At 41.7% G+C, this 126,876-nt stretch overlaps 3 protein-coding genes and 2 non-coding genes across 5 annotated transcripts; 4 read left to right on the top strand and 1 right to left on the bottom strand.

The window, feature by feature from the left end:
* Positions 1–14,755: 14,755 nt before the first annotated feature.
* Positions 14,756–18,738, top strand: TPT1 (tumor protein, translationally-controlled 1). Its single transcript, XM_031615757.2, has 6 exons — positions 14,756–14,915; positions 15,160–15,233; positions 15,467–15,657; positions 16,420–16,525; positions 16,972–17,088; positions 18,510–18,738. The coding sequence occupies exons 1-6, from the start codon at positions 14,888–14,890 to the stop codon at positions 18,510–18,512; spliced, it is 519 nt and encodes a 172-aa protein (XP_031471617.1). The 5' UTR covers positions 14,756–14,887; the 3' UTR covers positions 18,513–18,738.
* Positions 18,324–18,454, top strand: LOC116244307 (small nucleolar RNA SNORA31). Its single transcript, XR_004170160.1, has one exon. It is a non-coding gene; the product is annotated as a small nucleolar RNA SNORA31 (small nucleolar RNA).
* Positions 18,739–19,213: 475 nt separating the features above from the next.
* On the top strand, positions 19,214–19,349 carry LOC116244308 (small nucleolar RNA SNORA31). The gene has a single exon (XR_004170161.2). It is a non-coding gene; the product is annotated as a small nucleolar RNA SNORA31 (small nucleolar RNA).
* A 5,775-nt stretch (positions 19,350–25,124) lies between these two features.
* GTF2F2 (general transcription factor IIF subunit 2) lies at positions 25,125–114,761 on the bottom strand. Its single transcript, XM_031615610.2, has 9 exons — positions 114,553–114,761; positions 106,715–106,788; positions 106,211–106,229; positions 104,747–104,891; positions 97,686–97,724; positions 74,772–74,853; positions 41,372–41,471; positions 32,986–33,129; positions 25,125–26,011 (listed from the first exon to the last, which is right to left on the bottom strand). Exons 1-9 carry the CDS (start codon positions 114,616–114,618, stop codon positions 25,892–25,894), a joined length of 789 nt encoding a protein of 262 aa, XP_031471470.2. The 5' UTR covers positions 114,619–114,761; the 3' UTR covers positions 25,125–25,891.
* KCTD4 (potassium channel tetramerization domain containing 4) lies at positions 83,407–88,183 on the top strand. Its single transcript, XM_031615756.2, has one exon. The coding sequence runs from the start codon at positions 84,418–84,420 to the stop codon at positions 85,189–85,191; it is 774 nt and encodes a 257-aa protein (XP_031471616.1). The 5' UTR covers positions 83,407–84,417; the 3' UTR covers positions 85,192–88,183.
* Positions 114,762–126,876: the final 12,115 nt, after the last annotated feature.

Below are 126,876 nucleotides of genomic sequence, written 5' to 3'. Positions count from 1 at the left end.
TACTAGACCAGGCTGCCCAGGGCCCCACCCAACCTGGCCTTGAACACCTCCTTGAACACCACGGGGCATCCACAACCTCTCTGGGCAGCTGTTCCAGCACCTCACCACTCTCTCAGTAAGAACATTCGGATGGGTCCTCTCAGTAACCTCTTTCCGTGTAGTTTCAACCCAGTTCACGTTAGGAGATAACGTAATGCTTTCATCAACAGCCAATAGACTGATTTTGGCTAGCTGCCTCTAGCCTGACATCAGCACCGTATCAGCAGCTGGCTTTGGTGCTCAGCATCTCTTCACGTGTCTCCGCGTGCCCCGTGTGCTACTGGTCACACACCCTCACCGTGGCTTTGTCCCACAGCCAGTTCCTTTCTGCTGGACTCTGTCAGGGTTAAGCTTTGTTTGATTTCTTCCCAGGCACCTGACTTTACTGCTCTGTTTTCCTCATGTTCTTTATATTTGTTTTTTAATCAAAACACCATCAGGGTATCCTACCTAAGAGCGATGCTTTTTGTGTTTTGATTCTTGTTTCGCTGTGTTTCTCCTGCTCCTCTCTGTGGCAGTGAGGACAGAGTTTTACCTGATGTCCTACTGCTTGAATGAATGGTAGTGAAGTGATCCAGATGGTTCTGGTCATTATCATAGAATCACAGAATCACAGAATGGCCAGGGTTGAAAAGGACCACAGTGATCATCTAGTTTCAACCCCCCTGCCACGAGCAGGGCTGCCAACCACTACACCAGGCTGCCCAGAGCCACATCCAGCCTAGGATTACGCAGACAGGCTTGTCGCTTTCTCACCACTGGAGAGTTTCCTTTGTCCTTGTAAACTTGCATCATCGTTAGTGAGATCATCCATTTGCTTTGCTGTGAATGAAATTTTGGTAAATGCACAGCCTACGCAATATCTTTTCCCACATGTTTTCCAGTAATATGCAGGTGACAACACTTTTTCTACGCTGATTGTCACTGCAGACATTGTAACACTGAATTGTGGAGGTTATAAACAGATTGCTCTGTATTTCCAACACCTCTGAGCACGGAAGCAGTTCCAGAAGCAGGGAAATCCCAGAAGATGCTTTTCAATCAGTATGTGCACAGCCTCTGAAAGAGGAGCATTAGCAAAGAGAGAGCAATGAGGTATACCACATAGGTGACCTTATTCTCTATACTGGCTGGCTCAGAGCACAGGCATTTAAATGATCTGGTCAAAGACTTCATGGCACAACAGTGGGGCACAGGCTCCTGCATCGCCATTGGGTTTATCTGAGCAGAGCTCATTCAATTAGCCCAGCAAGTCTTTAATCAGCAAAGATCTTCATTTACCTGTCGATCGTGCCAGCACATACTTTTCTACCAGCCTTTTTAATCTTAATGTTAACACCTCTGAATTCAGAGTGTCAAGTATCAGGCTTGGTTGTGTCTAAAAAGCCCTACAAGCTTAGCCAGACATTGGCTTCTGGATACCTGCCCAGAAATGGTTCAAAGATTTTACTTAAACCATTGTAGCTTTTGCAGCAGTGCTGTGATCCCCATTAACAGCAGTAAAACATAGCAGCTGGACCTTATAAACATCCTTTACATAGTGCAGGAGGACAGCATTAGCAAAAGAATACTTGGCACGCTGTGACAAATGTAGCACTTCTTGTGGTGGAGAGATCGGAGCTGGGACTCTCACAATCCAAATCGTTCTGTCTGCACCATGGATTTTTATTTTGCTGTTCTGCATTAGAAACAATGAGAGCATTTTTGCATTCCTGTGAACAACATTCTTGGTCAAAATAAGCTTACTCAGAAAGCTCAGCTGAACAGCCTCTTTCCTTCCTGATCCTCCTAAACGCGCTGCAGAACGCATCAGTGCCCTGGGAAACAGTTGTTCAGATAGTCCACATTTCTCCTCCCTGTAAGAGATTATTATTTTGCATCATCATTGTCTCAAAGCTTGCTGAGGACACAGACGAACAAGTTCGGGTATACAGATATTAAAAGAACCTCATCTCCCTCCTATAAATTGGAGTGAGACACTCCCATCCAGTGCTCTCTCCCTATGGTTTTAGCAACCCCAGAGCACATCTGCCAGGTGGTGGGATCAGGCCCTCAACCTTCTCATTATCATTGGCTGCTTCCTCCTTCACTTTCCCATTTCACTGACTTCAGGTGCACTGCAACAACTGGCAGTGTCACTATTAATGAACAATAGGCTCATTAAGTAAGGCTGGGTTTGTCTCCAAGTTTTGGTTGACCTCTCTCAGCCTTATGAGGATTTACTGTGAGGGTGCCAGGAAAGTCAGAGCTTTGATTTCATCTGATAACACCAGCGAGAAACTGATTATTATTTTGTGAAGTTCTTGGGGCAGAAGTTTTGGAGGTGAAAGCAGAAAAAGATTTTTGTCTGAATGCTAACAACTACTCATCCCAAACTAAGGGTCTAAGCTCACATCTTCAAATATTAGATTAGAAATGGTGATGGTAAGATATTTCATGTGCACTGACTCTTAAGCTGCTACTGCATGAAGTTGAGTTCCATTTTTAGAGCAGCTTTCCCTCAGTAGTGTACATTTCACCCAAAGACATGCTGTTACACCACTGTTGAGTACTGCATTGTAAATACATGCTTAAACATAGCCCATAGATTTGCTCTGTTGATTCTAGTTGACTGTGGCCATTGGGTTGAGCAGTCAAAGGTGACAAGACGTAACAGCAGTCACTTTGATTTTTAGGTGATAGAGGCTGCCCAGTTATATTCATAGTAATGCATCGGTCCATCTGGGCTCCAGAATGTTTCTGCTTCAAAATCTTCTGAAACACGTGCTGAATGATTGCCACTGCTGAACACCACACTTCCAGACATAGGTACTCTCCATCCCAGCTCCCCAACTTACTTCATGTTTGAAGAGGCACTTCCAAACATAAACTTCAAAAGATAATGGTCTTCAAAGGAGATCTGTGGGACAGGTAGAAATACATACTAACTGTTCTCTTTAAGAGCTGCATCTTGGCTTCTACTGCCTGTGTTTTGAGCCCAGATTTGAATGTTTGAACTTTTCCCCAGCTAGCACATGACAGAGCAAGTTTGTGCCAGCTTCCAAAACTGGCTACCAGAGACCTCTCCTGACCTGAGACAGAAGCCAGTGTGAGCAGTCTGACCTTACTGTGGGTTGCTCCATGCTGGCATATTAAAAACTAAGCCTTTTGCTGTCTGCTTGACACTTCTGCAGTTATATTAATAGATTAATGCCAGATTAATTGCAAGCAATAGAAAGAGGTATAAATACAGCACCCACAAAATAAGTGTGATCAAAAGAAAATTAGGATGAGCCATGCAAATTGGAACTGTTTTTATATTTATAGAGAATGCACAAGTTCCTGTAGCAAACGGAGCATGACTTCTGGCAATGTCATGTTGTTTCTTTATCAACTGAACATTAACTCAAAACTTGTCTATGGAATACAAACTTCTTCTGTATTTGAGACATTCATCATGTCAATAGTAACACTGGCAGTAGTGAGGAGGCACCAGTTAACATATTACAATAGCTGTGATCAAACAGTAATAATTCAGGCCATCCTTTTGTTGTAATTTAAAAGTGCTCAAATATATTATCTTGCAAAGAAAGCACTGAGAAGCAATCAGAAAATCATAAAAGAATTGGACCAAAAAAATGTTGTGAGTATTCATTATTTGGCTTCATTTCATATTGCTATACACTACTAACATAAGAATTTGAACTAAATTGAAATAAAGCCATGGTGTCACTTACCAGAGCATGCAAAGTAAATCACAGCATTGTAAATTGCAGCAGTCTGGCTAACTGCAAGATTAAAAGATTTAACAACTATGGTCATCTTAATATTATTATTGTATACCCCACCAGACAAAGCTGAACACATATATTCAACATTCTTACTCTTTCCAATTTCTATAGGATCTTTGCATGAAAAAACTGAAGTCTTCTGATTTTCAGTTCATTCTCCATGAGTTGCATATGCAGGTCCACGTTTGTGACGTGCAGTCTGTAGCTTTCATATTTTTCATACAACAAAGTTATTTATAGAATCATATAGAGTTGGAAGGGACCTCTGAAGGCCATCTACTCCAACTCCCCTGCAGTGAACGGGGACATCACAGCTAGATCAGGTTGCCCAGGGCTAACGTTAGTTAACACTGTATGCATGCTAATGGGGTCTGGAATCAAAAAATGGAAGGCCAGATCCAGAGCCAAGAGCAAGATCTGAATACCACAAGAATTTTCTACCACCTTCTATTCTGTGATTTACAGGCTTAGCCCCGAGCTCCGCAAAAAGCAGCTCCAGTGGAGCTGAGACATGGAACTTCTCATCTGTCACTCCAAAGCCCAGCCCTTTTTTGTGCCTCTCTTTGGGGATTAACCTTTTGAGTCTCGGGTATGCAAGGCCAAATGCCACACTGTGAGAACACGGCAGCGCTCTGAAGACGGAACTCCTGCATCAGCACCATTGAAGTATTTTATCACAGTAGCAGTTCACGTTCTTGTTATCCTTGAATAACTGTGAGCTTTCTTCCAAGGGTTCCCAGCCTGTGGAAAAATGTAATACTCTATCACAACTGTATTAAACCAAAAGAAAGGCTATGAGTGAATAAGCACGTGTGGTCTGCACAGCTACCAGCTGTCATGGTTGTTTACAGGAACAGAGAACATCAGCAGAAATCAAGGAAATTTTGAAGAAGAATTTTCATAACTCTTCAGAGAAGAGAAGGCTCCGGGGAAACTTCATTCCAGTACTTGAAGGGAGCATACAAACAGGAGGGGAACGGCTGTTTACGAGGGTGGATTGTGATAGGACAAAGGGGAATGGTCTTAAACTAAGACAGGGAGGTTTAGGTTAGATACTAGGAAAAAATTTTTCACACAGAGGGTGGTGATGCACTGGAACAGGCTGTCCAAGGAGGTTGTGGATGCCCCATCCCTGGAGGCATTCAAGGCCAGGCTGGATGTGGCTCTGGGCAGCCTGGTCTGGTGGTTGGTGACCCTGCACACAGCAGTGCCCTTTTTAACCCAGGCCTTCTATGATTCTATGATTAATTTTCAGTGGGCCATAACAATCAAAGGATCCAGACTTTGTGTGGGGGCTTTTCATGTGAAATCCTCAAAAAAAAAAAAAAATTAAAGATTAAAAATTAAAAAATTGCAAGGTCACAGCCCTGAGCCTCTGTGAAACTGAGCCTCTTGTAGCAACTTGTGATACCCACAAGCGGTCTGGTCGTTCCTCTGGAAAAGGAAAGTCGTTTCTGAACAAATAAGGGCTGCATGAAGGAAATGAAACCGTGCCTTTTGTGTTCAGCAGCAGCAGCAGAACCGCCCAGTGAACGAATGGAAAATCTGCTTCTCTTTTTTTTTTTCTTTCAACATTTCATAGATGAAGCATGTGAGCACAGGCTTTGGATAAAGGCCAACTCTTTAACTAGCACTGACCACCAGCAGAGGAATTCAAGGGAGTAGATAATAAAACAGATTAGCAGAAAGGAAAACAGCCCTTATTTCATGGCACTGCTCTGAAGTGCCTGGCTGCAACTCACCCCTTGCCTTGACACAGTGGAGCTCTTCCCAGCTGGAAAGCAGAGCAGTTCTGGTTCTCCATGGGCTGACCATAGCTCTGGGCACAGCCTGCACTCTGTGGGTCTGCAACACTGTAACCAAAATCTACTGCTCTGCGTTCTCTCTCAGATGTTAAGCTCAAAACCATTTATGAACAGCAAGGAAATGCACTGACAAGACAACACGAATAATTTACATACATTTAATGTTCAGCATGCTGCATCTGTTGTGTGGTTTCTGTATTCATGCTGATCCTAGTGGAGAATCGTTTGCTTTGTGCTGTTAGACCACACACTCCTGAGCCTCTCCTGTCTTTGCCTTCCCTTGCTCCTGTATACACTAATTATTTCAATAGGGTTTCTTCTTGTTTCCCATCCCCACAGAGAAATAATTTCTTTGTTGCCCCCCAGGTGCATGCTGTGCTGCTGCTCCCTCCGTTGAGCTTTTCAGAACTGAAGGACAGCATAACCTTTTAGCAAAAACAAAACAAAGCAGAACATACAAGCCACTGTGTGCGTCATGGCCACATAGGTCGTCTTTTACAGCAAAAAAATATATGTGCTCAACTTTGGGTGCATGTATACATCTTTCCTACCTCCCAACTTTGCTTGTTTACACACATGAAAATGTATGGATTGAAGCATGCGTGTATAGCATGCTTCCCAGTTGGGAAATATGCTGTCATTTAATGCCTGTTAGCCACAGGTAAAGGAGTACAGGACTAGGCATTACAGACCAACTCAGAAATAGCACAGGCAGAGGTGGCTTGTGGCTGCCTGAAGAACTGTCAGAGCTGGGTATGATTTCCTAGCCTGGTGAAACAAGGCTACCTGACCTTGCAGTACCTTCGCAGTCCTTCGCTTAGCCAGGGATATCTGACACGGCCTTGGCTGGGTGCTTGGCCACAGTAATGAAGCAGCCAGGAAGCTGATGGCAGCTGATGTGAGGGCTTTACTTGCTCCTTCAAATGTCAGAACGAGGTCAGAACTATGAGACAGCAAAATTAGCCAACAAGAAGCCCTGGGGGCTGCTGCTAATATGTTTAGCATAGCTGGGAGTTGGTGAGGCAGAGCAGGCACAAGGCCTCCCTCTCCTCTGCACGGCCCCACGGCTCACCACAGAAAGCTCTCCAGCATGCTCACAGCCTTCTGCTCCTCATCCTTCCCTGAAATGTCTCCTCTAAGCAGCCTGCGTGCTATTCCTAAGTTAATAAAGATAATTCAAAGCCACAAGAGAACTTTCCAAACTCTTCATCCTGAAAAATCCACAGATCTATGCAGAGGGAGGTTGTTAGCCTCATGTGTGACCCTGTGCTTACAGAAACTGCTCTTTGCTGCTTATTTGTAGTGGTGGCATTTCACAGGAATGTTGCAGAGAGTAACTGGGTGGTATCTTTGGACTCCCTGCCCTGCTCTGCACAGAACAGCCATCCTGGCTCAGAACAAACACTGGCCTGATGCAGCCCCTTGCCTCAGACAGCGTCCTGCTGCAGACACACGGATGCAAAGAAAAAGGGTACAGCAACTGTACAGGAACTTTTCAGCATTATATTCCCCAGCCTTCAGCAGCCCTTAGCTGAAGGGCTTCTTCCCAAGCCAGGAATGCTTAATAGCCCCTTCTGCATTTTTTCCATGACTCTAATTGCTTTTGCAATAGTCTCAACTTTTGGCATCCACAGCACCCCGGAGCAATCAGTTCCACAGTATAACTACATGTACTGTGTTAAAGGAACCTTCTTTTGTCTGTTCCAAACCTGTTACCTCATAGTCCCTGTATTCAGAAGCAGGGAATAATGGACCTTTTTTAACTTTCTCAGTGCTATGTCTAATTTCAAAGATCCCGTTATACACACCACCCCAGATACTCCTTCTTAAAGCTAGCATGTCCTGTTCTAGTTTATTAGTTGACTCCTTGCTCTCTTCTTGGTACTGTTGCTACTTTTCTCACAACTTCTTTGATGGACTTCATGTGCCCAGTGGCCTTGTGGTAGAACCAAACAGCAGAGGACATGCTGGTTCATCCTGTGTGCAAGTGCTGGCAACGAATACAGCAGTTTTTCGGATAGATATTGACACTATGAAGCCAGTTGTCTGGTTAGAATGGAGCTGGCTGAGCTCCATCAGGATCTGAGCATCAGACGGAAACTCAAACTCACTTCTGTACAGGTTGTGATCCAGCCTGTACCTACAGCACTCAAGGGAGTGGGAGGACCCAGATCCCACCCCCTTCCTGGTCAATGTTTGTGCTCTAGAGGAGACTGGAAATCGCCATCATCAGGAGATTTCAAAAACAAGGTAGATAAACATCTCTCTAGTGATTTCAAATACAAGGCAGACAAACATCTTCCCAGAGTGATGCATGTCTAACTAATCCCCCTGAAGCAAGAAGACTCGGGATTGGTCCTCTTTCAAGGCCCTTTCCTACCCTAATCTTAAGGTGCCTAAGATCATCAGCCATTTCAGAGGCAAACAGACCGGCCCTTATTACAGCACATCTGTGGAAGAAAATTTGCAAAGAGCTTCCATTAACGCTGCCCATTTCATGTCTCTGTACCTTTCTAAAACCATATAATCCAGAACAATCCCAGATCTCAGAAGATGGTTGATACCTCCCTTACCCTTGGACATATCATAGAATCATAGAATGGCCTGGGTTGAAAAGGACCACAATGATCACCTACTTTCAGCCTCCCTGCCACGACATATGTGCAGGGTCGCCAACCACCAGACCAGGCTGCCCAGAGCCACATCCAGCCTGGCCTCGAATGACATATCCTTTGTCATTTAGAGTCTTTGATTTTCACAGAAGAGGGGAATAGAGAAGACACAAAATCCTTATCATGGATTTATAAGTAACAAACCTGTCTTGGGATCTGGCACAGAAAAGAATAGCAGCTTTCTTTTTGCAGCTGACAAGCATTTTGAATGCAAGTTACTGAATTTCTGCTTCAGAAACTGCATTCCAGAATGCAGTCTTTTAGTTCTCTTGCCTGCTTTCCTCTACAGTATCTTAAGGTGATGCTTTGCACAACTGGGAGACCAAAAATTTGATCTAACCTGTTGCTTACAATGACTTCCTTATTCCTGTCACTCACCTGAAGCACCTGCAGCAAGGTTTGCTTTATCAGCCTAGCTGAGGGTGTTCCTCGTTTATTACCTGATAACAAATTCAGTGCCAGGGTTTTAGGAATAACACCTTAACAAGTTGTGTGCTCTGACAATTATTTTTCAATTGACAAATCCTCCTAGAGCTCACACCTCATCGCAACGAACTAAAAAGCATGCAACAACAAATTAAAATAATTTAATAACTTAATTCCAAACTTCAAAGGTTCAAGGCTGGGTTGGATGGATCTGATTCAGTGCCTGATTTACTGGTTGGCAATTCTGCCCAATGCAGGGGGGTTGGAACTAGATGATCTTTGAGGTCTCTTCCAAACCGAGCTTTTCCATGATTCTATGATATGATTCTATTTCATTTAATCACTACTGCAGGATTTTAACAGGATAGAATTAGCCCCTCCAATGGTTAACAACTCAGTAGACTGAAGCTTGTCACATGGGGATGCTGGTTATCTGGAGTGAACGTTATTTATTTGCAGCATCCATCGGGCCAGGAGCTCAGACAGGCTGTATCAGTTACAGACCCAAGATCAAATTTTTCTTACACAGGTTCTGAGGCATTCCAGGTAATTCAGAAATGATGCCACTGGCAAAAGCTGTGGCCTCCTATCAGTGCGAGTAGTGCTGCCTGCCTGCCTGCCTGCCTGCCAGCCAGCCATCCACCAGCTCCTGCCCCGCCATCTAGTGGGATTTTTCTGTATATCGCTGAAGGAGCTGAAGAAAGGAAGTCTTACATGTGGGCAGTCTGTTTGAGTCTTCCCAACGGGGCTCACTGATCAAGGACACGATTCAGCTCGATGTCTTTGGGGAGAAAGGTAGGCAGAGTGGTTATTTGGCCTTAGACAAAAAGGTGGAAGTCATGACCTGGGATGCAGGAAGAAAAACTAAGGTGTGTGAGATGGAGCTGTGGGCTTAAATAGGATTAATCACACTCTCATTTTTTTTCTCATGCAATTGATCCAGTCAAGCATGCACTGATTCTGGTTTTGTGGATGAATTTGTAACTCTAGTGCTCTACTCTAAGAGCAACCAAAGAGATTTTGCTTGCTGCATGCAAGCACGAGTTAAACCACTGCTCCCCTCTTCCTTCAGTTTGGTGTGGAAGGAGCCCTACCTGCCACACAGCTCTAATCTGAGCCAAAGGACTGTACAAACATTGTATTTAAATAGGACTGAAGTACATTACTGTACCAGGATTAAAGCTTTGGGCACTACAGCAGCTAAATGCTTCCCCCTCTGCGCATGTGATTTCCACGCAGAACAATGAGTGCACACTCCTCTCTGGCAATGTCCCCTTTCCAAATCCTCTTGTCCATTCTAAATAGAGATATGAGGATGTTATTTGTATCCCAATTGTGTAACCACTGTGAACAGGTGTAAATGACAGCACACCATTTATCTAAGAATCGCTGGGCCACACAGAACAAAGCTGGGAAGGACCTGGATCCAGTCTGTCTCTCTGTTGCAGAGCAGGATCAGGTGTTATCTGTCATTGATGATGGATCTAATGTGCTTTCTGCTCTCACCTGAGCAGGCTTCTAGAGCAGAAGAAGCCTCTCAAAAGCCTGCAAGGATAGAGAATCACGTAGAGAATCTGCTCATTGCTTCTCTATTGTCAGGACTGGGAAATGTTTCCAATACCTGTTTTAAAATGGCCTTGCATCAAAATAAAACATCACATATTCTCCTAGCCAGAGGGTGGTGACACACTGGAACAAGTTGCCCAAGGAGGTTGTGGATGCCCCATCCCTGGAGGCATTCAAGGCCAGGCTGGATGTGGCTCTGGGCAGCCTGGTCTGGTGGTTGGTGACCCTGCACATAGCAGGGGGTTGAAACGAGATGATCACTGTGGTCCTTTTCAACTCAGGCCATTCTATGATTCTGTGATTCTGTGATAGAGTGACTGCTCTTCTCTTAAAGGCACTGACAGCACTACTGACGTCTTCTTTTCTCAGTGGAACAAAATAACTACCTGGAGGCTGTGCTTTTCAGACCTCTCATCATTCCCCTGCTCTTTGGAACTCTTGCCAACTAGTCCACGCCTTTTTTAAAGTGCACTGCCAAAGCTGGAGTCAGTACTCCAGAGAGGTATGAGCAGCATTGAACAGATAGCATCATCACTCAAGCATTCCAGCATGGCGTTGGCTTCTCTTTAAACAGGTAAGATGAATGATTCTGCTTCTTCAGCTTAGGAGTCACCTGTCCCCAGCTCTGTCCTGCAGAACTGCTGCCCAGTTCTCTGTCCTGTGTCTGCAACTGAGCATTTCTGCTCTGCACTCAGGAACATAACATCAGAGTAGCCAGTAGCCGTATGGAGGCATATGAAGATCCCTCTGGAGCAGCATCTGCTCAGTGTCCTCTGGCATTTGTCAGCAGTGGAAGCCTCAAGAAGATCCAAGGGCCAGGGCTGCTATCATGCATGCAGTGCTTCCCCCCAGTACACCCTTACAGCATCTAGCAGTGTGGCGCATGCATCTTCATGCTGAAGAGCCTTCAATAGATTTGCCTTTTGTAAACTTGCCTGTCTGCTCATTGGATCATTGGCCCTTTGTCCAGCGTGCCAACATCATCCAAGCACCAAGACAAGAGCAGAATCAGGCCCTTCTACAACATCTTCAGCCAAATGGATGATTATAAGATTGGTAAGGCTAAAATGTGGCTACAACTTTGTTCAGCTCCCTTGCTTTAAATTTCTATCTTGGCAGTTCCAGTCCTCTTTCTACTGAAAAAGCACTAAATGCAGTGCAGGGCAGCATGAGCCCCCGCTGGCAGGGCTCCAGGTAAGCTGAATGGGTGCCACAGGTGAATAGGCTTTTTGCTGCTATGCAGAAACCTTCCTGTCTGAAGGAATGCAGCTCACTGTCCTTGAGTGAAACAGAGAGATAGGTGTAAAGCCAGGCAAGATGCAGGCCATTTTTACAAACCCAGCCAGAACAGGAAGAGCTGTAAATAGTGTGAACATCAGGGTAACAAAATCTGTATTTCTCCTGTGTGCAGGAAGGACTGCTAAACAGAAGGCCAGAAGCAGGGCAGCCGGAGGCACAGGGGCAGCCCCAGGCTCCAGACACCTCTGTGGGGAATGAGTCAAGGCCAAGATGTGGGCCCACAGGTGGGTCTGGATCAGTGGGGCCATTGCTGAGCAGGGCAGGGCTGTGGGACTCTGCAGCTTGGCCCTGCTGTGGCCTCATTAGGGTAAGAGCTGACGGCTCTGGGGCTGACATGGGGGTCTGTGGAACCAAGAACACCCTATTATGGCTGGTGCAAACCCTACAGATGCAGGCATGATAAGTGCCTGGCTTGTTTTGTGCTGATTAATCTTCAGGTTTTCAGTTTTTCTCCCTACCAGGAGAGACGTATTTTTAGAGCCCTCACCATGCATACAGTGCATGATATAAAATACTATCACTACTCTGATTTTCACAGCCTCCATAAAGGATAGGAGAACACACTGCTTCTGTCCCTACTCCATAATCCAGTTTCACCTCTCTACCTCCAACCTCATGTCTTGTCTATTCCCTTGCAGGTCACTTAACTGTAGGCAAGACCTCCATTTTCATACAGTCCAGTGCATGTCATGGTGGGCTGAAAAATATTGTTTAACTTAGAATCACAGAATCACAGAATCACAGAATTGCCAGGGTTGGAAGGGACCTCAAGGATCATGAATCTCCAACCCCCCTGCCACATGCAGGGCCACCAACCATTCCACCTAATGCTAGACCAGACTGCCCAGGGCCCCATCCAATCTGGCTTTGAACACCTCCAGGGACGGGGCATCCACAACCTCCCTGGGCAGCCTGTTCCAGTACCTCACCACTCTCTCCGTAAAGAATTTCCCCCTGACATCCAACCTAAATCTCCCTTCCCTCAGCTTAAAACCATTTCCCCTTGTCCTGCTGTCACTCACCCTTTCAAAGAGTTGATTCCCCTCCTCTTTGTAGGCTCCCTTTATGTACTGAAAGGCTGCAATGAGGTCACCCCGCAGCCTTCTTTTCTCCAGGCTGAACAAGCCCAGCTCCCTCAGCCTGTCCTCATAGGGGAGGTGCTCCAGTCCCCTGATCATCTTTGTGGCCCTCCTCTGGACCCTCTCCAACAGCTCCCTGTCTTTCTTGTACTGGGGGCTCCAGACCTGGACGCAGTATTCCAGATGGGGCCTCACAAGAGCAGAGTAGAGGGGAACAATCACCTCTCTGTCCCTGCTGGCCACCCCTCTTCTGATGGAGCCCAGGATCCCATTTGCCTTACGAGCTGCAAGGGCACACTGCTGGCTCATGTTAAGTTTTTCGTCTACCAACTACTGAATACTGAATACTGAAGTATCAGCTGATAACAGTCAATTTAATTCAGGACACAATTAAGTAGTTGTGCACAGTCAAATCCAGATGCTAACGCTTGATGGAAGTGAGTAGCACTGCAATAGTTTATAACTAGCTGAGATGTCTTCCATGAAAGAGGCTTCTTGTGCAATTCTGTACACACCTACCTAGAAAATCCTCAAAGGTTTACCTATGAAAGCATAGGGCTGTGTCAGCCCATGGGATTTAGATGTCTCCAAAGATGAGGTGCACTCTGAAGAAAATCTGCCACTGTCATTTTAGATGCCAATCAGCACAACAATGACCCGTTCTGCAGAGGGACCACATTTGAACTAACTGTTCTGGAATATGTGAAGCCTGGCTCAATGCAAGAGCTGCCTGAAGAAAAAAAAAGGTGAGGAACACCAAAGTTTTCTTCTAGCAATGCTGGTTTCTGAAAAGCAGAATTGTAATGTATTTTCTAATCTGTTTTCATCACAAAAGATCAGCACACTATACATAATGATCTGTTTATGACAGACAAATCACAGGATAGAAAATTAGTGCTAGTATCTGTGTGTTTCTTGCAAAACTATCATGGATTTGGCTGAGAGAGGTTAATTCTCTTCACAAAGGCTCATGCAATGCTGTGTTTCAGATCTGTGATCAAAACAGCAGCAATAACAGAGATGTTTTAGTTACTGCTTACACAGAGTCAGGAACACTGCAGCTTCTCACATTGTCCTCCCAGTGAGAGGCTGGGGGTGCACAAGGAGCTGAGGGGGGGACAGAACCAGGACTGCTGAGCCAAAGGGGTTTCCCACAGCAGGCAGTGTCATGCTTGGAAATTAAGCCAGGGGAAAGGAAGAGGAAGGAGGGGGAGGATGTTCAGAGTGATGGTGTTTGTCTTCTCAAGAAACTGTTACATGTGATGAGCTCTGCTTGCCTGGACATGGCTGAACATGAGACCTCATTGTGGCCTTCCAATACATGAAGGGAGTGTATAATCAGGAAGGGAACGACTATTTACGAGGGTGGATAGTGATAGGACAAAGGGGAATGGTTTTAAACTGAGACAGGAGAGGTTTAGGTTAGATATTAGGAGGAAGTTTTTCACACAGAGTGTGGTGACACACTGGAACAGGTTGCCCAAGGAGGTTGTGGATGCCCCATCCCTGGAGGCATTCAAGGCCAGGCTGGATGTGGCTCTGGGCAGCCTGGTCTGGTGGTTGGGTTGAAAGGAGATGATCATTGTGGTCCTTTTCAACCCAGGCCATTCTATGATTCCATGTGATCTACCTGGCAATGGGAAGCAATGGATTCGCTCACTGTTTTGCTTTGTTTGCACATGCGGTTTTTGCGTTATGTAGTGACACACAGACAGAAGGCAACGAGCAATTCCCTCGCTGAGGGGGGTGAGCAACGGGACCCGCATGCTGCCATCTCTGCCGAGCCCGGGATCGCGGGCAGCACCACGCACTGCAGGTCTCACAGCGTCCTTCGGAGGCTTTTTGTCAGTGTCACCTAAGAGCCAGGGTTCAAGGAAGATCTGCATTTACTTTGGGCGAGGGAAGCTGATGCAGAATGGGACGTGCAAGGGGTGGGTGAAAAGAGGCCAGCGGCGCTGCTGTCCTTAGCGCCCTCCTGCCTTCCCGATCTCCCGCTGCGCTGAGGGCGCTCAGTGCTTTCCCGCCCAACGGCCGCGCGGGGGCGCTGCGAAGGGAGGAGAGGCGGAGGAATGGAAGAAGGGCGCAGGCGCACGCGGTGACGCGCGGGGCCCGCCCGCTATATGAGCTCCGCCCGGCGCTGACTCGGCCTTTTCCGCCTCGCTCCCGCCCGCTCTCGGGTCGCTGCGCTGAGAGCCGCGCCGCCGCTCCCGCCACCCCGCGCCGCCGCCGCCATGATCATCTACCGGGACTGCATCAGCCGTAAGAGGGGCGGCGGGGCAGAGGGGGGGGTGGAGGGCAGAGGGGGGCGCTGTGAGCGGGCGGACGGCGGAGGGTTGAGGCCCGGGCCGGGCGCGGAGCCCGGTTGTGTTGCGCATGTGCGCTGCCGCTGCGGGGGGGGGGATGGGAGGGGGGGGAGGGAATGCGGCGGAGCGGTGGGGGGGCCGGGCGCGGCATGGCGGCGGCTGACGAGGCGTTGGGCGCCTGTGTGTGCGTGTCCCCGCAGAGGACGAGATGTTCTCGGACATCTACAAGATCCGCGAGGTGGCGAACGGCCTGTGCCTGGAAGTGGAGGGGAAGGTGAGTGAGAGCCGGCCGGCCCGAGGCTCGGGGACGCGGTGGGACCGGGAGGAGGGGGAAGAGGGCAGAGGGTGGGGAGAGGGGCGCGGGGGGAGCCGTGTGTGGGGAGAGCCGCGTGTGGGGAGCGTGGCTCTGAGGTCGTGCCCTGCCGACAGGTCGTACGTAGGTGTGTAAGAGCAGCGGAACGCAGGTGTTGGCAGAGCCTTGAAGTTTTTTGATGTCTCTAAATCTAGATGGTCACCAGGACAGAGGGTCAAATTGATGACTCTCTAATTGGTGGCAATGCCTCTGCTGAAGGTCCTGAGGGAGAGGGGACAGAAGCCACGGTGATAACCGGTGTGGATATAGTGATAAACCACCACCTTCAGGAAACCAGCTTCACAAAGGAGTCGTACAAGAAGTACATCAAGGACTACATGAAAGCGTAAGTACCGGCGGGCTGCTCCCTTAGCTGGGGCCTGAGGATATTAGCCTTTATTCCTAGTGGTGCTGGCAATGATGGAAGTGCCAAACTGTGAAATTCAGTGATGTCTGAATCCTTGGCAGAACTGGAGCTTTAAAGCATCTGTGCTTATCTTGGCTGAGGTGCTCAAGGTCAGGTTGGATGGGGCCCTGGGTGGCCTGATCTGCTGGTTGGCAGCCCTGCCTGCAGCTGGGTTTGGAACTGGATGGGCTTTATGGTCCCTTCTGACCCCATGTGTTCTATGATTCTGAGACCAGAATGTGTGCTTTGGAGGCTGTTTGCAGCCTTGCTGTTTTGTTGTTGTGTTTTTTTTTTTGACTCCACCAAACATTTGTGTGGGAGAGGGGTGGTAAAGGAAAGCTTCCTGAACCTGACAGCCCAAATGTCTGAAATGGAGCTGTTTGTTTCCAAGGGATGGATTCCTTTGCTCAAAATGGGTTAGTGCTAAAGTTGAAAATGGTTCTTGTGATACTGATGGATGGTGCTCTTGTTGCTCTTGGAATGGCTTGCTCATTTTTGTCTAGCACAAACCTAGAAGTAAAATGGAATTGAGTGGCAGGCATCATTCTGTTAATTCACCAGCATTTGTGGAGGGGGGGAGGGGGGGGATGGGAAATGCAATACGATCAAATGGTGGCTGCTGGTAGCTTTTTACTATGATGCTGCTGCACAGCATGTAGAGTAGAACATGTTCTCAGAACTTGCTTTTTATGTTCTTTCCAGAATCAAAGCCAGACTTGAGGAACACAAGCCGGAGAGAGTAAAGCCTTTTATGACAGGGGCTGCAGAACAAATCAAACACATCCTTGCCAACTTCAAAAACTACCAGGTTAGTTGTATTTCTTTATAGCACTGTTTCAGTAATACAAGCTGAGATTGTTTCTGCTGAGCTAGCTTGTTGAGTTTAGAGAACTCCTATTGTAAAGACATCTGACTGGGACCCTCCCGAGAACATTAGGGGCCTTGATGGTCAGGGAGAAGATACTTGAAAGGCTTTTAGGTGTTCAGGGAACTCATTGCAGCATGAGGCGCTGTTGTAGCTGCAACTGTAGCTAAAAGGAGCTGGAGTTACAGATGTTAAAGGTGAATTGTTTTGGCCCCTACTGTTAGCTGTTCACAATAGTGTGGTAATGTTATGTACAACTTGCAGAAGGCAAAATTCCTGCAGCTGTTGAGGGAGACTTTGAACTTGGATAGGTTGCAGATATCTTGTATAATACATGCTGCTTGCTGGTGATAGCTCACTGAATCTATCAGTAACGCATTTCTCTGAAGTTCTTTGTAGGAGAGAACATGAATCCAGATGGTATGGTGGCTCTCCTGGATTTCCGTGAGGATGGTGTGACCCCTTATATGATTTTCTTTAAGGATGGCTTAGAGATTGAGAAATGTGTAAGTACCAACCTGAACGGAGTGAATGTAATTAAATACATCAGTAGCTCTTTCCCTGCATTAATCATTCTATCTCTGTTAAAAGTGGAGTGGTGACTGCCAGTTTAAAAACTGGGTTTGCACAAGTGCAGTCTGATTGCTGCTCTGTGTTATGTAAAGTGGCTGAGACTTCCGTTGTGCTATCGAGTTGTGCTAAAAGGGGACGTGGCTTCACTGCAGTGATTCATAGTGACGTAATGGATAAGAAATGTAGGAAGAATTGCTTCAGTGAGGTGTGTGTGTAGATGTTAATGGTTTAGACTATGAAAGGCAATATCCTCTGACATAGAATATATCTAGTTTAAATCCAACTTGTGTGGGCTAACTCTGGAGTGCTGTACTTCACTGTATTTCACTCTTTCACTTAATCTGCCCTTATTTAGTTACATAAGAACTGTGTTTAAATACTGCCTAAATATGGGAACACGGCAACACCTTGCTTCAGTACTTACCCTTGTTTTGTCTGGAAGTTCCAGCTGTCTGAGCCCAAGCAGTTCCTGTGATCTGCTTTAATTATTCTGAGTTTGAATGTGGTAGTGATGAGACTATACTTAGATCCCATGGTTGCATATTTTGGTTTATTCTGGGACCCATATGATTCATTGGAGACCAGCAGTGTGGGATCACCAGTTGCTTTCCTCTGCCATTCTGGACTTTAAGAGCCTGTTTATAGCCAACTGAATGTATCAGTAAAGCCTGCAGGCTTTCTGGTATTCAGGTTATGTAAAAATGAGCCAACTTTCAGCACAGCACAATAGTCCAGCTGGTGAAACTTCACTGATGTCTGTCCTTCTGCCTGGAGCTGCAGTAAGGTGGAAGAACCTCTGGGCAGAAGCCTGTGCTTCTCTATTCTATGTGGGCAGACCCTTAGGAAGTACAGTCAAGATGACCCATCTACTTCAAGATCATAGAATCCTTGGAGTTGGAAGGGACCTCTGAGGGATATCTAGTCCAATTCCCCTGCAGTGAATGGGGAAGATGAGGTAGAAGAACAGTAGTGGGGCATTCCAAAGGTGGTGGGGAAAATGTTTCTTGTAAGAGACATAGAACATGCATATAAACTGGAGTGTTTGTTTAGGTTGTGAACTTACTTGAGAGGAAATCTGAAACTCGGTGTGTCAAGCAGAAAGGATGCAAGTGAGCATTCAGCCTGACTTGATCAACAGCTGATGCCAGTTGCTCTGTATAAAAATGCGCAGCATCCTCTGATAGACCATGAGCAAATTTTCCTGTTGCTCTCTGGTTTGCACTGAGATGCAAAAATAACTTCCTTGCGCTTTCTGCCTGCCTGCTTGTGGCAGTTCAGATTGAGTTAGGGAATACAAAGTATGTTACAGAAACCTATGGTGACCTTGAACTAACTCTTGTTCCTCTTGTTACAGTAACAAATCAAACTGTATGGTTTTGGATCACCTGTCTTCATAGCTGGCTGCTGTTTCTTCTTCATCAGTACAACACCAGGAATCGGCAATGTCTAACAACTGGACTGATATCATCTTGAGCTTTATTCACTTTATTTTGACCCTGATTTGGAGTGGAGGCATTGTTTTAAAAAAGGAAAAAAAACATCTGTCATGTAGGTTGTCTAAAATAAAAACTCATTGAAATCCATCTTAGGTGGTGCCTCTTGGTCTAGTGTTTCTTAGGGTCACTTGCAGGGGAGGTTGCAGCAAGATAGAACCAAGTCCTTGGACAATTGTCTGTAGTATAACCTGGTCCTAGCACATGACAGACTTCATGCAGCTTCTCCCTGTGCAAGAGCAGGCTGAGGTGAATAAGGCAAAGCCCAAGAAATACCATCATTGTGAAGTGGACCTTTTATCTTTCATGATTGTACAGAGACTCCTATCTCTGGCAGAGACACTAAAATTAATAAAAAGCAGAATGGAATATATACTACTCAAGCTGAGTGCTGGCTGAGCTGCTTTTTCAGAGAAGGATATTTAAGTTTGTCCTCAGCTGTAGCATGACTTCATGAGTAAGATAGAAAGATAGGTGGCACAGGAGTCCCAGCACCAGCACCCTGAACACAGGTAGTGCTTGTGCAGTGGGAAGACAGGTAATCCAGTGTCCGCCTTACCAGGAACAGCATCTGTTTGACAGACCTGGAGCAAAAACCCATTGCTTTTCTGGTTCTTGTTGAGATGCAACAGAAACGGATTCCTTGCGCTTTCCACCTGCCTGTCCTTGTGGCAGTCTGGATTGAATAAAGGAATACAAACACCTTAGAGCCTCAGCTAGGAAGAGGTCTATTCAGCAAGATTGTTTCTGCCTGGGGCTGTTGCCTTGGACTGTGGGTAGTAGGAGATAAGAAGTGAGAGTGCTTGGAAGGGAGGACACAAGCCATGTGGAGCTGCTGCTACCGGACCTCCTTTTCAGGATGCTTTGGCACCTTGGCTGCCTTGCACCAGGTTTCTGCAGGAGTCAGATAGAAGGGTCAGCAGGTAGGAGGGATGAGATAAACAGTGTGTGTGGAGGTGGAAGCAGAGTGTGTTCTGAACTGTTATCTCAGAGGTGCCTGTTTTCAGCACACCCTGTTTCAGTTATGTGGGAGCTTAACTTACATGTTTTCCCAAGGCAGGGTCTTAGGCCAGCTGTTTCTTTCTAGCTAAAATGTCAGTGCAAGCAGAGCACTGTAAATTAATGCTTTTCTGCTTTCACTTGAAGGGGTTGACATGGGGACAGGAATAACCAAAATCTGAGGAAACCAATTGTGAGCTTTGTCCTTCTTCCAGGGGATTTCTTTGACCAGGCCAGATGGAGATGTGATCTTACCTTTCCCCTAGTATCTTGGTTAATGTTATGTTCCTTAAAGTCTGAAATGAGAAGGCACTTGAGACATAAACTCCTCAGCACAGTGAGTTCAGGCATAGTAGTGCTCACTCCTGATCTGGCTGCAGGCTTAATCAACCCAGATGCTGTTCTGTATGGCAGAGCCTCTGATCAGAAGTCTTCCTTCTGCTGCAATATTGTGTCTTGGTTGGGCCCTGCTGTAGAAAAGCATCAGTTGGGAGGCTGTTGAGATGCTGGATGTTGCTCTTTCCAGCAGGCTGGAGTAGTTTTGTGTTGGTTGTGCTGCGTTGCTGCCTTTGGGTTCAGAGAAGAGAGCTGGCAAGTCCTTTTCTGTGGTGTTGAGGCTGCTGGGTGCTAGGAAGGGTAAATGTTTTGTGGTGTGGCAGTGCTGTGACCCTTGAATGTATGTGGGAGCAGATGTTGACTCCACATAACCCATTTCCTCCTTGTCGCTCTCTCCTTCCTGCCATGCAGCTGTCTCCTCTCTATTTCAAGCAGCTGTTTTCTGCAGCTGAAAAGCTCCAGTGATTTAGTAAGCTCAGGGTTTGCACTTATGTAGTGCTGCAGCTTTGGAGTTACTACGCTGATCATAATCCCCAGTCACAACAAAATACCAAATCATGGACCGAGCTGAAGGGTAGCATAAAAACATAAAACAGCTTGTTTTAAAACACACTTAGTGGGCTTGTTCCTTGGGAAGGTGTTTCCTGCAGCTGAAATATCTCTCATGTGAGGAAGGTCTGCACAGCTTTCTCTTCCCCAGTCTGAGAGCTTGGCTTATGCAGCTCAAGAGAAAACTTCACATCCCCAGCTCAGGTTTCAACCCTGCAGCTGGGCTGCCCTTACACCAGCCATGAGCCAACTGGCAGCAGCGTGCTGGCAGGTTATAAAAAGAAGGAAAAAACAAACAAACAAAAAACCACCAATACTCTCCTCCCTTAGTTTCATACTTCTGTGCTTAACCACGTGGTGGGCTGGAGTAGAGGAGGAAAGCAGTGCTGGTCACATATGATGCTGCTTTTGGCTTTTCACCCTTAGCTCGTCTCTTGTCCCTGCAGCTTTTTTTATTCTCTTGTTCTCTTAAGGCATCCCTGTGTCCCTCACCTGGTGCAACCAAGTGCTTGGGAAACCCCAGCTCAAACCTGGCAGTTAAAGCCCAGATGCTGCAGCAGCTGCTTCCTTCCCCTGAGCAAGTCGCTGTTGCTGAGCTGAGTCAGGCTGGTGTGGTGCAGTCCTTGCAGTGCTTTCAGCAATAGCCACGCAGGGAGGATGCTTTTATTGAACAGCAGTGCCATCTGCATCAACACACCTCAGCTTCTGGCAGTGCTGCTGATTGCCTCCCTCTGCTCCCATTGACCTCTTCAGCTCCAGCTCCACATCCCTGGGATGCATTTACAATTGCAAACTGGTATTTCATCCTCCACTAGCTGGCAAAGAAGTACTTGCATTGCCACCAGCCTGCAGCAGGAGAGCAGCAATTAAACACTGCCTTCGTTCAGCTCAAGGAGAAATGTCTCAGTTGGAGAGAAAGAAAACTTGCTAAGCCTGAAAGTCCTTGGCATAAGCAGCCCCACGCTGCCAGGGCACAGGCTTGCTGATTGGTGGCCCTGCTCTGGTGGGTTCATTTTTTCCTGGTCGTAGGGCTGAAGGTGCTTTCATCCCCCAGACCACGCAGTGCCATAGGATGCTCACAGAGATGAATGATCTAAAAGTTCCCAGTGATCACAACCCACCACTGGAACAGCCTCCCCCAAATTTGGTGAGTCCCCATCCCTCGAGGTATTTGGGAGTTCTCAGTTACCTCAGTGCTTTGTAGGTGCTGAAAGCCTTCCTTTCCTCTTGGAAGAGCTCATATCCCCATGCAAATGCCACTCTAAAGACCAAGCTTTTAGGAGATAAAACAAATAGATGAGGAGTGAAAAGAAACCATCATTCATTTCAAGATTTGAAAGCCAAATTAATTTTTGGGAAAATACTTTTGGGAAATTCTGGACACTTGTGAGCCAGAGGTGTAAAAGACTGCAGGTGACAATGAGCATCATGTCAGCCAACTGTCCAGAGTTTCCCACCCAAGCTGCAATGAAGACAAACATTTGGGGAAGTTACAGCTAATGGGCACAGGGAGATTTTCCCATGCCAAACAATCAAACTTGCACTCCTGTGTCAAATATTTGATACTAAAAGCAGAGCTCTCATAAGCACAGGACCAACTCGTGTTGCTCCCCAGCAACAAAGCAGGACCAATCTTTTTTGCTCAGGTGACTTTTCTGCTTGGTGCTTTCTGCTCCTGTGCTTCTTGTTGCATCTGCCTGGCTGGATGCTCAGAGTCTGTGGGGGCCACCAAAACACTGGGAAGGCAGCAGGACCAGCCTGCAGGAACAACCAGGTTTCCCTCTCCCCATGTCAGTCTCCAGTCCCTCACTTTTTCAGTCCTTTCCAGCTCATGGACAGCAGTGTTTCTGCAGTGTTCCATCATGGTTGCCTTGCATCTACCAACTGAGTATGCACACCAGCAAAGCTATTTTGGTGCAAAAACCATCACTGGTGGCAAGTTCTTGTATTAAAGCTGTCAAACACCACGTTAGCTCCTGGGGAGAGACTGCTGAGTCAATTCCAGCATTAAAGCATGGGCTAAAGCTTTCCCAACACCTTCCCACTCCAAAGCTGCTTTGCAGAGCGTGGCTGCTGGTGTCTCAGCATCACGATGCCTCACGTGTTTGTTATGCATGTGGTCCATGGGACCACACAGTGCCCAGCACAGCATCCAGCACAGCAGGAATTGGTTCCCAGCATCACCAGACCTGGACTCACTACAGCAGCAAGATTCCCCCAGCTCAAATCCGGCACTGCAGATCACAGAGTACAAAACTGCTGATGACTCAAAGAACTGGTCAACAGGGAGAAGTATTGTTAAGAACATGGATGCACTTTCAATTTCATTTAATGCCATTTAGCACATTAATATGTCTGCTGGTGCCTGTGGGACCTGCTTCAACTAATATTGAAGAACATCTGCACTAGCACAGAGCTCAGCAGCAAGTGGAGGCAGCAGCACGTGGGAAGACCATCGGGGAACCAGCGTTCATCACTGCTGTGAGTTCATGGTTTAAATCAATCAAAATGTGGGGGCTGGGGAACCAGGCACAAACACCTACAAGCCACCTCCTCTCCTTCTGCAGATGGCAATCCTGCTAGCAGCACCCACGTGAGGTCCCCCTGCAGAACAAGCAGAGCAGAACTGGGGATTTTGGCTGGTTCTTACGTGCTGGATCCAGGAAGTTTGCCCCAAATGCTGGATATTTATTGCACTTCACCCAAAGAGTGCCCAGTCCTCCATTACCTTGAGCCACTGCAGAAGGGAGAGTTCTGGTAGCAGTGTGTCTGCCCTGCTGATTGTTTCAGATGCAGTCAGTCATTGAACATGTGGGACAGGTCGTGGGCACAACACAAGAGCATATTCCAGCCCCTCGACTGGCACCTCTGTAGGCTCTCCATCATTTTGTGACTGCTCCTGGATTTACGATTTCTTTCCTGCTTGTGTCTTCCAAGATCATATAGAAAGCAGGAAAAAAAGTTTCTTAGCTGTAGTTTTGAAATGGCATTTCTTCATTGTCTCATTCTTCTTCATCTTGAATGCTGCAAGACTGGATGAGCTTAGTGGTCTTTTCCAACCTTAATGATTCTTTGATTCTAAGCAAACAAAGCACGTTTGCTTTCCTAATCTTGTCACTCACTGGCTGAAAACTCCACTGCCAGTTTCTCTCTAGCACTCTCCATGTTTTTAATGATACCCATGAAAATCTTTTTGGTAAAAAAAAAACATGAAATCCACAGTAAACTGCGTACTCTGCACGTTTTCTGTTACTCCTAAGTAAAGTAGAGTCTACTTACCCTGTCTAAAGCCTTCTGTAGATCAAGAAAACACTCACCTGTGCCTAGGTCTTCTGGCATTTCTCATGGACTGATTATATCCCCCTCAGCTGGAGGCTGTGAAGCAGTAAACTCATATAAATCCCCAAACACAACCCCACATACTCTCCTCCTAAGCTAATCCTGCTAGAGATCCTACTAGAGATAATCCATTCCCTCTGAAATGGAGCAGTCATTTTCACTTTTGTCACTGAATTATATCAGTAAACCAGAGTTGCATGGCATTCTCTGGCATGGTTTTAGAAGACCACAGGAAGGTCTGTCACTATCAGCTGTCACTAGCAGCTCAAATGGAGCACAAATGCAACTAAGAAGCCCAGCTTGCAGCAAGCCAAGTGTTCCCATCCTACATGCCTGCAAATATCAGTATGCAGAGGACTTGAACAGCACAGGAAGGACAGCAGTACGTGCTGGCTCTGGCTATTCCTGGGAAGCAAACAACTTATCACAGCAAGCAAAGAACTCTGGCTTCCTGGGCTCCTGTCAGCATCTTCAAATACCTCCCGCAGCAGTAAGCAAGCTGAGTCCTGCTCATAGAATCTGGGGAAACAGAAGTCACTGGCAGAATTTATAAGAGCGCACAGAGCTATGGAACGTGATTGGTGTTTTAAAAAGCCTTGGTTGTCCACCTGCTGGGATTGGGCAGGTTGTGCTGCAAGAGGCTGAGCACCAGCGGGAAGCACATCTGTAGAGAGGAGTTTACACAAACAACTGATAAAAACAATCTGAGCAAAATTAAAATGCATGACACGTATAGAGGGTGTCACTTGTTATACAAACCTCCTGAGGCATTTGATGCTCCTCTTAAGCTTTTATTGCTTGAAAGTGCATCAATAATGGAATATTTGCTTTTAAAATAGGTCATTTATTTTATTACTGTGTGCAGAAGCAATGGACACGTCTGAAGGACTGGAAGGAATGTGACAGTCATGCTCTAAAATCTTACCTTCTACTTCATTCACAGATACACTAAGAAGTTCTTTTTCATTGTTTTCTTTGCTCTGTTTTTTAACACACGAGCTCTGAGAGTATAATTAAGTAGTCCTGTACCACCTTCCTCCCCACTCCCTCCCAAAAAAGGATGCTGAGCATGCAACCCTACAATCTACATTTCAAAAATGGGAGAACAGAGAGACAGACACCTTAGGAAATCTTCCCCAAGCACAAGGGAACCCTGTCAAAAAGCCACCAATAAAAACATGCTGTTTAAAAAAACTGCATACTTAGACTTTCTAAATCATGACATGTCTTCAGTCAGTAAGATAGGTCATTGCTTGGTACAAATTAAAATAATGCTTTTATTGGTATGCTTAAACACAAAACATAGGTAACACTAAAAAAAAAAGCAAAAGATATATCTATTTCCTGATGTACCTAGCAGACTTTTTTCCCTCAGTCATCAACTAGAAGGGACTGTCATCTTTCCCAGAGAACTGTGTATCTAATAGCCTTGTTTTAAGGTCTTCTAGCTGTGCTGATTTGTTCCCATGAAGTCTCAAGGCTGTGATGAGCTGTTTTGGTTGTTCTTCCTAAAGCCTGATTGCCAAAGGAGCACAGTGTCTGTGCACCAATCACTCACTACACAAGCACTGCACAACTTCAAAGCCTTCCAGGTAAAGCCCTGAAAGATGACAGCAGAAGTGAGAGCATGAACCTGGTTCTGCTTGGATGCAAAAAAGGAAGTTACAGGTCTCTCTGGGACACGTTATCCTTCCTAGTCATTGAGACTTAGAAGAACCACAAAGCTATCAAAAAAAAGCAAGTCAGAACTTAAAAAGATTTCTAATAAAGATAAATCTAATCCAAGTTTATTCTATAAATATTTTTTTTTTGTCAAAAGACAAACATTTATAGAAACTTAAAAGAAATATTCCTTTGAAAAACAAATGGAGCTAAGGAAAATTACAAAGTATTGGTTATTTTCATTTAAATTTAACCTTGCAGAATTACGCTCTGCTCAGTCCTGTTTACAAACCCATGACAGCTCCCTCACTGCAATCATTCTCCTCCGCTGTTCTCTTTTGCTTCATGAGCAGTTTCCTTAATCACTTTTGTCTTCTACTTGGTAATGTCTATATTCTGGCTTCAGCTCCCATGTGTTTTTGTGGGTCCCCTTCACGTTGTAGATGCCTATTTCTCTTAGAATTTCTTTCAAGTATATCTGAAAGGAAACAAGATAACAAATTACAAAGACAGGCAACTGCCACAGTTCATACATGATGTCCCATCATCCACCAAATCCCACTGACTGCTAACACAGATGACAGAGAAGGGGCAATGGGTACAAGCTGCACAATGAGAGGTTTCATCTTGATATAAGAGACATTTTTACAGTGGGAACAGTCAGTTGCTGGGACAACCTCTCCAGGGTCATGGTTGAATGCCCACCACTGGATGTTTTCAAGATTTGATCGAAGGAGGTTCTCAGTGATCTCGTCCAGGCTCCCTTTCCCCATGAAGGAAAGGACCTGCTGATATTTCAAGTTCTCTTCCATCCAGTGACCCTAAAAATGGGACACTTGGAAAATCAAATGACTGAGATATACCCAACGTACCCGAAGTGTCAGACACGCAGTTGGTCTCAAAATCTGTGCACGCTTACATTTCCTGCTAAGTGACAAAGGCGTGGGGGTGCTGCTTTGCTTTCTGCATCGGAAGCTTGCTGCCATGCCAGACGTTAATGGGGCAGATGGCAGATCTGCACGAGGAGCACTCCAGGAGGTGGCTGTCACACAGCTCTGTCACCGCAGCCCCCCGGACATGCTCCTGGCTCTTGCTCCCTGTGCAGTCACATCAATGCTACTGTGTCAACAAAGTAAGGCATTCTAAAAGCCTATTTCAGGCCCTTGGCTTTTCTCAGCTCCATTTGCACTCTATATATACGTGTCTTTCCTTGCATGGCTCCCTGTGACCTTCGCCATGAAATTCATGCAGCTTGCCTTAATGTGGCCACTGTGCTTTTTGGTAAGTTGCAGTTATCAAAGAGACCTTCCCTGCTGGAGTTTCACAAGCCAAGCTAAAAGCTCCTGGCTTAAAGTAGGAGAATCAGCTTCCTTACATTAGGATTTTCAGTACCTTTAAACCCGCTGTCATATTCTGATCCGACCAAAGCCTCAAGCTGTTGGTTTTCAGCTGTTTTGCAAAGCTTTCAGCATTTTATTTCTGCCTTGTTTTTAGGGGAGTGTTGAGTAGGTGCCAGAGAATTTCCTAATATATTCAAATATTAAGACTAGGCAGGGAAATTAGGGGGAAAAAAAAAAAAAAAAGCAAAGCTACAATAAACAGTAGCACAAACTTTTACATAAAACAGCTCACAAATATTGCCCTCCTTTACTCCTTATAATAAACATCAATAATTTGTTGCATTTTTTAAAGAGCCATTTCCCTGCTTGCTTGTTTAAATATTTATCAGTGCTGACTTCGGAGGATCACCATGGCAACTGTAGGCCACAGTTTAAGAATCTCCACATTAAAATCACAACTGCTTTAGTCCGAATACTTCAATCCTCATTGAGTGTATATACTGATCAGGAGCTATGGGAACCCTTGTATATTCTGTATCTCCAGTTACATTAAGTGAAAATATCAACATCTTCCAAGTCATTAACGGCAAATATTTGTTGATGACCATAAAGGAAAATTGCTTGATCTCTTCACAGAATCACAGAGTTGCTAAAGTTGGAAGAGACCACAAAGATCATCCAGTCCAACCATCAGCCCATCCCCACCATCCCACTGACCATATCCCTCAGTGCCACATCCACATGGTTCTTAAGCACCTCCAGGGACCTTCCTTACGCTCTATTCATTTTTTTGCCAAATGAAAAAAACTGGGAAATGAAATTTATTTGCAGTGACTAAAAAGATAAGGTTTTTTTTTTTTTTTCAAGAAAGCTGTTGTTACTCCCTCTCCAATTACATACAAATTTACAGAGCCCAAAATAGCCTGATCCCACAATAACAATGATACTCCATTGAAGGCTCACGTAGCAAAAACAATCTTTTAAAAAGACATCCCAAAGCAATGAGAGTGCTTAAAAGATCGCTTTGTCCACATTTGAAAGATCCTCACACCAGACTGCAGGCACAAACTAGTTCCTTAGGGTCCGTTCTTTGCCTGAGGCAGCAGTGCTTCTGCTCACTGCAGGGATGACTTCCTACAGTCTGGGGGCATGCACGATGCAAAGCCCAGCAGGTGGCAGCAGGAGATCGGTGTGAGGCTCCTAACGCACCTTCCCAATGCAACCTGATGTAGAGATGCTGTCACTGTTTGACAGTTGGGCCCCTACGACAAATCTGCTCAATAAAACAGCAATGAAAGTGCAAGCACTTTTCATAGAATTATAGAATCATAGAATGGCCTGGGTTGAAAAGGACCACAATGATCATGTAGTTTCAACCCCCCTGCTATGTGCAGGGTCACCAACCACCAGACCAGGCTGCCCAGAGCCACATCCAGCCTGGCCTTGAATGCCTCCAGGGATGGGGCATCCACAACCTCCTTGGGCAACCTGTTCCAGTGAATATTTCTGTACACTGGTGCAATGCTTTTTTCAAAAGGTGATCAGAGCAGGTGGAAAAGCTATTTATGTGAGTGCATGTAGATGTGTATGCTTGCACATCCGCTGCTTTGTTTGCTATCACTGTGTATGCATGTGTATTAGCTTTTGGTAGTGTCACCAAGAGATACTTCAATAGATGGCAGCGTGGGTGGGAGAAATACGCTCAGATTCAAGGTTAAATTCTACCATGTGGACAGATTCATGAGAATTAAATACAAAATGCACCCAGTCACATGAAGCACAGCAAGACGCAGTTATTGTGCTGAGAGACCCAACCTGCAGCGTGGGAGCCAGGTCCCAAAGTGGGAATGGGGAGAAGCACAACATGGTGAGCAACTTGCTGCTCCTTTGTGGCATTGCCTTTGGGTGATGTTTTGCACGATGTGATTCACAGAATCAATCACAGAATCATAAAGGCTGGAAAAACCCTTAAGATCATTTAGACCAACTGTCAACCCATCGCCACCATGCCCACTAAGCCATGTCACTGAGTGCCACATCTACATGCTTCTTGAAAATCTATCTCCTATCTCACCTAACACTGCCTGCTTCGTGCCTCCATGCCACCCACCCAGTTAACAGAAGGTTACTTTTAATTTCACAGAATCACAGAATGGCCAGGGTTGGAAGGGAGCTCAAGGATCATGAATCTCCAACCCCCCTGCCACATGCAGGGCCGCCAACCTCCACATTTAATACTAAACCAGGCTGCCCAGGGCCCCATCCAACCTGGCCTTGAACACCTCCAGGGACGGGGCATCCACAGCCTCTCTGGGCAGCCTGTTCCAGCACCTCACCACTCTCTCTGTACAGAACTTCCCCCTGACATCCAACCTAAATCTTTCCTCCCTCAACGTAAAACCATTTTCTCTTGTCCTATTGTTATCTACCCTTTCAAAGAGTTGATTCCCCTCCTATTTGTAGGCTCCCTTTAGGTACTGAAAGGCTGCAATGAGGTCACCCCGCAGCCTCCAATTTCAGCTCATTTTCAAATGCAGTTCCCCAGACAGTGCCACTTCTGTCTCAGACTTTCTAGACTTCCACGAATTTCAGTTAGACAGAAAACTAAAACGGAACAGAATTAACCCAATGTGATGATTGAGATAACAGTTCTGCCACAAATAAGGGCAGTAGAAGCCTGCAGTGACTGAGGGTTTGAAACTATCTGCCATCTCTGCTCCGAGCAGAGGAACTAAAAGCAAAATTGAGAGAAACATTTTTGAAAAGCTGACAGAGGTATTCACTTTCAAGCTCTGAAAACCCTTCTGAAATTTCAACAAAAAATAAAATCAAACCAGAATTAGTATTACCATGCTGAATGTAGGAAAAAACTGTAATCAACCTACGCTATTTTGAAAAGCTACATTTCTGATTAGATCACTGGTTCCATTCCTTCCTGGTTCCATATACTCCAACTATTTGACTGCTCACACAAAAAGCCTATTTTCTTCTCAGCCATTAAGGCCAAATGTGGAATTACAGCAATATTTCTAGGGAGCACTGCATATTTGCATGTGGGTAGGTGACAATGGATTTGCCTAATATTGCAAATTGTTACTTTTAATTAGGAAGAAAGCCAAATAAAACCAGGCTTCTCTAAAACAACAGGAGTTTGCATCCAGAAATGACTTGCTTTATGATTGTACAATCCCAAAATAAAGATGGCAGCAACTTCCTGTGAGAGATGCAATATATTCTGCAGCAAGGATTCCATTTACTATTTACATTTACTACTGCATAAGAAAAATACCCTCATTTATTTATTATTTTCCTGGCAGAGACTTTGATTCCCTTGGATAAGTGTATTTTACATATTATTAGTTAGAGTCCACTGGTTGGCAACTCTGCACATAGCAGGGGGGTTGAAACAAGATGATCATTGTGGTCCTTTTCAACCCAGGCCATCCTATGATTCTAGAGATGCAGGCACCCAGGACTTCATTTCAACAAGAGCTGCAGCAACCATAACATTTTTCCCTCACTTCTGAAAATAACCTCAACATTTAGAAATCAGAGAAGAAATTACATACCCAGAAAATCTTAGACACTATGACAGAAAATGAAGCAGTGAACACTCAGCAGAGATTAATTAACAGCCAACCCCTGTGCAGCATGTGTGCACCTATTCAACCTGTTGGCATTTATGATTTTTCTTAGGAGGTCTAGCTGCTCTGTGAACAATAGGGTCACAGTGAGCACTGGGAACAGATACTTCATTTTCAGTGAAGAAATAAAGTTTCACATCGGAGGTTGAAGCCCTCAGCAGTAGAGAAACCTGCACACAGAATGAAAACTGGCGGAACAGCAGGAGACGATGGGTAGTGTTCTTAAATGGAAATGAATGCCATCAGCAACTCCTAACAGAAGTTTTTAAAAGGAACACAGTTGGGAAATTATCACAGGTTTACTTTTGAATTTATTAGTATATTGGCTATTCAGTGAAAGAAGAAAGGCACCAGAAGGAGGTTTGATTCAGTTAGACATCCAAGTGTGAGGATGCTGTAAGGGCACAAACACCTAAGGCAAAAGTGTACCAGGGAATTAACAAGAAATCTCAATTCTTACAGTTTGAAACTGAGAATGCACAGTCCTCTTTGAGGAAATGGTCTAACAGCTGGCTGATCTCAGGAACCCTCAGGTAATTAGGAACAGAGGGGCTGTCATCCAGACCCTGCATAGACGGTGCACTGTGCTACAGGCAGAACACATTCAAGAGCATATATTGACAGCAGACACACACATAGGGAGATTTACAAATTTATCATAGAAGTAATAAAAGTATTCACCTGAGGTATTTTGCAAATACAGAATACGAAAGTACAAGAAATTTGTGTCAGAAGCACAGCTTTTCCAGGCTCCTTGGAGATTGACGCAGAGCAACAGGTACATTCCAGAGGTAAACTGCACTGCAGGAAGATGATGACTTTTTGTTCCCCCATTGCTTAAGTGGGAGTTGCAGAAGACTATTTCTAGCTGAAGTCATGTTATATGGGATAAATCTGCTTCAGCTTACATTCAAAGTGATCAAGATAGTGACTGTCACACCTATCTCTTATTAAGAAAAAAAAATTCTTGCCACTGCTTTCACGTCTTTCTCCTACTCCTTCCTCCTTCTCCTTTTCCATCAGCTACATGCCTTCTATGCCACACAGATAAGGAGTTGAATCATTAGATAAATTAATGAAACAGCAGAAAGAAATACACGATCCAAGTAGTTTTTTCCAGGTTACTACAGTACTGTGAACCTACGTATATTTGAATTGGAAAACATCTTTGTGCAGTTTCTTGACTGAATGCATCATGTACCTTATACTATACAAATCCACTGGTACTGATCCACTTATCTTAACCATGAAATGAGCAAAACTGGTAAGCATTTCTATTCTCCCTCTATTCTTTTGCAGAGAAGTATTTTTTTTCTACAATCCAGCTGTCACTCTTTCTGCCTTAGTTCTATTAACTTTTGAAATTGTAGCTCCATTTGAACTTAAACACAATTAAGTTTCCCTAAGTCTTCTGAAAACTCAGCAGGGTTGTAGACAGACATCAAAGTCAACTGTAAAAAACATCCAAAGTACAAAAGATACCCTAATCACAGTGGAAAACAAGCAACAACAGATGCTACAAATGCTGTTCAATGGAAGCCACTGATCAATAAAAGGACAGTTTCAAACTAGAGATCAGGAGCATGGGCAGGTGTTTGGAGCATGATTGTGGGTGAGGCTAAGGTGATACAGATCACAGGAAAACAGATTTTGTTAGTCCTACCAAATAGCCACACAGCTTCTGCAAACACTTCTAATTTTACTGTGCTAGAACTTCATCTCCTCTGTGTGCTCATTTGCAATAAAGCCAGGGGACAAGAGACAAAAGCATCAGCTATACAATTTCCTGACCAGCCATCCCATTTCCTCAAGAACTACAGCAGCATTTGGTTAGCAAGCAAAAATTACCCATTTTGTCTGTCGCAGTCTCCCCTCACTGTATCTTGGTCTATAAGGAAAGCTTGAAGAGTGGAAGAAGGGAAAGAACTGCAAAGTCTGTGTTGACAGATAAAGGAGCTGGCAAACACTGAAGATTAGCACAACCATCGTGTAAGTGTAGGTCTTCATGCTTTTCTTGTGTATCCTAAGAAGTCTTTAAGAAAATCAAAACAGACACTCAAACCTTGTCTACTCTAAGATTTCTTCTATTCGTAAAGGAAATTAAGAGCATTTGCAGGTGCTGATAGGTGCACAAGCTCCTAGCATGAACTACTTAGATAAATAACATTCACAGGAGACATGGAAGCATTACAGAATTTGGTTTCTAGTATTGAAGAGAACCTAAATAAACAAGAGATCATTTAAGTTACTCAAACCACCTATCTCAAAAGTTTACTCACTGTAATGCTTTCTATCCTACACAGTTCAATACGGATGAACTTAAAAGCTGGTGATTTCCATTAGTTGTAAAAAAAACCACTAAGAGATTTGTTTCAAATGCATACAATGTACATTGAACTATTTTCTGGATATGGAAACATAATGTCAACTACTGAAAATGCTTATATTAGAAGACTACTAGTACATACCACTGGCTGTTTGGTTATGTCCACCAGGTCTTTAATGTTGTAATACTGATGTTTCTCAAAGGCTGAAAAGAGCATGTCCAATACTTGCTGTTTATCAGCTCGAGCCCGTTTGCCATCTTCTTTCTTTTTCTTTTCATATTCAATCTATGAATGAGATACAAAACATTTTAAATACATTCCTATGTAAAACCATATGATTCTCACCTTACTTACAATACTGAATATTAAGACATAAAAAACCTCTATATAATAATAAAACACTGTTCAGTGCTTTTTATCTACAAATTTTTCTTTTGAGCACTAAATATTCTTCTTTGAACATAAACTAAGCATTATGTCCTTGCACAATGAGTTTTTCAGATATGTATCTCTGCTTAAAAAAAAAAAAAAAACCAACAAACCAAAACACCAGAAACAAAGCCTGCATGACGTGCCCAAACCTGAAGGCAGAATTAATATTAGTACAAGCATCCAAACTGAGCTAGTATTTTTGTTCCACCTCTGTTGATATCATAACAATAAACAACCTTCAAATTGCCATGCTCATGAAAATCCACAGAGCAACACAGCTGCACCACGGCCATAGAAATCACCTGCTCAAGGCACGCTTGGTTGGTTTTTAGACATTGCCTCATCTGTTTCAGAAATGGCAATCGAGACAAACACTCCATAAAAAGGAAAACAGAATTCTGAGTAACATGCACAAACTTACTGTTGTCTAAAAGAAAAACTCTAAGCAAGTACAGGCCCTCATTATCATGTATCATCCTATTTCAGGATGTATATTAAAAACGTTTAGTTGTTACAATCTATGCAAGTTGGCCATATATTTTTGCAGAAACTTTTATCCAACTACTAAAAATGCTTTTCGTGTTTCACCAACTTCATCATCAGAAGCAAGGCTTGCAGAAACCAGCACACATCAAAGCAATAACAGACAATACTGAGCACCAATGGCAAAATTTGCCCATACATTACCCCATTCACCCTTAAAAACATCCTCAAAAGCAGAAAACTATCGAAGTCCCCAGAATGTAACGCATTTCACATAATCAGGAGGTACTTTCAAGCAAAGTCCATAGATAGATGAAAAGCAGTATGACACAGCAGAACAGACTTGGGCACTGGATAAAGACCTGGTTGCCTGTGGGATAATTTCATACAAGTGTCATCCCATCTCTGATGTCTCAAACCTGATCCTGAAGGAAGATGTTCAGAGAAGAAGCCTACAGATGAAAATTCACAGTTCTACTGGAGACTGAAAATCATATTTTTGACAGGAGATATTAATTTCATTGCTCATTTTTCCTGTACTTCATTGCCAGCTAACTCCCTCCTTCTTTCTGAGTGATAATAGGCTGTCTCTTGCTATCTGTCTCAAAGAGGCTAAAGCCTGTTACTACTTTTGCCCTTGTTCACAGGTCTCTGGACAGTGACACCTTTCCCTTTCAAATTCTGAAACAGACTTCATTATTAAACTGAATGTAGAGCAATTGCTTCCTACCTGTAACTTGAAGGTTGTTCCTCCAGCTAAAAATCTGGAGGTAGGCTTAGGCATTCAAATATTTGACTGTTTTTCCAAGTATATATAAAAGTGCTATAAAAGATATAGCCTAATTCAATTAATTTTCATCCACTAATACAATGAAATTATTTAAATCTTGAGTCTCTGCATTTAAAAAACAAACAAACAAACAAGTCCTATGACACAGCAATAGCTTTGTAATGATAGTAAACTGTAACAACAAGTAGAACAGCTTTACATATGTCATCTTGGTTGCTGTGATCTGTCAGAGGACCGCTACACCGCACGGAAACTAGACTGGAACATAAATGTAGGACATTGCCCCTGTTACAAATAACACTTTGTCAAAATATTTGCTGCTTCTAAAAGTCCAGCAGACTAATCATTAGGGTTGCCTGTTGACCTTGGAAAGATTTCAATTGTAAGCTTTGGAAACTCCATTGTGGATTCAATTTTTTTTTCTCCTGGCACAGTCTCACAATACTTCAAAACTACCAACATAAAATACAGCCAGGATCCATTAATATAATAGAAAATAACTACATAGCTTATAGAACAACAATGTTCTTCTGGCTGTAAGGCTGAAATCTTTTCCAAGGATGTACTCAGAGTTATCTGCCTTGCAGCTCCACTAGCAAAACAGCTGGCCAATTCTCTGCTGGGTATATTTACATGGTATTTGAAGGGGCAGGGAAAATCTCATTTGTCTAGAAGTTTACAGCTACATTCTGCAATGAGTCCAATGAAGGGATACCAAAATGGGAAAGGGCCTGAATCACCTCTCCCATGAGGAAAGGTTGAGAGAGCTAGGACTGCTTGGCTGGAGGAGGCTCAGGGGGATCTTATCACTGTCCATAAATCCATAAAGGGAAAGTGTCAGAGGCTGCAGCCAGGCTCTGTCAGTGGTGCCCACTGCCAGGACCAGAGGCCATGGGCACAAACTGGAGCACAGGAGGTTCCCTCTGAACACCAGGAGCCCTTCTGTGCTGTGCAGTGACGGAGCACTGGCACAGGCTGCACAGAGGCTGTGGGGTCTCCTCCTTGAGGATCTCCCAGAGCCGCCTGGACGTGGCCCTGGGCACCCTGCTCTGGGTGTCCCTGCTGGGGCAGGGAATGGAGCAGAGGGTCCCACAGGTTCCTGCCAACCTCAGCTGTGCTGGAATTCTATGAGTCTACTATGGCTTACAGGACTTCACCAAAGAAGAGGAAAGTAGGAGACTTGTCTTTGGTTGCATGAAACATACGATGAAACACAACATAGGTGAGACTGCTGGCCTTTTCTGCTACCTGCAAGATAAACAGCATACTAAACGGACAGACTGATTGCCAAAATGCTCATGCATCTTATCTTTGACAGCTCTGACAGTGGTCAGCTTTTAATTTACATTTGGCTCAAGTCAGCACTTCATAAGATACATGATGATGTATGAAATATTTTTCCTGTCAGAGTAATCATCTTTCCACAGGAAGCATCTATGAATTATGCAGCTATCACTGTCAAGTCCTAACTCAATGCATAACCATAGGGACTTGCCACTGTAAGTTGTGCATACTGAGGAAAATGAGATATGCGTGCTTTAAGACATGCATTTGGGATTTACTGCAGTATGACAGTCGTCCCTTTGGTCTTAAATACATTAATACGTGACATCTCAGACTACAGTCTAGTTCATACTTCATTCTAACACTGAAAAGTAGCTGTAATGATCAGAATTCCATTATACTGTCTAGTTAAGAGATTGTTTTTACATCTACAAGAACACTTTTGGTTTCTATTTTCTAGTATTATTTGTATTAAAAATCTTTGCTTTGTAAGCTGGAGAAAGCTGATGGGAAAAAAAACATTGTTACATAAATAATGAAATTGGAAATGCTTCTTAATGAGTAAGATCACCACAAATTGTGGCAATATCATCTTTACATGGAAAGACACCAAGGTAGAGACAGTACCATGTTATATTAGGTTAGAAAACGAGTAAACAGTAACCCAAATATTACCAAAAATAAGCAAATGTAGTTGTACACATCAGATATTTTTTGTTCCTTGACTGAAAATTGTTTCAGATTTTTTTCCCTCTGGTAGTTCATAGTTAAGCACAGGAATCGTCCTGTAGGATTTATTGTATGTTTCCTTCAACATAAAAGGAAAGAAGGAACTGCACTTTTACTGGATCCTCTTCAAAGATCCAGCTTTCTTGACTTTTCAGCCTTCTCTGACTAGGGATTCACAACATTTTCTAGTTTTTCTGTGCAGCTGCTGGCATTGGTAAACAACACTCCACTGTGTTGTCCATAGAGCACTACTACATTTAAGACACTGGCATATGCCAACATTACTAAAGTTTTCAATGCAGAATAATCTATTACAAGAGGAAGAGAAGAATTATCTAGCTTTAAATTTGTTGCCAGAAAAGCTTCTGATACTTCAGAAGTCAAGTCCAGAGAGATGGTATGAGAGATGAAGGCATTTTTATTTTCAGTGCTTGACTGAGTTCTGGTTTCCTGTATAACATCTGAGGTCACTTTTCAGTGTAAAGATCTCTGTATTTGGTTTTGGGGAAAGTAACTTCACTCTGAGTTAGAAGTACAACAGCTGAAATATGTGGTGTGAAAGATTATAGACTGCATGGCTCTGCTACAGGAGCAGCTATTATGTCTGCTCTTCCCAACCCTTCAGTGATTTTCTACCTCCCCAGAAACAAAAATAAAAGGAGCACAAAGAATAAAAACAGAATCAAGCTGCAACCTCCTCAAGTAGTAAGGTCAAGCTGAAGTGATGGAAGAAAACAATCCTATCTTTTTCTGGTTTCTGGCTTGTTTTTAAGGACCAAGAACAAGAGCCAAGCACTGAGATTGTTCATCCTGTACATGCAGGAATAATGAGTAAATAACATAGAGTGTTAAGGAAAGATACGTTGACTTTCAAAACAATCTATAAAAATAATGAAAAAAAATCACAGTATTATTTGTGCCTCTTCATTTGAAGTAGAGTGAAAATGTGCTTAGCTAGCAACTAGCTACAACTCTCTCCATGAGGAGAAAAAAAACAACATTAATTTAAAAATTGATGTTTCCTAAACAAAGGAAAAAAGTAACAACAAGGAAATTCTCAGAACTGCCTTTACTGATGCAAGGTCTCTGACAGGATCATTAGTATTAAATACTAATATGAATAAAAGTCTTCCTGTAGAATAACATTAAGTTTTAAACTGAAGAACAATCTGTTTTTGCTGTAGATCGTACTGCTCAGCATTCTTCTTTCTCCATTATTTTTGTGACTCAGCAAGCCTTCCCTAGTAGGAATTTTTATTTCACAGCCTCCTGATTATCCAAAGCAAACCAAGTAGAAGTGTTTGGTTTCCCTATAAAAATACAAAGTGAATATTCGAAAATATTCTAAAAGTCTTCATTCATTAATGTATAAAAGCAACTCACATACAAAACTGATTACCTAACTCTCCCTTTGCTGAAAACAAGTTATTTGCAACTGGTGTCTCAGCTGCCTGTGTTTTAATTAGCAACACTCTAGCACTTACCTCCAGCTTCAGCAACAGCCACCACTGTTGTTTAGAAACACTGAGCACATTGTGAAGTGTGTTTAAAAGAAAACCACATTGTTTGAGCTGCCATTTTCTTCTTTTGTCTTGTGAATACACTGTTTATAGCAAGTTACAATGCATTTTTTCATTTTTCCCCCTTCTATTTTTTTTTTTACTAACAAGATGTTTAAAGAAATAGACTTAAAACACTTTCTGAGAGCCATATGACAGAATATATGTACATTGGAAACTAATTAGATTTATTTAAAACTCTGTAGTTTTCAAATTTAAAGAGCATTGAAATATGATTTGATTTCAAGGACGGATCATTTTAGAACAAGCTGCCAAATGTAGAAGTTGTTAGTTTATCCCTGCAAGACTTCATACAGGAATCAATTTCTCTTTGTTTATCATCACAGTATGTTGCTCAACTTGCTGAAAAGCTGCCAAAATTGCCTTCTTGAAGGTATAATTAGTAGGAAAGCAATGTATTACACCTCTTTGTTAGACAGATAATGTAAAAATGATAGATAAGGCATTATAAAGCAAAACTAAATTTAAAGTTTCACCTGAAGGTGCTAGAAATATGTTTTAAAAGGTCTTATATTCTTTTTACTGTTATTACTATTTTTTTATCTAAGGAATTGCTTGATAATCATCAAAACAATTCCGGTGCGTTGCTCTATTGACTGAAAAACAGAGATTTTAGTCCTATGCAAAGCAATGGAAACCACACCACGCAATACAGAAGTGGAGCTCAGCTGGTCGAATGCAAAGCTTCCCTTCTTAAATCTCTGTCTATTAATCTAACTATGAGCTCACTACGTGGCTCCAGACAGCCACCACTGTCAACAAAATATTCCACAGACTGACCGAGGTGAAAAACAGGCCAGCATGTTCAACTAGTGCTTTTGCATGCATGCATGAGTAATTGGAAGCCCTGCTGCTTCCCCATTTACTCTTATTTTGCTGATGCCTTCTCACAAGTCTCCATTCCGTCCATGAGCTGCCAGTCATGCATGCATGACTGCCTCTTCCATGCATCACTTCTAATGGATGTGAGTGCATGAGACAGTACCAAGACCAATTACAAGATGAAACAATGGTCTTGGGAAGTAATAAAATACCCCAGTGGCAGAAGTCATTTTGTTTCCAGGAAGTTTTTGCAGTCGCCTTGAGGGCCAGTTCAAGGCTTACAAGCAGTTCTGCCTGTTTATGTAGGATGGAGATGCATGGAAATGTTGGGAATACATGAGCAAGGACTTAATCCTACCTTTTTAAGATTCTTCTCCACCTACTCCTGATGTTTACTAAGTAAGAAGCATTGTTTTTAGCATCTGCTTTCAAGAATCTGACATAAATGTGGTTTGTTATTCTAAGTACTGCCTTGGAAAGGAAACAATTATACCTAGCTAGCTAGCTAGCTATCAACATTTATCCATACCTATGTGCAAAGTAAAACCACAGTATTTCCCACTAAACTGGGAAAAAAGACTCAGAAAGCTTTTCTATCTCTTGGAATAGAATACCAACCTCCAAAATAAGAGAAAAGGTGAACCAGGAGAACTCAAAGAAAACTCTTTTTACTTTGTGTTTAAAAAATGACTTCGTATTTCAGAACAGCAAAAGGATAAAATCAATTATTTTGGTCTTGCAAGGTCATAAATAACTTTATTTTACACTAACTATATTTAAAATAATTATGTCTATTGCATGCATAATGACTGACATATTCTCCAGTTTTTGCTGAAAGAAGTGATCTGAAAGTGATGCAGGGATGACCCAGCAGGGCCTAGAGAACTTTTCTGCTGTAGTATGAACAATAATTAAGTCACAGAAAGATTCCAGCTGCAAGAACATTAATATTGCAACCGTGTAGACATAAGCACCACTTGTAGATATAGAGAAAATGAAGGTCTCTTCCTCAGAGAAGAAGAGCTAAGCTGTAATCATGGTGTATATTCTAATGGAATTGCAAATTCTTCTAGTGAAAAGGTAGGTTTAATGTATTTATTTTGCAGAAAAAGCAGTCACTTCTCCTGTCCTTACTAAAGACAGAACTGGTAGTCAAACAAGCTGTCACTATTTCCCTTCTAAAGGTAATTTTTCTCCTTCTTCCTTCCATCTGTATGTTCAGTTAGGAGTACATGGAGCAGACATATGTATGCTCCACTTAATCACTTCTCCCTTCAGAATGTTTTATCCTTTCTTATTTCAGTAGATGTTTGTTCATTCCTCACAAACTCCCAAGAAGATGAGTGAGTTACAGTTAGTACACAGGAAAACCATAACTTTTTTAACAGGCCTTGTGAAATCCTGGTTATATTGCTCGAACCTTACACAAGACTATGAATTTGCAATTACATAGCAGGATATAACAGTGTGACTATTTTGATTAAATGTCATTCCCCTAACTGAAATAGTTATATTGCTACGATCATCTATCTATAGATCAGACTTTTAACAGTAACTACTACAAAACAGTCCCATGAGGGAGAGAAATGATTATTTTGGGTTCTGTAGAAATAGGCATTTCAGAAAATGCTTAAATATCAGCCAGTATATTGTCATTTGTTTTATGTAAATAAAATCTTAATAAAAAGTGTAAAAGTTTAAATGACTAACACACTGACTCATTTTTAGTATGACTTAACATTCCTCACATTCAACAGTAACAGTGATTATATATGCATACATACAAATTACTCAAAGAGGATCTTTAAGGAAAAGGACATTATAGTTTGTATGTACATCAATTGATCTGGAACAGCAGCGTGGGTGTAATATTGACAAAGCTAATGATGCAAATAACACGTACTATGAAGGTATGAAACTGTGAAAAATTACCAGCTGTTATTCTTTCCTACTCAGTTCCAGCAAAGGACTAGAAAATAAAGATTCATTTCATGTCTTTTACCCACCTCCATGTGGTATTTTATTTTTCTCAAAGGAGCGCTTTATTGCACTAAGGCAGAATTGCTTTTTATCCCCAAACTTTGTATTTCAAAAAAAGACTAGAGGAAGAACACAATCAAGACATTAGAGAAGGTTTGGGTAAAGGCAGTCTGCCTTCCAGCAGGTAATATGAGAAGGTAAGAACTGGCAGACCTTAATCCCAAAGGTGATGTGGCTCCTGAGGCAGAAGGAAGATTCCCAGAAGAAAAACCATGGGAGAAACAACATAACGTGGAAGATTTCCAAACACAGTGTCCTACTGTGAGCAGCAGGGCTACAGAAAGCCTGGACTGATGGCAGCAGCACTGCAATTGTGGAGTCTGGAGCCTGGCTAGGAGAAAAAGTGAAAGAATTCAACTCTACTTACATTATATTGATGATTAGCCACAGGTTTATAATTGGTGGTTACTGCTTTGTCCAGTTGCTGTGATAACCTTACAGGTTTAGAAGATTCTTCTATCTGAAATCTTTAAAAGAAAAGAAAAATAGAGTTAATAAAAACTTTGGACAAGCACACACACAAAATGAATTATAAAAATCTTCAAGTATGAACCATCCCTTATCAGAGGTGAGCTGCAAACAAATAATGCACTCTTTTGAACCTTTTCCTGCTCTTCTTGCTTGAGGAAAGCATGGACACTAGATGTTACTGAAGATACTGAAATACTGAAAAGCAAGCAACTGTGAAGGGATGATACTAAAAGTTACAACAGAGACTTTAAAAGCCTGACATGTGTAATAAAAGCCCTTGCTTTTAAAAATGATCAAAATCAATGAAAATGAATGCCAAATTTCCCAGCTTACTCAACCAAGAGCTGGAAAAGCTTTCAATTTACTTCTACCAGCACTCAGACAACAGTGAAAACGACCTTCTCTTAGATATTTTAATGTAAAAATAAAGATTTCCGTGACCTTTCTTTTCCCACAATAGAGCATCAAAGCACAAACAACCATCTGAAGAGCACTTTTAAAGACATGAAGACAAAGAAATCCACACAGGTTCAAACCAATGTACAATCATGTCTCAAAGAAACTGTTGACAAATGGTGGCTTTGAATATGGTTTGGGAAAGATTAGGAAAAGTGAAGAGGTTTAACATACTTTGTTAAGTTCATCTCTAGTTATAGTAAAAAGGAAATAAAATCAATCTTCCTTCATATATAGCTAGTACTGCTGAACTGTGTAGTCTCATATATATGTAGATACATCAGCCTGCTTCCTTTTGAATTTTTGCAAACATGTCATTTGTTCTATAGTTTTATTATCCTTACAGTACAATACAGTGCCTTGTATTCTAGATTTCTAAATCAACAGAAGGTAAGTTGATACCTTCTGTCCAAATGCAGCATGTCTTCTTCTTAGCTTGAAAGTAAATCAATCTGAAGTTAAATGAGTGGTGAACCCTTTCTACCACCATTCTAGCTCATAAAGGTACAAGTTTTTATCACAGGAGCTTATCTAATTAAACGACTATCTATCTTATCTATCTATCTTATTATCTAATTAAACGATTTTAAAGATTTTAATGATCTCATTATCAAAGGTCTCCTAAACATTTAACTTCACAAAGAGGAACAGACATTACAGGAAAGCTAAATGCCTATATTTTCTGCAAATCTTCTTCTCCTCATTTTTATTTTTTAATATAATTTTGGCTATATAGTGTGGCTTTATTCTTTGTTCTTACTTCAGGAAAACAGCCAAAGAATATCAACCCTTCTGTAATTACATGACAGAATACTGCAAATATGGCTTGAACGCATTTTCTCAGAAGAAAATGCTTTTTAATGGTAGCATCAACCCCCCTCTAAATTCTTAATAAATTAGATATTTAAGCATGAAAATAATTGATAACAGCCTAGAACCTGTGATGAACTTCATACTGCTGAATGCTAAAGGGCTCCTCCTGTTCTGGCATTTTAAAATTACAGCACAGGAAATTTCATCACTCATTTCAGTGCAGCCTCCATAAATTAATCTTTGCTCTCCTTCTCTTTGCACAGGAGACTTCCAGCAATTTATTTCGTGACATTTTTCACTCCAAACGATTTGCTAGGCATAGTATTCATTTCAGTGTTTTTATTTCAACTTGCAAACTGCTAATTTTTAGAAGAATAGAAACCCGTATGTGTAGAACTACTGCATTTCTCAGAGACTTCCAAAGACTGATGGCAGAGGAATTACATCTAACATATGCAGTTCCCCAGAACGCAATACAGAAAGCAAACAAAAACATTCTGCATGCTTAGGAAACAAGCTGAAATCCTACAATGTAAAAATGGAAATCTGAGTTTGTGAAATGACAGAAAAGTTCCAAAAGATCTACAAGGATTTGGGGAGACCTCATCATGGCCTTCTAGGGAATGCATAAACAAGAGGGGGAATGATTGTTTACAAGGGTGGATAGCGATAGGACAAGGGGGAATGGTTTTAAACTGAGACAGGGGAGGTTTAGGTTAGATATTAGGAGGAAGTTTTTCAGCCAGAGGGTGGTGACGCACTGGAACAGGTTGCCCAAGAAGGCTGTGGATGCCCCATCCCTGGAGGCATTCAAGGCCAGGCTGGATGTGGCTCTGGGCAGCCTGGTCTGGTGGTTGGCAGCCCTGCACATAGCAGGAGGGTTGAGACTAGGTGATCATTGTGGTCCTTTTCAGCCCAGGCCATTCTGTGAGTCTATGATTCTACATGTACCAACTAACAAATGTATCAGCTACAAATGTATGTGTCTCAGATGGAAATTTCAGACATATCAGTGTTGTACTTCAAAATCTCTTCTACTTGTGCCAGTGGTTTTCAAATTATAATCTATAGATCTCATCTATAGAAAACTGGCTCACGGTACAGTGCTGACTTTTCTTCCTGTTCCTAGTTGATCAAGTAGTGAAAAGTAAAAATACATTACATCCCCAGTACTACTTTTTAACGCAAGCAAATACAGTAGTTGCAAAATGCCCTTATGGAAATCTAAATGGGAAGCACAGTGACTCATGAGGCAAACCTTTTTATTAATATGCATTTATTCACTGCATGCATCTTGCACTTCTCCCTAATGGCTGCCCTTCTCACTCCTTTTCTGAAGTGTTCAAAATCTCCTGGAGAATGACAGTCTATGACTGCCTCCCGTCTGCCAGATTTCCAGGCTCTACACGGTCCCAAATTACCAAACTGTTGATGTACTGAAGCACTGAAATTTGCTTAGTGCATAGCAAGGTTAAAACAAATACCCTGCAATCACTTTATCCAGGTAATTTGTTCCTGAAGAACACTATTTGCAGTGAAAGTATAATGGGGTGCTGGTGGTGGCGGAGGAGGGGGGAAGAGGTTCAAAATCCTGCCATAATTTTCCCATATTCATAAAGTAATATGTCTGGGTAAATACATTTGACTTCTCTAATATGTCTAGCTGTTGACTGAAAAAAAATTAAAGAAACATATATTTATGTATTCTAATAATTACACACCACAAATTTATAACAAAGGCTGTGAATTAGACATTATATTCACCTTTTAGACTGAAGTTTTCATGTTAGAGACATTACTTTAAAATGCTCATTTCTTAAAAAGAAATTAAAAAGCAGTATTAAATGAAAAATATTACAAAGCATTTTAGACTGAGTGTTCTCAGAGTGGATCTGTTGAATCTCAATTGAAAGTGTTGGTAGGAATAATTAAAAAAAAAAAATCAATAGGCATCCTGAGTCACTGGTGACACTGATTTAAAAGAGCAGTCAGTGGCTTTTTACCTATTACTCTTTATTACAATTTGCATGTGCATAACAGTTAAAAGCCTTATCCAAAGATTTAAACTTTCCACATGGCTTTTGTTGAAATAGCAAACACTATAACTCATGCTGATATCTGGAGTAAAAAAAAAAAAAAAAAAAAGATAATGCACATATTTTTTTTCCAAAACTGCCAGTAAATTAATGACAGATCAGCCACCAGCTTGCACACTGTAGTTTTCTCTTCTACCCCCAAGGATCAAATATAGCTCTTCTGCCCTGAAATACAGCATGTAACCAGCATGGCATCAAATTCTCCACAGTTATTTCCCAGTGAAATACATTTTATGCTGCAACTCTGATTTGTCATTGTGATTAGAGTTGAATAAGGGAAAAAATATTCAAGCAGGTTGGAAATAACTGTATAGGACTTGTCAACATGCAGCAGACTCATAAAGGGAGACAGATGAAGGCAATATGTATATTTGGATGAGATGCTCATTGGCTTTTAAATTCATGGATCTCTCAGCAACAAGAAAATAAAACAAAGGTAAACCTTAAAATAAACCTTCAGAATAGATGATTTCCTCTGATTAATCTTCCGCCACAAAACAAATGTTTCAGAGATTAGAAGCAGGTATTAATCAGAAGTGTTGATTGAGCTTCAATTCTTGACATTTCTAAAGAAATTATTGTAAGGCTGAGACAGAACAATTTCAAAAAGTTTTCATGCTTGGTTTTATTTACACAGGGTACCAGCAAGACAGGAGCCAATACTACTGCTGTCCAAAAAGAGAGGTTGCTCAAGGTTGGTCTGCATCTCCCTCTGCAACCTCATCTGACAGATGAACTTCAAAGGTGCATGACCACTGCTCAAAGCTCTGGAAAGGTAAGACACACAGCTCTGGCTCTGCACAACTGTGCACTTTTTTTTTTTTTTAAATACATGAAAATGGCAACAAAGTTTTCTTCTTTGCCTTCTTATTTTGATAGAAGCATAGAATCCATAGAGTTGGAAGGAACCTTTAAAGCCCATCTAGTCCAGTTCCCCTGCAATGAACAGGGACATACACAGCTACATCAGGTTACCAGGGCCTGATCCAGTCTTGTCTTGAATGTCTCCAGGAATGGGGCATCAACCACAACTCCGGGCAACCTGTTCTAGTGCCTCACCACCCCCACTGTAAAAGACTTTTTCCTTATATCTAAACTAAATCTACTCTATTTAAGCTTGAAACCACTTCCCCTTGCTCTATCACAACAGACCCTGCTAAAGAGTCTGTACCTTTCTTTCTTGTAGCTTCCCTTCAGACACTGAAAGGCCCCTCTTCAGTCTCCCTGGAGCCTTCTTTTCTGCATGCTGAACAGCCTCAGTTCTCAGCCTGTCCTTATAGGAGAAGTGTTTCATCCCTTGGATCATTTTTGTGGTGCTCTCTGGATATGCTCTATGAAGTCTATATCTCTCCTGTACTGAGGACTCCACATCTAGATGCAGTACTCCAGGTGAGGCCTCACAGCACAGAGCAGAGGGGCAGGATCACCTCCCTTGCCCTGCTGGCCACACTGCTTTGGATGCAACCCAGGCTTTCTGGTCTGTGAGGGCACCTTGCTGGCTCATGTCCACCAGTACCCTCAGGTCTTTTTCAGCAGGGCTGGGCTCTATCCCTTCCTCCCCCAGCTTGCATTGGTAATGGTTTTTTTTTTGTTGTTTCTTTTGCTAAGCACAGGTATGTCCTAGAAAATCACATCCAAATCAAGCTAAGAAATTAAGTAACATATGTAACAATATGGGTTCCCCCCTACTTGTCTGCACTTATTTGAAGGTTAGGCTTGGGCAGTGCCTTTTCTGACTTCTTCCAAGTAGAAGCATTAATTACACAACAACTGAGTTGATGAAAGACAAGAGATGGGTATTCCTTAGAAATGCTGAAACATCTCATCGAATCATATAATATCACAAGTTGGAAGGGATCACGAGTTCAACTCCTGACTACAAAAAGCACCACCCAAAAATCAGACCCTGTGTCTGAGAGTGTTGTCTAGAAGCTCCTTGAACTCCGGCAGATCGGTGCTGTGCCCACTGCCCTGTGCAGGCTGTTCCATGCCCACTGCCCTCTGGTGCAGACCCTGTCCCCAACCCCCGGCTGCCCTCCCCTGACACAGCTCCATGCCGTTCCCCGGGCCCTGTCGCTGTCACACAGAGCAGAGCTCAGCGCTGCCCTCCGCTCCCTGTGAGGAGCTGCAGCCGCCATCAGGCCTCAGCTCCTCTGCTCTGGGCTGAGCAAACCAGGTGGCCTCACCACTCCTCCTCCATCTTCTCTTCCTGACCCTTCACCATCTTCGTAGCCCTCAAATGGAGTGAATGACACAGGCCATCACAAGCTTATATATAAAACCTTTTCTTAAGGTTTTCTAGTTCCATGAAGATTACAGGAAGTCATCATCCTGTGAGACACATGCCACTGTAACAATCCCATGGCAGTGCCCAACCACAGACAGCACAGGAAATTAACAGAATGACTTCATTTGTAAAAACGCACATTAACTAATCAGAGAGATGACAGCCTGTCACTACCCAGTTATCTGTCATATATTCTGAAACATAAGAATTAGCAACATGCCACTGACATGTAGAACCACTGACTGTTCTCTTTCAGACATGTTCCTTTCTGAATGTTACCCTAGCACACACACCAAGTTCAAATACGGTGAGCCCAACCCTGGTCATAAGGACAAGGACAAGCTCTGAATAGAAATGGCATTATAAAGCACACTTGTCAGCCTTCATGAAGAAAATACTTCAGATTATTAGTACAGTATATGATTTGTAATTGATTTTAAGTCCTGAAATCTTGGCATTTCAAGAAAAGTACCTCAATTATTTTCAGGAAACCTATTAGGCTTTTCTGAAGTTGATATCTTCAACCATGTACGCTGAAGGTTGAGCAATGAATCATTTGAAAATATTTTCAGGCCTAATACTGAGACAAGCATCACAGCAATAAATGAAGACTCTCAGTTTCTCATATTTTTCTCCAGTATAGAACACGAGATGATATGAACAACAGTTCAGCAATAAGTAACAATTTCTTATCACAGAATACCAAGGAAAAGACCTTCAAGATCATCCAGTCCAACCATCAACAACATTATGTGATTTTTTGTTTGACAAGATGGGAATAGCTGATTAATAAACTCATTTTTCTCTCTGAGTTTAGTATCACAAAGGATTTAAATCCTTTTGGACCAAGGTTGTGACCATAAATGACGCAAAGATAAAGTAAGACAGACTTCAGCATATTAAGAGTGATACAATTGAATATCTTTCCTTTAGCATTAGATGCTTAACATTAACCACTTTAAATGATGCTCTAATGAAATCAGTGTGAAGAAAATTATAAGGTCTGCTTGACGTCATGGATATTTTTGATCAAGCTCACATGTGTCTAAAAGACTCTTCTGGGAGGACTGACGAAGTTTGGCTCTGGTGGTTGCTGGTCCATACTGTGGACATGGTATAAATGTGCCATCCTTTTTAGCTGAGAGGTAAGTCTTATGCAATATGACTGTTAACAAAGGTTATAAGGGGCTGCTATCACCAGCTGTTTTTTGTTTGTGGGTTTTTTTTTGCTTCTTCTCTTTACTTACTTACTCTGGGATAAGTAGGACCCTTTCCAGATGCTTTCTCCTTCCACATGCCCTCACATTGATCACTCAGCGCTGTGGAACACTCTGCATACCCCCTGCCCACCCTGGAGGCTTGGTTCAAGCCAGCACATACTCGTGCAGGTAAAAAGCTGCTTCCACAGCTGTCAGGCACACTATGCCTCAGCAGGACTGCCTGTTGCAGCCCGTCATACTTACTGCAAAGAAATGAACTCTTGCTTATTACAACTCACCTCTGCTGAAAGTGTAGAGAAGTCTGCAGATCTGCAACTTCTGTAAATGTCAATGTTTCACAGTCCTCTCCACATTACAATCATCATAGTCAATCATTCAGTGCTCATCAGGGAAACAAAACCTTCCTTATTGGTTCTTACATGTATACAAATCTGTTTGCAGCTCATCTCAGTTTTTAAGGAGATAAAACTGCAGGACACAGAGCATTTCCATAGTTGGAAAGTTACATGCATGGCTTTTTCCAGCAGCGAACAGGTCTAAAACTAGGCAGAAGGAAAATGTGAGGGCACTTCTGTGTAGTCCAATGCATGCAGGCAACCTCCACCACTGACGTGAGATGTGGAAGAAAACTGGCAGGGTGACAAGGAACACAGGAAAGAAGAGATCAGGTAACATGCCAGAAGAAATCAGAGTGAAGGTGAGATCAGGGATGTTAGCTATTTCTGAATTCCCTCAGAAAGAATTATATACAATTTTAACTACACTGTGCACATGTATTTCCTAGTTGTTGCTATTAAAAAAAAGATCCTTTAGGATACAACCATACAGCACCACTTCTTCCTCTTCTGTGCTAAAGGTAAAAGGTAAGTTGGAAAAGAAAATAAATGACTGTGTCATTTTGGGAAAGGATCAGACTTCCTGTAAATGCACAAATGATCTTAAATATATGCCAAAAAATGTATTACAAAGCAAGACAAGCATGGGGAATAATTTTATCTTCCCTGTTGGTGGTTGATGGCTTTTTCTTGCTTCAGAGCCAGATGTTGGCAATTCCTACCTCTTTCTAAAACAGTTTATCCTAAGCCATCAACAAAGCCAACAAATCCAATCAATCAAATGAGAAATAAAGTATATGAAGCACTGCTGACAACATTCAGACTGCTAAAAACGACAGCATGGGTGAAAGGATTAAAAGCACCGTTCCTAACTTTGCACAATGCTCCACCATGTACACCTTTCTGAAAATTATGCAGTTTGGAGTTCTAAGCTTTTCCAAATTTGAAGGACTTCCAGACAAAGATCTTGGCAGAGCATTCTAGCCCAGTCCAGACTGCTGGGGAGAGTGAGCATTCAGTTACAGCAACTGCTTATAGGAAAGCCTGCAGTTTGAGTGGCTTTTTCCTCTCTTCTTCCACGGAAATGAAAAAGAAGAGAAGTGGGACCTGCGAGTATCAGTGCCTGCTCTTCACCAAGTCTAAATGACCACCAGCTGCATTGCACTACCATGCCCTTCCCATGCAGGTCAGCTGCCCACCTGCAGAAGGAGAAAGGTAGAGTAGAATTCATTTTTAATCACCCCAAATCCACCACTTCCCTCCCGCTCAGCCCCAATAGCCTTTCCATCAGAGTGCTGTGCACCAAAATCCCAAAATCTCCCCTTTCCTTTTGGACATCCCTAAGAAGCCCAGGAAAGGTGACCTGAGGGGTCTTCCTCAGCTGGTCCTACAATTCTGGCCCACCCTCAGTAGCCTGCACTGCCCACTCTCCCACCAACATGAATAAACTACCCTATTTGAAAGCATGTGCCTATACTTGGAATTTGGAGTTATAAATAATTTCTTGCTTAAGAAAAACTTCAACATGAATAGTTTTCTTGATACTATAAGCCAATTAGTTCCAACATTAGAATTGGATGCCTGAGGAGATAAGAGGAAAGACAAGATCTGACTTCCTAATGTAAAAACCTAGACAAAACAGATCTATAAAAATCAAGTTACCTTCAGGTATTTATACATTTTAAAGACAGAAATGACTATTATAATCCCTAAGTGATCATTAAATTTTTCTCCAGCATATAACTGACTAAGGAGTATCCAGTGATACTTCAAGCTTATAATGTCAATTATGCTATGCTACATCATTTACAGAAAAACATCCTGTCACAGCTTAAAAAAACCCCACACCTAAGTATCACAATATGCTTTGGCTTCTTATTCTGTTTTTAAAGATACAGCCTCCTTTCCCACTTCCATTTTCAGACACGCAGCTTCCCTTTCTGTACCCATTTCCTCAGTTTCCAAATCTCTTCATAAAAAAAATGAAGTGTCTTTGTTAGACGTGATCTAGATTTGGCTTTTTTAAGACAAATTTTAAATTCTTAACTACTAGCTATTTCTAAAATTAAAATTTTTCCTGCTAAACCAAATCTGTTTTCACTTGTTGCTTCTTTGAGAAAAATGGTAATAAATAACAAGGACTTGAGAATCCTGTCAACAAAAAGCTACACATTTCTTTTCATCATGCTGAGATGGAGTTAATTTTTTTCATAGCAGCTTTTATGGTGCTGTTTTAGATCTATGATCAAAACAGTGCTGATAACACAGCCGTATTTTAGATACTGCTGAACAGTGTTTGCACAGCACCTTGCCACAGCACCCAGACTACCCCTGTTTCTCATCCTTTGGTGCACAAGGGAAAGGACAAAATATGGCAGATGACCCAAAATAACCAAAGAGATATTCCAGTTCATACAATGTCATGTTCACTAATAAAAAAGGGAGGAGTCTTAGGGAGGTTAGCCTTCTTTTGCTCAGAAACTGGCAAGGCATCAGTCTAGCAATGGCAGGTAGCTAGTGATTGCTTTTACATCACTTCTTCCATTTCTCCTGTGCTTATTAAGCATGTCTTACCTTGCCCCATACGTTTTCAAAGAATAACAGAATCATTAAGGTTGGAAAAGACCTCTAGGATCATCTAGTCCAACCAACAACCCATCCCACTATGCCCACTAACCACATCCCTCAGTGCCACATCCACATGGTTCTTGAACACCTCCAGGGACGGTGACTCCACCGCCTCCCTGGGCAGCCTGTGCCAGTGCCTGACCAGTCTCCTCTCTGAGAAGTTGTTTTTCCTATTATCCAACCTGAACCTCCCCTAGTGAAACTTAAGGCCATTACCTCTCATCCTATCACTAGTTACACGGGAGAAGAGCCCAATACCCACCTGGCTTAAACCTCCTTTCAGGTAGTTGTAAGAGAGCAATAAGGTCTCCCACAAGCCTCCTCCAAACTAAACAATCCCAAATCCCTCAGCCATTCCTCATAAGAATTGTGCTCCAGACCCCTCTCAAGCTTCAGTGCCCTTCTTTGGACATGCTTTTTTTCTGGCTTTTACCTCTACCTTTCCTCTTCCTCCATACTACCAGGGGTGTACGGCTGTGGGGTGCTTATCTGCTACCACAGTTACCTCAACCCAGTGTCTGCAGATCCATAACTACTGTGACATTTTGCTATGAGCAACAAAAAAGAAGAACTTTGTGAAGGAGTCTTTTAGACAGAAAAGCCACATCTTTACCAAATTCTCCAAAAGTCTAGGTTTTGAATTACTGGTAAACAGGTAGATGATGTAAAAGCTTAAATTTGCCCCGCAGTTCTTTTGATGAAGCTGCTCATGCAGCTAAAGACAAGCTATAAGGAAAGAGGCAGACTGTTGGTTACAAGTTCCCAAAGGAAAAGAAAAGATCTACAGCATCTCTGCTACCTCTTCTCTTACAGTGACAACTGGAAAAAGGCTTCCTTTCACTCAGCCTTTAGGGAGTTACAGATGCCAGCACTCTGCCTCTAACTAGGCAATTCCACCTCTAAAGCTCCACTCACAGATACCTCATCACTCCCCCAGTAGCTCTGCAAACAGCCACAGCATCTGGCTCGACTAGAGAGCTTCCAGTTAAAATTTACTGTAAACAATTTAACAGTTTGTGGCAAGCTGGGAAACATTTGGACAACGTCCCTAGAAAACCTCACTACCTCAATTTCTTAAGGTTTTTTTCCATCTCTTCCTTAGTCTGCAGACCTAAAATGCCAGGCAGCAGGTCATTTTTTTGTGGATGTCCACCTCCTTTCTATTAAAATAGACTTGGAAACAACCAGCAAGGGGCTTTTGCAAGGGACGCTGAAATGAAACCACTCCAAGAAAGCACTGCACTTGGATAAGTGTTGTCATGTCAAAGACTACGCATTGCTGTTGGTAGCTGAAAAGGTGAGCTTGCATAGCTTATCTGCTTTCACACAGCTCACACTAAGCTGTTGAATTAATCCACTCAACGCTTCCCAGCAAGCAAAGAGAAACAAATTATTGCTACCTGCAATAATTTTGCAATTTGAAAGCATGCTTAAATACAAGCAAAATCAGCATTAGGTTAAAAGGAAAAGATGCATAGCCTCAGCAGCCCTAAGGAATTCTCTGCCAAAAACAACACACAAAGGGAGATAAATCTATCTTTCTCCTTAGCCCATGTGACAAAGCAGCTTTACTTATCATTTCTAATGGGAACACCTTACCAGCTTCTGCTGTTAGTCACCAACAAAGAAATGAAGCAGAGGAAACTAACAGTAGACTGAAAGATGCATCAGTTAAAGCAAGAGACAGATTTTTTTCTTAAATTTGATCATCATTCTTTCAGCCAACTCTAATTCCTTTGCCAACTGCACAGTACTCTGCTGCTGCGCTCTCTTTGTTCAAATATCTTAATTACATTTTACTTCCCTCTGTTTGGCAAGACCAGTGCTTCCCTTTCTTCCCATGGCTTTGCCCACCCAACCACCTCCACTGAAAACTGCTGCTGCACCATCAGGAAGAACTGTGCTTCTACAAGCAGGGCAAGGGACACGTGATGCAGCAAAGCCAAAGGCAAAACCAGCAGTGTGGATGGAGCCCAGGAATAGGGAGGGATAGGAGCTGCTGATCTGCTTGGTGGCTGGCAAGGGCAAGGGGAGAGGCAAGCTCCTTCTCTCTGAGCTGGGTGAAAGATGGCTTTACATTCAGCCTTACCTTCCTCCAGGTCTTTTCTGTGAAATCCTGCAGCAGAGACCACTTGTCCCATTTTCTTTAAAAAAAGCCTTCTTTGAATCACAGAAACATTGAGGTTGAAAAAGACCTCTAAGATCACCTAATCCAACCATCAGCCCATCACCACCATGCCCACCAACCATATCCCCAAATGCCACATCTACACGGTTCCTGAATATCTCCAAGGACGGTGATTCCATCCCATGCCTGGGCAGCCTCTTCCAATGCCTCACCACTCTGAAAATAGTTTTTTCCAAATATCCAACCCAAACCTTCCCTCGCACCACTTAAGGCCATTACCTCTTGTTCAACTGCTGTTACCTGGGAGCAGAGGCCAACCCCCACCTTGTCACAACCTCCTTTCATGCAGTTGCAGACAGAGATGAAGTCTCCCCTGACCCTCCTCCTCTTCAGACTGAACAATCCCAGTTCCCTCAGCCACTCCACATAAGACTTGTGCTCCAGGGCCTTTGGCTCTTTCATCTCTGAAGCTTACAGTCCTGTCACAAGCACATGTGTATCATTTCTAAACCCTGATACAAGCTCTCAGTATGTTGAAAATACCTTCAAGACATGCAAGCTTTGGATCAAGTCACAGCTCCAATTTCTGCCACAGCTAAAGTTGTTTTAAAAAAAACTTTCCAATGCTTTCTTTAAAAGAAGAAACGGCTAAGTTTTGAGGTGACTGAGTCCAAAAGCAAAAGATTCAGTTTTAAAGGTTAAAGGCGTAACTTTATAACAAGCAAGAAAAAATCCATAACATAAGTTTGGCAGTTTGGTACATTAATTTCAGAACACTCCCTACAGAGCTTGTTTGTTAATAAACAAACTTAGAACCCCGCACTTCTGAGCTCTGCTACATGAGTATTCTTCTCTTAATTAGTGTCTTCTGAAAAGTGTCTGTTATTGTGAACACAATGAAACTCACCCAGGCTTTGTGAAGCTGTACCTATTCTGTTATTAAATAAAAAAAAAAAACAGATCTGATTACAGATTCATCTGGCATGACAAATTTCAAAACCAGTAAACGGCTGAAGCACAAATGTTGACTAGCTTCCCTAATAAGAAGCAGTATAATTGGGTTTGTCCATAAGATCTGTGTGAAAGCAGACTCTGTGCATGTGTAATTTAGTTGAGCAAGTCATCCACAGAGAAAGAAAAAAAAAAGAAAAAAAAAGCCTTGAAAGCTTTGGGATCACAATATATAAAATACAAAGTGTGCTCTGCATAGCCTTTCTTAATTACACCTATGGCTACAGTTCAAAATACAGACATATACAATAAAAATACCACTTTCAATTCAGAATGCACCCATATCAAATGCCAGTGTAGAACGGCATTATCACAGAATCATAGAACAGCTTGGGTTGGAAGGGATCTTAAAGCTCACCCATCTCCAACCCCTGCTGTGGGCAGGGCTGCCACCCACCTGCTTAGGCTGCCCAGGGCCTCATCCAACCTGGCCTTGATTGCCCCCAAGGATGGGGCACCCACAGCTTCTCTGGGCAAATCACAGAAATATTAATAACTCTTTTAACTTTATAAGAAGTATCTTGGGATTAGATATATTGAGAACAAAAATTGTAATTTTTTTAATGGTTTAACACTAATGTAGAGAGTTTTCTGTACTAAGTAATGCACATACCATAATCTGCAGAGGACACACAGCAGTAAATATAGGTCAGCTCAAAATGATGTGCATCACATGGCATTCACACACTTATTGGTGGCATACATTATATATTTTTAGGAACAATCACTGTCTATCACATATACTTACCATGTTACAAGATGTCAGGTTTTATTTCCTCAACTCATACTTCTATTACATTCCTTCTTTTTACACAATACAATCACTAAGAGGGTGATGGGCATGGAACAGCCTTCCCAGGGCAGTGGTCACAGCCAGTGGTCAAAAGCTTTTGGACAACGCAACACTCCCAGCCATATGTTTGGATTTTAGAGTGTTGATCCTTATGAGTCCCTTCCAACCAGGGACATTCTGTGATCCTAGGAAAGTACCTAAGTACCTTCTTCACAAATTAAGTACTGGATTTGTAAAAAAAAAAACAACCAAAAACAAGACAATACCTAACAGGGAAACAAATCACCTTTTGTGCAAGTTGTGATGTTTAACAGCCTTGGAGCTGGTGAACAGAGTTTATATTGCGTGGGAGATGAAATTTTGAATTCTAGTCCTAAGTCCATAGCAGCTAACAATGCTCTGGAGGCAAGCACTGGAAAACAGAATAGCTTCAAGGAAAGTAACAGTTGTAACAATCATCTAATTCTCAAAAGACAGAGAACAGTCTAAAAACCCTAACAAGTTTCTTCCAAATGGACACTTCTGTATCACAGCACTTCTGCGCTATTTTTGGAGTCCTTGCTCTACTCCACTGCATCCTTTAATTTCATTAACTACACACGATCTTGGACGATTCTGACACAGAATCATAGCATGGCATGGGCTGAAAAAGACCACAATGATCATCTAGTTTCAACCCCCCTGCTATGTGCAGGGTCACCAACCACCAGACCAGGCTGCCCAGAGCCACATCCAGCCTGGCCTTGAATGCCTCCAGGGATGGGGCATCCACAACCTCCTTGGGCAACCTGTTCCAGTGCGTCACCACCCTCTGTGTGAAAAACTTCCTCCTAATATCTAACCTAAACCTCCCTTTCTCAGTTTAAAACCATTCTCCCTTGTCCTATCACTATCCACCCCCGAAAACAGCCGTTCCCCCTCCTGCTTATATGCTCCCTTCAAGTACTGGAAGGCCACAGTGAGGTCTCCCCAGAGCCTTCTCTTCTCCAAGCCAAACAAGCCCAGTTCCCTCAACCTTTCTTCATAGGATAGGCACATCCTTCAGCGCAGAAGGAAATGGCATGTAAATTACCTAGTGCTTTCTCGTCTTTATTGCTTGCAACATCTGTATCCAGAGCTGCAAACATTTTGTGCTGTAGTAAATGGGGAGAGGAAAGCTGTCCCTGTTAGTCCATTTATTCATCTACACAGAGCCTCAGGAGTTTATCATTCCTGATTAAACAGTTCCTGCTTTAGAAGCTCCAGGATCTATCTGAGTTGAAGGAGACAACACCATACACTGTATACACTGTATTCTTTTCTGCACTTGGCTGAGCAGACACAGAACACAAACAGCTTTCATGTTTTTGGAACAACTTTGGAAAATTCTTCATTCTGAAGGAAAGAGGAAACTTCTATTTTTTATTTTTTTTTAACAATAGGAAATAAGCCAACTTCTGTGAAGTGCTGTTATAATTAATTTGAAATTCCTCTCCGCTTCACAAATTAAGAAAATAATTTGCCATCATTTCTTCTCAAGTGCAAATTTTAGTAATGACTACATGAAAACAACGTTTGCAAAAGGGACTGTCAGCCCACAGCCTTAAACAGAAAAGCATAATGAAAAATGACAATACTGAATTACGAAGAATACGGTCTCGTGGATTTAAATAACATGCCTTTACCTCGATGCAATGAAATGCAAACATGAAACAGGACCTCTCCCTTTGCACACATTCCACAACAGACTGTATTGGAGAGGTATTTGCTGCAAACCAGCTTAAATCAGTTTTAGAAACTGAACTCCATCGATGAACAGATTGCACCATCTGCTTCTACTAATATACATTAGAGAATGTGTATTTTCCATAGCTGCTTACTTACTCTGTAATCAAAACACCATAAGACAAATAGGTATAGATTGGCTACGGAGAGGCTGAAAAACATTATTATTTGTGAATGTCAAGGGTGTAAACAAACAAAAAAACCCCAACAGTTGGGTTATTTGAAGGCTGTGCTATGAAGTAATGAAAGAAAATTAGGCAAAAGAAAACTGAAGAAGCACACTGGGATATATCATATCATATCATACCATGTCATGTCGTATCATATCATACCAATGAACGGCCTGGGTTGAAAAGGACCACAATGATCATGTAGTTTCAACCCCCCTGCTATGTGCAAAGTCACCAACCACCAGACCAGGCTGCCCAGAGCCACATCCAGCCTGGCCTTGAATGCCCCCAGAGATACTACCAATCACTGCAGTCATGAGACAACTACAGCTGTTAAAAGCATAGATGTAATCAAGTTTCTTGCTAACACCTTGTAGAAACAAAAAGGAAATAATCTCCCAACAGAAGTGGAGCAGTTTGGAAATCTGAATTTTTATTACATGATTTTTGTGTTTTCAAGAAAAAAAATCTAGAATCGGGAGGTAAGCCAACGTTTCAAGTTTTCATGGAACAGAAATCCTTCAAAATTTTGTTTTGGAAACCCAAACATGATGTTCCCAAAACAAAATATGCTTTCCCAGTATCCTCAGCAGCTGCTGACTGCAATTAATGCAATTCTTGTCATTTCAAAAGTGCTATTTCCATAGCTTGCTGTGGTGACAAAAATGACAAAAGTGGGTTAGGTTCCAGCCTGGTGCCTTTCAAGATTCCACAGTGTGATGTCCCCGGTGGTGTAGCCACTGGAGCTGCACTGTATACCACAGCCCAGAGCTCCACAGACAGAAGACCAGAATGAGTTCAGAAATACCTGCTGCAGAAACCAGACTGATGTATGGTGAGATGCTCACCTACCAGGCTGGCTGTGCAAAACCAAATGCGAATTAAACACCTGAGAGGCCAATGTGAGATTTCAACACTATGATTCTATGCTAGTGATGATGATAGGCCAGAAGAAGCTGCAACTAATGTGACAGTATTTCCTCAAAAACAGCAATTTTCTCTTCTTTATAAGGAACTGTTTAGTTTCCAAAAGAGGAGGCTCTGGGGAGACCTCATTGCTCTCTACCACTGCCTGAAAGGAGGTGTGACGAGGTGGGGGTTGGCCTCTTCTCCCACGCAGGATGAGAAGTAATGGCTTTAAATTGCATCAAATGAAGTTTGGGTTGGATATCAGGAAAGATTTCTTCTCAGAAAGAGTGATGAAGCACTGGCACAGGCTGCCCAGAGAGGTGATGGAGTCATCATCCCCAAAGGCGTTCAAGAATTGAGAAGATGTGACACTTGGAGACATAGTGGGCATGGTGGTGATGGGTCGGTGGTTGGACTAGATGATCTTGGAGGTCTTTTCCAACCTTAACTATTCTATGAAAAGCATTAAATACTGAAAGGTAAGTGTATTGAGGACTATTAAATACTTGGACAACACAGCAATCATGGAGTTAGAAACTGCTGGGGACTCAAAGACTGCAGAAGAGTCAGCAGGCACTTGGTCAGCTCCATAGCCGCCTCTAAGCCACTCAATTGTTAACTGCTCATGTTGTGGCAATGGAGATGTTCTTAGATTTAGGAGTTGGACCCAACAATCTTCATGGATCCCTTCCAACTTGGGATATCCTATGATTTTATAAAAACATGCTGAATGCATCTGATATAATCTATTATGTTTGTGTGTCAGAAGACATGCATAAAACATGCTGGATTTATCAGGAAAACTGAAAGAGACTCAGCAGCGTGAAGACTGCCCTCCAGGTCATACCAGAAGCAAGCAGACATGTGGTCTGTCCTCTGTAACTCCAGCACAGCTCCATGCAGGTCCATAAGTAACAGATGACAATTTGGGTGTGCTACATGTTCATTCCAGCTAAATAAAACTGACAGTTGACAAAGAGGAAACATATAAGGCAAAGTAATTTCTTCTTACTCAGTTGAACTGACAGTCCTGAGAAATGTTAATTACTGGGCTAGTAACCAAATGTCATAAACAGTTACACTAAACTAGAAAAAAAAGACTTATAATGTCATTCCAACCATGTAGTAGATTTAATTATCTTCTCAGAACTATCTCAACAGAAGCATGGGATACAAAGGCATGCGTTGCTTCTATCCTGTGACCTGAAAATAAGTCTAAAAGATAAATGAAAAATTTACTGGAAGACTTTACAAGCTGAAAAAGTATTATTTCAAAAGCACAGCTTTTGAATTTGGACTATGGGAGGGAAGAAGAATTCTCAGTGACACATATGGAAAAGAAAAAAAAAAAAAGAAAAAAGATTTAATACAGTTTTGCCTGAAGCTGGGAAATGATTGTACCACCATTGTTTCACTTTTTAAATCTGGTTTGGACAGATTCTTCAGACAACTATTTCCCCACTTCAAAACACAGCATAAAATCAATCAGCTAAAATGTAATGCTTTTCATGGCCCTTGAATACAGGCATAGGATAGAGAGAATTAACAAGCCCCACTTGGCTGTGCCCTGGAGTGTGTGCATAAACCACTTTGGAATAACATGCAGGGTACACAGTTAAGCCGAAAAGAAGAATGGAAAAGTGAAATATTTCTTCTTGCTGGCCAGTGAAACTCCAGAGGAATTAAATTACCGCTCAAGATGGACGTCCATGACACTTGGTATTTACACTCTGGTACAACAGAAAAGAACTAAAATGACTGGGAAAGGAAAACAAAAACAACAAAGCCCAAATCACAACAGTTTCAGAGATACTAGATTTATAGAGGATAAAGTAACATGCTCATGACCTGATCAACATCGCGAGCAAACAACCTTATGTACCTGCACAGACAATTCGTATCTTCAGATCAGTAATCTCCTAAAGCCAGAAGCTAAGTGAACAAGAATAAAAACATAGACAAAAGTGTTGCAAAAAATTGAGGTTTTTTAAGACGGGTTTTTCTTTTTCCCATACAAAAAAACATAACTATGTAAATAAAAGAGTCTAATTTCTTCTAAAAAGATTAATGGAATAGTAGGGATGAAAAAAGATAATCAACAAATAGAGAAAGAGGGCCAACAGGCAGCAATTGTAAGATATTTATTTTCTGTACCTCACCCAGGAGGTTAGGGTCATCAGACAGAACTTAGTATGCAAGGGATACACATCCATTTGTATGTAAAGACAGTGAAGCTGTGATTGCCCTTTAATCTCTATTCAGAAATCAAACTACAGCATCCTTGAGGCAATTTAGTGAGGAACAACAAATGCTGCTGGAATCGAATATTTCTATCTGGTTTACTTTAAAAAAACCTACACAGCTTCATTTTCCTTGGGGATTGGCTACTAGCTGTTGCTTTGAGTCATTAACTTTGAACGCGTTGTTTCCAAAAGGCTGCTATCTACTGCTGCCAGAAGCTATCCTGAGCACAAGGATTCTCTTGTCAGCTGGATTTTGTATAGCTAAACTCATCTAAATCTGGCTTTTCTTTCCTTTATTAACTAATACTGTCATGAACTGGATATCTCTCTCCATCATTCCAAACTTTCAACCTTTAATTTTTTTCTTTAACTTAGGAAATATTCTGAAGGTGGGAAAGGTGTCTATTCTTTGAATGAAAACTACTGATTTCTCTTAGCAGAGGGCAATAGAATCCTGAGCTTGTGTTCAAAGTGATTAATGAAATGATCTGCTGACACAGCGTGAAAAGCCAGGCTACCTGAGAAGCATCTGGGCGACAAAGCAATGCTCAGTCATTCTGAAGGCAGTGTTACAAAATGGACGGTCCCAACTTCGCATTTTGCTAGGTGAAAACAACAACAAACACTACGATGACAGTATTCTCTTTCCTTACACAGAGCAGAGCAGTGAGAAAACAGCAAGGTATGACCACAAATGACAGCTAAGGTATATGACTGCACCATCACAGAATCATAGAATCACTCAGGTTGGAAAAGACCTTAAAGATCATCGAGTCCAACCACAACCTAACCTAACCATACTACCCTAAAGAGAGTAGTAAGAAAGGGTTGGACAAAACACCTGCTGCCATCGATGGAATTCTTCCTCCTTGATTTCACAGGGTTCAAAGTTCTGGCCCTAAAGCCTTGTAATAAGCACTTAATTGGTGCAGTATGTCACAACAGAGCAATCAATTCAAATTTAATCTTTGCCTTTTAAATTTTTGAGTCACTTTTTATATAGACACACAAACATAACCAAAGACCCATGCAGACATCCAAGCTGATCACACATAACGAGATTTTTCCTTACCTCTAAAAAAGGTAAGGAATAGACACCTTTCCCATCTTGTCTTTCTGAATTTAATAAGAATTTGTGTGCATGCTTTTTAGCAATTTTTGGATATTTCTACTACATATACTTTGCATTCACCAGGCCTCCTAAAGCCCAGGCTCAAACCCTGTGTTTGTTCTTAGATTAAAATGATTGCATATGCAAGGCTTGGACAAATACAGTTATAAATTTTCTTCACCTTCTCTGGATGATATGTAGGACTTGTACTTCACCCATTAGTTTCTGAAATTGATCTATCCATAATCTATGCAACGCCAAATTACTTCATGCATAATTAGGCACTTCCTTGTTTTCATTACTCATGTCCCTTTCTGTAATATTTACACATCACCAGTCATACAGCTGCCTGTGTACAGATTGGAACACACCACTAATTACTGATGTTTAATTTGGCTGTGTTCCTCTATGAGGGAGGATATTGTTTTCAAGGGCCTTGTTCCATCCTCACCATCCAGATGTTCAGGGACCAAGAAGTAAGTGAGGTGCATAAATCCTGAATTTACTGACCACAAATGAAATCTGCATGCCATTTTATTTCCTTGCATATCTATTTCTAAAAGACAGTTCACTAAGGCTGGTAACACTTTACCTGTGATCTCTTACATAATGTTTTATAATGTATGTTTTCTGTTTACTTTTATTAATATATAGGTATTTTATCTGTTCAGTTTGAAAACTTTTTTTTTTTTTAAATAGTATCTGCAGATTAGTCCATAACTTACTTGCTTTACTCTCACCAGTTTAGATGAATGTCTGCACACTGTTTACCTGCTGGAGAGGATGCCTGCAGAGAAGGACCTGGAAGTTCTGTTGGACATGAGCCAGCAGTCTAGGGTGCATTAAAAAGAGCGTGGCCAGCAGGTTGAGGGAGATGATCCTCCCCCTTTACTCTGTGAGCCCACATTTAGAATACTGTGTCCAGTTTTGGGCTCCCCAGTCCGAAAAAGACAGAGATCTCCTAGAAGGAGTCCAGCAGAGGGCCACAAAGATGATAAGGGACCTGGAGAAAGACTGAATCTGTTCAACCTGGGGAAAAGAAGACTGAGGATACGATCTGATTAAAGTTTATAAATATCTAAAGGGATGTGGGAGGCAAATGGATGAGGCCAGGCTCTTGGTGGTGCACAGCAATAGGTCAAGGAGTAACGGCCTAAAACTTGAACATAGGAAGTTCTGTACAGACATGTGGAAGAACAACTTTGTGGCAAGAGTGACAGAGCACTGGAACAGGCTGCTCAGACAGGTGGTGGAGTCTCCTTTTATGGAGATACTCAAGGCCCACCTGGACACTTACCTGTGTCACCTATTGTAGGTAACCTGCTTTAGCAAGGAGGCTGGACTTCATGATCTCTTGAGGTCCCTTTTAAATACAAAGAGGTGTGTAATAGAAAACTTCTTAAGTTATAAGAGCAAAGTAATGAAAGTGGATAATTCTCATATTCCAATCTATGTTCAGAGCACTTTGATTACAGGCACTGGCCACACAGCCACTCGTGTACTTCACTGAATATTCAAAAACTATTCATTTTCAACACACGCTTGTTCTTAGACATGCTCATAAACAATGATCAGCACCTGCACACTAGAGCCAACGTAAATTACTAAACTAAGATTGACTAACCTAACATTACTAGCCTAACAGACAGGTTAATAAAATGTAAGAAAATAGTTTTTACTATGGTTATATAACAAACGTTCTTCACAGAATACAAAATAATATCCAAGCGACATTCAGAGTTTGGTTTGTTTGTAACAACAAAAGGATGTATCAATAGATAATTCTTTCTATGCCACACCATGCAGTTCTAAGTGCACAGGGCAGAAAAGAAGGAAGAATATCTTGTTTGTTTATAATAAATTGGCTTGAAATTGGAAGAACCATTTGTTAGCTTTGCCTTTGCTAAGGTGACAGAAACTAGTAGTTTGTCAGAAGCATCCTCCACTGAGAATGGATGCTGCATTGGATGTTTATCTACTAACACAAAATAGAGGTAAAAAGAGTTTAAAAAAAAAAAGATTTACTATCTACCACTTGGTTCAGGTGATTTAGGCATCAATTTATAAAACCTACACCATTACTCCTACTCTATTACGCAGCAGTGTTAACTGTGCTGTAGATGTTTCTTTTTAGTCACCCAGGACAGCTTTTCTGGTCTATCTCACAGTAATAAAGAGAATTTTATATTACTTTTGATTTGTGCTAGAAAGATAGGAAAAAGGATTTAGGTGACTATTTAACGTTCACTACAGGGTTTGAAATGACAACAGATGCTTTAATTTTTTCACAGTGTAATAAGAAATATTTGTATGATTCAGTTTCACCTGATGTGTGACTATAAATTCTGTAGGGATTTAATTAGCTGGATTTTCTCATGAATTTCATTCCCATAGACAGACGCTGCTACAGCATCATGCCGATAACAACAAAGACCAAGTGACACTGAAGACATCATCTGAAATGCGTTTTTCTGAGGATATCAGGTACAGTAAGAGAACCATTAAGTTGTGTTGAACAAAAATACAGATGTTTTTTTCCCGTCGGGTTACCACACCTACCTGAAGGGCAGCTTATTTCACATAACATCAACAAGTTAACCTTCTTCAGTTTCATGAAGATATACCTATTTTGTCCATCTACAGAAATCACTTTTCACTCATGATACCAAAAATACCACAAATGGGAATTCTCAGCTTGCTGCATCCATGAAGGCTTTACAAGAGCCTACAAAAACATCCACTTGCTTTGAAAATCATTATTTTGATCCTCTTTATCAGCTAAAAGGTCATTTCTCCAACACAGCCATCTCTTAATGCTCTAAGCAATTTGATCTCAGATACAAAATTTTAAGATGTGTTACTGATTCCCTGCATTTTACTTCTCAGAAAGAGCTGAAATGTCCCTTTTCAACACAGAACATCAACTGTAAAGTTGGTAAACAATCTGCACAGCTCTCAAAGGCAACAGTAAGAGCCAATGTCTGAGTTGAAATTAGAATTCAGAATTATTTGAAATATAACTTGAGAAGTTTTTTTTTCCATATTTTAAAGTACTAAATAAATTTATCTCTCAGATATTAGCATATAACATCTCCAGTTTTGATTTTCATGTAGTCTGCTATTTTTATCATACATTTTTATGCTCCCACCTACACTTACAATACAGTGAAATTTTTCTTTCAAGATGACTTCTCAATTCAGAATATATTCCAGAAAGCTGGGATTTTCTTCCATTTTTTACACAGAGAAATCTGGCCATGAATATTTTTGTGTGCTCATTTCTCCTATCTGTTTTCCAGATGGAAAAATGAACTACAATGCAGATAACATTAAGCCCTATACCAGGTTTTGAACATTGGACTTCCTCCTAACCTCAGAAATAGAGCTGTAGTTAACACTTTTAGAGAACTAGAGAAATAGGATCCCTTCTTTTCCTTTTTTCAGATACAAGATAAGAACTTTTAAAAATAAGCTTGGCATCCCTTCTAGCTCCAACCAACCCCTTTTTTTTCTCCCCATCAAAATGATTTCACAACTTTCTCATCTCTCTCTGCTCTTAAACTGAAAGTAGTCACATGGCTGTAGATGTGATGGTGTAGGGATTAAAAAGAGTGGACTTGTGAGAAGTTAAACTCTTGTATTGGCCTATTTTTTTTATTTTTATTTTTTACAATTAGTTTGTTTACACTAAAGCTGTTGTCACCTTTCTGCCTTATTCTGACCTGAATTAACACAGTTAACTGATTCTGCAGGAGGATAAATGTCCATTTGACTCCACAGACTGCAGACTGGAACCCGGACCCCTGTAAAATCCCCAATTTTTGTGTCTATTAATGGGAGCTATGTACAAAGCCTCAGAATTGAACACAGTCCAAAAGCAGAAGGAGCAGAGGAAAGCTCTTGGGTGAGCTGTCTCTCTTCTTAATTCATTACTATTTCTTCTTTTATCTTCCTCTTTGGCAGGGTCTCAGCCAGCACTCAAGCACACACATAGTCTGAGGGAACAGCAGGACAGTAATTCAAATTTGTATTACATGTTGCAGGGTACAGTTCCTCCTCATTCTGCCACCAGCATTAAAAAAAGGGTTAGCCAGATATTTCTGCAAAAATACTGAAGCATTCAGAGATCTAACACAGATACTGAATTCGTGTTAACTCTGCCTAGGACTGAGCGAAGGAGGCTGTTCACACTTCTCTCAATTTCTGTTTCAGAATGTCTGAGACCTAAAAGATGGTGCTGTACCTGCTAATTTTTTTGTAGGGCTTTTTGCACTTCCAGTAAAAAGGATTCTGACAACTGTGTGCCAGGATGCTTGGACTAACACATTAATAAAGCTGGAGATAACGTTTGTTATCTTCGGCATTATTTATTCTTATGTAAGTCACTCCAAAAGTAATGCCTTCTCTATTTTATTATGTGCGCCCACACAGCATCAGAGGCAGATGTTGGTGGCATGGCAGTGGAGGTTGAACATTCCCACCAATATTTCATTAAATTTATTGCTGTGTGACAGATGGCAGCAGAAGGACAGTCTGACAGCGTGGCATTTGACATGGAAGCGCAGATGGAGCAAAGGTGTGTCACTGAATTCCTTCATGCAGAAAAAAATTGCACACACTGATGTTCACTGATGCTTTATGAGAGTTTATGGAGACCAACCAGTGGATGTGAGCACAGTGAGGTGATGCATGATACGTTTCAGTAGTGGCAACAGTGACGTGAAAGACAAGCCACATTCTGGATGGCCATGCAGATTTTTATGAGCGTGGCATCCAAGCTCCTGTTTATCGTTGGTGAAACACATAGTTAATGGTGGTGACTATGTTGAAAAACAGTGTTTCATAGATGAGAATTTGCTCTATCAGTGTCACCATGCTCTTTGCACCTACTGTAGTTTCCATGGAAATGAACAGGAGGCATTACTTTTGGAGTGACCTACAGACGTGTGCTTCAGAAGACAATCATACGATCCAAGAACAACCTCGGATTGTAATGCAAAGTAACACTGATCCTAAGCCTTAATGATTACAGAGCAGTTGGCAAAAAATGGCTCAGCTCTATAGGAAAGGAAGGAGCTGGGCAGCAGAAAGCCCACAATGCTTTTATGCTTTTTTTTTTAAAGCAGGGTACATGACTCATGGCAATCATAAGGGAAGCTCAGGAAAAGCTTCCAGTTCCATCCTCAGAGATGGATAAAGCACCCCGGTCCCACGATGGTTTCACACAGACACTGTGCAGCAAGCATACCTTTGGCTAGCTTTTAATAGCTCTATCTAACCACTGCAGATGGTTATGTGTTCAGCTCCACTGACTATACCAGCTTATCGCATAGAGCAGAATTTCCACTGAAGCATCAGAGGTACTGAACTGCCAATGATGAAATGCTGGCCAAAACCACTGGCTGCAAACAAAAGATGCAACAGCTTGCCAGACATAACAGGTCATAACAAATAACTGTATGATCATTGTTTACAGGGACAACTTAAGAAATGTATTTCATCAGATAAACACAAAGCAAATGAAAACTTCACATCAATGCAGACCCGTATCTAAGGAATAATTTTATGATTTGTACATCACTGACACTGGCAGGTCATATTCTGTTGATAAAATATCATTTTAAATATGATGTTCATTTGAATTCAGTTCTGCAGACACTTAAAAAATGTCCTGGACTGGGGTACTGACAGGTGGCAGAACAATATTCTCTCTTTGTAAAATGTTTCCTGTGTACTAACTGATGCTTCAGCGCTCCAGGTATCTGAGGTATCTAGGGGATGATGGACTCTCCCATTAAATGTAATGCAATTAATGTTTAAAGCTGTGATCTCTTCCACCCACAGAGCCTGTGAGTAGCACAAGATACACCTCATTTTCTCCCTCCATGCTGTAGCTGCCCTATGGCAGTCTAACTGTTAAGCTCCTGCTGGAATTCCGCCCGTATCTCGAGGAATTAAATCACTCACTGCTCACAGGGAAGCCCAGTTTGAGAGGCACTGGAGCTCTGCAGTCAGACGCTGCTGCAAAAAAGAACCAGGAATGGAGGATGGATGGTTTGTCATCTATGAACTTACTCTGAACTTGGCTACATCCCAAAAAACAAGTGCTATTTGGAGGGAAGCACCCTGTCACCCTCCAGACAGTTTTACTGTTCTTACTGTGTCAAAAATCTCAGACATATTTTAATAAGCCAGGAAATCAATACATCACCAACAGAGCTTGCCACTTGATGAGTGAGCACAAGGATAACTTTTAGTACTCACCGAGATCATACAATTTTTGGAGCTTCTTGGCAGCAGGGTGGCTGTTGGACGATACTAGTCTACTGATCTTTCCCAAATTGCAAATATCATCAGTAGTATGTGAACAAAGTTGCTTAAAAATAGAAGATGTACTGTGGTGATGACATTCTACATATTGTGTAAATTTGAGCTCGTCAGGCTGGTGGCTGCCAAAGCAGTTTTGCAGAGCCCAGAACACCCGCAGTGTTCAGCATGACTATAGCATCTGGCATAGTGGCTAGGGAGAGATCCATGAGCTTCCCTGAGCTCTGCACCAGAGAAACCCACAATTAACATCTGAACTCTGACACAGAAATGGCTTTCTGGATACCAGTAAGCTACCTCACCTTGTCTGACAGGGGCAAGCATGATGGTAAACAAAAAAAACAGAAGGGTAGTAAGGTAACTCATGACAGCTAAATTTGCATTCTCTCTCAGAGGTTTTCACCCACTACAGTGGGTGACAGTCACACTACAGAAGGAAAAGTAGCTGAAAAGAAGAACTGGTGCTGCTTAAGACTTGAGAACAGGAAGGATAATTGCAGTCAATACTAATTAAGAACCTCTTTGAAATCAAGAAAACACCTTACTGGAAGAGATGCCTTTACAAATACCAAAGGCTCGGTAGCAGTAAAGTATAATGACCTCCAACACTGCTGACACCACAGGCTTTGGTTCCAAGAGCAGGAAATTGTGTCACTGACATTTAGGTTCTCTGGAAACACAAGTACTGAGGACTTCTGGTGCTGGTACTGAATATGACTTTTTTCAGTCTGAAGAACTGCTAGGATTGGAGCTGGAACATGTTCCAGAGTCACTATTTTTAGTCTTGCCCCTTTCAGCAAATAGCTTTTTGGCTAATTCCCACAAAGGCAAAGTAGCTACGATCTTAAATGCAATGCCTGTGATAGCAGGGGAAAAGAAGCAGAGTAATCAGAAGAATATCACTACATAAAGCCTGTATTAAAGAAACAGGACAATGAGAGCTTCTCAGTTGCAACTCCGGATTTCTTTCCCCGGTGGATGAGGAAGAATCCATTCAATATTTGCCATAAGCCCTTTTTTAAATACACATCCCCAAGCATCTTTATTCTTTTTGAAAATGACCTCCCAGCCAACTTCCTCTCAGCAATGTGCCTTCCCAAAAATCACAGGAATCATCCCACATGCCTGCTATAAAGGAGCACAACAGCTCCCAGCAGCACCTCATCGCACAATTTCAACTCCCAAGGAAGGCAGGCACATCTGTAACCTGGAGTTGATGATGTTTGAAAGACAGAGAGAAGACAATTTTCATGTTTTATACATTTTAAAGCAAGAGAAAAGGAGAACAGTAAGTTATCCAGCAGAGAAGCCCACTTTCTCCATCCTGTGTCTCCATGCATTTGCAAGAGGAAGGAAACCGAGATCCAATGACTATTTATGCAAAATTAAAGAATATTCTTTTTCCATAACTGATATGACTGATATGCAAGGAAGTATAATGAGGGGGAAAAGTTCCAAGCTTCACTTTTTTTTTTTCTTTTTCCTTTCTTTCTGGCTAGCAGAAGCTGAAGACAACAATGGTGCAAGAAGGATATGTTGACTATGCAGGTTTAAGAGAAACTTGATAAAATATCTGCTGCATTGCAAACGGTAGTTTATTCCTCATTTGTTAGCATTTTTATAATGGCCAGAAGCAGCAACCAAAATTAGAACTGTTTCACATAACTGCACGAAATAGCATGGTAATATAACAGACCTATTAAAATACAATCTCAGAACAGCACTCGTAAAAAATGGAAGGGAAAAGAGACATAGGAAAGAGCCTAAGATCACAAAGCAATATATAGCAAACCAACAAAACAACCTCTGAAGCGAGAAATAACCACTCCTCTGTGCTGCCGAACACATCTCACTTTAACCATGTTTTTCTTACTTGCTTCTCTTCCTTACTCTATTCCAAAAGTCTGAAAAAATCACAGAATCGTACCGGTTTGGAAGGGACCTGCAGAGACTGTAGAGTCCAACCCTCTGCTAAAACAGGCTCCCTACAGCATGTTACACATAAGTGTTCAGGCAGATTCTGAATACTTCCAGAGGAGAAGACTCCATAACCTCTCTGGGCAGCCTGTTCCAGTGCTTCATCACTTTCAAAGAAGTATTTTCTCAAGTTCATATGGAACTCCCCATGTTCCAGTTTGTGCCCGTTGTTCTTTAACTGGGCATTGGGCACCACTGAAAAGAGCCCACTTGTCTCCCACCTCTCCTGAGATATTTAGAAGTGATGATAAGATTCCCTTTGCTCTTGTGAGACCCCACCTGGAGTACTGTGTCCAGTTCTGGGGCCCTCAACACAAGAAGGACATGGAGCTGCTGGAGCAGGTCCAGAGGAGGGCCAAAAGGATGATCAGAGGGCCAGAGCACCTCCACTATGAGGACAGGCTGAGAGAGCTGGGATTCTTCAGCCTGGAGAAAAGAAGGCTTTGAGGAGACCTTATAGTGGCCTTCCAGCGATGATTCCCCCTTTGTCTTCCCTTCTCCAGATTACTCAGTCATTCCTTATACAGGAGATGCAGCAGGCCCTTCATCATATTCGTAGCCCTCCGCTGAACTCTCTCTACAAGTTCTCTTTCTTGAATGGAGGAGCCCAGAACTGGACACAGTATTACAGATGTGGCCTCATCAGGGAAGAGTAGAGGGGGAGGATCACCTTCCTCGACCTGCAGGCCATGCTCATTTAATACATCCCAGGATACCACTGGCCTTCTTGTCCACAGGGGCACACTGCTGGCCCACAGCCAACCTGTTATCCAACAGAACACCCCCACGACCTTCTCTGCAGAGCTCATTTCCAGCAGGTCAGCCTCTAACTCATATTGATGCTTGTGGTTATTCCTTCCCAGATGTAGGACTCTACGCTTGCCATTGTTAAACCACCACAGAAGGCAACCACATTGATAAAATGGAAGAATAAACTTAAGTATTCGTGTGCCTGCTGTTCTGCAGTCCAAGTTCTACTGGCTTACAAGTAGAATGGCACTTGCTGATTGTGAAAAAATGATGGATGTCAAGGAAATTTAGGGAAATATACAGCACCTCTCTAGACAGTATGCCTTAACCCTTGTGAGCATGCACGTTATTCTCTAGAAAAATGGTAGGACTGGAAATGTTTTTACACGTGGGAAAAAATACCTATTTTTTCTATTTAATGGTCTACTTAGGGAACATCTTTTTGAACTATAGTGAATTTTATTTCAAGACAAAGAAATTGATCTTCAATACTTGAAAACCACGGCTGCACTGACTGACAGGCAGATGCAATCTCAGCTGTGCACAGAAACAGCCTCCCACTTCAGACTGAACAGCATTCGTGCAGCATGTCAGCTTTTGTGGAAAATGCATGAATTTATTCATACGTATTTTCTTCAAAAGGAAATCCGTAGCCAACTGAGAATATCTACAAAAATATATGTGAGGTGACATGCTGGTCAAATTCTTCATTTTCTTTTCCCAGCAGGGGGTATTTGGGGAAAGAAAAAAAAAATCAAGAAAATCCTGGCATAATGTTCATTTTCAGCAGTGTTCTGAACTGCCAGCCAGTCAATACTCTTAACAATATTTTTGAGATGAGTAAAACTAATTCAACGCATCCACACTAATTAAATTTCACTTTCTTGGCCTAGACTAACAAATGTCAGGACTTACAGCAGCCTACATAACAAAGTAGGAAGGGAATGTGACTTTTCAAAGGTAAAAGATCATCAGCTCCTGCAGCTTACAACCCATTTTTCCAAAAAGCCCACAACACATGTTTATTCCATTTAGAGTTTTCTCTAAGGACATTCATCACATTCTCCACTGAAACCTTTAAACAGAAAAAGCAAGAAGACATACAGAATTCATGTAACCCTGTTACGAGATGCCATGTTGGCAAATACCATTTTCATTAGCAACACTTCAGGTTGCATTTTTAAGTTATTTGAGAGAATTCTATATATTATTGGTCTCACTGAAGCCTTAAATGCCAACTCTTATAGTCACTGTGAATGCATTTTTTTTAATCTGGAACACAGTTTCGGAGAGTTCAGTAATTCAGGTTAAGTATAACTGGTCCAGAGTTCCCAAAAACCTTTCTGAAAGGCAACAAGCATTTGAGAAGCACATTTGAGAATGAAATACGTACTCTGATTTCCTTCCAGTTTTTGCTGCCCATTCGTTACTTTTGGGGAAGCACTATCAAACACCACGTTCATCAAACACTTGCGCTGTATTTGCATTTCTCTTCAAAACCTCTCCTTAGAACTGTCAGACTGGTACCCAGCTACCATGTTGCATGCAACCACAACTTGAGCAATCCTAGGGAACTAACCATTACAGTGTTACAAAGAACAAATACACTGTTCATTAAAAATAATAATAATCACCTATGAAAACGATCAGCGTGGAGCTGTACTAGTGTAGTACAGCAAGTGTTTTATGGAATTTATTCCCCTTCTAGAGCTTGAAGTTCAGGAAAAAGGAACGAATAGATAAACATAACTTCCAAAACAGAAAATACTGACTGAAGGTCACACAACTTCTGCTTTACTTTTCCAACTGGACACATGTTTGTATCTTGCATTTAAACTGTTCTGAACATCAGCTGTCTACACTCTTCCCATAATCAAATCAAAGGCTCTTTCCCAGGAAGAAACTCTGTAATCTGCCAGCTTTGCCAACACTTGCACCCATATGTACGTGTCATCTAATTCTGTGCTCATTACCCACCCTTAAACCCACATATCTCACTCATCTCCCACCTAACTGCTGGTAGTCCCATCACAAGGCTGTTGCTCTGCCCTCTCTTTGAGAATCAGGATAGAAACCAAGCACGATGCTGCACACCATACCCATTAGCCTACAACCTTGAGCCAGATAAAGAGGGTGAAACAGAAGAGATCCGTATCTGCATTTGATACCAGGGAGGCATATAACTCCTTTCGGTCACTGCCAGCTCGTAAAAAACAAATGATTGGAGTTATAGGAGTGTGCAGCTTAACTTCATTTTCTAGATCATCAAAGTCTGAAGCAACTGCACTTATCATTTAATTTTATTTCCTTCCCAAAGTCAATTTATTGTTGTAGCACTTAAGCCTACACAACAGATTTGCTGTTTTCTCAGTATTATCAATCCCATCTTTGGAGAGTCTCTCTCATGTAAAGCATAATAGTAAATAAAAAAGCAAACAAAAATAGTTTAATATAACACAATTCCGTAATTTATGTGGTTTATCTTCAGTGTTCTCACTTGTCTTTTAGGCACCAATACAAGCTGCAGCATGCTGAGGGTGGGAGAGAATAAAAAGGGAGTGAAAAGTTAGATTCTGCAAGTGAAATACCAGATATTCTGTTTGGACATAAACCAATTTCTTTTGAGGCTGTGACTGCTAGATCTGCTAAATCTCATGCTGATTTCCACCAGATGAGATTTTAATTTATTTTTTTTCCCCAACAACATGGAAAGTTAGAAAGTAGGCATGCACAGCCTGCCAATTTTGCTACAGAAAAGGGAAAAAAATAAACCACGGAATACAGTCAGTTTTCAGCTTCTGAGTGCCTCCAAAGACAAAATCTGCTCTCATGTTTGTATCTTTGTTGCTCCTGCAGGAGTTCAACATGAAAAAAAGCAAAGATCAGGAGGGGCTGTGTGCATGTGCACATGACAGAGTACAGAATGCTGAAAAATTGAAAGTTCAGGCAGCATGTCATTAAAGCTATCAGTTCTGTTTTGACCTCCTGCTGTGGCCTTATCTGATCAGCTAATAGGAAACTGTGTACAAAATGCTAAAAAGCACTTGGATCAGGCAACCTGCAATTAAAACAATTACAAAACAAACATATTCCACAGACTATATTCATATATATTTAAATTTGCCAGAATGAAATGAGTCTAGTAATATCCCACTTGCTTCATACTCCATTTCACACCGATGATAGAAATCACGATAGCAATCACAGAACACAGTCTGAAATGAAGTAGTTCACTGTACATGAGTGAAGTTATGGCACTGATTTGCCAGCAGCTAAAACATAAAGTCTCAGAATTGAATAAAAACAATAAAGAAATACTGGAGCAATTTAGATCTAAGAGGAGGTTAATAAAACAAGATACTGGAAGTATGCTGTGTGATGCACAGAAAACAGATCAGGAATTGTGGGAAAACATCAAAATACCACTTTGCTTTTTTGATTTTGAACATTCTGAAACTAAGTGTGCATTGTTAATTCTCTTCCTGAAATTTACTGCTTTGCACTTCTCTCTAAACAACAAACCCAAAATATTAAGAGAGTGATTTAATTAAAACCCACATGCTTAAAACATGCAAATATGTATTTAATATAAAGCACAATTGAATTCCAAATTGAATTTATTAAGAGAGAGCATCATCAAGTTAATTATGCAAATCATATATGAACCACATGGCAACTCTGAGATGTATTGAATGCAATTTTGTGGTCACTAAGTGAGACTGTAAAAGAGAGAGACTGTTTTGTGATCTTCATGTCACTTCTACTATCTTTTCTAGAAAGTATCCCAGTTTAGGTCTCCCTGTTCAGGGCATTTTAATATCACTGGTGCTTCTTGCCCACCATAGCACAGTATTAACTGTTCAGTGGAATTCAAGTTGGACAATCCACACAGATGTATATATACACAAGAAGCTTGTCTGACCAAACATAGGTAACCCTTGAAGCCTCCAGGAAATGTTGCTTCAAGAACATCCAAATACAAACATATATTCATATGTTTAGATGTGAACAGGCACAATGTGTGCTCTAGTAAGAGTTTTGCACATGATGAAATGCACAAGCCAATATCACCCCAACAGGTAATACAAGAGGGAGGCATAAATGTCATGACAACCTCCATTCGTCCCTTATGGTAAAATCCACTCCCATAGAAAGATCTATTCCAATCCTGTATAAATCTTACATAAGACCATGAAAATACTGACATTGTTCATCTCTCAGAAAACAAAAGCATCCAAGTAAGCTATCACATATCCATTTGTAGTACAGCTGTCCTACCTTTTCAGTTTCATGTAATTTTCACTAGCTGCAGGTCTGCATTCAGCACGTTGCACCACTATTCCTTCCAGACAAAGTTTATCTAGTACAAGACAACAAAGCAAAATTGGACATTAAAAAAAAAATCACCAACACAGTCAAAGCTTGCATTTCTGTTTAATTCAGCATTTAATAAATACTGTAATAATAAGTTCTCAAGTGTCAAATTAAGTTTTAAAGTCTCTGCTATTTTGCTGAGGAAGAAGAATAAAATCATTCTTGTACAACTGGTATTCCCAATACACCTTCATTTTGCAATCATATGTTTTACATATTAAGAATGAACCACAAAGATGAGATTTTAAATAAAAGTGTGGGCCAACTTTCTTCAGACAGTTGCACTCAATTTACCTAGGAATGGTTTGCTAGAAATTCTCACTGAATACAGTCAGCATAAAAAAAAACAAAAGCCAATCTATAAAGAGAACCTACCTGCCAAAATATCCAAAATTAGTGAAAGACAAAATGAGATTTAATTTTGTTTTTACCTTCAGAAAAAGAAGTAGTGAATTTCCATCTTATTACAATAAAACACTGCTCATCAATGGAACGTTAGTTTATTGCACTATGTATATGCTAATGCTTGTGGAAAAAGGAAATAAATTACTGCTGGTAAGCTAGAAAACCACCTACCAAATTACAATTAATAATGTTCTCTCCACATTTATCTTGGTAGCAGTTGCTTCGTAGTCTGATGTGAACACCTTTTAGCTTAAAGCAACAGTATTTAGCCAATGCAATAGTACCAGCCTGCAAAGAAGGAAAAGCCTAAAAACCATAAGCAGAAAGGAAGAGAGACATAACACTGGCCAAGCACTTAATTTTCCACTACTGTGTCCTACTGCATGGAGAGTGGCAGTGCCAACTTAACAATTTCTTTTGGGCATAGCCAATGCAATATGTATAAAATCTACACCTCTATGGAACAGCCTTGCTTAAAAGAGACGATGAGTTTAACTTCAATGCCTTGATTAACTCTCACTATTTAAAAATTCCTTCTGAAAGTCTTGTCTTGCTGTTGATGCAGGGTGCTACACTGTCACTGTCATTTCCAGCTGACAACACCACTGAAGAGAACAGAAACACTCAGAAAACCAACATCTAGTAACACAAGGCAATTTATAAGATGCCTGAGATTTCTACGAATGCCTTATCAACTTAAAAACTATTACACCTGGAAATCCCTAAATGATGCAGACTGCAATTGCTTCAACAGCACATATCTAGAAAATTATTTAATTTAAAAATTCCTGTTTTGATTTAAAAATTCATTAAATCATTTAAAAGGAGAAGAATACTCCACTTTTGCAAGTAATTTTGAACAAAATTTGGTGAACGAGAAGCTGGACATGAGCCAGCAGTGTGCACTTGCAGCCAGGAAGGCCAACTGGGTCTGGGCTGCATTAGGAGAGGGGTGGCCAGCAAGGAGAGGGAGGTGATTGTTCCCCTCTACTCGGTTCTTGTGAGGCCTCATCTGCAGTACTGCATCCAGGCCCGGGGCCACCAGTACAGGAAGGATGTGGAGCTCTTGGAAAAGGTCCAGAGGAGGCATTAAGATGATCAGAGGGCTGGAGCACCTCTCCTACAAGGAAAGGTTGAGGGAACTGGGCTTGTTTAGCTTGGAGAAGAGAAGGCTCTGGGGAGACCTCATTGTGGCCTTTCAATACTTGAAGGGAGTGTATAAACAGGAGGGGGAACGGCTGTTTACAAGGGTGGATAGTGATAGGACAAGGGAGAATGGTTTTAAACTGAGAAAGGGAGGTTTAGGTTAGATATTAGGTAGAAGTTTTTCACCCAGAGGGTGGTGACGCACTGGAACAGGTTGCCCAAGGAGGCTGTGGATGCCCCATCCCTGGAGGCATTCAAGGCCAGGCTGGATGTGGCTCTGGGCAGCCTGGTCTGGTGGTTGGTGACCCTGCACATAGCAGGGGGGTTGAAACTAGATGGTCACTGTGGTCCTTTTCAACCCAGGCCATTCTATGATTCTATGAAAATAAAACATTTTTATGAAAACATTTCTGTTTTTACTAATCCTTAAGGTTTTGATGAGAAGAAAAAACTTGACCAATTTGCCTGACTGCCTGAGCATCACAGACAATTAAATGTTATCCTCTTTCTTCTGTGCAGAATCTAATAACCTGTGTGTGACTAAAGTGCTACTAATATTGGTGCTTAATTTCCAATATGAATTTGTCTCCAGCTTCTGGCACTTGGTTCTTATTATGTCTTTCTATATTATGATAAAGAGCCTTTTAGTACCTGGTATTTTCTCTCTGTGAAAGCACTTTTACACAGCAATCAAGTCACTTCTCAATCATCTTTTCAATAAATGAAGCTAGCTAAAGTTCATGCATTATCTCACCGTAAGGCACTTTAATAAAAACCACACCTCAGTGAAGTCGTGTGGCTCTTAACTGCACTAACTCAACCTTTCAATGATATTTTAACAATACGGAGACCAGAAAAGAGATGTACTACTTCTGTACCAGCCTTACCAAAACCATATAAGGAAATAAAATAACAGCTACAGGAGATGAGCTTGAAATTTTATCTTGCCTCATTTTAGCCATCTCAAGGTTATTCTGCACACTCTGAATTCAACACACGGAGAGAGACTTTCAGAAGACAATTGGCCCCATTTCTTTTAGGATTCAGTGAACTGCTCTGTGTTGGTGGTTCCCCCCAAGATCGATTGCTCAGGGGCTTGATGGAGTTGATTGCTTATTATAGCACCACTGCATCTATTTGGAGTCTTCCAAAGCTTCACGTTTTATCTCTGTGCTCTGCATTCCCCGTTCTTAGGGAATATATATATGTAATTGCTTCTGTCTTGGTTAAAATGCATTTTCTTTAAAAAGATTCTGTGAATTAAGTGATCCAGGTCACACTATGACAGTCTTGTCACAGTTATTCACTGCCTGACCAGCACTGGTGTCAATCATGACACATCCTATAAGCAGTGATTCTCACTTGCTGCTGTCTCTCTTGCTAATCCTAGGGAAAGCCCTTCAAACTACAGCCCAAGTGACTTCTTACTGATAATTACTTTCTGATAACTGTCAGCTAGTTTTTAATCTTATTTCATGTTGCTAATTTATATTTTAGACAAAAATCAGAATGTCACAAGACTCTAAATTATGTGCAATATGAGATATTAAGCACGCTGCAAACATGTTGTTACTTTATCAAGCACATTTGCAATCCCCCAAATAACAAATTAGGTTTGTTTGACTAGAAAACCTTCACATAAAGCCACATTTGCTAGTAGCCATCACATTTCTGTTTACTTCTACCCACTGAATTCTGTGACTATTTTTCCATTAGTTTGTATGGCACACGGTTACTCATCTGAACCACCCAGCCCAGCTGTCTGAACACTGACACTGCACTATCGATCTCTGCACAAAACCCTTACTGAATTTTGAAACTAATCTTCTGTTTTAAGAATTGCTATCAGTGAATTTAAAAAGTTCCCCATACCAACTAGTTAGGAAATAAAGTTGCTGGAACCTACTAGTTAAGCACGATTATCTTTAATAGTATCTTTTGATTTAATTCTTCAGTAATATCCCCTCTTAATTACCTGGACTTGGTTTTTAATGATCCCAAGGGTGAAATTCCCAGTACCAGGCTGACAGCAGTGTCTGAGAACACCTTACAGCTAACCCAGCCTGGTGTCACATTCCATTTGCTACCCAGAAGCTGAGGTTTGTGTCCCATTTTCCCTGGACTCTCCTGGGATTTTAAATCATCCAGAGAGGCCATCAGAATAAATCTGCAGAGATGCATGTAAACTTCCAAATGCAAGAATGCAGCAGGGAAACAGTTCTTACTCTCTTCACAACCTAATTAGCCTTAAATCACCGAACAATGCTTGCTATCTTCAGAAACCTGAACCTCTTCTCACCTGTTGCAGGGCCAAAGCTGCAATGAAAAGACATTCAAAGTGTCACGTCTGCCTTGACACTTCCATAGTACAGTCACATCAACCTAGAACCCAAAGGAGGAATAAAGCATGAAAGCAGAAATTCCCCATTAAAAAAACCTACATAAAATAAACCAGCCAGTACAACATGAGTGAGCTAGTACCTGGAAGATCAGCTAAGATTAGATGGGAAAAAAGATGTCTCCCCAGGTGTTTGACACCATCAGTGACCACAAACAGGGTCAGCACAGCACCAGATAGGCTGCTCCACACGATCCCAATGTGCAGCATCAGCCACCAGATGCACTCATGCCTCTACCTGAGCATCCCTATGTTAACCCATAAAGAAATTTCAGCTGCTGACTCCTTCAAAGAAATGACAGGGAGATGTCGGTTCCAGCTTCAAATTTTGCTGATGATCACCATCAAAATGCAGTTAAAGTGCTTAAGGCAGTCTTAGTAAACAGGCACCGGGGAAATTTACTGGAACTGTGCAGAAGATGTTTTGATAGATTTTTTTTTTTGAGAGAAAAGGAGACAAGGAGCCACAGAGAAAGACAGGCTGGCCTGGAGATTTTAACGTGTTCATTTCTTAGTCTGACTGCACCTATCTCTAAGTTCCAGCACCCAGAGCTTGTTAGACTTGTGACTGCTAGGTTGAAGAGCTGCGTATGAAAATTTCCTGTCCACCCAGGCACTTACGTATTTTCCACCTCCATTAAGCTTAACAGGCCATGTTTTCTCAAATCTTCTAGTAGGCTTATTTTTCAGTTTCTTAACTGGCCTGAGAAAGGTGAGCTCATTAATATCTGTTCCTTGATGATACATAGGGAAGGAACCAGAGCTTGCTGTGCACTGCCCACAGTGATGACCTCACTTCAGTTGTTCATGATGCATTCAGTACACACAGGACAATACCACAGTCCTTCTCCTTCCACAAACATATGGACCACAAGCCCTGACTACGCTGTGTTTCTTCTCAGAAAGGGCTGTAAGGCATTGGAACAGGATGCTAAGAAGCGCATAGATATGGCACTTAAGAGACATGGATTTGGGGCATGGTGGTGATGGGTTGACAGTTGAACTACATGCTCTTAGAGGTATTTTCCAACCTTAATGAATCTATGATTCCTAAGCATATAAACTTTATATTTAGCCATATTAAAATATTGTCTTAACCAAGTATCCAAACGATTCTCCATCAGAAATAACAGAATCACAGAAACACCAAGGTTGGAAAAGACCTACAAGACCATCCAGCCCAACCATCCACCCATCACCAATAGTTCTCACTAAACCATGTCCCCCAACACAAAATCCAAATGTTCCTTGAACACCTCCAGGGTCGGTGACTCCACCACCTCCCTGGGCAGCCCATCCCAGTGCCTGACCACTCTTTTAAAGAAGTAGTATTTCCTAATGTCCAGCCTAAATCTCCCGTGGTGCAGCTTGAAGCCATTCCCTCTAGTCCTATCACCAGTTACACGAGAGAAGAGGCCGACCCCCAGCTCACTACAACCTCCCTTCAGGTAGTTGTAGAGAGCAATAAGGTCTCCCCTGAGCCTCCTCTTCTCCAAATGTCTCCTTGTCTACTACACTTTCAGCCTGTATCATCTCCAGACTTCAGCAGTAACTATCTCCTTGATCACTGCTTGAGAACAAAAAACCAGATCACATCACTGTATAGGTGATAATCCTCTGCTTAATATTTACCAGTTTGAAACCTGGCAGACAATTTTTGTATTTTATATAGTTTTATAATCTATATAATTTTTGCATTTTGACAAACAGTATCTACTTAAAGGGGAAAAAAAAAAAAAAAAAAAGCATCATCTGCTTTGCTGAACAAATTACAACCAAAAACAGGAAAGAACATTTGGCACAGTCTATTTTGCCTACACTCACATAGACCAGTATCATATCTTTTTCCCTTAATTTTGAACTGATTGATTTCCAAGTCAGATGTTTATTGTTTTTCATACAGTCACTTTTTGTTTGGGTCATACAATTTACCTTTTGAATGCTGGCATAGCATTTGTTTTTTCAGTCTTGCAGTGCTCAAAAGTTACTGAAAAATATCAACAGTAACTGTTGGTAAAATTTCATAAACAAAACTCTTGAATGTTCAGACTTTCTTATTTGAAGTTCTTCACTTTTAATTAGTGTGTAGAGCTTGTCTTCAATAGCCATTAATCAACATCTCACAAATATTTATTGGGATGAGAATGGCTATGCTGCTATTACTGTCAGACAGTAACTACTGAATGGTTTAATTGTCCCAACAACCTGGCCAGCTTTCTGTGTTATAACATTAAATACCTAATACATTTCCTCAATAACCCAAACAGATTCTATTAGTGTGGCTTCCTAACACGTTTCAAAAATTCTCCACCTCTTTTAGCTGTAGATTTCCCCTGTTATCATTTTGTACTGAAATAAAATTAGCTGCTTTCTGTAACCCAAGACAATTTCACTGATAACAGACTCTCAGTGAAACTGATGCTGTTCAGATGCATAAGATGAAGCCTTGGTAAAGCATTGGTTTTTCAGAGGTGTGCTCCAGCACCGAATCCTCAGCTCTAAGGCATGCTCAAGCTCCACCAGGTGCTGCTTCCTGATCAGCAATCAGGAAAAAGATGGAGGCTGAAGAGGAGGAAGGTTTTTTCCACAAAGAAGCACATCAGTCAGAATGAGGGATAGCTCCCTAGTTCTATTATCCTCAGCTCTGCTTCCCTTGTAGCTGACATTCCAGAACTGCATTTTTACCATCTCTAGGACAGTGTCTGAGAAGAAACTGGATAGTTGTAGGGCGACAGTGCCACCCAAATGGTCAGTTTCAGCAACCAAGTGACACACTAGCAGCCTGGAAAGCAATGGTTACTTCAGGACAGCTAGCTACCAACATCAGCAAGCACATTTCAGTTGTACAGAGCACAGACAGAGGCAGCTCACCTGTGGCATGGGATAGCATTCAGCACCAAGTTGTTCAGTCCAAGTGGAAAGCAGAAAGGACTGAGACACAGAGTGCAGTTCCCTTCACTCCCAATACACCACACAGACTGTGAGAGCAGAAAACTGGGCAAAATCTCTAGATTTGCATACAAGTAGCCTACCTTTACCAGAATGGACTTCAGGACAATCTTCTAGAGGAAGGGAAAAGGGAATCTAGTTCTTCTGGCGTACACTAAGCTATGTGAAGCAACTGAAATATCTTCCACTTCACTAAATCTACAGGTATTGCAACAGTACATGCATCATCGAGTGTATGCAAAGAATGAGGGCTATTTGGAAAAGAAATCTTACAGTAGATCGCAGGAAGTGGAAAGTTGTCACAAAGATGTGCCAGCCTCAAATTCTGTATTACAGACAACTGTCAGCTGCAGTGACGTAAAGCTGCATGGGTCTGTCACAAGTAAAATTTTAATTAACTCTAAATGTTTCAAGCCTCAAAGGTTTAAATGCATATATTCACGATCTTCACAGTCTATTTGCCACATCAAATAGATTTTGAAAATTTTATCATATGGACCACTAAAATGATTAGCGTGATCTTTCAAAGAATATGTACTTGTTCAGGAAAGTGGAAAATTTTAACTCTAAGTATCAAAATATTCAGAAGATTACAAACATGGAAAATCAAAAGAGCAAATACTGTTCTGTAACTGCTGCCTCTTAAAATGTACAGAGTTCAGCTTGCTGTGAAAAAACTCCTATCCTTTACAAACCTCAGCTTCTTGGAAATCCCTGCTTAATTCTGCCAGGACATTACTTGTTCAGCTTCAAAGTGTTTCAACAACACCATGCAAGACAAAAGCACTGCAGAAATCGTTCTCTTAGGAGCCACTAAATCTATATTTAACACTAAAGTTATATACGATGTAAGCACATTGGCTGAATTTTTCATCACTGGATAATAAATTAAATTTGAACGGAAATCTCTTGCAGTGGCCAAAAAAAAAAAAAAAATTAAACTGTTCCTGCCTTTCATTTTCTTGATTATTCACTCAATAATTGTGAATGGAGTTGATTTGGGGAAAAGAAGTTGAAATGTTTAAAGATCAGAAAGTGGTTGAAATCTCTGACTGAAGTAATGCTAAACATTTCAATGGTCTCAAAGAGTTAACATTAAAACCATGATTAATTCCTGATAAAAAAAAATCTAATGAATAATATCTCTTTAATATACCACACTCAGCAGCAGAAAAAAAAAAAAAGAGTATCAGTGGTAGGGATACCCTGGCAAGGCTGAAAAGCAAATTTTAAAAGTGCATTTATTTCTACTAGGTTTAATTACCAATTAATAAAATATTATAGTGACGATTCCACAGTATCAATAAACAGCCTTAGAGACAGCGAGAACAGTATTAGTAATATCTTTAGAAACAGAGCAGGCAAATTCACAGAAGGATCATCTGACTTTCTGTTGTTTATTGGGCAAAGCAGGAGGCATCTACCTGTACAAGTGAAAAACTCAGCTGGACAAAGATGGGCTCTGCTCCCCCTGCCCAGCCTAACATAGTGCTCACTGCTCACACTGCCCTGGATGCACACACAGTGCCTCCCACCCTCCCGTTCCCCCTGGCCCCAGGAAATGTACAGGCAGATGTGTGCGGAGCCTTCCCCTCCCTGCTTAAAGGGGAAACCTTTTCTAAAAGGAGCCCAAAAGCCAACCTCAGTGCAGCTTCACAGAGAGAAGACAGCCATTTGATTGTAGCATGCTCTGCCGCTGCCGCCGCTGCTCCCCCAGTACACAAGTGTTGCTAAGCTGTAATGTTATGTGATGTTCAGCACGCTGCCTGTGAGCACACTAACCCTTTGTTCCACGGCTGTTGTAGCAGCCGTTGTTGCTGCTGAAAAAGAAGGAATTCATGCTACTTAGTGACTTAAGAAACACCATGCACATGAACAGCAAACCGCTCTCCTTTCCAAAACAGTTTTTATCTATGGCACAGATAAAGCCAAACCTCATTAGGCTGCAGTGCTTGCATTGGTGCGGATGCTTCCATCAGCTGAAAATGGAAGCTTTCATCACAAACTTAAACTCACCAGACTGACAAGTCTTCAGCATCACTTCCAAAGTAACAGTATGAAACCATCTCAGTGCCACACACACGTCTTATATGTGAGGAATAACCACAACTGATACCTCTCTGTGTGCCACTAGGGATGCCTTCACTTTCAGTGCTGCCCTGCTGTATGATCAGGTACCACAGATAATACAAGGAAAACGTGAAAAAAAAAGCTCCGTGCAAACTGAGATCCTTGCACCGTAAATGTTTAACTCCAGAAGCATTACACACAATTTGGCCAGCTGATACTACAAACACATTGCAAAGCATTAAAAACAAGGTGCCCTTTAGAACAGCATTACTCATTTCTGTGCGGAACTCTCAAAACTCTGTAAACTTCCTAGGTGTAAGGACAGAGAGAGAAGTGGTTTTTATCCCCTCCTTCCCTCACACAGTTAAATGCAAATTCCCTCTACAGTCATATTCCTGCCATCTCCCTGCATACACAGCTGATACGCCACCTACTGCAAAACCCAGCTGACAGCCGGAGCAATGCTAGCAGCATTTCCATTCCAACATCGTGCCTGAGCTGAAGAAAGGTGCTCTTAAATAAAAATTTCTCTCTTTTCAAGCTGACAAGAACAAAGCAAGATCGCTGTGCTTCGCTTCGAGAATGGAGAGAAAATCAAACAGAAGAGCAAAGGAATCTGAAGAAAGCCACAGCAACTTCGAGGGCTCTGAGCAAGACAAGGACTATAAAACGTCTCTGATTACTCTGAATGTTGGTGGCTATCTGTACATCACACAAAAACAAACACTAACCAAGTACCCAGATTCTTTCCTCGAAGGTATCATCAACGGAAAAATAATGTGCCCGTTTGATGCAGACGGACATTACTTCATAGACAGAGATGGACTCCTGTTCAGACACATTCTGAACTTCCTACGAAATGGAGAACTTCTGCTACCGGAAGGGTTTCGAGAAAATCAACTTCTGGCACACGAAGCAGATTTCTTTCAGCTGAAGGTCTTATCGGATGCAGTGAAATCGAGGTGGGAGAAGGAGCAGCTCGCATCTCGAGAGACCACTTTCCTGGAAATAACTGACAGCCACGACCGCTCGCAGGGGCTCCGGATCTTTTGTAACGCTCCTGATTTCATAGCAAAAATAAAATCCCGAATCGTACTGGTGTCTAAAAGCAGGCTGGATGGATTTCCAGAGGAGTTTTCAGTCTCTTCGAATATCATTCAATTCAAATACTTCATAAAGTCTGAAAATGGTACACGACTTGTGCTGAAGGAGGACAACACCTTCGTCTGCACCCTGGAAACTCTTAAGTTTGAGGCAATTATGATGGCTTTAAAATGCGGATTCAGACTGCTGACCAGCCTGGATTGTTCCAAAGGATCTATTGTTCACAGCGATGCACTTCATTTTATCAAGTAATTACAAAGGCAGAGGAAACAAGCATGCAGTCGGCAGACCTCCTTTAACGGCAGCGTCCTGGCATCACAGATCTCCTATCTAACCAGCCCTGTACCACACAGCTCGGCTGCTAATCAGTTAATGTGAGCTAATGGTATGTAAATCTCGTAACGACATCCATCTCCGGCTTATTCGAGCTGAATGAAATTTTTATTAAATTCAGGCATCAAATTTATCTGCTAACCACTGTAAACAGAGACCGAATGCTTTCTGGTATTTGTACTATGTTTTTTTCATGCTGTCTTTCAACCGGGAAGTCTCGCTGAATTTCTGTGTACTTGTATGACTAACACGCACACACCTAACTGCTCTGCTGAGCAGCACGGAGACTATTCTCATACAACAGGCAGGCTCACAGTATGTTCTGCTCCTCGTGAATTCAGAATGGGTTTTAACTGGAATAAATGTTTTTAAATGTTCCTCAGTGTTGATGCTAATTTGTTGTTATGCTGAATTTGCAAAAAAAAAAAAAACAAAAAAAACCAACAACGTGGTATTGAGAGAGGGTTTTAAAATTAATCTGCTTCATTCTAAAGTTAAACAACTGTCTTCAAAAGAAATGTACAGCTGTGCTACTACATTAATAGCAACTGCTAAGGACAAATCAGCCAACCAGTAATGCTGGGGGGTCAGTTCTATTATGGGAAATGAGTTGACTCTGCAGAGAATGTTACATTTTTCTGCATATATCTATTTATCAGATGGCTAATAAAAATGTTTGGCATAAAATTTCATGTAACAGGTTTCCAACAATTTCGTGTAACGGGTTTCCAACCTCCTACAATGCTGAAGTCACTATTTTCCACTAATCACTGGTGATCATAAAGACAGGCAATTAGCAGAGCCCCTGCTCTGCACAACAGCTTATCGAAAGCAGGTAGTAGTATTAGTTTTGAATAGATCACCTGTAGTATCAATATAAGTGATGGAATAAATACCTTCTTTCTCCTCATCTGCAGTTTATTAAATCTTCCCATTTGTATTTTAAACAAAGTTTATAAAGCAGTCACTCCACAAAAGCCAAATGAAAAATCATCACACAACGCAAATGGAAGCTGCACAAACTCTGAGCTTAAGTTTTGACAGTCAGTGAACTCCACCATCACCAACAGCTCAAATGAACCCAAAACTCAAGTGAAATGCTATTAAAGAAAGCAAACCCAGCCAAGTGGTTTCTTAGCTTTCCCAGACTATCTCTTTTGTACAGAAAAAAGAAAGCAAATATTAAGAATGCACAAAGAAAATGCAGTGTAATCCATGCTAAAGTGACAACTGAGGAGAACAGACAATATCTGATAGGATGAGAACAGGCTTTTTTTGGATTTTAGAGGGAATAAATCCATCTTCAGTAACAGTGACCAGGAATACAATGGCATACAACAACTCCCTCCTTACCCTCCAATGTCAAACTCTGTTCATTATAACATACAACGGCTGCTGGTATCAGAGTCCCCACAGACGAACTCACAGAGGGAGACCAGACAGAAGTGACTGAACAATAACCTACTATGATTTTATCTAGTGGGAAAATCCAGGGTCTCCAGAATACCTCTTTAGAACAAACCCTCGGGCTAGAAACTACAAACTTTTCTGTCCTCCCTATATTAAAAACATAATGATTAAAAAAGATGTAGCTTTAAATGGAACTTTCCCAAACTGTCTAAAATTTGCATCACTGTAAATTTCAGGCATGCAAGTTTGTGTGTCTCAGAACTGACCCACGTTTGTCCAAATGCATTAACCATCCACAAAAGATATACAGTAAAATGTAATTTCTTACATATGAACCACTTTTACACTTTTAGGCCATTTCAGCTAGAATACTATCACTGTGTATGTGTCTGAATCCCTCCTTCACCGCCACAATTGTCAGAAATCCTCACTAATCTCTAATCTTATACTTTAAACTATCTCCAGAACTTCTGTGGAAAGTAAATGCAATAGCTCACCTGAAACACATTCAAATTCCTGCTGATCTGCTAGGACAAGTACTAGAAATACCCTCACACAGAACGACTGTATGAAACGTCATTTGTAGACACACTTCTTCACATGAGCAAAAAAATAAAAGCGCTGAGACAATCTAACCAAGCTGCTTCAATAATTTACAGGTTTTAAAGGCTGCTCTCGGTGCTGTCAAATACACAGCCTGTATAAGCACAAAGCCTGGAGAATTTGTTCCTCAGATGTCGCATCACCCATTTTCACTTAAATGCTTTTGGTTGTAACCTTCAGCTAGAATTAATCTTTGGTTGGGATTTAAAATGCTGGTCCAGTTGAGAAGAAGAAAAGAAAGAAATTAATTTTGATTCCAAACAATTCATAAAAATCTGCTGTTGTTGCTTGCCTTTCATTTGAGCTCTTTGGAACTGTTAGCACCATCATATCAGAAAGAAGCATCAGTTGTCCACCTCAGTAGAACTTCACTCATGAAAAACAAGCAGAGTTGGATGGCTCTGCATTTACTATGGAAAGTACTTTTGTCATGTAAGCTATTTACAAGTTGGTAATCATAGGTAACATTCAAACCACTTGAAATACCTTCTAAGAATATTTTGCAGCTATTCTTAAGAGTCTTACTGGAAAGCTTTTATTTGCCAGGCATCTGGTTCAGAGTACCTACATCCTTCTAATGTATGAAAACAAAAAAAGCTCTTAAACTATTTTTTGTTATTATTTTTGAAGTGAAAAATTACATAACTATGCGTACCTCTGATCAAATGTACCCACTCAGCTGTTGGAATCACAGAGCAGAAACAGAAGGAAGATGGGGATAACAAAATCATTGTCTTTCAGGTTCACATTGAACAAAACCCCAAATACACTAAAGTATACAGTTACCATTGCACTGTATGTTTCCTTTTTACTCCATAAGTAAATTTAATAAAATGAAAATACATTTTGCATATGTTCACTCAGGTGGGTGCCTGCGTTCCTATGGCTGTGTCAGAAAAGACAGTGAGTTTTTCTTTTTCTGTCTTGCCTTTACAATTGGAAATTGTATACTTAAGGATACTACAACAAAAATAAATATAAATAAATCACAAAATCAAGTGCTCAGGTCAGAAATACTAACAGCTATTTTAACAGTATTGCTTTGAATATAATTTACATGCAAGTACTTCTGTACCTCTTTCACTAAGAATTACTTATCAGTATTAAAACCTACAAGAATCATGAAAGAAATGTGTGGATTACCCTCAATTGCAATTCAAAGGTAGGAGTAAAAAGTAACTTCCTCTTCCCCTAGGGGGCACTTTGCCTGCTCTTGCTCTATGTCAACTCCACCTGCCTTTTTTGGGCAAGAGAAAGGGCCATCCAGCAGACAATTCAGTAGCAAAGGAGGGAGCTGAAAGCAGGACTGATCAACACGCACTGCAGAAAGAATATTCTGGCCCCTGTAAACTCCCTGAATGACTGCTCATTAAGTACATTTATATATTGACCAAAACACCCATTGTACTGCTTCCTCCCACACTTGCATGTGCCTATTTTCCATCAGCTACGGAGAAAGCAATGGCAGTTTTATCACACTTGGCAGTATGTTGTTATAGTTATCACCAATTCAGTTTATTTCTATACAGGGCAAAACCTAAGAGTGGCTGCATTACGTCAGATTAAGGTCTGTCTTTCCCAGTATCCCGTGGTGACTGTGAACTCTATTTCCATCCTTCAGTCCTTCGTATCTTTTGGCAGGATCGCCATTACTGATCCTCTGACTTGCATATCCTTCCCTACCTTGTTTTCCCTCCAGTATCACACAGCTAATTTTTATTTTTCCCTTATGCCACTCATCTTCTTCATTAGAGGGGCTGTGGGGCTTTTTTAAGGATGAGCATCAGCCTCACTGTAAGAGGAGAAATCAGTAAAGACAGTAGTCAAAAGCAGATGCCCAGGAAAGAATGTAGGAAGCAGACAAACATGTATGATGCTACCCTGAAGTATTCCCTCAGACTCCAATCACTTACTACCAATGATCTCTAGAGCCAAAGGTGGCTTTGAGAGGTGGCCTCGATGCTAGGAAATAGGGCTCTGCATCAAGGTCAAATTATAGTTCTCATCTCAGTCATTACTGCCTACCCACTGATCAGTGTTCAGCATCCTAATTGCACTACTGACATTTTCACATACTTACGTCATATTTTTAACTGTATCTTTGCATTCATACTTACTATGACTGTGTAAGTGACAATTGGCTACTTCTTTTCTAAGGTAGTTAATACTTATTTAGACCCTCAAGGGAGAAACATTACATCATTTGCAGCAATCAGTGACACTGTTGTTTTCACTTCCTTCTTACAAGCATTGCAAGGCTTCCATTCTATGAGATGGGAAGGTCTGAAGAAACATAAGCTCTCTACCTCTCTCCCCATTAGCATACAGGCAGAATAAGGGCATGCAATGAATATTATAATTTAACAATGGAAGTGTCTCATTAATTACTTTATTTGGGTAGAAAGGTCGCGTTGCCCTAATTCTGTCAACTAATGAATCAGGATGAGTGATGGGGGCACGAGTCAACTTGGGTTTATGACAAAATAAATATTATTTTCTTAGACTAGAATTAATTCATCTTTGCTAGATAGCTATTATCCAACCTCAATCTTGTCTCCTGTCTTAATATGTGGCAGAAATTCTTAGACTGACAGGAAAATGACTACTAGTTAACAAAATACAAGCATTTTCACATGAAGAGACAGGTTTGCATATTTTATTCAGTTGAAACAAAGCCATCATTAAAGTACAACAAATTTCAGATCAGAAAATATGATGGTTTCCAATTAATTTTGAAATTGATGTTCCGAAAGCGCTATGCAAGAGTATATCACACAGAGCACTTTCTCAAAACACTGCCTTCATAAATCATCATTCAAAGTAAAATGCCAGAAAATAAGAAACCCTGCAAGAACTCAAGACCGTAGGAGGGAGATGTACGATGGCACCAGAGCAAGCATTCTGAAAGAAATTGCATAATATTCTGCAGAACCAGACAGTTGATTTCTCTTCCTAAAAATGTGTGTAGTAGGAGTGCCACAGCTAAAGCAACAGTCTACAAAAAAACTGTTTCTATCTGCACTGGTAACAGCTTAACATCATTGCCATTACCATATAGCACCACATTTGTTCATTTTAAGCTTCTGAAAAGAATACTGCCCTGCTGCTTCAGAAAGAAAAATGTTCAAGAAAATGTTCAAGAATTATACCTGTAAACATCAGCTACTCATTTAAAACATTATTACATGATGGCATGCAAGCTCAACACAGTTACTGTTTGAAAAGCAAGTAATTAGAAGATGATTTTAAAAATCAAGTCATTCTAAAGGACTGTAAAGTTCTGATAATGCTAAAAATAAGTACAGTATTGCCTTGGTGACTGGTGTTAAATAATTTGGGGAAACATTACATAGGTTAGTGGAAATGAGACCAACTACACCAAGGAGAAGAGAAGTCAGATTTTAAAACCCGAGGCTGCTTCTTAGAGAAAACTCAAGCTCCAGGAAAACAGGGATCCAAGAGGCTTGCTAGAACTTGTAGTGCCAGACTGTCCAAGCAGAGAGGAGGGGGTGGTGCAGTGAGCCAGCTCACAATCCCTGAGCACCAAGGATGAGCAGGGCAAAAGGACTCTGAGAGTGACTTTAAGCCTGGGGCCTTGGGTTGATGATGAGGCACAGCTGCACAGAGTGTAACAGTGAGACTGGACAACACAAGTTTATGGTCTAATCATCTCCAAACTACTGCTACCACAACCAACTTTTGGTTTTTGATAAGTCATGTTTCAGAAAGACTTTTTTTTTTTTTTTCTGCAGCAGCAGCAGAAATAAGAGGAATGGAAAGATTCAATTTTTTACTTGTTAACAGAAAAATATCAAGCTATAAAGCTACTCCTGCAGCTCCACAGCAAGCTACTTGCTAATTCAAAGGAGGTTCTTGATTTTGTACCATAGTGAACAGATGAATAAAAAAAAGAACAGGTCAGACGTGGGTACAGACTCTCTCAATTAACAAGAAAAAATTAAGCAAACAAACTAGCAATGAACAGCCTAAGCATCAAAAAACATAAACAGAATATGCAACTGTACCACCAAACCCAGTCATTTTCTGCTTCTCTACTACGTAAGTAAAGTCTTCAGCAAGTACATGAGATAAAGCAGTATATTTTTTCAATGCTGAAACTGGTAATCTCGTAAAAAACAAATTAAAGCTTTTGCAAATCAGGCAGATAAGAATCACCTAAAGAGAGAAACGGGTACTCTCAGCTTCCTAGCTTTCCCAATACTAACTCAGCATCTCAGGCATTGCCAGTTCTTGTGCTATTTCCTATACATTTTCCAAAACGAGTAGAAACTCATATTCTTTCCCTACAGTTCAGAAACCTAACATATAGACTTCTTTATGCCTTCTTATACAATAATAAAAAAATCTATCTCTCTAATACTTTCTGCTGTGCATAATGATGATTTCTGGCTTGCACACAGATCACAGTGCAGAAATCCCAAGGACAACCTGCATGAGTAAGACAATATGTTGTAGCACAGCTACACACTGTTCCTTCTCCTGTTGGCAAGAAGCTGGGGCTGGAAAAGCCTTAGAGTTCAGGGAGAGCACCAAATCAGCTCTGCTAGACTGTTTCCAGACTCAGGAATACAGAAAGCTGAGGTCCTACTGCATGACAGCCTCCAGTATTCTCACATCCAATTGTAGCTAAGGTAGAGGTAAATAACTACAGACAGCCTTAGAACTGCTCTTGGCTTTGCCCTCAGAAGTCGCTCCCACGTTGAGCCTGTTCAGTCGCTTCAAGTGGTTAAGGCTTGAACTTGAAGGCACAAGTTGTGTGAAGCTTTTTTCTTCCTCACTATAAGTAAAGAGGGGGAAGAAAAAAACAACCAACAAAGAGTTTATCACAAGCACGTTGTTTAAAAATGCAGGCAGATGTGCTTACCATAAAACTAGACACGTAAGTTGCTCCAAAAGAAATGCCTCCTATTTATTTCTATGGAAACTACAACAGCTACAGTGAACATAACATTGTTTGATAGAATAAATTCTCAGCTACAAAACACTATTTTGTGACATAGTCCCTAATGTTAGCTAGGCACGTCTCCATAAACATTCAGCATGCACTGATGAATGTCAGTGGGTGCCATTTTTTCTGCATGGAGGAATTCACTGACATAGTTTTGTTTCATATGCACTTCCATATCAGACTTCATTTTGTCAGACTGCCTCTCTGCTGCCATCTGTCACATGGCAACAATCTGTAACAGAATACTGGTAGGAAGGTTGAACCCCTTCTGCCATACCACCAACATCCACCTCTGACGTCATGGGCCAATGTAATAAAACAGGAGGTATTACTTTCAAAGCAGCCTTCATCAATTGGAAAAAAACAAACAAAAAACTACAGTTTGAGAATAATATTACTGGGTCAGTTCAGCACCTTGCTTCCAACACAATGGGTGGATGCAGACATCCATGAAAATGCTTATGGACAGATTAATCATGTTGGATTCTCATCCTAGATATGCATCAAGCCACAGATGTCTTCTTAATCTCCAAAACTTTCAGTGGATATTCTTTTACATGTCTCTTTGGTTGTGAAAGCCTTTAACATAAAGTATCTTTACAAACACATCTGGCAAGGAATTCAGCAGCTTAGTTACATTTTGAGTGTAGAAACACTTCATGTTTGCTTTGAAACTGCTTTCTACTAGTTTTACATCCACTACATATCAGCCCTGTACTGGTCAAGGCAGCAAGCACTTGATCTCTCTCTGCCCCTTTGAACCACCTCCTAAAGCTTTAATTTAGTCCTGTAGCACTGCAAAGGACTGATGATGGAGTCCACGTGATGCGATCATGCTGGCAGGTACATGAACTCCAATAATCAGCAAAATTTCTCACAGGAGACAACAAACAACTTGTGGAGTCATGGTATGCAAGATCAGATGTGGCTGAAATTCCTGGGATTACCTGAGAGTCACAAAGAAAGACCAAAACCTCCAATACCAGCCAAAAGTTACTGCTCAGTGAAGTAATCCAACATAATGGACACTGGCACAGCTTGAAGGAGGGAATATGCTTGAGGCATTGACTCCCACTGTTTCATACTGGGTTCTGTTCTCAGAATAGAGACTGCACAATAAAATTATAGGTTTGTACTGAAAGCTGTGAAGTTCACTATATGTAAATTTTTTTAGTATTTTTTTTTTAATGAGTTTGAGACAAATTATAAATGCGACGAAAAGATGACTGCAGGCTAAACACATCAGGACTTCTAAGTCAAGAAGATAAATACTATAATATTCATACAGTATTCTAAGATACACAGACATTAAAGACAGTATTTATGCAAGTTTAAAAAAAAAAAAAACAAAACCCAGCTCCAATTAATATTAATCTACATTAAATCCATATCCTTTATGCTGTTCTACCACTTGGATATCCACAATATTTATTTTAGCCAGTATAATAGACTCTGACTAACTTGAAAGAGAAACGGTTGCCTCTCTGTGTATATTAACAGCAACAAATGGAGCCTCATTACTTATTGTGATTCCTGGAATACTACCAAGAAGCCTGTAATTTAAGTTTTATTGCATTTACCTGCCAAGAAAAAAAAAAAAAAAGTTACATTTCCAAGACAAAAACTGCTTCTTTGGCTTGAAAATGACAGATTCTGTAATTAAGTTATCTTCAATACTGAGGTTTCTGCTAGCATTTAAATAATTACTCCCTTACTCCTCCTGATGATCATTCTTCCCCTTACAGCTAAAGCTTTACTTCTGGAGTACAATTAATATATACCAACCACTTTCAAGTAGATTAAAATCAAATGTGCACGTAGCAGCTCCATATAGTTCTGCCATAATGTAAAAACTCTGTGTCCTTAACAAAAATACAGCCAGTGTACTGCATGCAGTTCAGCATTTAATAGAAGTACATACACTGAATTTGAAGTATTCCAATCAATACCTGATTTTTTTATGGCATCAAAAAATGGAACAAGTTATCATCATCTGCAGACAATTCAAATGTTACGTATTTGTGTCTGCAGTCAAACATGTATGTTCACAAGTGGCAAAATTTTAATACTAGGTTCATGTTCTATTGTCTGGAGCATCTCATAGTCCTCTTACCCAAAGTCCAATAAATGGTCCCAATGGTGCTTCTCCTTTCACTAGTAGGCTTTAGTATTACTCACTGGCAGGCACAGGGAAAGAGATGACTAACCTTGTCCTAAAACATGTTAAGTTCTGATGGCTGCTGTTTGCCATGACTTTATGTCAAACACTTTAAGAGATGAAATTTAAACACAACAAGAGTGCAACTGGTTTGAAGCGGGTTCAAGATCTAAATACATGTAATATTCCTTGATGTACGTGTCCTTGAAAAAAAATATGTACCTGGAGTTTGCATACACAGTTGACACACACACTTCCCTACAAAAGATTAGCTATGCTTTCCACATCATGTTCTCAAAGCCTCACTAATATAATCAGCTGCTGCCCATGCAACTTTAACACGCCTTCAAGAGGACAACACAAGAGAACACATTTCTTTACCATACCATGCCTAAAAGACTATATGTGCAAGGGACAGCAGCTTTGGGGTATTTCTACTTGGGGGCAGGTTGGAGGACAGATCACACTTTACCTGGCACAAATGCTTAGTTTTCACAGCTTCTGTCACTACTGACAGCTCTTAAAGGGAGGTGCAAGAAAATCTATAAGCCAACAAGATCTACATACATGTATTTGGGTTTAAATTACTTGCTCAGAAAACATATGATGTTGCTCAGCGTCATATAGGAATGAGCAGGACCAATTCTCATTTCTCTTTCCTTTAGCTGACATCTTACCTGTTATGTTCCTTTCACATTCAACAAAAACCTGGCTCCAGGCACTGAACAACAATGGCTGAATCCCTGAGCACTGCTGATCTCAAGTTATCAAACTGAATACATGAAAGGAGCTCAGATTTTTTTTTAGGTAAACTTGTTTGATGTTATACCTTAATTCCTTACTATTTTGGCTATAACCTTCATGTCATTCAAAGTTGAGACCAGTTACACGGGCTCAAAAACCAACAGGGATATTTACAGAAGTAAAATCAATGAGGGCCTACTAAATAAAATACCATCTGGGTATAATAAAATACTGCTGGGTCTGAATCTCTCTGACCTTAGATCATTAAAGACTGGGAGAAGCATTCCTAGGGAAGCACCACAATGCTGTTACGTTGTTCTTATCCTCTTCTCATGAATTTTTAGGCACCACTGAGGACAAGGTACTGGGTACATGATCTTTGCTCTGAACCAGTATTGTGTTGCCTCTCTATACAGTATTAGGAATTGTGGCAACACTGATCCAATGATAAATGTTACTACAAATATCATACGTAATGCTAATGATCTATAAAATAAGTTCTGAAGATTGACAGTATCCTCCTCAAGCAAAAATTTTGGTTAAAATCTTAAGGAGGTAAATCAAAGGATTTCCTTATATTATTTGTCTCGTTCACTTCCTTTATTTACTTTCTAGCTACAAATAATTTTTATTGCAGAAACATCTAAAAGTAGTCACATGGGTCTTGTTATGCTAAAATAATACACAAAAGTATACAAGGCATCATCTTTGCCTCAAAAGTACTTATTGTGGGACAAGATAAATTAGACTAGCAGTGAAATGGAGGACTCAAGAAGCTGAATTACTTGAAGGGTAGTTAGGGAAAGGTCATCTGAGTTCCATGACGCATTTGGAAAAAAAAAAAAGTAAATAAACAAATTCTAAACAAGTAAGTGTAACTGATGGCTAAGAGTCTTCCTTTAAATGCCATGGTCTAACCAATTACCAGCATTTAGTAACTGGATCCCCAACCAGCTTAATTCTATCACATGAGTTTGGCACTTTATCTTGTCAGTGTGTTTAAACAGTGCCCAGCATGCAGTTGCTCATTCTCCTTACTGATGCAACACAAGCAACTAAATATACACAGTCATCTTACACAACGTACCATGGACGAGGAGCTGGCAGAAAGAGTGAGATGCACACAATTATTCACATGAAAAGCCAGAACAAAACTGAACAAAATAACTGCAAAGCACAAACAAGCATGTATGCCTACGGCTACATAGAAATATCAGAGAAATGCAATGTAAGTATTAATATGCTGACTCATTTTAGAAGTGATCTCCTTTAAATGCAACCTCCCATGGCAGTGAGTCTCAGTGTTCAATACCAATCTCTAGAAAGTAGCCCTTCATAACCTTAGTCATATCACAATTCAGTTATAATTACAGTGATCAGGCTTTAACAAGTATCTGGAATAAATTGCAATTTATAAAACATGCAAGAAACAGACATCTTCATGCTACAGTGTACAAAAAAACATATTTCAGAAGATAATGTGAAAGACCATTAGCATTACGCTTACGTTTAGGAATTCCTTTTAAAAAGAAGGATGGGGGTTGTAAGACTCTTTCCAGTTCATCTACTGATTCTGCCATTCCTTATTATAAGTGTTGGTACAATTAAATCTGTATGCATCACAGGTAGTCCTACAAACACTAGCCATGTCTAGTTTCCCAGGATTGCAGGCTCCTTCTTACCCTGGCACTTATTTGCACTTGTATATTAATGATATTTCTGAAATCTCTTTCTTTCATGAAAGCAAAAAAGGGAATTTTTATTAAATGCTACTTGACACTAAGATTTTCATGCTGTCATGTACGTATCTGGCAATTTCAGTAATGTAAACCCAAAGGATTCAGCAGAAGTGAAGGGAGCTAGGACTGACCTCAAGAGAGTTCTGCTTGAGCTGCCAGGGAATTGCACTTGCACCTCTCCCTCTTATTCTTAGCTATTTTATGGAGCTGTCTTCTTCCTCCTTGCTGTAAATGAAGCCTGCAGAGACCAGCTTAGATTTCAAACAAAATCTTTTGATTCCTAAGCCTGCCTGATATCCTACCTAACAGAAGCATTTTACATAAGTGAACTAAGAATTTCTGACTCTTTCCAAGGAATTGATAAATCTTTCACAAGCATTAGAAAAATTGAATGAAGTACAACGCTAGAATGCCATAATTTAGACTAATTAGTCTATGTAATTAAAATCAAATAACACAAGATTTGGAAATCTACAAATTTTCCAACTGGGATGAAAGGAGCCAAGCTAAAAGACCTTAAAAAAAAAAATAGATAAGAAATACCAAATATAAATCTAAAATGATGTTCCATAAAACATTACATTTTTAATGTTCTCCTCCATAATTTTTTTTCTGTTTAAATAAAAATATTAATAATTTAAGCTTCTGGTTGCAGAATTTTATGATACGCTTCCCTACAAATATAACAGACCTTTCTTTTTTTTAGCTACCAATTTATTGGAAAGTAAAACTGAAAAGGCACAGTTGTAAGTCATTACTGCAGTGTTTCAAAGCAAGTGTCCACACTCACCATAGCTGCCACTTTCAGATTTTTCTTCTGGTTGGCTCTCTGGAAAAAAAACACAAAAGAACAAAATAGGAAATGTAACATTTCTGTATTGATAACTACAAAGTGGGCTGCAAAGGAAAGAAGGATAAATTATGATAAAATCACAGTTTTGAAGCTTATGTTTATCAATTTACTTTTTGAAGAAAAATTTGTCACACGGAGCAACAAAAAGTCTCTTTTAGTGCACTTGTAACTTGAATGAGATAACTCCATTACCCTCTCACTGAAATCTGCATAAATGAAGGTACCCAGTTATAGAAAGCCAGTGGTACGATCACGCTAAGAGAGAAACAATATCCATTTATCTCACCAGTCTCTGTAAATAAATGAATGTTGGTTTTTTATATTAAAATATAAATAAATTAAAATCTCTGAAAAGGAATACTCTTAATTAGCAGTAGGTACATTATAAACATGAACAACCTCCTCTCTAGCTTTCCTACAGCATTCTAGATAACACAGTAATTTATTTTTTCAGTCTTTCCAGCTTTTCATCACTGGCCCTCACATGATGGTATAGCCCAACTCCTTAGGTAAAAATATAAGTTTCAGATAAATCAGGAATGTGTACTGAGCCACAGAGAATCAAAGTATGAATGAAAGGAAAAGAAAAAAATGACATATGCTGTGGATAGCAAAAAGAAATTATCACCCAGGTGAATGGCAGAGTGCAAATCAGAAACAGCTTTCTGCAATAACTTCCAATCCAGCCTTTTAAGAGATAGTGGCCAGATGATTCTGGTAAACCAAGATTTAACACATAGAAAGCCCTATGAAAGTAAATCCCTACATGAATTTCTCAACCTGAAGTCTGACTGCACCTCCTGTATTTGTTTGTTTTCACCTCTCCTGATGTAGGGGATATAAAAAATGTTTTAACTCACCTGAAATACTGTAAAAAATTGTAAAATACTCTCATATTTCCCTTCTAACTCAGACATATAACAGCTATCATTAAGGACACTTTACATATAAGCAAGAAGGAACTACTGCTGTAACTTGAAGATAAAAGTTTTCAGTTGTTAGTTTGATCGTTTCTGTCATTTGCAGACTGGATATCAACAAAACTGAAAACAGGACCTATATTACAAAACCTTCTTCCTGCCACTGGCTAACATGGCTGAGGTCCTATTTTCTCAATGAAAAGGCTGCCTGAGGACCAATGCAAATAATAGGATCCGACAACACCGAGCTGAATGGTGCAGCCAATACATTGGAGGGAGAAGAAGCCATCCAGGGGGACTTGGACAGGCTGGAGAAGTGGGCCCATGAAAACCTAATGAGGTTCAGCAAGGACAAGTGCAGGATGTTGCACTTGGGCCAGGGCAATCCCAGGTGTTTGTATAGGCTGGGTGAAGAACACCTTGAGAGCAGCCCTGTGGAGAAGGACTTGGGGGTCCTGGTGGATGAGAAACTGGACATGAGCCAGCAGTGTGTGCTTGCAGCCAGGAAGGCCAACTGTGTTCTGGGCTGCATTAAAAAAGGGCCCAGGGAGAGGGAGGTGATTGACCCCTCTACTCGGCTCTTGTGAGGCACCATCTGCAGTACTGTGTTCAGGCCTGGGGCCACCAGTACAGGAAGGATGTGGAACTCTTGGAAAAGGTCCAGAGGAGGGCCACTAAGATGATCAGTGGGCTGGAGCACCTCTCCTATGAGGAAAGATTGAGGGAACTGGGCTTGTTTAGCTTGGAGAAGAGAAGACTCCGGGGAGACCTCATTGTGGTCTTCCAGTACTTGAAGGGAAGAATATAAACAGGAAGGAGAACAACTGTTTACAAGAGTGGGTAGTGATAGGACAAGGGGGAATGGCTTTAAACTGAGACAGGAGAGATTTAGGTTAGATATTAGGAGGAAGTTTTTCACTCAGAGGGTGGTGACACACTGGAACAGGTTGCCCAAGGAGGTTGTGGATGCCGCATCCCTGGAGGCATTCAAGGCCAGGCTGGATGTGGCTCTGGGCAGCCTGGTCTGGTGGTTGGCGACCCTGCACATAGCAGGGGGTTGAAAGGAGATGATCATTGTGGTCCTTTACAACCCAGGCCATTTCATGATTCTGTGATACATAGCTATTTGAATCAGAGATACCTCTTCCACAGGAGGAGTGTGTTCACCTGTATATAGCAGAGGAATCTGCCTTTAATAGAGATTAAAAACATAAAATTCAAGTCTTGCAAAAAAACAGCACTTTTCTTGAAAACATTGTGAAGGTGGTAAAGGCAGTTGTATTATGCCTACTTAATATGCCTTATCTGTGCAGATTGCAGTTGTTCAGCCTCCTCTGTAACATACAAGATTCCCATATAGAAACCTGGGACCTGACTTTTTCCCCTATCATAGAGACTGAAAGTCACTGAAGTAGGCAGAATGCCAACTCTACTCTCATCATATTGAGTCCACGGTAATACTCCACATATTTCATGTATTATATCCTCAAAACAATTTTTTATGTTTGCATGGGAATTAACAGTCTGTAATTTTAATAATAAAAATGAAAAGTAAATTAGCTCACCCCAACAACCAGCTGAACTCACTTTACAGTAATTTGTTAATCCTCACAGTGCTCAGAAGAAGCTGGTAAGTAAATACCATTTCCATCTTTTAGAGATGGAGAAGAAAGATTGCCGTAAGGAAACACTTTTTTTTTGGTGGACTGCATGTCACAATAACATATATGAAATCTTGACCCATGAAAATGCTGCCCCTTGTAATTACATGACAAACTTGAGTCACATATTCTGCTTTTCTGATAATGGGTTGCATCTTCTCTGTGATCCTTACAAATATCTGGAAATTTGCATAAGTGTCAGAGACCTGAAAGGCAGCTGTGGATTGTTTCTTTTGATCCTAAGGATGTCAATAGGCTTCCTCTCCTGCTGTTACCTGAATACTCTAAAGCCAGCCTATGGGAGACTGAAAGAAATAAAGGAACAAGGAAGTATTAATAAAGACCACAGAGCATTTTGGATACCGGAACGTTAAGTGATAGCTCAAAGAAATAGATGCAACTGGAAAAATGTGCTGAAGTACACAGGTATACACTAAAACTCCTGACCAGGCAGAGCCAAAATGCAAAATAATGGGGACATTTATTTTCCAAATAACAGTTTGATGAGAAATTTGAGATGTCAAACACATATCTAATAAGATTGGAAGTTGCATCCCAAGACAACAAGATTCAGAGTGCTGTGGAAACAATTAAATGTCATTATAGCAATAACTGCTTTCTTTATTGAAAGAAAATATCTTGGAAAGATGCTACTTATTAGTCATTTCTTCCCTTCAGATTTCTTCAAATGGTTGGATACAGCTGGTATTTCAAAATCCAAGCTCTGAACAATCATTTTCACTGGAATACAATCAGGCACACTGTAACTTATACAGTAGGCATGATTCATGTACCAGCACAAAAAAAGGGACATACACATTAGAAGTTGTGTTTAAGTAAAATAGACAAGGGATGAATATTGGAGGGCAGTGGAAATAAAGGAGTTGGTACGTAGGCAGAGTTATTGGTATTACTGAATGGGATTATAAAACAAAGAAGTTGCACTTCATGAAATGAGATTCTGAAAGAAGATGCAGAAAATTGGGTAAGAGCGTCTTGGTAAGAGCTTCTTCTGTGAACTACAGAACGGTGAAACAATCCATGCGTGGATGCTTCTCAGGAGGAAGCAAAGGTTCAGTAGTCATTCTGCCAACGCAATTCTCTAAGCACATTTTATTCAAACATCAGTAAGATGGGACAAGAATGAAGAATTAAATGTCACTAAATGAAACGTGAAGGAAATCTCACTTATGAAGAGGGGATTGTGAATAAATACGCAAATTTTCAAGAAAAAGAGTAATCACATCCAACTTCACAGCAATATCTTATGCTGTATTTTACCCTACAGTATAAAATCTACCTGTCCATCAGCTCTTTGCAGTTAGGGATGCAATTGTCTGCCAAGGTCTGTGTTTTTCCAAGTCACATCAGTGGTACATTTTTCCAATAACCAGCTCAGTAAGAAACTTTTCTCATCGTCTACAACATAGCTGCATTTTTTATTTATATTAAGTGCCAGCAAGTCTTAACTACCTGCTGGCAGAAAAATTAAGCAAGAGGAAATTAAAGTAGTTAAGGGAATTCATTTACAATCACAATCAGAAAAGTTTAATGTTAAATATTTAACAAAAGCATGTTCTCATTTCTTCAATCGAGACAGAAGCTGTCAAATTATATCACTTCCTTATGTCAGTAGGAAGCTTAGAAGGATACTTTTAATCCAATATACCCCATACCAAGTCTAAGATTTGCCCTTAGATAGTTCTTAGCTATACACACATAAGAAAAATTCATTTTGCATATATTTCAATGTGCTGTATTGAACAAAATGCTCTCCTTTCCTCCCGCTCAAAAAGATTACAACTGTGATAGCTGATGACAAAGATAAGATAAAATGACTGGAAGCACAAATAGCATTGTTGCATAGCAACTGTTGATGTACATATGGTGATGTTTATGGAACAGAATGTAGTTCATATTTAATGCTAAAATAATACTGAAATCAGCCTAGACAGCAAGAGACAACTGTGCTCCGGATCCCTCTGCAGTCATCAGTGAAGTATTAGCTCAGATCTGGTACATGCAGTAGGAGATCAAGAAACTGCATTTCGTTAGACTCTGGACGTAACAAAGGGAACGTCAAAAGAACCTATTTCTGTCCATTAACTAACATGGGACAACCAGAGATGCAGAGATTCAGTGTGAGGTGCTGAGTTGGCTTGGCCAGCTGGGTAAACTCCCAACAGCATCTTCTCTGATTACAAAGGATTTCAGACGCAGATTTGTCAACCCTCATTCATTTTCTGAATTAAAAAGATCAGAGAACATTCTGAGCTGGATGGGACCCACAAAGACTGAGACCAATATCTGGGTTCACACAGAACCACCCAAAATCCAAATCACAGGCCTGAAAGTGTTATCCAAATGCTTCCTCAACTCTGGCATCTTGGGGCTGTGACCACTGCCTTGGGAAGCCTGTGCCAGTGACCAACCAATCTTTGGTGAAGGTGGTCACAACATAATGGACATTAGAGGATAGCAGACATAAAAGATCTGGAAAGGAAATATAAAAGAAATCCAATTGTTATATGCAATTTTCTCTGTTTTAGATTGAGTCCTCAGGAAAGGTACTGACTGAGAGCAACAGTGCAAAAAGCACTTTTTGGTCCATATTTGGACCAATTGTTCAAATTATTCCTCAGATATGCCCTTACAGATGCAACATTAGAAATGCCACTGGTGTAGCAGTTCTACACCAGCTTAATCACTGGACCATGTTTCAAATTAACATACCAAATCTGTAATATGGTGTACTTTGCAGAAGACAAAGCAGAAGAATCGCCAACACTCTGCACAAAATATATTAATTATAATTTGAAAACAAACATTGGTCTGTGAGCATAAGAATTTATGCATTTCAGTTTCCTCCAACTGCTTCTTACCATGGATTGACTGGTGTTTAAAGAGTTGTTGGAGCCTTTTTCCATGGCTGACACAACATGAAGGGATCTTTTCCATTTGGACTCAGAGAAGGCAGCAGCATTTCATTTGGTTAGGGTACACTCTTCAGACACTTAAGTTTTTACAGTACTGAAATTGTCTATGGAGCTCAAAACATATTGGAAATACGCATTCCAACACAAGAGTGGGTGCAGGAAGATGGTGTTGGTAAGCAACCAGGATGGAATTTTGGATATATTTGTCATATTCTTTTATTTTTAAACAATCAAAAAAGTAAAGCAAAAAAGTACACTGACACTTATTTTTGATTGCATTGCCAATACCAGCTTTAACACAACATTAAAACTGTTTAGATATTTTGCACTAATTGCATGCCATGCTTGCTATACCCAAGCAAAAACAGTGTTGACAGGTTCTATGCTTATTCAGTTCTTCAATCCAAACATTTGCCATTCCAATAAACACTCTTTACTCCTAATTAATATTATAACTCCTTCTTAATAGATTTATGGTCCTTGAATAACACTTTGTAGTTGCTAAGAAATGCTATTTTTTTAATTGATTAAATAAATAAAAGCAGAACAGTATCTTAATACCTAAAGGTTTCAGGACTTTGTATTACAGTTGGCAAAATGGAAATCATAGAATCATAGGATGCTTTGGGTTGTAAGGGACCCCAAGGATTATCAAGTTCCAACCTCCTTGCCACAGGCAGGGCAGCCAACCTCCAGATCTGGCACTAGATCAGGCTGCCCAGGGCCCCATCCAACCTGGTCTTGAACATCTCCAGGAACAGAGCATCCACAACCTCTCTGGGCTCCTTCTCTTATGACTCCTTCTTTCTCCAACACCCAAAACATGACTATGTAACTTCAGTGGAAAACCTTACAGTGCATGAGACTTATAAGCAAGGCAGTCTGCTGAGCATACCATACAATATAACACCACCATGTAGCTTAAACCTAACATGGAATTTAGGACGTATTACCTTGAACATCCAAATCAATTACATAGATAGTTCCTGAGCTGTACTTAAGGCAGGCCAGGCAACTGGTATTCAACAAGAAAAAAAAGCAACCTTACTGCTGCAGTGTTCAGCATTATGACCTTGTTAAGCTTTAATACACTTAAAAAAACAGTTTTATATGCAGAAAATGTAGTAAACAGATGTGTTTATTGCTAAAATGAACCTGTTCAACTGGACTGAGGAGCAGTCATCATTTTTATGAAATCTACAGTTGAGAGCTTGGTCTTCCCAAAAGCACATGGGAACACAAAAGCACTTTTCCAATTAGAAGTCTAAAAGAGAATGACAATATACTGCACTGTACGTTCTCTGTTTTAGCAGACCCACAAGATAACACAAAAACAAAAAAACCAACAAGGATGATACATAAGCAGAAAACCACAAAATAAAGCTTAGAGCTTACTTCTCAGTGTTCTGGCCTTTACAGCATCCAGATCATTGAAATAATGCATACTAGAACTATAATAAATAACAGTAATTCTAATTTACCTGTTGAACTTTCTGTGAACACTGTTAAGGTCTGTCCTCCCACGCTTTGCAAAAGAAATGGATGCTCCCTTGGTGCACTGACAGAAGCGGGTTTTCCTGCAATATCACTGATGCTTGCAAGCTCTTCATTCAAAGTAAATGACACCTAGCAGTCACAATTATCAAAGTGTTACTAAACAGACTCAATTACACAGTTCAAGAGTTATGGGGAGACACAAAGAGAGGAAAGACAAACAGCATAGAACATTTCTATTTCAAAAACATAAAGAGTGAGACAAGACTCTTAATACATGAATCTCCCGTTGAAATAAGGTATTCCATGTTTTCATGTATTTAGTAAAATTTACTCATCTTTTAATAACTTTATGACTTCTTTCACTCAAAGAATGTTTTCATTTCACTTACTAAAATCTAAGGCAAATAGCTTTTCGGTCATCATTTAGTATGAGCACTTTAAAATGTTTCACACAGCCAGTTTATTCCCCAGGAAAGTGCTAATGTACACAGCAAGTGTTATTAGCCTGGGAACTCTGAGCTGCACGTAGATTAGAAGTTCAAATACAGCTCCTTTGCTGTATTTCCATCACATGCCCAATAAGGATTCTGAGGAGGTACTGGAGTGACTGGGTAAACAGAATCCCTAGCTGTGGGACATGGCAAGAAACCTGACGAAGGATTGTTCAGATCAGTATTACATACTTTTCCTGCACATCCTGCTCAGCCTCACTTTGCCACACAGCTCCAGTGTCCCTGCAAAGCCAGCTGTTTTCATGGGGTTCCTTACTGCTGCGATCTATGCACTCCATGACTCTCATCAACATCAAGGCTTAGGTGTGGGGCCCACTAAAATCAGGAAGCATGGCCCATATTCCAGCCTAGATAAGTCCAGCAAAACATGCAGACCTCCAGTGGTCTCTCCACTTATTAATTTGGACAAATTCTCACATGGTGAACACAGCTTGCTTCCCTGTCAAAGGTTGGGCCAGAGCTTCTCCCAGTTCTATGATTTAAGCAAACTTCAGGAATGAAGAGATTTTATGAAAGTCATAGAATCACAGAATATATCTCGGGCTGGAAGGGTCCCAACATGAATCAGTGTGAGCTCAACTCCTGGCTCCACTAAAGTCCATTCAAAATCAAACCCTATGTCAGAGAGCACTGTCCAAACATTTCTTCAACTCTGGCAGCTCAGTCTCATGACCACTGCCCTGGGCAGCCTGTTGCATGCCCATTGCCCTCCAGTGAAGAAACTTTTCTTAATACCCAACCTGACTCTGAAAAGGAAATCCCACAATAAACATATGGGCAGAGGTATACACAGAATTCTCTACTCTCAGCTGTGTGATGCAGTGCTTTATCACAGGTTTAATGAAAAATATGATATTAGAAAACATCAAGTTATAAGCAATTTTTAGAGTTCAAAATATAACACATCCAGAGCCTTTGGATTTAATAGTTACTTACTTCTGTTCTTCCTTGATTTCTGCAAAAGAAAATATTTCATGTTTTAGTTTCCACAATCTACTTCCACAAGCTTTGCTTCCCCAATGAAAAAGCAAATTCAGATTCTAGCTTTGTTACTCATTTTGATTCCTGAGCTGCTCAATTGTTTTTGGATGCTGATGCCCAAAAATCAATGGGAAAATTCAGCAGGTGAGAACAGAAGCAGCAAAATAGCACATCAATAAGTTAAAGGAGATTTTCCAGTTAGATGTGCATATTTCTTGGGTTTAAGAAATCAATCACCACATTATGGGTTACAGCCACACCCCAGTATAATTTCATGTATTTATGTGTAATCAATATACAAGTGTTTTTTTTAGTTTATAGAGAAATATGCACACAGTGTTTGTGAAAAACAAAGTTATGTAATATAAAAGGTGCAACATTATCTATTTTACTGCAGGTAATTTCTTCTACGTACAATGGCTAAGAACTGTAAACAATGAAGGTACAGTGAAGGCTTACTTGGCAATCCTCAGTTTTCCCACTTCACCTCTTCCTGTGGCTTTACTCCACTGCTGAGACAAGTATTTGGGGACCTAAAAGACAACAGATTTCAAAAAAGCAGATTTTAAAATTCTGTATAAATTGTGTACGTGAACAAACTTTAAATGCTCTCACACTGACCGCTTCAGAACATTGTTTGAAGTGCACAGGGTAGACAATTTATTCCACTGGGAGAGGAAAAAAAGAATAAGAAAGCATTAAAATAAGGCCAGTGTAGAATATGTTTGTCCCAAAAGAGGGATTAGCTTTCAACTATCTTGAATCTTGGACAAGCGGTAAAGGTACCGCACAGCACAAGCAGCAAACCAACAAGCTGAAAGGTGGCCCTCTTCTTTTCCTACTAACACAGCATGAGCTAAAATCATCACCTGCCCCCTCTGCTCTCTGGCCATAACAGACCAGCTGATTGCTGCCAGGTAACCCTGGCTCCAACGCCCAGCACTTCCATGGCCAGCCTCAAACTGGCTGCAGCTGCCATGCTTCCAAACACATCCTGGAGGGCAGGTGCACCAGCAACAGCACTTCATTTTTCTGGAGATAACAAGGCCAGAAGAATGCGCTCAGTGCTCAGCAGGGTTACCCAGGGTTACTTCTTAAAGACCAGACAAGCTTAAAGAAGATGAGTCACATTTTTTTTCTGTGAAATCAAAATGTTAAGTGCTTGTGTCAATAGCCTGTGCTCTCTGTTTAGCTGGCAAACAGTCCTAAAACAGAAGTGGTGGTATAAGGGCACATTTCCAGAGGACTTCAGAAAGTGCCACAGCCTTGTCCCAGAGAACAGCACTGCTGAATTCAGGCCTAGGTCAATGGGAACAGCACTAATCCCCCAGCTCATGCCTACCTTTCCTTGCCACAAATCAGCCAAACCATTATTAGCACAGTGCAATTACATTAAGTTTTTCTCCCCACCATTCAGCAATTATGGCTGTCTTTCCAGTGATGGCTTTTAATACAGACTGAACATAACAGGTCAGTATAATAAATGTGAGGTGGAGCAACTTACCCTCTACACACACAAGCTATTAGATATAGAAGCAACACATCAAAAGATGGAACACACACCTGTGGCAACAAGGACAACCTCATACCTGACAACTTGTAACTATCCGTAAGATGGTTCAAGTGATATGGGAATTATGGATTGTTTTCAAAAGGAAATAGCTGAAAGCAGTCTAACTGAAGTTTCTACTTCCTACGAACTCCTCCTCTTTAATACAGATGTAGCAGTCACTGCAAGAACATTATCTCAAAAACCTGAAGCTCGGTGAACTGTTACAGGAAAAATCATTGTTCTGCACCAGTACCACGCACTAAAGAAGTATTTCAAGATAGGAATTATGTACCTTTCTTCTTCACATACTTATGACAAATCTGGACAAATCTACACTCTTTATTTTTGCAGGAATGCTTTAGTTCATGTTATTGGCACAGTAAAGTTAATTCCAGCTGATATAGTCCACAGCTATTGAAAATATCTGTGCCCATGTAGGGAAACGTTGCGAGATGTAGACACTGAGAAATGTACCACATTCTATTTGTGATATTCAGTTTCAAGCAGCAAATTGGCACTTGGTACTCTGATTTTGTCCTGCAGAGAATAGAGGTAAGCCAAGTTTTACTCCAGAGCTGAGGAAGTTGAGCTAGAGAAGGATTTGAGAGTGTCAACAGATGAAAGAATCAACGTGAGCCAGCAATTTGTGGTTGCATTCCAGAAAGCCAACCATATCGTGGATTGTATCAAGAGAAGGGTGACCAGCAGGGAGAGGGAGGTGATTCTGCCCTTTTACTCTGCTCTCATGAGACCCCACCTGGAGTACTGCATCCAGCTCTGAGGATCCAAATACAAGAAGGGTGATCCTCCCCTTCTACTCTGCGCTGGTAAGGCCTCATCTGTAGTACTGTGTCCAGTTCTGGGCTCCCCAGTACAAAAAAGACAGGGATCTCTTGGAAAGAGTCCAGCAGAGGGCCACAAAGATGGTGAAGGGCCTGGAGCATCCCCCTATGAAGAAAGGCTAAGTGATCTGGGTCTGTTTAGCCTTGAGAAGAGAAGACTGAGAGAGGATCTGATCCAGGTCTATAAATATCTAAGGTGTGGGGGGCAAAGTGGTGAGGCCAGACTCTTTTCAGCAGTGTGCGGAGACAGGACAAGGGGAAATGGCCAGAAGCTGCAGCATAGGAAGTTCCGCACCAATGTGCGCAAGAACTTCTTTACGGTGAGGGTGACGGAGCACTGGAACAGGCTGCCCAGGGAGGTTGTGGAGTCTCCTTCTCTGGAGATATTCAAGACCCACCTGGACGCCTACCTGTGCGACCTGGTGTAGGGATCCTGCTTTGGCAGGGGGGTTGGACTCGATGATCTCTGGAGGTCCCTTCCAACCCCTACGATTCTGTGATTCTGTGACCTGTTGGAGCTGATCCAGAGGAGGGCCACGAAGATGATCAGAGGGCTGGAGCACCTCCCCTATGAGGACAAGCTGAGAGAGCTGGGGTTCTTCAGCCTGGAGAAGAGAAGGCTCCAAGGAGATCTTATAGCGGTCTTCCAGTACCTGAAGGGACCTACAGGGAAGCTGGGGAGGGACTTCTTGTAAGAGGGTGGGGAGACAGGATGAGAAGAAATGGCTTTACACTGGAAGAGGACATATTTAGATTAGATATGAAGAAGAAATTCTTTACTGTGAGGGTGGTAAGACACTGGAACAGGTTGCCCAGAGAGGCTGCGGATGCCTCCTCCCTGGAAGCATTCAAGGCCAGGCTGGATGGGGCTTTGAGCAACCTGATCTAGAGGAAGGTGTCCCTGCCTATAGCAGGGGGTTGGAACTAGATGATCTTAAAGGTATTTTCCAACCCAAATCATTCTATGATTCTATGATTCTATTCCAATTTGTCTGTTCTGACAAACAGTAATCTGCAAAGTTCTAAAGCTCAAATCAATTTAATAATAACCTTCCATTTAATAACCTTTCCGGGGGATCGGGCCTAACTAGCTTGGGTTCACAAAGGGCAAGTCCTGCTTGACCGACCTGATCTCCTTCTATGATCTAGAGACCCATATGATGGATGAGGGAAAAGCTGTTGATGTAGTCCACCTAGACTTCAGCAAAGCCTTTGACACTGTCTCCCACAGTATTCTCCTACAGAAGCTGGCAGCCTGTGGCTTGGAGAGATGCACTCTTGGCTGGGTAAGGAACTGGCTGGAGGGTCAGGCCCAGAGAGTGGTGGTGAATGGAATTAAATCCAGCTGGTGACCGGTCATGAGTGGTGTTCCCCAGGGTCGGTACTGGGGCCTGTCCTCTTCAATATCTTTATTGATGACCTGGATGAGGGCATTGAGTGCACCCTCAGTAAGTTTGCAGATGACACCAAGTTGGCTGAAGTGTCGATCTGCCTGGGGGTAGCGAGGCCCTACAGAGGGATCTGGACAGGCTAGATAGCTGGGCTGAAACCAGTGGGATGAGTTTCAACAAGACCAAATGCCAGGTCCTGCACTTTGGCCCCAACAACCCCAGGCAATGCTACAGGCTTGGGGCAGAGTGGCTGAAAGAATGCATAGAGGAAATGGACCTGGGTGTATTGACTGTTGCTCAGCTGAACATGAGCCAGCAGCGTGCCCAGGTGGCCAAGAAGGCCAATGGCATCCTGGCTTGTATCAGGAACGGTGTTGCCAGCAGGAACAGGGAAGCGATTGTCCCCCTCAGCTCTGGTGAGGCCGCACCTCAAGTACTGTGTCCAGTTTTGGGCCCCTCACTGCAAGAAAGACATTGAGGCCCTGGAGTGGGTTCAAAGAAGGGCGACAAGGTTGGTGAGGGGTCTGGAGCACAGGCCTTATGAGGAGTGGCTGAAGGAGCTGGGATTGTTCAGTCTGGAGAAGAGGAGGCTCAGGGGAGACCTTATTGCTCTCTATAACTACCTGAAGGGAGGTTGTAGTGAGCTGGGGGTTGGCCTCTTCTCTCGTGTAACTGGTGATAGGACTAGAGGGAATGGCTTCAAGTTGCACCACGGGAGATTTAGGCTGGACATTAGGAAATACTACTTCTCTGAAAGAGTGGTCAGGCACTGGAATGGGCTGCCCAGGGAGGTGGTGGAGTCACCAACCCTGGAGGTGTTCAAGGAACGTTTGGATTTTGTGTTGAGGGATATGGTTTAGTGAGAATTATTGGTGATGGGTGGATGGTTGGACTGGGTGATCCTGTGGGTCTTTTCCAACCTTGGTGATTATATGATTCTATGATTTAGCTGTTCTACCTTAGAAAAACAAACAAGCACAGAAAATATATTTGAACTGGTGCTTAGCTCTTTCCTTTAGCCTCACTACACCTTGACAGCTGCAGAATGGATAGACAGCAACGTCCTCCAACTTCCCAGCCAAACTCAGTATCAGTCCAGGTGCCATAAGCTGCTAGCGCTGGGTCAGTCATGTCACAAGCACACGACAAAGCAATGAATGAACACAACCTATTAAGATATATTTTATTCAGTTTTTGAAGTGGTAACTTTCTACAACAGATTTTACGCCAAATCAGATCTCATTTTCTTTCTAACAACATGATAAATGCTTTGACATGTGCTCTGGCTGACTGAATGGAAATATTATGATGTGCTCATACCTCGTCAGTATCTAATTTATACTGCCAGGTAATGAGTAGACACGCGTTCAGTGTAAGTGGAAAAGGACTGAAGAACTCTGATGCCATTAAAATCACTGACTTGCTATATAATATGATCAGACAGGGAATTTATTCAGACTGAGAAGCTGCAGATCAATCATATTCCTTCCAGTTGCACAGTCTCAAAGGATGCAATTAATCATCTTTCTGCCAGTCTATCTGAATCAATGGCTACTGTGCAAGAAAGAGGAAAAAGGGTAATGAAGAACAACGATCAAAGGATTCTTTCTATCTGTATGTGGTTACTTCAGTTAAAATTAGATGGTATGCTCAAAACCACAAGCTAAAATCTCTAGCTCCATGCTAATGGCATAAGCAATCACAGGAAAGACAAATAATGTCTTACTTAGGTAGAGAAAGCTCAACTGGGAAGTTCCTTCTGATCTTATCATGCTAAAAGTTGAAGTTGCAGAAGCTAGTCCACTTTCAGAATCTTTAACATACAGAAAATGTAGTAAGAACAACGCATAAAATCTCAAAATAATGTGCAGAAAACAAGACCTTGTCCAGAACAAGAAGAATTTTCTAAGAATCCTAACCAGGATTTTGAAAAAATGCACTCTCATAGAAAGACTGAATTGTGGACAGAAAGCTGTCCTTCTGAAAGATTACTTACAGTTCTTGAGACAAGTGGCCCTTATTCTGGGGCTCATAGGTGCAAATAATCATTTCTCCATAAAGCATACAAGTGAATAAGGAGAAGGAATCAGAGGTACTAAGAAACATCACTTCAAGACCTCTTAAGACTGCTGTTCTGTTCTTGCTGTTCACATCACAAGGACACCGGGGCTCCAGCACAAGGGCCCTGCTCCATGCATCTCTCAGCTACCCTAAGAGCAAAACACACAAACAGCCCCCACCTCTAATAAACCACTGACCATTTCCTTGTGCGTACTTTGCTCTTTACATACATAGCAATCCGTATGCTGTACATACATCAGAAATCAAGTAAGAAGCTGAGCTCAGTCTATGTTTCTGTTTTCTTTTATATTATTTCATCTTTTGCACGTTCAAAACTATCATCTTTTTAAATATAAACCAATGCAGCAAATTAAAAACAAAATCACAAAAACACAGACAGAAAAAGAAATTAAGAACTCTAATGCCTAATACTAAAAGGACTTTACTTTGCTCTATATATTACTTCTCTTTGTAGCTTTTACATCTTGCTATGGTTTACCAATATTAGCAATTTTCTAATATTCTTTTATTTATCCAAGATGACAGTCAAATTATTAATTCAGACCATGTGCATGAATACATACCTCCACAAACCATATTTAGGTGTTCCTTTAATTCAGTTTTCTCATTAAAGCAGGCAGCACTCTGTGCTGTCAGAGGAGTGTCAGCTGCAAGCACTGATGTGCCTGAACATTCCTGTCTTGCTTCAAGAACCACTAAACCGTATCAGACTAAAGGACAGGAATTTTTTTAGACAGAAGGTGGTGACACACTGGAACAGGTTGCCCAAGGAGGTTGTGGATGCCCCATCCCTGGAGGCATTCAAGGCCAGGCTGGATGTGGCTCTGGGCAGCCTGGTCTGGTGGTTGGTGACCCTGCACACAGCAGGAGGGTTGAAATGAGATGATCATTGTGGTCCTTTTCAACCCAGGCAATTCTATGATTCTAAGACAGCTGAGTTCAGTATCCTTTCCCCAGCTGCAACCAACTGCAGGCACATATGAAGAGCAGAAAACATCAGAAGAACAGATATTTCCACAGCGTGCTCTTCTAGTTTCTGTGATTTTTTACTCAGTGGTCTTGAAAGCATCTTCATTTTTAATATCTCAATACAGTATTCTTGCACCCATCTGCCTAATGGATTTTTCAGTTTCTGCAAAGGTTTGACAGTCACATCTTCCTACTTCAAAATGTTCCAGAACTTAAACACACATTGTGCAAAGCAGTACCTACTTTGTCTGCTCTGAATGCCAGCCAGATGAATTAATTTGTCACTCCCCTCATTATTGCATTAGAGCTGACTCTTACCTGTTCACCTTCTCTTGTTCACTTGTTTCCCTACTCACTTGCAAAACTACTTATTACTCTTAGACATCTGTAAGACTGACAATTAATCATCTTCTCAGCCTGAACGGTAATAGCATATAGAGGAGTTCCCCCCAACAGATAAAATTCCTCATTCCTCTGGTAACTCCTCAAGTTCTTCTCTGACCTGTTCCTAGGCCTGTTATGTCCCTCTCAGTGCAGGGATTACAAGGCCATGTACAGGCCATACAGTGGCATGATATTTCATCTTCTGTTCTTCGTGCCATTTGTAATCATGCCTAAAATTGAGTCTGCTTATTTGGCTGTTACTGATGTGGCATTTTCACAGAGCTATCCACACCTACTGTAAAATCACAATCTTCTGACTCAAGGGCAACATGCAGGAGAGATCCAACCACTGTGTAAGAATAATTAGCATAGCTTATGCATGTCAGCTTACATTTCTCATCTCCAATTTTCATCTGTCATTTCACCTTCTTGTCTCTCAGTATCATCATATACTTCTGCAGCTTTCTGCTGTCACCTTTGATTTCTAACGCCCTGGATAAGCTGTTACAATGTCTACAGTTTCCTGAAAGGAGGTTGTAGCAAGGTGGGGTTCGGCCTTTTCTCTTAGGTAACAGAGATAGGATGAGAGGTGATGGCCCCAATTTGCTCTACAGGAGGTTCAGGTTGGATATTAGGAAAATTTCTTCTCAGAAACAGCAGTGAGGGAACTGGCTGCCTAGGGAGGTGGAGTCGCCACCCCTGGAGGTGTTTGAGGAATATGTAGATGGTTACATGGCACATGGTTAGTGGGCATCATGGCAGATCAAGTACGTGCTACACCTCTCACCACTCACTACCAATGCTTGGGAACTGTCGTGTCCTTACATCTTCCTTCACTCTAATGCACCACGCCTGTTCCTTCTGTCTCTGAAACATGAAGAGGAGGAGAGTGGTGTTCTCCCCACCCCTGGAGGCACCCGAGGCCAGGCTGGATGGGATAACTCTCCTCACTCCCCTCGCCCCGGTCCCGCCGCACTTCCCGGCAGCACGTCAGGACGCAGCCGCACAAGGCCCTGCCGGGCCCACGGCGCCGAACGCGGCCCGACTCAGCGCAGCAAGGGCCCGGCGGCCACTCACCTTCACCAGCCACATGCCCGTGTTCTGCTTGGCCCCGGTGAGGTCCAGCTCGCCCTTCTCGCTCATGGCGGCGCGGCAGCCGGGCCGGACTGGCCCCACACGCAGGACGGCTCCTCCTGCTCCCGCTGTACCCGCCCGGACCCGCACGGCAGCGCACAGCCGGCAGACGGTGGCCCGCGGAGGACAAGTTACTCCGCCCGCGAAGGGCGGAGAGGAAGGGCGGAGCGACCGCGGGTTCGAGTCCCCGCCCCGGCGTGTGATGGCCACACAAAATGGCGGGCAGGGTGCGTTGTTTTACGTGGAGAGTTGTGGGGTGAACGTGGGAGTTACCGATCTACCGATGTAGCTTCGTTTTGTGGAGGAAACGCTGGAAGAAACGATGAGATGAGTTGCATGAAGGAGCGCAGAGGGAAAGTGACGTGGTTGAGATGGGTCATTAAAGAAAAAAATTGTGTTATGTTGTCCTCATTTCCTTGAATCTGTTATCAGCAGATCGTTATCAGATGTATGTGTGCTGCTACGCAGCAGCCCAGGCAGTGTGAAATGAGCAGAAGAGAGAGGGCAGGGTGGGAAGCGTGGGACAGAGACTCAGCTGGGTGTGAAACTGAATGCTTCGTCACAGGGCACCACAGCTAAGGGTAGTAGGGGAGAGGGGGTGAGGAGTGTGCTAATATTCTTCACATGTATGAATGTACAAGGGAGGAGGGAGATTTGTTCCACATGTCCCCCATGGATAAAAAGTGAGTAATTGTGCTTAGCTTTCTGAAAAAGGCTCTTACTTCCAATAAGAAGGTTGAACAAAGAGGGGATGGAGTCTCGAACACTAACAATTTCTGGCTTTTGTGCAGTTAATTCTGCTTTGAGAAGGGGTACTGGACTTAAGTACTCTCCTGGATAAAGAGTGTGTCTACACTGATGAAGAGCATCACTTCTCAGTTTACTTTGGGGTGCTGTTTCACTGCTTCTCTGTGCAGTACATAGGACAGTTTGTTCCCCAAGTCTCTTTGAGAATAACGCAGTGAAATCTCTCTGGAGATGGAGACTCTGGAAATGGAGACCCAGAGGCCTGGCTGAGTATCCACAAAGGCAGAGATGCAGCCCACAACCTCACTTACAGCTTAATTCTGCGAAACACTGCACCCACACCTACAGCCAAATTCTCTCAGGCCATTCGTCAGCATATGTCCCACCCCTTGCCCTGCTGCAAAATACCCAGAGGTGGCTCTGGCAGGAGTGAGGTGCTCTCCAACACTGTTTTCCCCTTGGACAAACAGCAAATTAGCTACAAACTTATCTCCACCTTTCAGCTCTGTTTGCATGCTCTGATCACACCTGCCACCTCTCTGAAGAAAAAAAAAAAAACAAAAAACAACAGAGAAGTTGAGTGAATTTTTCTAGCATGAGTGACATCAACAGCATGGTGTCATGACTGGTGGTTTCATGTGTGTCTCATCCTCACCCTAAGACCAGCAATTAACAAAGAGGAGCACAGTTCACAAGTGGCACAGGGCCATGTGAAGGCAACATGAGGAACGGGCTCATGTCTTGCTGCAGAAGTTTCTCCATGGGGAATCTTCGATCTTATTCCAGCACAAAAAAAACAATAGTGAACATGTCTGAGAGAGCCTGGCTATTGCAGTGGCTCAGCTGGTAAACCAGCACAGAAAGCGGCAAGGCCGGGATTTCTTCTTGGTTGCTCCCTCCAGGCAGCCTCTCCAGACCCGTTTCCATGGAAACTAAATTTAAAGGGACAACAAGAAGGAAAGGCAAACTTTCATTAATTCCTCATTTAAAATCTGAACCTTATGTTTGCCACCAAGACATTTCACACCATGGAGGAGGATCTGGGGGCCAGCTGCCGAGGAGTGGAGCTGTGCATTAATCACCAATTTTCTTCTTGTTTGCATGGAAACAGATGTTGTGTCTGAGAAAATAGATGGCAAGATTCAGACTGGGCTGCATTAGGCAAAGTATCAGCAGCAGGTCAAGGGAGGTGATCCTTCCTTTCTGTTCATTACTGGTGAGGCTGCACCTGGCGTGCTGGGTGCAGTTCTGTGCCTCCCAGGTCAAGAGAGACTTGGACATGGTGGAGCACCTCTCCTGTGAGAGACTCAGAGAACTGGGGGTGCTCAGCTGGAGAAGAGGAAGCTCAAGGGGGGTCTCACCAATGTCTACAAATAGCTGGAGGGAGAGTGCCAAGAGGCAGGATCCAGGTTCTGTCAGTGTTGCCTGGTGCCAGGACCAGAGGCCATGGGCACAAACTGGAGCACAGGAGGTTCCCTCTGAATACCAGGAGCCCTTCTGTGCTGTGCAGTGAGGGAGCACTGGCACAGGCTGCCCAGAGGCTGTAGGGTCTCCTCCTTGGGGATCTCCCAGAGCCACCTAGACATGGCCCTGGTGCACCCTGCTCTGGATTTTTGTGCCAGAGCAGAGGGGCTGGAGCAGATAGCCTACTGCCATGTCATCATCAGCTGCACACTGTTTCTTCTTTTCAGTTTTAGGAAGGGACTAATGATGCAGTTTGACAGTGCTGATTGAAAACCACAGCAGCAGAAGACCAGAAGCACAGAAAGCCTGGTGCTGTCCTGTACCATCAGAAACTTACGTGCTTTCCTCAAAGCCCAGAGAAGATGAGAGCAGATGTGCATCCAGGACCTGGCAGTCAGAAATAGACATCATCAGATGAATTTAAAAGAAAACATTTCTCAGGAACCAAGTCAAGTCTCCATAGCAAAAGGACGAAATGGCAAATTGAGCACACTGGTGTCTTCTAACTACTAAGCTGTGTCTCCTGTGAGGAAAACCTGTTTTATTGAAGACCAGCCTTAAACTGTGCCCTGAGAATGCCTTTCAGCTCCCAGGGATGTGGACATATCTTGTCTTCTTCTCCATAGATGCTCCCCAGGGGCAGTGCTGGGCACAGTTTTTTTTTTGTTGATTCCTGCTGGAAGGAAGCAATCTCTCTCTCCCAGCTACAAAAGATTCTCATAAACAACATTTTTGGCCCAAAGAGGTTGCTTTCAGCCCAGCATGCATCTATAAGCTCTGGTGGAAAGAATAAGCCTGCAGAGAAGTGGGGATAGATCATGTTCTCAGCCTGCACTGCAAGAAATGCGGCCAGTGAGGGTGTGGTGCCTATAGGGAGCTGCATGGGCTCAGCATTCTCCAGGCTGGCATGAAGAAGTCATGGGATGATGACATTTTAGAAAAATGGGAGGTCTCAATGAGCAGTACATTTATTTTGTATTTTTCCTGGTGCAGAGAAATCTCTGGGGGAGTAAGGCAGGCTGCGTACAAAGGAGATAAAATAAATCACATGGTAATCTATGTGTTATGAGATAAACAACATAGAGATCTGTATTGCTTTTTATGCAGATATCCTCCAAACTTCCATGTCAGGTAAAGTAGCAGATGACAAACAGTTTTCATACAGCTGATCAAATGAATCAGCTATAATGACACAAAACTGCAAGCACTGAATTATATTAAGCAGGTGGATCTCAACTTGTATTTCAGTTTATAAGCAAGGCAGAGTGCGTGCATGGAATTACAACAAGAATAACACAATTTCTGTACTGCAGATGCATGACAACAGAGCAGAAAATTCTCGTTTTTGCAGGATGGAAAAACGGAGCCTCACACCGCTTTTCGCTCCAGTTCTGCTGGCCACCTTCCTATGAGCAGACACATCCTGGCCGTCTCACAGCCCAGAGGCCCAGGTATCTGGGACCAAAGGGTTTACTCAAAGTCACACAGCTGGAAGGCTCTGTTTTGTTAATACTGCTGCTAATGGCACGTATGCTCAGGAATGGCTGGAATGCTCTTGCTCCATTTCTGCCTGCTGAAGCCAAAGATGTTGTCTGACCACTGCCTCCCTGAGTCAGACTTGGTGTCTGATGGAAGCCTTTGCCAGCCACAAGTGATTGCTGGTGTGTTTGGGATATTTCTTTTTCTCTTGCTCCCCAGCTTTCTAGAAGCCATTTCATCAGGAAATGGTGATGCCCCATAGCCTACTTCCAGACCCCCTCCCATGTGGAGAGGTTGCACTCCGAATCTGTCCAATCTGCCAGTTACCATGCTTTGCAGAAACTGGGTGGTGCCTGTATCTGGGTGCACCCAGACTCAGCTGGAGCTGTGCTTAGCTTCCACAAGGTGGGAACATGCTTGGGTTTGGAGCTAGAGCAAGACTGCAGTCAGGCACCAAAGGGAAGCTCCTGGCAGAAGCTGGCTTTCACTCAGGAGCATGTATACAGGCAGGAAATTATTCCACCAACAGCCATTTCTCTGACTTAGTTCATTCCTGCCAGTGAATACCCTCTTTAACTAATTAAAGTGAGCAGGGCACACATTTGGAAGAGGAAAGCTGACAGATGTAGATTGCTACAAGAGCTTTCATGCTGCTCGGGCACAAGCACCACACTGTGTTAGCAAAGCTCTACTGGTCAGCAGGGATCTCTGCTACCCTCTGAACATCTGATTCTGCAACCAGCAGAGAACCTGTGGCTTCTTCAGTGTGCAGGAATCAAAACTTGAATGTAATGCTTGGGCTGCCATGGCAGCCTCTTTGCCATTATTAACTGTAATGTATAATTCTCTCACCAGCACTGTAGATAATCTATGTAAACTTGAAAAAGAAAGGAAATAATCTGTGGAAAGACACACACATACACATTTAAAAAAAAAAAAAAAAAAAGTCTGTACACAGTGTGATATACAGTGTCATTGTGTATGTTGGAACGAGAAAAAAGAATCTGTGTAACTAGCTCCCCCAAACAGAGCATGGGCCAACAAACTGCATAGCCATTTCTTCAGGCAGTGGAAGATTCTCAGTGCACCCCTTCAGAGGCTGCCAAAATATATGTTGCAGCCATTGTGTCTTTGGACTGCCCTTGAGCAATGCAATAATAACAGGCTTGTTCACCTCCAGTTGTTCTGTGCCAGAGAGTGCAAAGGCATCAGGCTCATAGTGGAGCTCCCATTTCAGTACTGGTCACTGTAAAACCTAAAGCATCCCACTGCTGTCTGAAAGCATGACTCACGTACCCAATTGGAATAGCAGGCAATCTTTATTCCCGATCTTTTTTTGTTCTTCCTATATGTTTATAAGCATGCACATTTATTTATGCTATGTAGTTGAAAACATCAAGTTTTCAAGCTGGGGGAAGGAAGTGCAGCCACACTCCATAAAGTCACAGAATCATGGAATGGCTTGGGTTGGAAAGGACCTTGAGGATCATCAAGCTCCAACCCCTCTGCTGCATGCAGGGCCACCAGCCTCCACCTTTAATACTAGACCAGGCTGCCCAGGGCCCCATCCAACCTGGCCTTGCACACCTCCATGTATGGGGCATCCACAACCTCTCTGGGCAGCCTGTTCCAGTACCTCACCACTCTCTCTGTAAAGAACTTCCCCCTGACAGCCAACCTAAATCTTCCCTCTCTCAGCTTAAAACCATGTCCCCTTGTCCTGCTATTATCTACTCTTGTAAAGAGTTGACTCCCCTCCTATCTGTAGGCTCCCTTTAGGTACTGAAAGGCTGCAATGAAATCAGCCCACAGCCTTCTCTTCTCCAGTGCTTATTTTCATCCACACTATGTCTTTCATCACATTAATAATGTACATTGAGTTCGACTGTAGGCAGCTTGGCCTCTCATTTGTTTAGATTTTCACCATAACAAGGAGCAAAAAACAAAAAAAAATTAAAAGATGCAGCTGCAAAATAATAATAATAATAATAATAAAAGAAACAAAATATTTGACAGGGTGTTTCAGAGATATTTGTCTGAATTTAATTTAAAATCATTTCATAAAAAGTGACAGTAAAATTGACATTATCTCTTGAAGTCGAGGCCTGCTTGGCCTATCCTTGGTATAAAATCTGCTAGCTACCGTTTTTTCACTAGCATATCTCAATAAGTGTTTGTAAGGATGTGAATTATTAACCCACTATAAAAGTAATGTTGGCTCTGTGCAGCTTTTTGCTTTCTACAGTGCCTTTTCCTGTAGGTGAGTAGATGTTGCAGAACTAAATCCAACCTGTTCTCTAGTCCTCAGCCCCTTTACCTTTTGTCTCGTCCTTGAGTTTTCTCTAGTGATGCAGCATGAAAGGTCAGCAATACCCACTGGTTGCTCATCTCCTGAACTTTCCTCTGAAGACACTGTGGAGAAGAAGGCATTTTCTGTTCAGCTACAAAAATAAGTGTTTTCAATGGATTTATTTCCCTCACATGATATTTAAACAATTTTGATACATACCAGTTATATTGCCATAATTATGTAGGACTAGACAACTCACAGTGGCCAATAGTTTTTTATTGATATATAAATTATCCCAGAAGGGATCATTGTTTTGCAGATGGAGCTTTGCAGTAACCTTAGTATGAGGCTGTGTGACTAAGCTGAACCAGAACAACATTAATGCTTAGAAAAACAAATCTAGAAGGGTTTTAAAGAAAACCAGGTTGCCTCTGTGGGGAAACCATCCATGGGGCTGGCACTGTGTGAACGTGCACAGAACTGGCTGACAAACTATTGCAGCTGCCCACAGCTGACAGCACAGGCAGAGCCATTTTAGAATTGCAGATGTGTGACCACAATAAAGACATTAAGTTTATGGGTGCTTCACAACTGATTGCTTCAATATCCTGCAATGCCATATGCATTCAGGGAAGACAACCACCAATATTACCACCTTGAGCCTGGTGGTAGCTTGACCATAGCAAATCCTCCAGCAGTTCACCCTGAGATAATTCACTGGAAGCATCAGTTTTGTCTGCCTCATTACTGCTGCTTACTGTGCCCGGGTTCCTTCCAAAGTCTTTTCACCTGGTGCCTGATGGCTGCTACTGCCAGCTCTTTTTTTGTCTCTGAAGTGCCAGTTGCTGGTGCTTTTCTGTACCAGTGTTAATGATCTAATAAATACAATTATTTGAAAGTGGTTGATCTCATTTTGTGATCTCTCTATGCTATTACTGACCTCAAAATACGCTCTCTTGACCATAAACAAAGATTTTCTTACTAAATTGAAATTATTAAACTGGAACCAATAAAAAGGGCTACAGACCTAGAATCAGATTGCATTTTACTGGATTTTTTCCACAGATGAGCTTATACAAGGTCTGAAATTTTGCCTTCCCTTTATTATGAGTTAAAAACGAAAGGAGGATAGAAAGCATTTCAGTGAGCTTAATAGAAATAAACTGAGGGGTAACAGAGGAAAACAACAAAACCAAACAGCAATGACAAGATGGTCCAGTGAGAACATAGATGCCAAAGGGCTGTGAATGGGGCAGGGACTCAAGGTAACTCCGGTGCCCTCACACATCCTTCTATCTACTATCAAATGGTGTGTGGGGCCAGAGGAAATAAATATGGTGAGTATGGTATTATTTATTATCGACAACTATTTCCTTCTCATGGTCTTTTTCTTGCCAAAAATCTCAGCCTTATCACTTAGGACAGTTCTTACCAGAGGCCAAGTGTTTGGAGGTAGCTGCCTCCAAATGGGCACTTGCACCTTGCAGAATACTCCAAGCTCCTTCCAGAAGCTCTTGACCTGTTTCAGGGATCAGGGGAGACCTTAGCACCCCCTACAACTACCTTGAAAGGAGGTTGTGATGAGGTGGGGGTGGGTCTGTTTTCCCAGGTAACTAGTGATGGGGCAAGAGGTAATGGATTCAAGTTGCACCAGGGGAGGGTTAGAATGGATATTAGGAAAAATTCCTCCTTTCTAAGAGTGGTGATGCACTGACACAGGCTGCGCAGGGAGGTGGTGGAGTCACCATCCCTGGAGGTGTTCAAGAACCGTGTGGATGTGGCACTGAGGGATGTGGTCAGTGGGCATAGACTGGTGGTTGAACTTGGTGATCTTTGTGGTCTTTTCCACTATTAATTGTTCTACGATTCTATACACGTTTGTCATTTCTGAGGAACCAGCTTCACTCTTCACATTGTGTGTGCTTAAGGGCAGATCGCTGAAGCTTTATCTCATAAAGTTGAATGTTAACTTCTTTCTTAGAGAAGTGAAAGTTCTCTCCCTAAGTTACCAGAAGGAAGGGGGAAAAATAATAATAATAATAATAATAATAATAATAATAATAATAATAATAATAATAATAATAAAAAGTGGATTTCTGACTGCAATGAATTTTCTCTTCAGAGTTTCCAGTATTTTTCAATTGCTTTGCAAACTTCACCCTATTTCTTCTCCCTGCCTTAAGGCTAGCAGGGCTTTGTGAGTTCAAACTTCTGGCGTTCATGTTATCACATTACTTAATTGCTCTCTTTTTGTAACATGCTTCATCCTCCTCACTTGGATAATCTTACTGTTGCTACAGTTTTTTTGAGGCTTTACATTTAGATTCCTATTCTTATGCACACGTTGTCTTGAAACTCCCATCTCTCACTCAGCACCAGTGCTACTTCAATTGCATGCAACATAATCAGAGCGTTTCCCTAACCTCTCCTTCCTCAGCTGGGGATCAGAGCTCCTCAGCAAATTAGCTGTGCCTTGCTTTTCTGTTCTGTTGTTAAAGAAAGACTATTCCCTCTCTGCCTGCCTTGCTTTGCCCCTTGGATCAGGTTCATGCCTGCACAGCGCATTACCTAGTTACTTCTTAAAGAACAAATGAAACGAAATCCTTTTAGGAACACCTTGATATAAGGCACAGCGTGTCTCCTGCCTTTAAAATCTCTGCCCCTAATGCTTGTTAGCCCACTGATTTACTGCTAAAGATTTGCTATCGTTGCAGACTCTGACTCAGCCGTCTGGCAAATAAATGCCAAAGAGCAGAGCTGGCCCCAGCAGAGATTTTCACTGATGTCTCTCACCCTGCTCTGCTCTGATCTGCCCTGCTGTGCATCATCAACATCTCCAGGGTCCCCTGGCCATTGCTGAAGATCTGAATACTTCAGCTCTGGACAGCAATGACTTAAAGTCACCCTTAGGCTTTATCCTCGCTTGCTGACATGTGCTTGGAAATAATATCTCCCTAGGTGCATGACAGCTACATCACCTGAATTTGCTTTGTTCGTGTGGAGATCTTCTGGAGTGTGAAAGAGGGCATCGTTTTGGCACTTCTATAAGTATTGAGGCCTGATTTCTTATCCTTTTTTGTCTTTTGCTTGACTGACCTTGCGTTCTTCCTTTCGCTTTTTTCCCATCTGACAACTGAGTCTTCTTTAGCCTTTTGCTATGTCTTCTTTTTCTGAGCTTGTTTTCTTCAAATCTAGTGGAAATACAGTAACTTCAAGACACCTACTCTCTTGCTCACAATTGGCTGAAAATCACCCAGTGTGCTCCAAATTGAGGACAGAGAGCTAACCTCTACCAGTGGAAGGGCATTATAGACAAAAAATGTTGATAAAATAGGTATTACAGGTTGTGACAGACACCCAAAAGATGGTGGTAGTTACACGTATGAATCTCTGTTGTTTCTGTGACCTAGGGATTGCTTCAGTTCTGGTATTTTCTCCAGCCACCCAGAAGTTGTTGTAGGCCCACAGGTCTCAGACAAGTTCATGGTGTGAGGCAGAGCATGGAAATGGCACCCACCTACCCTGTCTGTCATCACTCAGCAGTCAGTTGATGGCTCTCAGTCATGAAATCATAAATATTAGCTCTACATTAGCGTATATACATTGCACTTTAACTTTTAGTTAAAACAGAAAATTTAAGGACTTTCTCATTGCACGGAGAGCTGAGTGGCAGAACTGAGGATATTTTACAAGACTTGCCTTCTTCACCCTTTCATTCTGATCTCACTGTGCTTCTGCTGAAGAAAACGCAGACAGAGGGAGTGCCTTTTATCTTGAAATTCCCCATCAGGGGATTTTGAGACAAATTATAAAGGGGATCCCACTGCTTTTCTAGAAGTATGGGCAATGTGAAATTCTCAGTGTGACTGCTCAATAAAACTCAGCTCTTGATAATGAAGGCAGGTCATGCTAAGTGCCCTCCTATCTCGATTACTTGTGTGTTTGGCATGATCTCCAGCTTGAGTTCTTTTGGATCGAGACATTTTACTCTGGTGAAACATCATTGCTTGAGCCACGATTACAGTTTTGATGAGGGATATTGAAGTGACTGTTGGAGCAGCAGGCAAATTCACAAGGAGAGAAGTAAATGTAAGACAAATGTGTGTCAGTTTCCTTTAGGCCAGATGTGAGCTCATCTGACGTGTCTGGGTATAACAAGAAGCCTGGATATTAAACCACCCATTGCCTCTTCTGGGAAACGGTGCAAATTATTTCTGACAGCCATTCAGAGACACTTGAGCTGAACAACCAAAATCGTAGAATCATAGAATGGCCTAGGTTGAAAAGGACCACAGTGATCATTGAGTTTCAACCCCCCTGCTATGTGCAGGGTCGCCAACCACCAGACCAGGCTGCCCAGAATCATGCAGTTCTTCCCTAGAATATGTCCTGGTGTTTTGAAAACATGGGGATACTTGCTCAGTCTAAAAAATCACTGTCAACTGATAAAGATTCCTCATGTAAGCCTCAGCCCTAATAAGTACTCTTCTAGCCTGTTAGAGACAGTGCCAGTTATTCACCTTCATCTTAGGAAATGTGAAATCTCTAACAACATTTTTAATGTATTTACTACAATTGCCCAGTCTGACCCTTTCTAGAAAGACTGTAACTTCTGCAGGCTGCTTTTGAGAGCACAGGGAGAGTGCTGCCTGGTAGCAGATTCCTGTTTCACTGCTGTTTGTCTGTGCTTGTAAATAGTGACCCCAAAATAGCAACAAGAGTGTTTGAGCAGATAATATTTGCTGTGAAGAAAGAGATTTCACGACAAGGGCAGATCCCACAACCTCTACTTGAGTGAGTCATCTGTCTGTACACAAGTAGAGCTGTCAGGTTCAATAAGCCAGTATGTTAAGGCTCTGGGTCCAGACTCACCTAGCTCCAATTGTCTGTTGTTGGGGATGAAGATGTGGATGGCTGTTTGCACTGCTGATTCTTCGCATGCTGGTGCACATGCTCACGAATCTCCTCTTTGTGATCTTGTGTGTGTGTGCGGGGGATGAATGTAAAAAAGGTAAAAGTTAAGGCAAATTGAAAATGTGTCTTCCTCAACATCAAATTTAATATGCATTCCCACAAGGATTCATAAAAAAGTTTCCCTGAAAATGTCATTGAAATTGTGAAGTTGAACAGCCAAAGGGTAAAACAGGCCAAAACGCAGGCTGCTCATGCAGCATTATTTCTGTGCCTCTATGTTTCTGTGTTACAATAGAGCTCTGAATGATGTGATTACACAGCATTTAGCTTGTACTGTGTAGGTGTACATCTGCTTCATAGTTGCTTTTGAAACCATCTGCCAGTTTCAACCCAATTTGAGGATGGGATGAAAGTCTCAAAGATACTGTTTTGGCACAGTTATATGGGAACTGGAGGTCCAGTGGAGAAAAAAGATGCTAGTAGGCTTCCTATGAGAAAGAGCCAGCAGTGTAAACCCAGCCAGCACTAGGTGCTTAGAGAGGCAACCCAAGGAACAGATGCTAAAAAACCTCCAGTTGCGAGAAGAGCCTCAGTTGGGCTGTTGATGGACTATTTATTTATTAAGCAGACCAGTCCTGTTGGATCAGGTCTTCCTGGAGGACCATTACTGTTGTGGGGAGTCCTGGAGTTCACACTGCACACTTCCTTCCCCCAGCAATGCAAGTTTTGCATGGGATCTTCTGCAGCAGCCACTGCTGTAGTAGCAGTGTTTTGGAAACACTGAGTAATTCCCTTCAGAAGCTCCCAATGAAAATGCCTGGCTTCCAGGACAATAGTTTTATATCTCTGCTGTCAAGCCTCACAATAAAGATATTAATGCGGGTGCCCCGGGAAGTACAGCATCCAACTGCTTCCTACTCTCTTCTTCCCAGTGTATGCAGCATTTCAGAGTGGCAGCACTGTTGGAGCCAAATGTCTAAAGATATAGATTTGGGGTAGGTGTAATAGCTTTTAAGAAGTCAGCTCATCCAGCTGGAAAAAGCAGGTAAGGTTTAGGGCACACATGCTCCTCAGGAAAGACAAAGAGAATTTTAAACTTAGTTGTGTATGGGAATATAATAAGACAACTGCCTGAGTTAGACATCTGACAGCACTTATGGAATATAAGAAGATATAGATTATCTTCTCTGGAGAAAAGAGAGATAAATAATTTGTAGAACAGTAGTGGCATGGTGTAGAACACTGAAAGATTTTTGGGCATGGTGAAAACAGGAGCACTGTAATTTACTCTAAAACCTTACTATCCAGAAAGGTGATGAGATTCCCAGACTTACTGAAGGAATGTTTTGGGAATTTCTTTTGAGAATCAGGGC

Source organism: Phasianus colchicus, chromosome 1 (assembly GCF_987193195.1).
Source record: "Phasianus colchicus chromosome 1, bPhaCol1.hap1.1, whole genome shotgun sequence".
NCBI classification, from domain to species: Eukaryota; Metazoa; Chordata; class Aves; order Galliformes; family Phasianidae; genus Phasianus; species Phasianus colchicus.
The sequence above is the reverse complement of the archived record's forward strand: the minus strand, read 5'-3'. Positions and strand labels throughout refer to the sequence as shown.

What these genes read in the sequence shown, in the direction of transcription:
- TPT1 (XM_031615757.2), top strand. Translation starts at nt 14,888, where the DNA reads ATGATCATCTACCGGGACTGCATCAGCC. An exon ending in CTACCGGGACTGCATCAGCC is followed by an intron (nt 14,916 to 15,159) that starts GTAAGAGGGGCG and finishes GTGTCCCCGCAG; the next exon opens with AGGACGAGATGTTCTCGGAC. An exon ending in CCAACTTCAAAAACTACCAG is followed by an intron (nt 16,526 to 16,971) that starts GTTAGTTGTATT and finishes ATTTCTCTGAAG; the next exon opens with TTCTTTGTAGGAGAGAACAT.
- KCTD4 (XM_031615756.2), top strand. Translation starts at nt 84,418, where the DNA reads ATGGAGAGAAAATCAAACAGAAGAGCAAAGGAATCTGAAGAAAGCCAC.
- GTF2F2 (XM_031615610.2), bottom strand. Translation starts at nt 114,618, where the DNA reads ATGAGCGAGAAGGGCGAGCTGGACCTCACCGGGGCCAAGCAGAACACG. An exon ending in ATCTGAAAGTGGCAGCTATG is followed by an intron (nt 74,854 to 97,685) that starts GTGAGTGTGGAC and finishes GTCTTGTACTAG; the next exon opens with ATAAACTTTGTCTGGAAGGA. An exon ending in AATTACATGAAACTGAAAAG is followed by an intron (nt 41,472 to 74,771) that starts GTAGGACAGCTG and finishes TTTCTTTTAAAG; the next exon opens with ATTTCAGATAGAAGAATCTT.